Raw genomic sequence first — 127,585 nt, 5'->3', positions numbered from 1 at the left:
CTCCAACACTGTTCAATAGAACTTACTATGATGATGGAAATGTTCTCTACCTGTCCTGTCTAAACAGTAGCCACTAGCCACACGTGGCTATTGAGCACTTGAAATGGGGCTAGTGTGACTGAGGAATGGAATTTTAAATTCTGGTTAATTTAAATTTAAATAGCTGGATGAGGTGAGTGAGTCTTGTGTTAGCATAGCTCTAAACTCTGGGAGTTAGTACCCTGTCACATGGCTGTCTTTTGGCTGCTCCAGAAATCTTATGGTCACCTCAGACCTGGTAAAAACATATGTAACTGGGCTCTTGATCTGTCTGGAGGCCAGTCTTACATGTTGTCACGACTAGAAAAAAACACAACTCCAACCCCCAAAGCCCTGATGAGTAATGTCAGTTTTTGTTGGAAGTTTCTTAGAAGGGGTAGAAGATGAAGGTTATATCTCATCTCCCATATCTCAAAAGCAACACTTTAAAAAAATCCCTCATTTAATCTCTCTCCCTGAGAGTCCCTAAAGTCCCTCTCCCTTCTCTTCCCTTCCTTCTCAGAAACATCTTTCCCCCTCTTCCTTGAGCCTTCCTCCTCCACACTCTTTGAGCACACCTCTGCCCCCTTCCCCTTGGAGAAGGGTTCTTGGGTGTGCTCCTCTTCCTCTAGCTCCCCTTAGGGAGAGGTAATTCTTATGCCCTAGGCTTGACCTTCCTGTGGCATAACTGCTGCATTACCCGCATTTTTTCCCTGCAAGTCTTCCTGGTGCTTCAGCTTTGCTTCCGCTCTTGACCCCACGATGCCAACACAAATAGGGAGGCCTCAGGTTACTAGGACAACCAGGGCACAGGAAACCGTAAAGGCCCAGCACTCCCACAGGCATCACAGACTGGCTGTGCCAGCTCGCTTTCTCCTTAGGGACTCAGTCACACTTCCTAATCCCCACCCCCAAATTACCCAGACTGGAGGATACCCAGGCCTAAGTCACAGACCCCTGATTTTGTAGACCTGGTGGTGGAATATGGAATGGGTGGGATGAGGAATGGTGAATGAAGCTTTCTTACTAACACTGATATTCCAAGTCACCTTGGTGATAATTAACTTTTGTACCAGTGAGAATTACATTCCCCTGAGAGCTGATGAGAGTATAAGCTTTATTTATGTTATTTATACTTGCTACACTGGACCTTGAGTCTTGGATCTTTTTGGATCCCTGAGTAGATGTTTTCACAATTTGCTTTGGGTTAAAAGATATAGCAATCTACTTCTGATACACTGGCACCAGCTAATGTTTAGTAAGAAAATAATGGTTACCAGATAATGAATTTAGGTTCTATTTACACTTTATTTTAAAGCTAGTCATTTGTTTCAAGGAAGACCATCTGATTTGATTAAGTCTTTAAAACCGTGAATAAGTGCAGATCTACTTGTACTTAGATGCTCAGAGAATGTTGAACTGATCCAAAACTGGAGCAGGCCACTTCTGTGGAACATTCCTGGTAGGCTAGAGCAAGAGAGAATAAGGGGGGATAAGGTAGACTTGAGAGCTCTTCTCAGACAATTGCAGGACTGTCCTATGGAAGAGGGGTTAGATTTACTTGGTTTAGCTTCACAAGGTGGAATAAGGACCTTTATTTCAGATGGCAGTGATGGCGGACAAATTTTGACTTAATAAGGAAGAACAGTTGAATAGTTAGAGGACCTCAGATTGGAATGAGCTGAATTGTTAGGCAGTGAATTATTTGTGACTGTATTGTTTATATATAGATCAGATTACCATTTGCAGAAGCTTTGGATGAGATTTTGGACATTTAATTGGATTTGACCTATAAAGAGAAACAGGCAGATTTATCAGAAGTCAATTCACCCTTTCTAATATGATTATGTAGCAACTATTGTGGTCAGTACGATTTTCCTAGACACTTCTGCCAAGTTTACTCAAGTCATTGAATATTAGATTTGGTAGTAGAGTGTTTAGAGACTTCTCTAATGCTGTGTACTAGTCCTCTGTTGATTCCTCAGGAATGCCTCAGAGGTGCCTGAGAGGTGTAATGAAGGAGAGCTGGGGCTCTGAGCCCTTTACCTATGCGGGGAGCGGGGGTTCTGCTGGCAAAAACCCCAAAACTTAAAGGCCCTGATATTCCAGTTTCTTCATCTTACTGACAGGGAAAAAGATATGGAGCAGGGACGTGTCTTACCAAATGTCACACAGCTAATAAATTTCAGAGCTGGAATTCAAATCTAATTCTTCTAATTCCAATCATTTGTTTCTTCCACTCTACTAGTCTACCTTATTATAATTCAGGAAATTTTCTCTCCATTTTTCTGACCACCGCAGTAATCCAGAATTTTACTTCTTCAGATCTACTCTTCTCTATTAGCCACTGAACTAGTCTCCCTGCTGTCCAATCTCTCCTTCTTCTTGTCTATATTATCTTCACTGTTGCCAAGTTACTCTTCATGAAACATTGTCTTCATCATGAGATTTCCCTGCTCAAGAACCTTTATGTCGCCTGTGAGAACTTTACAGCCTGGCACATAGTTAGCATTCCTTAGGATCCTTGTTGTTCAGCCAGCTGAACTTGAGCCCATTCTCTTATGGGCTGTGTAATAGTGAGATTAACTAAGTCCCACCCTATCCCTAGACTCCAACTTTGGTAGGATTTTTATGTACATTTTTAATCAGGGATGATGATAAGATACAAAAGAAATAGAAGATCACAGCTAATAAAAAGCAAGTTGTGTAACAATACGTATAATATAATCCAATTTATATGACACATGCATTTTTTAAAAACAAAAATGAGATACATAGAAACTGGAAAAAAACACACCAAACTGGTGACAGACATTAACTCTGATGAGGGGGATTAAGAAAAGTTGGGGAGTAGGGGAGGAAGGTGAGAACTTAAAATATGTATTTCTCCACTGAGGAAAGCCTCACAGGGTGGAAGGGAAACCTAAGGAACCAGGCTTGGAACCGACAAGAGAAAGAACTGCTCAGTTGTCTTGCCTGGCTCCACTGCAAGCCATTTCTTTGCCTCTTGCATCACTCTTTGAAAGAAATAAAGTCGCATGAGATTATTTGATTGGTCAAGCTTAAGTCAAGGGCCATCTATGGCCCTATCAGGATATAGAGAGAAAGGATCTGGGGGAAGGACCCCCTAGGGAAGCTCCTTGGTTTCTGTCGAGGGAGGGCAAACATTGGATTTTACTCTCCCAACAAGGCTGTACACAGAGCTGGAGAGTCAATTGCCTGAAAGGACATCAGAGTAGTCTTAGGATGCTGGGGGCTAGAAATGACAAATGTCCATTGACTTCATCACCCCTCCCCCACCTATCTGCATCTGGATCCTAGGCCTGCCTTTTCTTTTGGCTCAGCCAAGACCTCTGGTGTGGTTTGTTTTTTTGTTTTTTGTTTTTTTAAGATGGAAGCGTTTACCTCTCAATTATGTATTGAAGATTTTTTGGCCACACCGCACAGCATGTGGGATCTTAGTTCCCCGACCAGTGATCGAACCCATGCCCTCCGCTGTGGAAGTCTTAACCACTGGACCGCTAGGGAAGTCCCTCTGGTGTGGTTTTAACCTTTGCTAGAGAATGAGGGGCAGCGAGTTAAGGGGATGGGGCAGAGGAGAAGGGTAAGGTAGGGCAGGTAGAGAGGGCAGTTAGCAGGTTTTACTTTGCTTTCTCCCCTTCCTGTGCTTGCACAGAAAGCCTTTTCAGTGACTGACAGTTAAAAAAATGATCATAATAAACATTTGTGAGTCCAGTTACAAATAAAAACCTTATCCCTCTGGCTGTTCTAACAACCTGCTCCTCTGATGGAGGAGCCATTCTTCCCCTGTGTCATGTAGACTGTGGCCAGGGAGGCATTTCTGTCCCTCTCCCGTGTATGTGTCCCTGCCAGCACACACACTAGATGACTGTCTGCCGTATTTGGAAGGTCCAGACCCCAATCAGAGTATGTGCCAAAATCATTTTGTTTTCTCACAGTGGAAATTCTTCACTTTTGAAGCATTAACCTTCTGATAAAAAATACCTTTCTTCACCTCTTAACATAGCTTAGGCCTGACTTTTTGAAAATTAACTTGAGTTAATCACAAGAGGGTGTGCAAATTCACACTCTAACTTCTGTGAATTGGAAAGCAAATTCCCTGACCTACTCTATTTCTGCTGGTCAGAGAATCCATTCCTCTGGTATGTTTCAGAAGGCTGATGGATCAAGGATAATCTTATACCACAATGGACTGATTAACCTCTGTAATGACTTTTTGGCCAGCTACCATTGATAACAAGAAAAGACTTAAATAACTCCTTAACTGTTGCAGAATAATTATTTTTTCAACTTTATTGAAATGACAAGATGATGCACACATTTTATTTATTTTTAAAAAATTGTATTTTATTTTTGGCTGCGTTGGGTCTCCGTTGCTGCGCGCGGGCTTTCTCTAGTTGTGGTGAGCAGGGGCTACTCTTCGTTGTGGTGCGCGGGCTTCTCATTGCAGTGGCTTCTCTTGTTGCAGAGCACGGGCTCTAGGTGCACGGGCTTCAGTAGTTGTGGCACACGGGCTCAATAGTTGTGGCTCGCGGGCTCTAGAGCGCAGGCTCAGTAGTTGTGGCGCACGGGCTTAGTTGCTCCGCGGCATGTGGGATCTTCCTGGACCAGGGCTCGAACCTGTGTCTCCTGCATTGGCAGGCGGATTCTTAACCACTGCGCCACCAGGGAAGTCCAATGCACACATTTTAAATGTGTAATCACTGAGTTTTGACAGATGTTTACACCTGTGTAATCATGTCTGCAGTCAATATGTAGAACATTTCTCTCACCCTCCCCAAATTCTCCTGTTGCCCATTGCAGTCAGTCTCTCCCCACCCAACCCCAGACATCCACTGATCAGATTTCACCATAGATGTTTTGCCTACTGTAGAGCTTCGTATAAATGGAATCCTACGGTATGTATCCTGTGTATGGCTTCTTTAATTCAGCATTATGCTTTTGCTATCCATCCATGGTTTTGTGTATATCAGTAGTTCATCCCTTTATTCCTGAGTAGTACTTCATTGTTGGATATACCACAATTAGTTTATCCATTCACCTGGTGATGGACATTTATTTTCCACTTTGAGCTGTGAACATTCACATACAAGTCTTTGAAGATACGTACACATGTTTCTTGGATAAATACCTTGGAGTGAAATCTTAGGTCCTGTGGTAAGTGAATGTTTTTAACTTGATAAAGAAAAAACTGCCAAACTTTTCCAAAGTGGCTGTTCAATTTTACATTTACTAGCATTGTATGAAAATTCCAGTGTTCTGCATCTCCATCAGCACTTAGTATTGTCAGTTAAAAACAAAATCATTCTAGTAGGTGTGTAGTGATATCTCATTGTGGTTTTAGTTTGCATTTTCTCAACGATTAATGATACTGAACATCTTTTCATGTGCTTAGTTGCCACCTGTATCTTATATCTGGTGAAGTCTTTTTAAATCTTTTGCCCATTTAAAGAATTAGAATGTTTGGCTTCTTGTTATTTCATTGTAAGAGTTCTTTATATATTCTTGTTATTATAAAGGTTTTAATATATTCTGGATACAAGTCCTTTGTGAGTATATGAATTGAAAATATTTCCTCACATTCAGTGGCTTGCCTTTTTATTTTCTCTATAGTGTCTTTGGAAGAGCAGAAGTACTAAATTTTGGTGAAGTGTAATTTCTTACTTTTTGCTTGTCTAGTTAGTCCTTTTTGTGCCCTGCATAAGAAATCAAAGTCACAGAGATTTTCTCTTGTGTTTTCTTCTATATCCAGAAGTTTTATAGTTTTGACTTTCACATTTAGGTCTATTTATGTTCATGATCCATTTTGGTCACTTCCTTAACTTTGTCCTCACTGCACAACAGAGGCAGTAGGAAAGGGGGAATCTAAAATAAAGATGATAACCTCTCTCAAAAACAGATATATTGTAGAACAAAATATTAAACTTTTCTTCTGTGTATTGTTATCTTCATCTAATACTATGTATTAACTATTCATTAGTAAAATATGTATCATCAGCTACTGTGAGTCAGGCACTGAGATACCACAATGAACACACTAGACACTGTCCTTGCTCTGTGGAGTTTACATGTTAATGGGAGAGGTTGGGTTTTAGTGAGCATCCATTGTATGCATGGCAAAGTCAAGAAGATGTTACTGCCTCTATCTGTGATTCCTCAGTTGAAGGAAGTATTTCAGATCCTCGGCAATCTGCTTAATCTTATTGTATGGTAGAGCAGGAACCTCTTTCCACGAAGGGTCACTAATCTGTAGAGAAAAGGGAATCTTGGGCTGCATACAGCCGGCTATAATGCAGTAGGGGAAGTGGTGTAGCAGTACAGGATGGAAAATGGTAGTAAATGGTCTCATGCTCCTGTTACTGCTGAGGTATAGTGACTGGACTTAATCTCTCTTCCTTGGTTTAAGCTAAGCATTTTGCTTTTGTCTCTAATCCTATTTTTAATGTCTTTTTGCCAAAAAGAGTTCACTGATTGTATCTTCGGAGAACTTCTCGATCTCTTTCCTGATAGCCAGAATGCCAGGTGTCTTCTATAAATAACCATTCGTATGTTCTTTAAAACCAGTCATAATTTGTGTTAATTATACCACCATTGTTCAAGCCACCTCAAGTAATCAGTAATAAGTGCTATTTACTATTAACATTTATAAACTAGTACTAACATTAGATAACCAGATAATAAGTGGTGTTAATTCAGAGTAGGATGAGATCACTGTGGCCTACATTGACCTCTAAAGAAGAAATAAAGCTTGAATTAGTCCTGAAAGATAAGTAGGATTTTGGTTGATAATAAAGAGGGTGGATTAAGTAAGGAGGGTGGATTAATTTGGATTAATGGATTTGAGGATGAAGAGATTAAGGACCAGCCCATACACCATTCATGGTATAACTCCCCTATCATCTAGCCATAGCAAATGTCATTAGTCCATCGTGGCACTCATTCTTACTGAGCCTGGACACAGCCCAGTAAGACTAGAACTAGATAATAGGAAAAAAAAATGTAGACATTAAATGGAGAGATATTTTGAAAGAGGTATCAGTGAAAATGTCTGACCCTGGAGGTTAAGATGTGGGGCATCTCCCATGTGCAACCGAGAAGTCCTTAGTACAGAGACTGTGAAGGGTTTCTGTTGCATCTGTGCTGAAAATACAAGCATCTGAAGGGTGTGATAGGCATCACAACCAGGCTCAGAAAGATAGTGCCAGGGGACTTCCCTGGTGGTCTGGTGGTTAAGAACCTGCCTTTCAATGCAGGGTACGTGGGTTCGATACCTGGTCGGGGAACTAAAATTCCCACATGCCGTGGGGCAACTAAGCCCGTGCGCCACAACTACTGAGCCTATGCGCTCTGGAGCTCGCGTGCCACAACTAGAGAGCTCACGCGCTGCAACTTCTAAGCCCACGCGCTCTGGAGCCTGAGCGCCACAAGTAGAGAGAAGCCCGCGCGCTGCAATGAAAGATCCCACGTGCGGAAACTAAGACCCGACAGCCAAAAAATAAATAAATAAAATAAATAATAATCATAAGAAGAAAGATGGTGCCGGGGAAGACAGTGCAGTTTAGTTTGCTGGAGGGGGCCATTCAGGATGTTTCTAGGCTGGGAGAGACCCTAGAGTTATACCAGCCAGCAGAATAAGCAGCAAACAGGGGCAAAGGAACATTGCTCTGGAGATCTAGGAAGCCAGAGGACCACCAGTTCAAGGAGTTCAACTTTCTCCTGCTGCTACAAAGTGCCCTTCCCCTCGTACATCCAGATCCAGCTAGAGAAGCAGGGGAGAGGTGGCTATGTGAGAGACTGAGCAATTTTTATTCAAGAGAGTCTAAGCAGTACCTTAAAGACTGTTTAAATGATCAGACCAGACTACATTAAACTGGTTCAGGGACTTCTGAAGGATGTGGTGTCAGCAACTGTGAAGATGTACAAAACCTTTATGTGAGTAGAAGGTGTCAGTCAGCTCATCTACCACCTTTGACGAGGTAAGGCAGGACTGAATGAGGAATGATGCAGGCCTGTGTACGCGTTTCCAAGAGGGGCTAATTGGGCCCATCTGAGGCAGGTTAGGATGGATGCTTAGTGCACTCAGATTCAGGGGGACTGCTTACCCATGTGTACCGACCGGCCTTAGCACCACCAGTGTCCCAACACTGGCTGGACCCATGGCCAAGGAAGAACCATGTGACTGGAACACATCCACTACACCTGGCCTGATCAAACCTGTGAGGACAGATTCCTGTGATCTGCTATTTCCATTGGCATCTACCTTTTATCTGACCTCACTCATCCTGAGGAGACCATTTTTTGGGGAGTCATCCAAATTTCTTGGATTTTGTCATTTACTCATTTTCTCATTTACTGTAATATTAGTTGAGTCTGTTATGCCATACACTGTGCTAGGCACTGAGGATACAGTATTTTGTAGCGATAAGGAAATAAACACAAATAACTATAATGAAGTTTGAACAATATTAAGTTTGAAAAATATTACTAAGAAAGTACAGAACATTATTGGAATACACATTTTGGGGAGACCTCGTCTACAAAGGAAGTAGTGATGTTTACGCTGTGACCTTTAGAACGATTTTGAGGTGATCAGGTGAAAGGTGGGAAGAATGTTTCAGGCAGAGGGAACAGTATGTGCAAAGGTGACAGATATGAAAGGAATGAAAGAAGTTCAGTGTATCTGGAGCCTAGAGGGGGAGGGGAGGGACGTGACGTGAGATGAGGCTGAAGAGATAGGCAGGGACCAAATCTTGGAGCACCGTGAAATCCATAATAAGGTGTTCATAGTTCATCCTACTATGGAGGCCATTCAAGTGTTTTTATGCAGAGGAATGACGTTGCCAGCACTGCATTATGGCTGTTCTATAGACAGAAGACTGGAGAGGATCAACACTAGATGCTGGGAGACCAGTTAAGGGGCTGTTACATTGGTCCAGGTGAAAGACGATGGTGGTTTGGACTCCATAGGGTAGAGGCAATGGAGAAGTGGATGGCCTTGAGGGCATATTTTGGAGGTATATACAGCAAGACATGGATGTGGAGAGTAAGGGAGATGGAGAATTCAAGGATGACTCAGGTTTTGGCTTGAGCATGTGGGTGGATGGTGGGTCATTTACTGAGTAAGAGAACAGTGGGGTGGGAAGATATTTGCGGGGAAAATCACGTGTCAGGTTTTGGATACAGGAGTTCGAAGTGCTTGCAAGGCCATCAAGTGAAGAGATCCAGTAGGCAATTGGATACATTAGTTTAGAGCTGACAGAAATGGACTGGTGATTCATTCTTGGCCTATAGAAATGGTCATTGGAGTTATGGGTATAGATATAATTGTAGACAAGAGAGTTGGGTGGAGAAAATCTAGAGCCTCAAGGAACACCAGTCAACCCAAGGGACAGGTAGAGAAGGAAGAGTCGGTCAGAGACTGAGAGAGAACTGCCAGGTGGTTGGAAGGAACCAGCAGTGTGGTGTCACAGAAGGTGTGCCACTACAGTTTGCTCTAGAGATGTGTCAGAGCATTTGGGTGGACTCCTGATGGTGCTGAAGTTACCTGTAATGTTTGCTGGGGTGGGTGGGCTACAGAGGACCAGAGGAGCACACCTGGAGCTCCCCACCTTAATAACCTTAATAACCCGGCAGCCTTCTGCCTGTCGAATCTGAAGAAACCTGGACTCCAGGAGGTAGCAGGGGCTCAGAGGAAGGAAATGGTTCTCACACAGATGTATTACCATCAAGCCTCTGCCTTTAACCTGGTGAGGTTCGGAAGGATCAGAGTGAATCCCAGTCTATGGACCTGAGCCCTCCCACAGATTTTGTTGCATTCTTATCACTTCTTAGAAGTGTATCCTCATCTTTTTTTTTTTTTTTTTTCTGTCCTTGCCACTCTGATTCTGATGCCCAGTAGGTTCCCCTTGGCTCTTGATCTTTGATTTAGTTTGGCTTGCTCTCCCTTTCTGAGGAGTAGCTTTCATACATACATACTTCTTTTTTTTTTAATTTTAATTTTATATTGGAGTATAGTTGATTAACAATGTGTTAGTTTCAGGTGTACAGCAAAGTGATTCAGTTATACATACACATGTATCTATTCTTTTTTTTAAAGTATTTTAAAAAAATTTTTTTAAATTTATTTATTTTATTTTTGGCTGCACTGGGTCTTCGTTGCTGCGCACAGGCTTTCTCTAGTTGCGGGGTGAGCGGGGGCTACTCTTCGTTGTGGTGCGCAGGCTTCTCATTGCAGTAGCTTCTCTTGTTGCAGAGCACGGGCTCTAGGTGCACGGGCTTCAGTAGTTGTGGCACACGGGCTCAGTAGTTGTGGCTTGCAGGCTGTAGAGCGCAGGCTTAGTAGCTGTGGCACATGGGCTTAGTTGCTCCACGGCATGTGGGATCTTCCCCAGACCAGGGCTCGAACCCGTGTCCCCTGCACTGGCAGGCGGACTCTTAACCACTGCGCCACCGGGGGCAGGGGAGCCCCCCATGTATCTATTCTTTTTCAAGTTCTTTTCCCATTTAGGTTATTAAAGAATATTGAGCAGAGTTCCCTGGCTATACAGTATTGGTTATCTATTTTAAATGTAGCAGTGTGTACATATATACATACTTCTAATAACCCCTCTGCTTGACTGGCAAGCCCTGGAAGCTGCCTCCTTGTGCTTATCATAAGCAGTCACCACCGAGCACAGCCCAGTTTTATAGGCCTAAATAAGTGTAGATGCTTCCTTTACCCCCTCTAGAGGTGTCAGTTGCTCTGAGCCTTGGAAGTTCAGTTCTCAGTCATCTCCTTCTCTTCTGTTTTGCTTGGCTGAAGCATATTTATTAGCTAGATTTTAAGGTGGTTCTACCTTTCAGTGAAACTTGGCTTTTATCTCTATTATTCTGGGCTAGTATCTGGGCCCAGTCTTGTTCATGGCCTTAAGGCTTTTGATGGCTTTTCCTGTGGAGTAATATTCTGTGGAGCTTTCTACCATGGGCTTTCTTTCCTGCCAAGATTAGTAAAAAATTAGCCCCAAATTGCTACCCTCCTATTCCAAAAGTCTGTAACCTTTATGTTCCATGTATTGGGTCTGAGGGATGACTGTAGCCCTTAGCTTATTTCAGGACCCGTGATTAACATACCCTGGGTCTAAGTAATGAATTTGTAAGCCCAGTGGTGGCTTGTAATTTCTATGTAGAAGCTTAAGGGCAGAAATCTGATTGAAAGAGGAGGGAGGCGGTTAGAAGATTCATCTTGAAGCTGAGTCCATAAGAGTAATGTGATCAGCTGACTAGGACTGACCACCAGAAAAATAAAAAACAAAGATATGATTAATAAAAATATGTACTTTGTTCAATAAGTGAGTTTTATAAATATAAAATCTAGGGCCTTTAAAAAATATTTTGTAGGCCAATTATTTCATTTACTTAGTTTCTTCCTTCCCCAAACAAAGTATGATACCATTAACCTGAGAATTTTAAACACATGCCTTGCTGACTTTTTCTGTTTGTATTTTTAAAAAATATTTATTTATTTATTTATTTAGGCTGCACCAGGTCTTAGTTGCAGCATGCGGGCTTATAGTTGTGGCATGCATGAGGGATCTAGTTCCCCAACCAGGGCTTGAACCCGGGCTCCCTGCATTGGGAACGTGGAGTCTTACCCACTGAACCACCAGGGAAGTCCTTATTTGTGTATTTTTATTTGGTTTACTTTATGGGACGGGGGAAGGAGCTTACTGCCATTGATGCCAACAACTCTTCCTCAGTTCCTCCAAGCAGTCTTTTCCTTGGTAAGTTATACTGTAAAATTCTAATCATTACTGTTGTGCAATATCAAAATGCCTTATATATGTAGCAATGACAGCACACATGCCCACACCCAGGGAAACAAGGTCATGTTCCACCTGAAATTATCTCCATTGAGGTGATAGATCATGCCATGATCGTGGATGAACCCTCCGAGGAAATGACTATGGGAAGAAGAATGCCAAAAGCGGAGGACCAGAGTGTTGGTGGGGGATGGGGGTGGGGGTGGATGGACACAGTTCAGAGGAGGAAGAGGATCTGCACCACAGTGAGCGATCAGTGGACACTGAGATGGAAGGATGACTAGGAGGATGAGCTGTGGTGGAAGCCATGGTAAGAGATTTAAGAGGAAGGTGCTGGCCGACAGTGTCAAATGTGTTCGAAGTACAGTGGAGGAACTTACTGTCCCCTGTAAAGTAGGAACTTCACTGGATTCTTCCTCATCTCGATTATTTTATTGATTGATTGATCGATTGATTGATTGATTGATTGGCTGTGTTGGGTCTTCGCCTCCGTGCGAGGGCCCTCTCCAGTTGCGGCAAGCGGGGGCCGCTCTTCCTCGCGGTGCGCGGGCCTCTCTTGTTGCGGAGCACAGGCTCCAGACGCGCAGGCTCAGTAATTGTGGCTCACGGGCCCAGTCGCTCCGCGGCATGTGGGATCTTCCCAGACCAGGGCTCGAACCCGTGTCCCCTGCACTGGCAGGCAGATTCTCAACCACTGTGCCACCAGGGAAGCCCCTCATCTCGATTATTTATAAAAATTTTACACTAGACTATTCAATTCTATTCAAGTATTTACTGAGCTGCATACTAACTGTGGTGGGGTTGTATAAAAGAGGTAGAAAGTGTTTTAAAGTAATATGTCTTTATAAATAAATATACTGATTAATTGTACATAAAAGCTCCATCAGTTTGGAATGGTATATTTGTTAAATGGAAACTACAGACCTATTTCAGTGACATTTGAAAAAACATCTTTCGGTACCCTTTCATCCCTGTGATACCTTTTTTTTTTTTTAATCCTCATCTAATTTTTTCTTATTATAAAAGTGATACATAATCATTGAAAATACAGTTATATATAAAATTCTGACTCATCCCCAAAAGATAGTGATTCTTAACATTTTGATTTATATCATCCCAGGTGTCTACTATGTATTTATATGTGTGTGTGTGTGTGTGTGTGTTTAATGAAACTGGGCTCATTCCATACATTTTTCAACTTTCTGTTTTCACTTAATGATATATCGTGAACAATCTTTGATATCACACATCTCTGAAACAATGTTTAGTGGGCTGCTTGGGTTTTAATGTATGAGTGTAACATAATTTAATTATACAATGTCCTATTATTAGAAACTTAAGATCTTTCCTAATTTTTCATTATTACAAACAGTGCTGTATTGAGTATCTTTGAAGCTAAATCTATGATTGTTTTCTTTAGCTAAAATTCTTGAAGTGGAATTGATGGGTTAATGGTAAAAATATTTTAAAGGCTTTTGATGGAAATCACCAAGTTGCTCTCTAAAGTTGATTGTACTCCCACTAGTAGTATGTGAGAGTACCATTTTCCTACACACTTGCTAGCGTCAGGTATTATTATTTCAAAAAACCTTCTTTATAGGTGAAAAAATAGTCCTTCATTGTTATTTCAGTTTTATAGCCATTTTATGTGTGTGTGTGTGTGTGTGTATGCACATATATATTTATTGGTGGCAAATACTTATTCTTCGAAGATAAATTTTATTAAAACAGAAGTGTTTTAACAAGGTGAATGATCCATCTTGGTAGTACAGTTTTTGACTGAATGTAGATGTGACCCTGAAGTGGCCATATCCCAGTTCTGTCACTTACTAACTGGATAGTCTTGGGCAATTGGTTAACGCCTCAGAGTCTTTACCAAATGAGCACCATAATAGTACCTGTCTTAGGGCTTCCCTGGTGGCGCAGTGGTTGAGAATCTGCCTGCCAATGCAGGGGACACGGGTTCGAGCCCTGGTCTGGGAAGATCCCACATGCCGCGGAGCGACTGGGCCCGTGAGCCACAATTACTGAGCCTGCGCGTCTGGAGCCTGTGCTCCGCAACAAGAGAGGCCGCGATAATGAGAGGCCCGCGCACCGCGATGAAGAGCGGCCCCCGCTTGCCGAAACTAGAGAAAGCCCTCGCACAGAAACGAAGACCCAACACAGCCAAAAATAAATAAATAAATAAACTCCAATCTCTAAAAAAAAAAAAAAAAAAAAATAGTACCTGTCTTAGAGAGTTGTTAGGCAGATTAAATGAGACAACTAGATGCAAAACGCATGGCCCGGTAGTTGGCATACGGCACAGAATAAATATTAGCAGTAGTCATTGATGAGCCTGATTTTCTCGTGTGGTCTCAAACTGGCTGAAGGCAGCATCAAAAGTGAAGTTTCAGAAACAGTTTTTTAAAGGCATCATCTTGGGAGTGATCATCTAGACTCCGAAGGATACTGTTCTTTCCATCAACAAATACTGTAGGTGCTGAGAGGATCCAAAAACGAATAAAACATGTCTTCTGTTTTCAAGTAGCTTACTGCCTCACAGGAGGGATGAGATGTACCCTCATTACTCTAATATGAGGCAGAGAGCGAAAGCCTCGCAGAAGAGATCAGATAGAGCACCATGAGGGTTCGGGTGAGAGACAGTTCTCTAAGAGATGGCAGCAATATTTGAACCAGACCTTGAAGAAGGGTTAGGATTTGAATTTGTGAAATATGGGATGGGAGTGGGGAGGGTTTTCTTGGCAGAAGGAATCACCTGAGCATGAAGGCAAGTAAAGCTGGACATAGAAATCTAGGTGTTATCAACCTCTGGCACTAGCTAAAATCGTGGAAGTGGATAAATGTGTAATTGGTATAACTTGCACAAGTCACAGACTTGGAGGTGTAGGGATTTTAACTTTTGTTTTTAGAACTGGTATACCCCCTCTCCACTGAGAGAGGAAAGCTTACTCTTGTACATTTCAGGTATATGTCTCTGGGCATTCTACCAGTTTAGTTCTATCCTTCAGAATTTGAATTCAAGGATGCAAGCCAGGCACTTGTAGGGAGGCTTGTATCCTTGTTATGGGTCTCATCTTCGTCATTTCCTCCCTCTGCAACAGCTTGTCATGTTCTCCTCTCCCCATAGCTGGTCCTTTTTTTAATTTTTATTGGAGTCTAGTTGATTTACAATGTTGTATTAGTTTCAGGTGTACAGCAAAGTGGATCAGTTATACATATACATATATCCACTCTTTTTTAGATTCTTTTCCCATACAGGTCATTACAGAGTATTGAGAAGAGTTCCCTGTGCTATACAGTAGGTCCTTATTAGTTATCTATTTTGTATACAGTAGTGTGTGCATATGTCAATCCCAGTCTCCCAATTTATCCCCCTTCCCTTTTTCCCCCCGGTGACCATAAGTTTGTTTTCTACATCTGTGACTCTACTTCTGTTTTGTAAATAAGTTCATTTGTACCACTTTTTTAGATTCCACATATAAGCGGTATCATATGGTATTTGTCTTGCTCTGTATGACTTCATTCACTCAGTATGAAAATCTCTAGGTCCATCCATGTTGCTGCAAAGGGCATTATTTCATTCTTTTTTATGGCTGAGTGCCCATAGCTGGTTCTAAGAAGATGATGGCCAGTGGTGGTTTTGATGGATGGTGCATAGATAACTCCTTGGAGACACATCCACTGTCTACCTCACCACCAGCAGGTGAACCCTGCACATCCTCTTGCTCTTTCAGAGACTCTTAGGGTTGGCACTCCAGCTCACTTTCCCTTCTAAAGCCTACAGTTCCCTCTGGGCCCATATGAATTTAAGAATCCTTTCTCTCCACTCCCGGGTCCTTAGGAGACTCAGCCTCCAGCATCCCGCACCCCCCCTAATAGTACATGCACCATCCCTGAGAGGCTGGCCACTGGAGCTCTGGACAAGGCAGGCTGCCCAGGTCCATCACTGGATGATCCAATGGGTAGACTAGATGTGTGCTTAGGGCACCAGCAAAGCAGGGCCACAAAATAGATTTGGAGGAAAAGATTTTGATATATTTTTTTAAATGTGAAAGTAGTTACTGTGGGAAAAAAATCAAATTTATTGTACTTCTTTATACTTACATTGTATTATATTGTAAGTGTAAAGGACTCATTTTATTTTTATTAATTTTTTTGGCAGGTGGAATACCGTAATCTTTCAGTGTTTTGGGTTTCTAAAGACCCTAATTTGGCCCTGTGCAGGTCTAGTCTCCTCTTTGACTCATCTGAATTTTAAGGGGGGGATTATCCTTGCCCTTGTCAGCGGCCCCTTCCCCAAATTATACTGAGGACAGAGAAGTAGGAAGTCCATAATGCTCCTTTCTCTCTCTTTTCCCCAACTCTTTTTCTCTCCTGATTTCCTGTGTTCTTTTGGAAGAAGAGGAAAATCAATTCTTTCTCTTCATTCCTCTGTGTAACTCAGTCTGAACTCACACCAGTAGCAGTGAGCTTTGAGTTTAGCAATGTTGGAATCGGGGTCTTTGCTCTCAATAGCAGTCAGTTCATTTTTGGCTTAGCTGCCACATTTCAAGTCCAGCCAGGAAAACAGAAATCACTCTAAGTATTTAAATCAGGGGGAATTTCATCCAGAAAATTAGCTATAAAAGTGAAGAAAGAGCTGGGAAGTCATTCAAGGGAAGGCGAGGCAACCCAGAGATTAGCAACAGCAGGAATCGTCTATCATCCCTGGGCTGAAGGAACAAGGATGAGTTAGAAGCTGGAACTTGGGAGTGCCTGCCTGAGGGCGGCTGCAGCCACAGGGGACACACAGCTTCTTCAGGAGATGCTGGCCAAGGCAGAGGGAGAAGGGGAGGAAACACTGGCTCCGGCTTCCTTGTGACATTCTTCTGTCCGTGCCCCTCACTGACGGCATTCAGCAGGGATCCGGGAGCCAAGGGCTCAGTCTGTGAATGTCAGCCTCGCTGGAGAGGGAGTGGCGTCGATCTGATAAGAAACAGGCCAAGGACTGAATGGGTGGGTAGGGCCAGTGGGCGCAGGAAGGAGCACGTCACCACTTTGCCACATAAAATGGCTTTTGTCCCTTCCTAGTTAGTACACGTCTTCAGGGTGGGTGAGGCAGGGAACTATATTCTGACTTATTTTTGTGTCCTCTGAAGTCCTCTCAATAAATATTTGTTATATTGAACCGAATTTAACCGAATTTCTAAACTCTCTTTTGGTCATGTATCACTGACTGGCTCCTCTTCTTAGACTTTTCAGTGAGGAGATGAAAATTTTGAAGATCTTTGCACAGTTGCTGTGAAAACAAGCAGACTCATTTTCTTCAAACATTTCACCTTTCCAGACTGTGACCTCAAACTGCTGATGGTGGGGTCTAGTTCCTTTTTGGGTAGGAAATATCCGTAATAATTACCATAATAATTAACATTTATATAATGCCTTACAACTTACAAAGTACTTTTACATTTATTTTCATCATAAGTAGGTTTTAATCTGGGGATCCTGGAATCCGTTTATCTGTCCTCTGTCAGACTAGCATAAAGCTTAGATTTGAGAGAAGAACATCAGGGTTCTTTTCTTGTTCTTTTCTGAATCGCAGATAGTGGGCAACCTTCTTGGCCCTTTTTGTTAGACAGTTTAGTTACTTTCAGTAGCTGATGGACATGTTCTCAGCTGCCGTTTGTTGGGAGAGACTGGCATCACATTACTGCTCCGTTTTTCTCCCTCAGGGACCTAGCAGGTGTTTGAAGACAGTGACCATCTCATCTGCTCACACGGGGTCTTTGTAGTCATCTGTAGCACACCTGTTGTTTTTAGAGCCCTATTCTCATCCAAATATCTATATATGTACAGTTGACCCTTGAGTAATGTGGGGTTTAGGGGCACCAACCCTCCAGGCAGTCTAAACTTCATGTATAATTGTAGAGGTGGCCCTCCATACATGGTTCCTCATCTGCGGATTCAACCAACCATATAGTACTGTAGTACCTATTTAATTGAAAAAAAAAATCTGTGTATAAGTGGGTATCATGGCATGATATGGAAAAATAAGTTGAACAGTGTTAACCAATCAGAATAGTTTGGACTAAACATGTCATTTAGAAAACTGGCATCTGGTGTGGATTGCTTCTGGGTGTATGCACGTCCCTAAATGTCTGACCGTTCAGGATTTGCCTTATCCTCATAAATACCACTCCTTCCTCCTACATAGAGAACACTGGACTCTCACCTCCTGCTTGCTTTCTCTTAGCCTAAGAATTGTTAATCTGGGGTCCTTTGGCCTTCAAGGGTCTCAGAAGATCCTGGGTTCACGTGTCCCCAAAATGATACGCAAACTTTTGTGTGTAATATATATATGTGCCTTTTGGGGGTGGGGGGTAGGGAAAGAACGTGTCCATGGCTTTCATTCAATGTTCTACCCCCAGCCTGTCTCTGTCTTCTTTCTTTATTCTGCCTGAACCTTCAACTCCTAGTTCTTTCCCTCACTCAGAAGATGCTTTTGCATCTTCATTTAGGCATGCAGTGGAGCCCCTTATTTCATAGAATTTTTCCTTCACTTCAGCATATTGTAGAAGATATTGAGTCGAATTTTTCCTGTTGCCCTGGAATTGGTGACTAGGATCTAAAAATGGGGACAAAGAAACACTAAGCACCACACATTCTGGAGAGAGCTGCTAATGGCTGGGGTCAGTCACCCTCTCGAGGGCTTACAAAGAGATAGCAGAACTGGCCCTGGTACCTCTAACCACTAACCCTACCCATCCCTCATCACCTCACCTTGTTCCCAGTCTGTGTGAGATGTAAGAGGACTCAAGGGAGGGAGTCATGAGCCTACCAGGGAGTACCTCCCCCTCCTTTTGCCCCCCAAACCAAGCAGGAGGGTATCAAAGAGAGTCTACATGAAAGAGAGACTGATTTCTCATTCCCTGGCTAGACTCTGTGTTTGGACAGTGGACTTGTTTAGCTCTGCATTTATCTGAGAAGAAGAAAGGCAATTAGGTGTGAAAGACAGGGGCTTAGCGGTAGAATAGCCTGTATTCCTTCTGTTTGGCTTAGCAAGGACATGTGAGTTTCTCGTGGTTCCGGGGATACTGAGGAAGATAGCTGGGCTTGAGCCATCTTGTTGGTAGTCCATGCAAGAGGCTGCCTGCTGGACAGAAGCTAGGAGGGTTAAAGGAGGTGACCTGGAGTGGGATTGTTTCCATTAGGGCACAGCTCAGTGGAGAGGCCTCACAGTGCCCTATAAGAGAGCTGGCATTTTGACATCTGTCAAACAACAGGCTCGGGTGGCCTGTCATCCACAGCCACCAGTGGTTTGTGATGACAGCTACCTTGTTAAGTGAGGAGACAGTTATCTCTTCCCTCTCTGCTCTCCTCCTGGTTCCCAACCCCTGTAGAGCTAGACCCCTTGTAGAGAACCTTCTAGAGAAGTAGAAGAGGAGGAGAAGCCACAGGAGGGAGCATGCTCTCCTCCCCACTTCAGGTTCCTTCAGCCATGGCTCAGGCTTGGGCTGGAAGACGGGAGCAGATGAGTTCTGTGTTGGACCTGAGATTGGAGTTTAAATCAATTGGATTGGACTGAATTGTCACATTACTAAAAAGGAGCGGAGAGCTGTGGAATCTGTCTGTGCTATTGTGAGGAGTGGGAAGGAGACATGTCAAGGCACAGATGAAGACTGTGATGGGGTGGGTGGCAATGTTTATATCAAGCTGAGTTCAATGCTCAACCAATAGTTACATTTATCTATCACTAAATCCATCCCTGAATTCATTGTTCCATCTTCCCCTGCAGTCTAAGAGGATATATTTCTTTTTCTGTAAAGTGAATCCCTTCATCTGTACTCTTGTTTATTCATTGAGAAAACATTTATTTGACATCTTAAATGTATTGCCCCTGTTGAGGTACAAAGATTAAACATGAAAGAATTTTTTCCCTTGTAGAATACACAAACTAGCCGGGTAGGGTAGAAAGTAACTACCTGCCTTAAAAACAACATCTTAAGGGTTATAAAAAGTGGCCTGGAGGGCTTCAAAGAAGAGTAGTAGTTGGAAGGCAAAAGAAGAGAAGACATTTCAGGTTGATGGAAAAGCAGTGGGCATGGACTAATGTGGCCCACTTAGGGTACTACAGATAGTTCTGTATGTTCGGAAGGCAGATGTGGCAGCAGAGGAAGCTGGAGAGAAAGGTAGGAGCCAGATCCTGATGGGCTAATGTGCTTGTTCTCTATTCTGTAGGCGAGTGGTTCTTCACAGCAGTGGTACTGCCCCTGGAGGGGCATTTTGGACATTTGTGGGGCATTTTTCATTGTGATAGTGATTGAAGGTGGGTGCTACTGGCATTTTAGTAGTTAGGGGCCACAGGTGCTAGACTCTGCAATGTGAGAACAGTTCCACATAATTAAGAATATATTGTTTTAGGGCTTCCCTGGTGGCACAGTAGTTAAGAATCCGCCTGCCGGGCTTCCCTGGTGGCTCAGCGGTTGAGAATCTGCCTGCCAATGCAGGGGACACGGGTTCGAGCCCTGGTCTGGGAAGATCCCACGTGCCGTGGAGCAACTGGGCCCGTGAGCCACGATTACTGAGCCTGCGCGGCTGGAGCCTGTTCTCCGCAACAAGAGAGGCCACGATAGCGAGAGGCTCGCGCACCGCGATGAAGAGTGACCCCCACTTGCCGTAACTGGAGAAAGCCCTCGCACAGAAACGAAGACCCAACACAGCCAAAAATAAATAAATAAAATTTAGCTTAAACTTATTAAAAAAAAAAAAAGAATCCACCTGCCAATGCAGGGGACACAGGTTCGAGCCCTGGTCTGGGAAGATCCCACATGCCGCGGAGCAACTAAGCTCTAGAGCCCGCGAGCCACAACTACTGAGCCCATGCACCACAACTACTGAAGCCCGCGCGCCTAGAGCCCTGCTCTGCAACAAGAGAAGCCACCGCAATGAGACGCCCATGCACCGCAATGAAGAGTAGTCCCCGCTCGCTGCAACTAGAGAAAGCCCGTGCAGAAACGAAGACCCAACACAGCCAAAGATAAATAAGTAAAATAAATTAAAAAAAAAAAAAGAATGTATTGTCTTTAAGTAGATACCTGCCTACCCCACTAGGTCATGTATTTTATGAGAGAAGGACCTTTTTTTTTTTTTTTTTGGCTGCACTGCACAGCACGTGGGATCTTAGTTCCCTGACCAGAGATTGAACCCGTGCCCCTGCAGTGGAAGTGCAGAGTCTTAACCCCTGGACCACCAAAGGAAGTCTGAGAAGGACTTTTTATCTTGTTAATCTTTGTACTTCAACACTGGCAATACATTTTGGATGTCAAATGACTTGAGTTCTGCATGAGTTTTGAATGTTCCACCAAACATTTGTGTAGGGTGTCATATATAAATAAATCTGGTCTGTTGTTACGTATCCTAACACTGGTGTTTAATCTGGTTGTTTTTTTTTTTTAATGGAACGGCTTCTGATCTTACTTCTCTTAAATCCTAACTTACTCATTCCTTACAATTAGGTGCAAGAATCTGAGTGCTTCAGTAAGTCTTCTATGATGGTCATGTCCAATCATTTATGTATTGAAATACCTATTATTTTATTATAAGTTATTGTTTTTTATTTCTCTTTTAGATTTAGGACATTTTATTGGTGTTTTGAAATTATGTGTATAGATAGCTTGTATTATCTATGAATTTCGTTTTAGGTTAGTAAAGGTGCTCTTATTTAAAATATTTATTAGAAGAAGGGAGACTTAGGCCTGATAGGATCGAGAGCCACCATGTAGCCATTGGTTTCCAAAGTGTTGTTTGGAGCCACAGAGCTCAGATGTTTTGCTCATGAGCTCCCTAAAATAACAATAACCCCCTCACACAGTTTTAAGTTGAAACCTAACATTTATTATCCAAGTTTACATTTATATATTGTTAACAGGAGATAGAAAATATTAATCATTTTATAAGTTGAAATGAGCTGAGGATTGACTGTAATCATAAAAAATATTTCATGATGATTTGACAAATTAGACTTTGAACTATCTTACTGAATAGAGCACGCCAAATACAAAATAAGTTACTGAATTTTTTATCCATGGGTTTTTTCAGTGTATCTGAATTTTTTCGTGGCCTGTAAGACTTTCCAATTACATTTTTTTTAAGTCAGGTTATTGAGGTATAATTTATATATGGTAAAACTCAAATGTGTACCCCAGTTACTTTTAAAAGAAAGTATGTCACTAATGTATTTTCCTTTGGCTGTGCCAGTTGTAGAGAATCCCAGCATGGGCTAAACACCCCATTTCCAATGCCAAGTTTTACCCTTAACAGAAGTATGTATATGGTAAGGAAGGCAGGAAGCCCCATTAGTTTAAGGCCCCTTGATTAATCTTTAAACATTTCCCTAGACCAATATCTTCATTTATATATCCCTTTGTTGGGTGCCCCAGTATTTACACTCTAGAACAATTCATCATAGTAAGGTTTGGCGGCAAGGGACACACTTTTCTTTTGTAAAGTGGGGGAAGGACTGTGTGAGCCCAAGTCCATTCTCCAGAAGATGAATTTTAGGAAAGAGTACACGTGGAAGACTAGGGTCCGGAAATGGATTCCTTTGAAATGATCTGTATATACATAGCCCTTGGAAAATCTTTCTCTCCTCCCCTTGCTTGAAGGCTACCGCCCAGAAGTTCAGGGCTCAGAAGCTCTCTCTGAGAGGGCACGAAGGGCAGGGGATGTGGATTTCTGGGCTCACTTCTACTACTTCTCCTGGAGCACCTGGGCTTCTTTTCTGTTTCACATTTAAACTTTTGTTTGAAGGAAGGGTTTTGCTGCTAAAAATATCACTTTGAAAAGCACAGCTTCCATGGGGAACCATTGAAGAAGTTCAAGCAGAGAAGTGACATAATTAGGTTTTTGTTTCAAAAGGGTCATTCTGGCATCTGAACATGTCATCGCAGAGGATGAATTGGAGAGAGGTGAGACTGGAGGTCCAGAGACCTGTCACAGAGGCATTGAAACAGTGCAAAGGAAAAACTGTAAGAACTGGCGACTCTGGGCTCCATCCTAGAGTGGCAGCATCCACTTTAGAAGGAGCAGGGCCTTCATGGTTTGTAAATCCCCATCCAGCTGCCTCCCACATTTACACTTCCTGCGTGGCCCTGGAGGGCCTGTGCCTTTGTGACCCCAGCCTTAGAGGAATCTTTGACTCTTTCCTCTTCACCTGTGCATCCAGTCTGCCACCAAGTCCTGTTGTTTTTTCCTTCAAATCATCTTGTATTTGTTTCTCTCTCTCCATTACTATTCCATCATCTTAGACCAGGTGCTTAGCATTTCATGCTTAGATTTCTCCAGGAGCCTCTTAACTTACCTTCTTGCTTTCAGTCTGTCTGCCAACCAATCCTACATTGCCACTGTAGCTACTCTTTTTGTTTTCTATGACATAATTCAGCCACGTAAAAAGAGTATAGTTTTGTCAAATCTTGCTTCAGGTTTCTCCTCCTGTCCCAGTCTTTGGCTTCTCTAGAAAATTCTAAGCAGAGCAGAAGATTAAAATAGGGATTAATACATTTCCATTCTCTAGAAGCTGTTGTTTAGATCTAGAAGATTATGTTTCCTTTGCTTCTTTTTATGTGAGATATTTGTAAATTGAGCAGGACTTAAAAGGTGAGGGAACACATGCCACTTTTTCTCAGTGAAAGATTTTGCAAAGAAAGTATAATTTTAAGTAGAGTAGAGAAGGAAATATAACCGAGAATATTATATTTAAGACTTTATGGCATCAGATGGTCCCAAGGGGTGGTAAGTCATTACTGGGTATGTTAACAATGGTGAAGGGTGGGAACAGGAACATAGGGAAGCAGTATATAAACCTGGGAGAACACGCCAAGTGTGGAAGAGCAATGGGAACCACTGGGACCTTCTTGGACACTCACAGAGGTGCTAGTCCAGGCTTGGAGGGAGCAGATGGGTGAAAAAATGGGTTCACCTGGAGCTTGAATCATCATGGAGATAAATGTATATGGTGGCTTCTCTTGACAATTCTTAAATTGCTTCTTAGGAATCGTTGGCTCTCCATGAAGCATTTTCCATGGAAAAAACTGCTCTTCTGGACCTTCTTTTCACAAAACTGATATTTGTGGCCCTCACAGTATGTATCATTTCAACTTTTAGAATACATATCCAGACAGGTAAGTTAGAAGCTGGGATTTGATTTGAAAATATTTTAAATTTTAAAACTTTTTTAACTTATACAAGAAAACTGTGTGTGAATTCAAAGTAAAAACCCTTGACCCTGTAAACAATAATAGCAGCTCTTTGGGGATATTGAATATGTTGAGAAGGTGAACCCAAGGTCTAGAACCATGCTGTGTGCTGCTGTGTGGAAGGTGAGGGGAGTCGGGAGGGGGAGGGGAGGGGGCCACATGAGCAATAATGGGGGTTTGACCTGTTTTCAGGAGTCTCTCTTTCCCTCACTAGGGCTAAAAGAAATCATGCAGAATTTTAGTAAGGTCTTTTTTTTTTTTTGGCTGCAGCCGTGTGGCTTGTGGCATCTTGTGGGATCTTAGTTTCCTCACCAGGGATTGAACCTGCGCCCTCTGCGGTGAAAGTGAGGAGTCCTAACCACTGGACTGCCAAGGAATTCCCACTGTGTTTCTTTTTTTATACTGCCTCCCTCTCTCCCTTACTGAAATGCTGCATTTGAAAATGTATCTTTTCTGCCTTATTTTATCTTCCTTTCCGCGGCTGCTCTCTGCCCTCTGTTGGCAAGTTCTCTTGGACCTGTCTTGTGTGCAGGAGACAATCACATATAAGTCAAAGCCTTTTTCTGCAAGTCAGGTTGGTTAAGCAGAGAGAAGACTGGAAGGTGTTTTGTTTCTCTGGAATCCTATAGGCTTGGAGGCACAGTCTTGGTGTAGAGCAAACCAGAGGGTCCAGAGTTAGCTGTGAAATCAGGGAGGTTACAAGTTCAGTACTGAACTGGGAGTTTGTTTGGGGCATCAAGGCTTGACATGGAGATTGGCATGAGCCTGAATCCCATGTCAATCTCAGAACTCAGCAAGGGTCTTGAGGCTCCTTTGGCCTGAGTGTGACAGGCCTCAGGACTTCTTTGCACTAAGGAAGAGGGCAACTTGGAAACTACCATAGCTTCTAGCAGCTAGCTAATTCATGCTCCACAGTTTAGTTCTGGATCAGATATGAGGTGTTTGGGCTGGCCCTGTCCCAGAAGAAATTATAGATGGTGTCTGCGAAGTAGTGGGAGGCATTACCAACTCTACAGAGATAAAGTTGGCTCCTAGCTGGGTGCTGCTCAGGCCAGCAGGACCTTTAGGTTTCCCAGGCTTTGTATGGGTAGCAGTAGGGCCACCAAATACAGACAAAATCTTATTGTCCATATCAGTGAGGACATAATTAGATAGTTGGAATATATAGACAATCAATCTCATTTATCTAATATTTTCAGCCTCTCCCTACAAATAAAACAACAAAACAAAAAACTTTCATTGGATGTTAGTAAGAAACAGCATTGATTCACTTTTATTTCCCTGGCCTTTCCCCCTTTCTAGTCAGTGGCCAGCTGGAATATTTTCAGCCTCTCCCTACAAATAAAACAAAAAACCAAAAACTTTCATTGGATGTTAATAAGAAACAGTATTAAGTGATTAATTTTATTTCCCTGACCTTTCCCACTTTCTAGTCTTAGTGGCCAGTTGGAAGGAAGAGGGAAGGGGCAAGATGCTTGAAATGACATGTCATGCATTTAAACTTGTCTGGGGAGTCTGGGCAACAGTGGTGTCTGGTCCTCACTTGGGTCTGCAGGTGTTCCAGAGAGACTCTTCTGGGTCTTTAGTGGCCATTACCCTCTAAGCACAGCCTCACATGGTAAATTCCTTGAGTCAGAAGAATATCTGTACAGAGCCCCACCTTAGAGACCAGGAAACCTGGATTCTAGTCTCTCCTCTCCTATTAAAAAGCCATGTAGGGCCCATCAACAGACGAATGGATAAAGAAGTTGTGGTACATATATACAATGCAATATTACTCAGCCATAAAAAGGAACGAAATTGAGTCATTTGTTGAGAAGTGGATGGATCTAGAGACTGTCATACAGAGTGAAGTAAGTCAGAAAGAGAAAAACAAATATCGTATATTAATGCATGTATGTGGAACCTAGAAAAATGGTACAGATGAGCCAGTTTGCAGGGCAGAAGTTGAGACACAGATGTAGGGAATGGACATATGGACACCAAGGGGGGAAAACTGCGGTGGGGTGGGGATGGTGGTGTGCTGAATTGGGCAATTGGGATTGACATGTATACACTGATGTGTATAAAATTGATGCCTAATAAGAACCTGCAGTATAAAACAACAAACAAAACAACTAATACTAAACTTTCACTGGGTTATTTGTATGGAAATATGTTAATATAAATGTTTCAGACATTACATGAAATTTCTAAAAATCTTATATTTGTATTTGTATGGAAATATGTATGGAAATATGTTAATATAAAGGTTTCAGACATTATATGAAATTTCTAAAAATCTTATATTTGTATTTGTATGGAAATATGTATGGAAATATGTTAATATAAATGTTTCAGACATTACATGAAATTTCTAAAAATCTTATATGTTCTGGTATAATGTTATAAGTAATAATCCTAGTTATTACTTTAAAATGTATATCTCAGAAATAACTAATTTTCTTGTCAACTGCATTATTATGAACTTTCATCAAATCTTTAACAGTGGTCATTTTTAAGTCTTTTGTCATTTACAGACAGTTCTGGGTGTACTCTGATGCTTTTGCAAATATGTTCCTATAAAAGGCTTTCATCTTCAAGAAATTCATGGAAAAGACTCTGACAAGTACAGGTTTCTGGTAACTGACTGTACTGCTGAACTGAATGAATAAGCATTTTCAGAACTCTAATGAAAAACTGATGAACTCATAAAAGTGCTAACAAAAGATCAAGATGAAAAAAAAAATTAATTACATGGGACTGAGTGAACTGATGAGGATGAGTATAATTTTTGTGACTTTCTGTCTGAATTAAAAAAAAAAATCCCACAAGGACTCAGAGGCAAAGAATATACAAATCAATTTTCACTGCAAAGTAAAGGAGCTGTTACAGTGGAGGATTACTGGACTGAATGTCAATATTATGACATAGTATGAGTGTGTTTCATGTTTGGTAATTGCAATCATTGTTGCTTTTGTTGTGGTCATCCATGTACAATGCTTGGTGTCAGTCTACTTATCTCTTGTAAAAATAAAATACAGTGTGTGTGTGTGAAAAAAAAAAAAAAAGCCATGTAGGATTGGGGGAGAGGGGCGGGGCAGGGAGCTATGGGACTTCCCTCTCTGGGACTCAGTTTTCAATTATCTTTAAATGAGGGGAGTGAACACTATTATTTATAAGATTCCTCCTAGCCCTGAAATTCTGTGATTCTGGCAGAGACTGTGTCGTTTGGATTTGCTTCTCTCTTTAAACTGTGTGTAGTTGCTTGAAAAGTATTATTTGGTGGATTGGGTCTGAAGTTAGAGCCATGTCTTTTTCAGGTTGTCCCATCACCCTTTTGACTGGTCTATATCCTTCTTTTCCTTGCTCAGATAGGACGAAATTTCTTTACACTAACAGTGTCAGGAGCTGGAACTGGAGTTAATCCATCTGTGTTAAAGAAAGAGCTGCCCTAAGATTTCCATTTCTACCAGGCTGAGGGCAAGAGACGTTGTTGGGGGGTTTGCCTTTGGCCTCTGTGCCCCAGGGATTCCAATTGTATGCTCCTCAAAGGTAAGTCTGTATCATTCAGCTTTTTGTATTCATCCCCATAGCTTGTGCAAGGCAGCCAGTGTTCAATAAAGAAATACCGTACGTAAGAATAAAATGGCATTGTCCTTAATTTCCCCCCAAACCACTAGGTGTCGCCTTCATCTCAGAGAAACTACGCCCCTCCACTCCCTCCCCGCCCACCCTCCTCCCTCTACTCCAGCTTTCTCAGCTTCTTGGCACTGATTTCTGGAGAAGTGGCTTGAAGCAGGAGACAAACTGTGGCTCTTGGCAGGGGGAGGAGAATGGGTTTATGTGCATCTCCTTTATGACAATTTGAGGAAAACTCCCTAAGGTCCCATTGCAGCCCCTCCCAGCAACCATGATATCATCCCTCACAAGCTGTTCCTCGGGATCAGATCAGCACTCCAAATATGGGGTGTCTGGGGTGAGCCTTCTAGGATGGAAGCTTGGGAGTGGGGTGGAACCCAAGGGGGGCACAATGGGCTTCCACTGCTGGGGAAGCGTTTTGCTTAGTCAGTCTCTGAGCCTTTATCAGGTGCAAGCCCAGGCTGCGCAGGAAGACAAAAGAGAGAAGAGGCTGCTCTGGGCTCCCACCCTGGAGCAGATGGTGTGGTGGGAGCCCAGTGGGCTATGGTGGCCTCTGAGGACACGGGAGGGCACAGAGGGGGCGTGGGGACACAAAGAGGGAGATTGGAGGGTTGAGTCCTAAGGAAGAAGGAGACTCATGGACTTCGTAAGGACTCAGGAAAAATCAGTCACCGGAGCGCCTTGGTCCCGGAGGGGCTTATCTTCCAGGGAGCAGGCATGTCTTACTGGTGAAGGAGGGAGAGGTTCCCGTCAATGAGAGGGGTGCTATCGTTTACTAGGTGGAGGACAAGTGAGGATACCAAATTTGTGGGGATCCCTGACTGTTTCCTGGAGGCTGGAGTGTTTGAGGGACTCAGGGGAGTTAAGAAAGGAGACCCTTAGAAGAGCGGGATACGCGAGGGGTGGGTAGGGAGGCCCTGGGCTCGTGGGAGTGTGTGAGATGGAGAGCGCGCGGCGGGGTGGCCCAGGGGCCTGGGGGAGACGGGGTAGGCCTTAAAGTGAGGGGACGCCCGGAACCTCGCCGGCCTGAGAGGCCCTTGCGCGGAGCCCCCGGGCTGTCGCCGGGTGGGTTGGAGACCTGGGAGGTCCCCGGGCGCCCGGGTGGGAGTGGGGAGTCGGGGGCGGGGGAGACAGCAGGCGCCGGAGGGTGGGGCCGGGGGGGGGAGGAGGAGGGGCCGCGGGGAGGGGGCGGGGAAGGCGCGGGGGCGGGGGCGGGGGCGGGCGGCCTGCCCAGGGAGTCACACTCTGCAGCCGCCGGCGCAGCGAGCGGAGGCGGCCGGGCCGCGGCAACCTGACCTGGACGAGCGGCGCGCCCGGGGGCCCAGGCGGGGGGCGGGAGGAAGCGCAGGGCAGCGCCGGCCGCCCGGGCCCAGGAGAAGCGGAGCAGAGAGGAGCGGGGACACGGGCGGGGCCGCCGCAGCTCCGGATGGGACCAGCGCCCTGGGCCCGTTAGTCCAAGCAGGAGCTTCGGGAGAAGCCTTCACAGGGAGATTTACCCCTGCCTTTCCTCCGGCCCAGGCCTCGCTTCGCTGCCCGCCTGCCCATGGTCCCAGTCCTTCCGCCGCGCCGGCCCCCTCCCACCTTATCCCCTTGGTCCTTCTTTTCGCAGCTCTCTGCCCTCCTAGCCCTTTCAGCGGTGAGGTCCCCCCAGGCCTTCTCTTTGTACCAGCCTCCCCCCCCCGCTCCACCCCATCCCAGTCTCGGATCCCCTTTTCCTTCTCAGCTTTAGATTCATCAGACGGCTTCACCTCTCACTCTCCCCATCCCAGTCACAGGCCCCCTTGGTCCCTCCCTCCTCCTGCCACCCTACTCTTAGCCCTCCTCCGTCCCTGCCCTAGGCTGGTGGACCCACTCCTTACCCACTCCCTGGGGCTTCCTCCCACCTCCTCCTCCCCGATTCCTGCCACTTTCTGTATCCCAGCCTACCTAGCTTATCCTCACTTCTCTCCCTGGCGGCCTTCCCCAGGTTCCACGCTGGGCGGTGCTTGTGGCTCCCCCGTAGGCCAGAGTGGCCCCAGGTTCTGGGGGAGGTGGGGCCGCTGCTATCTCCCCATGGCACTGCCATCACTCCTGCTGTTGGTGGCGGCCCTGGCAGGTGGGGTGCGTCCTCCAGGGGCGCGGAACCTGACGCTGGCGGTGGTGCTGCCAGAACGCAACCTGAGCTATGCCTGGGCCTGGCCACGGGTGGGTCCCGCTGTGGCACTCGCTGTGGAGGCGCTGGGCCGGGCGCTGCCCGTGGACCTACGGTTCGTCAGCTCTGAACTAGATGGTGCCTGCTCTGAGTACCTGGCCCCGCTGCGCGCTGTGGACCTCAAGCTGTACCACGATCCCGACCTTCTGTTGGGCCCCGGTTGCGTGTACCCCGCTGCCTCTGTGGCCCGCTTTGCCTCACATTGGCGCCTTCCCCTGCTGACTGCGGGTGCTGTGGCCTCTGGTTTTGCGGCTAAGAATGAGCATTATCGTACCCTGGTGCGCACTGGTCCCTCTGCTCCCAAGCTGGGTGAGTTTGTAGTGACGCTACATGGGCACTTCAATTGGACTGCCCGTGCTGCCTTGCTGTATCTGGATGCTCGCACAGATGACCGGCCTCACTACTTCACCATCGAGGGCGTCTTTGAGGCCCTGCAGGGCAGCAACCTCAGTGTGCAGCACCAGGTGTATGCCCGTGAGCCGGGGGGCCCTGAGCAGGCCACCCACTTCATCCGGGCCAACGGGCGCAGTGAGTGTGGCCCGGGCTACTTAGGGTCAGGGGAGGAGGGTCACTCTGTCCCTGGAGCTGAGCACTGGGAAGCTGTAGATGGAGATAGCCGTGGAGGAGCCGAATGTGGTGGTTGGGATCAAGAAACACGTGTGGATGGAGCCCCTGGGAGGGGCTAAGGCATTATATTGGGGGGCTTGTGGATGTCACAGACAGATGTGAACAAGGAGTAAGATGGCCTGAGGGGAGAAGCTTGTGTCGGGGAGAGTGTGGGATTGGGGGAAGTTGAATTTGGGGGGCAGTGTGAGTTCCCTGGAGTAGTGAATGTGGTTGATGGTCACTCCAAAATGTGTGCCTGTCTGTGAGCAGAGACTTCTCAGACTGGGCCGCCAATACCCCTTGGTGGCATAAAAAGCGTGAAGACTCCATAAATGGGCTTTGGGGTGCAGCTGATTAGGTTGGGAAAGACAGGTAAAGCTCACACTGAGAGAAATTCTGAGCAGTCAGTGCCTTTGAGCCTAGGGAAAGACAGGGCAGAGTGGGGGAGTGAGGAGGGCTGGGGGGGGAGCAGCAGGCAGGGCTCTGGGAAGAGGGGGGGCTTGAAGGATAGCTCCCTTCCTCTGGGGCCTGGAGTCAGGCTCTGACTTCTGCCAGATGGTCCATACGGTCCCAGGGTACTTATGACATAGACTCCAAGGGGGGAGGGATGGGGAACATCTGCTGGGTGGTTGATAGATTAGGGCCTCTCTTCCTCGCTAAAGATGGAAATGCAGATGGTCAGAGAGGGGGCTGTTTAGGGTCCTGGATGCTTTCTCAGAGTGCCCCTCTGTCATGTACCTGCTCCCAGTTGTGTATATCTGCGGCCCTCTGGAGATGCTGCATGAAATCCTGCTTCAGGCCCAGAGGGAGAACCTGACCAACGGAGATTATGTCTTCTTTTACCTGGATGTCTTTGGGGAGAGTCTCCGTGCAGGCCCCACGCGCTCCACAGGCCGGCCCTGGCAGGACAATCGCACCTGGGAACAGGCCCAGGCCCTCAGAGAAGCTTTTCAGGTATCATCTGAGCCAAACTTGAAGGGAGTGGGGAGAGGAGCTTTTTTGGGGATTCTCTGTCTCTCACAAGACCCCACAGAAACCCCAGCAAGAGGGCGAGAATTGTGAACCACAGGGGTGAAATGGACGGAGGCTTTCCAAGTCTAGTCTCACCTTTGTGGCTCTTTCTCAGTGTGTCTTCCAAGGCTACCTCCCAAGATCCTGGAACACTGACTTTCCTAAGTACCAATGGTGGATATACCGTGGGTTTGGGGGGAAGTTCAGGGAAAGATCTAGGTCCCGCCCCTGGGAGGGCTTCCACCGTTTCTGGAGAGGCGAGGCATGATTGTGGTGCAGTTAGATGCAAGTACAAGAAAGGATGTGATGATGTGTCCTGGAACAGACACTAAGAACTTGAGTGGTTCAGAGGAGAGAGTCACTGTGGGCTGGGTTTAGGGAAGGCTTTTATAAAGGAAGCAAGACTCTATGGTGACTTTAAATATAGATGTCATATTCCTAGTCAGAGTGGGAGAGAGGATGCAGGCAGCCGGAGCAAAGAAAAAGAGATGGGAATGGACATGTTTGGGGATCCAAGAAGATGCTGACCTGACAAGAAAGAACGGTTCACTTGGAGCAGATTATAGGAAATAATGCTGCAGAGGTAGATTCAGATTAAGGAGAGCTCTGAACCTAAGACTGAGGCGCTTGGACTTGAATGGTGGGGTCTTTGAGGTTTTTTTGTGATGAGAAATATACTGACAGAATTCAGGTTGGATTAGAAGAGGAGGAGACAGTGAGGCCACCTGCAGTAGGTTGGAATGCAGTATGGAGGTGTGGGCTTGAACTATGGTGATGATAGCAGGAATGAAAAGAGATGGGTATGAGAAACAGTTTGTAGGGAAAATTGACATGACTATCTTCACTTCACTTCTCTGCTCAAAACTTTCAATGACTTATTTCCTACAGAATAAAGTCCTGACTCCTTATCATGAAATTTAAGATTTTCTACAGTCCTCAACCCACTTTTAAAATCTCACCTCCCAGTACTGCTGAGTACTCCAGCCGGCTAGACCTCACTCAGACCTGCTACCTCGGGCCTCCCTGACCCCCTGCCTTTGGGCTCTTTGCTGCTTTTGTCCACAGTGGTCTTCCTCCCCTTACCCCAAATCTCTCCCTCTCAAAATCATACCCATGAATTGCTCCCCAATTCTCCCACCAATTTTACACTTACTTATGTACATAAGTACTTTTTAAAACTTATTTATGCATACCCCCTTCTTAACCCAAAAAGGATTTGAGGTGGCGTATAGGATAACCTTAAGGTCCTTTCAACCCTGAGATTCTTTGACTCTAAGTAGGTGTGTATAAGGGCTGGACTTGGGTGGCCACCTTCTCCAATGAGTAAGGTTTTATGTGGCTGTGATTATATATTTGGTAGTGTCTGACTGTGAATGACATATCTGTTTGCATGCCTGAGTATGAGTCTGTGACCGTCACACTTGAACACGGGCAGTGGCAGGACAGGTTTTGTTGCTGCTGAACTTTTGCCTAAAATGACCTTCTCACCTTTGTGTGTCTGGATAATGCTTGTGTATTCTCTAATACTCAGATCAGTTATTTTCCCTTCTAGGAAACAATCCCTGAATCCTCAGGTTGGACTGAATTTCCCACTCTTGTGCCTAACTCTATCTCCTCTAGAACTTAAAACATTATTCAGTCAATGTTTGATTCATCTGAAGACTGACTCATTCTGTTAGTGTTTACTGAGCACCTGTTATGTCCTAGTCACTGTGCGAGGTGCTAGTATACAGCAGAGAACGTAACAGATGTTCCTGCCTTTTGGAGCCTACATTCAGTAGAACAGACAGACATAAACAAGCAATAGATACAAACATAGAACAAACTGTGATGTGTTACTTAAAAAAAAAAAAAAGCGTAGCGTAGTATGAGAAGAGAGTATCAGGGGTATTGTGCTTTAGCTAGTGTGGTCAAGGAAGGTCTCTCTAACCCTCCCAGGTGGGAAGACTCCACAGCCTTCTGGGCCATATTCTCTTTGTGGAGGGAACACCTCTCTTCTTGTGGGAGAATTCCTACCAGCCAAGGGGCCCCAGCACTTAGGGTAGTAGGAGGAGGAGGGATCTAGTCTGCTAACAGTTAGCTACATACAGTTGACTCTTGAACATTGTGAGGGTTAGGGACATCCACCCTCTGTGCAATCGAAAATCTGAGTATAACTTTATGGTCAGGCTTCCCTCTTGGAGGTTCCATCTACATCTGTGGATTCAACCAACCGTAGATCATGTAGGACCGTGGTCTGCATTTATTGAAAAAAATCTGCATATCAGTGGACCCGTGCAGTTCAAACCCAGGTTTTTCAAGGGCGAACTGTAAATTAATTCTCAGCTCTCCCACTCACTGTAGGCGTTATTCAGACAGAAAAACAAAGAGGGAGATTTTGCTACAATACAAGAGAAGGGGCAGTCAAGAATATGCTGAGGGGAAAATCAAAGTGGTGGGGTGGGGTGAGTGGTGATGAGGTATCCTCTGACAAAGCTACTCTTATCCTTTTCCAATCAGGGAAGGATAAGAGTAGCTTATCCTTACCCCGGGCAGGGGGTGAGGGAAGTTGTGTGGTCAGCTCCAGACAAGGATAAAAGAGCAGAGAGCCCACACCCCAGAGATACCTGGCCCACTGGGGTCCCAGACCAGGCCAGCCTGGAAAAGGTGGCAGCAGAGGTGAGGAGTCCCTGATATAGATGCCCACAGCCTTTCCAGGAGGGTGTCATGCCCAAGGAAGGGGTCCCAGCTCATGCTGGATACTAGCTATTGGGGGAGAGGACTCTAAAATTAAGTATGTTGCTATGCTTTTTCTCCCTCATTAAACCATAGCCGCTTGAGGGCAGGGATCATGCTTGTCTTTGTATTCTGTGTGCCTAGCACGTTTGCTGAATTGAATCAAGGTGTGTTTTGGGAAGAGGGGGGACGGGGTTAGGAATTCATTTAGACAGGAGTAGAGCTGGCAGGTACTGTAAACCAAGATGATCAACAGGAAACGGAAGAATAAGTAGATACGGTGGAACTAACCAAATGAGTAGGCTCTAAGGATCCAGAGGCTCTGTCTGGACATTTGTGGACCTTCTACAGGGTCAGAAACCCAGGCAGAAGCCACAACCTAGGTGACCAGCATGAGACTGGGTTACAGATGGGGGACACCAGCGGCTAGAATGGAAGGAAGCAGTAAACCAAGGGCCGTGTAAGGCAGCATCTCTTGTGGAGACCATTCTGTTAATTTAAGCCACTGTTGACAGCGCCTCCTGCGGCAGCCAGAGTGGGTCTGGGTATGGGTGGGCCCACAGGCGGAGCCAGGCATCTGCTGCCCTTGCACATTTCCCAGGTGCCCTCCTGGCTTCCACCCACCGCTGTACCCATTTTGGCAGCCTTTGCTTTTTTTTTTTTTTTTTTTTTTCCGCCTGGGGTCCCCTGTGGAATGGGACACAGTTACCTACCTTTACCTTCTCTCTAGCCCCTGAGCAAGAACAGAAATTCCTTGGAAGTTCTTCTGCTTCTCTCTCTTTTTTTTAGTAGCTAGTAACCACAGCAAAACAGAGTCGAGCATAGCGGTTCTCAAAGTGTGGTCTTGGGATCCTGGGGGCCCCTGGAATCCTTGTAGGGGGACCATGAGGGCAAAACTATTTTAAAAATAATACTAAGGTGTTATTTGCCTCTGTCACTCTTCATTCTTCCATGATTGTACAGTGGAGTTTTCCAGAGGTTATGTGACGTGTGATGATGTCATCATTCTGGCAGCTATAGGAGGTGTGCTTGTGTATTCTTGTGTTTTAAAACTTTGTCAGTTTTAATTTCTAATATGGTAAATATTGATAGATGTAATCCAAACAAACAAAAGCTCCTTGGGGTCCTCAATAATTTCTAGTAGCGTAAAGGGGTCATGAGACCAAAAAGATTGAGAATTGCTAGTCTAGCAAAGAAACAAACCTAGGGAATTACTTTTTAAAAAGCATTGAAAACCTATTATCAACCTTTATAATGAAATAGAAATTGTGTGAAGCCTGATCTTTTCAAGTTTTTTAACTAACTTTTTACATTTTTTGTCAACCATATCCTACCCTTCTATTTTTCTTTTATTCTTTGAATAGGTGTTACTGAACGAACCCTTCCAGCCCCACCCTCAGTCTCCCTCTCCTTTTTAATTCTGCCTGACAGTGGGAGAGTATTAGCAGTGTGTGATCAAGCGTCCAAATGCTCCAGTAAGAATAATTACATCATGAAGTAGACTCCAGTCTAATATAATCAATGTGTATTAGAAACTGACTTCATTATTTCCTACCTGGAATAAATTGATCTATAATAGATCGTAAGTGATATATCTAGTATCTCTATGGTACTTTCTATGACAGGAATTAACACAACTGGTAGAAATGGCTAGTTTTATTTTTTTTAATTTTTAAAATTTTTAATTTTTTTAAAGAATCAATTTTATTTATTATATTTATTTTTTGGCTGCGTTGGGTCTTCGTTGCTGCGCGTGGGCTTTCTGTAGTTGTGGCGAGCGGGGGCTACTCTTCGTTGTGGTGCGCGGGCTTCTCATTGTGGTGGCTTCTCTTGTTGCAGAGCACGGGCTCTAGGCGCGCGGGCTTCAGTAGTTGTGGCACGTGGGCTCAGTAGTTGTGGCCCACGGGATCTAGAGCACAGGCTCAGTAGTTGTGGCGCACGGGCTTAGTTGCTCCACGGCATGTGGGATCTTCCCCGACCAGGGATCGAACCTGTGTCCCCTGCATTGGCAGGCGGATTCCTAACCACTGCGCCACCAGGGAAGTCCCAAAACGACTAGTTTTAATCTCTCATTTCACAAAGTCACGTTTCACAAAATATATTGATCTGAAGTCTTTCCCCAAAGTTGCAGTGCCAGTTTCCTGACGAAGGCAGAGGCTTGGTCTCAGTGATTGTGGAGGCCTGAGGTGGAGGCAGAGGCCAAGAAGCAGGAAGTGTGTGAGGCCAGTGGGAGCCAGGCAGGCATCCCAGTGAAAGACAGAGGCATGCTGACTGTGGCCAGTGAGAAGTGTGCATGACTGAGACCATGTGTGCCCCTGGCTTATCTATGAGATGTGTGTGGGCATGTGACTGTGTGTTTGCCTTGTGACTCATGATGTGTGGGACTATGCCAGTATGCAGGACAGTGCTGCATATGGTGGGTGTTCCATGCACATTAAAGGAGCCGGCTCATGGCTTTTTACAGATGGAATCACTCTCTCAAAGTATTTCCCCCAGTTGTCATAGAACCTGAAATCTCTAATTCACTGGGTGGAGGCACTGTGCTCAAGTGGCCCAAATGAAAATGTAAACATTTTACTGATGACATGAGCAGTAATTAACACCAGGGAGAGGAGCTGTAGCTCAGTGTTGTCCTTGCCAGTAAACAGGCACCCAGAAAGGGTGGGACAGAGGAGCTGTGTTACGGCAGCCCTGCTGGGAGGCCTGGGTGGTAGTAGGGGCTTCAGGACGATGAGGAGCCCGGTTTGGGGGATGGAGTTGACTTCATCTATTTCCCAGTCTCCACCTTCCCAGAACCATCCTATCTGTCTTGCATGGAGGAGTGCCACCTGCTCTCCCCAGAGTATTAAACACACACACACACAGAGTTTAGTATCCTCTCGGCCTTCAGAGTCACCCATGTACATTTTATATCATGTATATTTCACCAAGTTTCCCTGTCCTGCTTCCTCTCTTCCCCTAATGCCCATCTTGAATCATTTCCACTCTCCCATGTGCTGTTGGTACAGATGGTATTGGTCATCACATACCGAGAACCCCCGAATCCTGAGTATCAGGAATTCCAGAATCGTCTTCTGATAAGAGCTCGGGAAGATTTTGGTGTGGAGCTGGCCCCTTCCCTCGTAAGTAGATCTCTCTTTCCCCGAGAATCAGGCCAGGCTTTGAGGAAAGCCTCTTCTCCCTAACTCAGAATCAAGCCTTGGCCATGGAGCCAGCCCTACTTCGGGGGCTGTCCACTTCCATTCAGGATTTTCTCTTCTGCCTTAGTGTTCAGTGAGGTAGGGATGGCACCTTAGGAATGAGAGGAGGGAAGAAAGCAAACCAGAAAGAGGAGAGGTAGAAGGAGACCCCAGAGATGGAAAAGGGGGCTGGGGAAGGGGCTTAGCAGGACCTTTGGAGAGCACTGCTGAAGTTACCACCCCCAGATGAACCTCATTGCTGGCTGCTTCTACGATGGGATCCTGCTATATGCTGAAGTCCTGAATGAGACAATACAGGAAGGAGGCACCCGGGAAGATGGACTTCGAATTGTCGAGAAGATGCAAGGAAGAAGATACCATGGTAATGGAGAGGGTCAGATGGAGGCCAGAGTGCTGCTGTCAGGCTCAGGAGTGGAGTGGGCAGAAGAAAACACAGACACCAGGGGCAGGAGGGAGAGTTAGTAGGGGTCAGAGAACATGGCAGAGGTGGACACATATTAAGAAAGGGGGCAGGGACAGACTGTGAGGTGATTGGAGGGATTGGGAGGATAGGAGAGGGGCCTAGGGTAGATCTCAAAGTGAGGGGTACTCCTTTCTGTCTTAGGTGTGACTGGACTGGTCGTTATGGACAAGAACAATGACCGGGAGACTGATTTTGTCCTGTGGGCCATGGGGGACCTGGATTCTGGGGACTTTCAGGTGATGGGGGACGAGGCAGGGAGGAGAGTGGGGGGCCTGCCAACCCAGCTTTCAGGGGGTCCACGGGGGCAGAGTCACAGGTTCTAGAGGCAGGGACTTATTTCCTCTGCTGGAGCTGCATGGTGGGTGGGCGGTAGGATGGGGAGAAAAGCAGCCAAATAGCTGGGTTTGGGGGGAGGAGGCTGGTGGGAGCAGGCCTGTGGGCCCTGTTTTCTCCTTCCTCACAGCCTGCAGCCCACTACTCGGGAGCCGAAAAGCAGATTTGGTGGACAGGACGGCCCATCCCCTGGGTGAAGGGGGCCCCCCCCTTGGACAATCCCCCCTGTGCCTTTGACTTGGACGACCCATCCTGTGATAAAAGTGGGTGTGTGCAGGGACTGGGAGCAATCCTTCCTCCCTTGACTTTCCGTTCTTTTACCTCCTCCTCGCAGGCTCCCCCACGCTTAGCTCTATCTCACCTCTTCTCCTATGCCCCCTGCCTGCTTCTTTACCTCTAGAGATCTGTCTGCTCCCTGCACCTAAGAGCATCCCCCCTCCCCGTTCACAGCACCACACACAGTCTTTCTCAGGGCCCCCTCTCCCTTCAGCCCCACTTTCCACTCTGGCAATTGTGGCGCTGGGCACAGGAATCACCTTCATCATGTTTGGCGTTTCCAGCTTCCTCATTTTCCGGTGAGTTCTGGGCTTTCCGCTGACCTACTCCCTCCCTCCCATTTCCACACAGCCTTCTGGCTGAGGCCAGGAGGTCCCTAGAACACGGGGGAGGGAATGCATCCCTCTCTCTCAGTCCTGTGTCTGGGGTGTGACAACTGCAGCTTCAGGAGCTGCCGGGAAGTCCCTGCAACCCCGCTGTTGGCTTCTGGGGTGGTAGGATTGGGCTTGCCAGTCAACTGAGGTGTGCAGTCCTTACAGAAAACTGATGCTGGAGAAAGAGCTGGCTAGCATGTTGTGGCGCATTCGCTGGGAGGAGCTGCAATTTGGCAATTCAGAGCGATACCATAAAGGTGCAGGCAGTCGCCTCACACTGTCGCTGGTGAGCCCTCATCTCAGCTGTCCCTCTGCTTCCCTCTGAGTGCCTGTCCTTTCGTACCCTGGACCTTTCCCAGCACATCAGCCTGTAATGATAGCACCTGCACTACCACCACCATCTAATGTTCCTTTCATCCTTCCGCCTCCATGTTGCCCTTGGCCCCAGCGGGGATCCAGTTACGGCTCGCTCATGACAGCCCATGGGAAATACCAGATCTTTGCCAACACCGGTCACTTCAAGGTGAACAGTCGTCCACTTGTTCTGGTCCCCACCATTTCATCCTGTCTCATCTGCATCTGTCACCTCTTCCCGTGACCCGCTGCTCCTCATAACCCTCCTCTCTCTGTCCAGCTGAACTCCTGGATGCTCCCACAGTTCTCCAGTCTTTCCCAGCACCCAGAGACCCTTTCTGATATTAATTTTCCTCTTCCCCTTTCACTCCCACCATCAGGGAAATGTTGTTGCCATCAAACACGTGAATAAGAAGCGCATTGAGCTGACCCGGCAGGTTCTGTTTGAACTCAAACATGTAAGTCATGGTGTATGGGTTGAGGGCCAGGGGTAAATAAGAATGGGGAAGGGGAAGGGGAAGGGGAGGACTAGGGAATGGTAAAATTGGCTAGGAGGGCAATGGGTTTATTTATAAATGATTTCAAGTTGTAAGTATAATTAAGAGAAAGGTCCTCTCATGTAGTGGTAGATTTCTGTATCTAATTTTTAGCTCTTTCAAGTCTCTTTTTTCTTCCTTTTTTTTTTTCTAGATGAGAGATGTTCAGTTCAACCATCTCACTCGCTTCATTGGCGCCTGCATAGACCCTCCCAACATTTGCATCGTCACCGAGTATTGTCCTCGTGGGAGTTTACAGGTGAGGGATATAGGTGGGGATTATAGGGGCAGGGGAGATAGGCCCAAAGTTACACTGACTGTGCAGGTAATAGTGGGGCTAGGATAGTCACATAATCTATTCCATGTCACTTACCAGGATATTCTGGAAAATGATAGCATCAACTTGGATTGGATGTTTCGTTATTCACTCATTAATGACCTTGTTAAGGTGAGTCTTCCCCACTCCTCCTTGAGTTCATCCACTTTAAAATGCCTCCCTCTTTCTATCTTTGCTTATGATTTCTCTTCCTAGTCTAAAAATTCCATCTCTTCATTTCCCCTTATTCTTAAGGTTGGGTAATAATGGGTAAACAATGGATTTGGGGCTTTTAATTGGGGGGAATGAGTTTTATCTGCCACAAAGAGTCCTGTACTTGTAGAGAATTTTTGTCTTCCTGCCCTATCTCAAATCTCAGGTCTCAAATACCTCAAATCTCTCTCCATCATCTTTTCTTTTTCCTCCAAGAGTTTATATTAAAATCTCTTAGCAGGGAAAAATTAATGGGGTCTCCAAACATATTTATCTTTTGTTTTTTTTCCTCATCATTTACTCTCTACCCAATATTTGGCATATCTGCTCTTTTGTTCAGAAAAACTGAAATTTGAAATGAACATTTATTAGTAAAACTAAGAGAAGGCAAGGAAAATTATACTAAATGTTTGGTATCTTCTAATATACTAGGTTTCAGCTATTTTCAAGTGACCCAGAGGTCCGTGGATTTGTGGAGGCATAAATTTGAATCCTGCACAGGTGGGACAGGTGTTTAGAAGCAAGTCCCCCAGCCAGTGAGCTAGCCTAGTGGACCACCTGTACCACACCTGGAGCTGGCTTTGGTTTTTCTGCACAGTTTTCAAGAGGTTATTTAAAAAATTTTGTGTGTGTGTGTGAAAGTTTGCCATCAAATGAGAGATAAAATATTAGGTAAAGTTGATGTGGTGCTCAGCTGGAGGTGTGATGATAAATATAAGAAAAACATGACTCTTGAGAGAACAGTGATTTGATGGAAAGGTGATTTAGAACAAAGCCAGAAGCCTAATATCTGTATTCACGAGTTTGGAGATTCCCAAAGGTTTGTTGATATCAAGATGAAACGAATAAAAAGGAAGAGTTCACAAAGACTAGGGTTTTGAGTTGTTTAAGCCCAGAGCTAAACATTTAAAGGAGGTTAGCATACAGGACACTGTATCCTTTTTCTGTTCCACCTGAAGTGACTTCCCAGGGGAAGCATTACTCTGCCCTCTTAGGACCTGCCTTAGAGTCCCTCACAGGCAAACTTTCTCTCCTCTCTGGCCCCAGGGGGGCCAGAAGTTTCAGGCTTCTGCATTGGCTTGGTAGCTACCTCCTACCTCTGTCCATTTCCCAGGTTTTTCTAATTTACTATTTTCTCCACTTTCTCTCTGGCCCGACATCCCCTGTAGTAGATCGCTCTCCTCCTCCATCTCGACTTGCCTGCCTATACACGGTTGTATGTTAAAGTTTACAACTGGCTAGTCTTCCTTGGTGCATCCAGATACTGTTGATACCTGGACCTCAAGCCATGTCTTCCTGAGTAGTGGCCAAGCATTTGAGGCCACCATGGGTGTTGTATTCTTGGAGTTCACCCTCAGAGTTCCGATCCCTTCATTGCTCAGAAGACAGAGCGCCCTTTCCAGGGTAATAACTGATAGCTCCCCTTGTCCTTCCTCTTAAGCATGTCTCCTATCCCTGGTGCCTGGGTGCCGATATACTGCTTAAGTTACCAGGAAGAGACGACTCTCCTATTTTGCCTGCTTCCTGGGGTGGAAACTGTACAAAGGATGCATTCCAAAATTAGCTTATTGTTTTTATGGTCCCAAGATCTTTAGACAGCTAGCTAATGCCCATCTCACGGAGAGGGGATATCCCAAGCCAGATATGATCCAATCCCATGACTTGATCTGTATCCTGCAGGGCATGGCCTTTCTCCATAACAGCATTATTGCATCCCATGGGAGTCTCAAGTCCTCCAACTGTGTGGTGGATAGTCGTTTTGTGCTCAAAATCACAGACTATGGCCTGGCCAGCTTCCGATCAACTGCTGAACCTGATGACAACCACGCCCTCTATGCCAGTGAGGCCTTCCCCCACAACCTGCTTTTACATTGCCCCCCCGGCCCTGATCATTTCCACTTAGGGAGGGTGGGAGAGGGAGACGGAGTGACAGTAATACGGTGAGCATTATGGGAATGAGGCCAGGTGGGCTTGGGGATTCCCTTTTTGAGGACCTGGCCAGCCTGTTCCCTCTTTTCAGAGAAGCTGTGGACTGCCCCAGAACTGCTCAGTGGGAACCCCTTGCCAACCACAGGCATGCAGAAGGCCGATGTCTATAGCTTTGGGATCATCTTACAGGAGATAGCACTTCGCAGTGGTCCTTTCTACTTGGAGGGCCTGGACCTCAGCCCCAAAGGTGAGAGTCAATCTACTACCCAGAGCCTCCTCTACTTGGGGGACCTGTTCTTCATTCAAACCCTTTATCACCCTCAGAGATTGTCCAGAAGGTCCGAAATGGTCAGCGGCCTTATTTCCGGCCGAGCATTGACCGGACCCAACTGAACGAAGAGCTGGTTTTGCTGATGGAGCGGTGTTGGGCCCAGGACGCAGCTGAGCGACCAGACTTTGGACAGATCAAGGGCTTCATTCGCCGCTTTAACAAGTGAGAGGGCACCATGGTGCAGGGGCTCCCCAGGGCTAGAAGCCTCCTCAGTCTTCGTGGATGAGGTGGGGTTGGCGGGGCTGAGAGGGTGGGTTGGGTAGAAAGCCCTGGGAGTCTTGAGCATCTTGGAGCAGGTACCCTATCCTGGCCTCCTTCCAGGGAGGGTGGCACCAGCATACTGGACAACCTCCTATTGCGCATGGAGCAGTATGCCAACAACCTGGAGAAGCTGGTGGAGGACCGCACGCAGGCCTACCTGGAGGAGAAGCGCAAGGCTGAGGCTCTGCTCTACCAAATTCTACCCCAGTGAGACTTCTGTCCCCCTTCCTGAATTTTCCTTTGGTATTCTTCTGTTGGTTTCTGCCTAATCAAGCTCCTGAGAACTCACTTCCCAACCCTTAGAATGCTGCTTTGTTACATCTTGCTACCGTGAGCCCATTCTGGCTCTAGACCGTGTGTTTTCATTCTGTCTCCAAATGAGTGGTGCTGCCTTCTTCCTGGCTTCCCATCCCTTCTTCTTAGGACACTGCTCTACCAGACCTTTGCTCCAGCAAGCGTATGTAGAACAATCCCAACTTGAGACGTTTAGCCCGCATCCCCAGGGATCCCCTTCCAACCCCACACCACTTGTACACCTTACCTTGCCCTGGGCTGTAATGTCTTCCCAGCCACCTTCCTTTTCCTCCACCAGGCTCAGCTCTCATGTTCGAACTCATCTCTGCTCCAGCCATACATTCCTTTCCTCTCTCTCGCCCTCCCACCCTCTTTCTCTGAGTTTGGCTCAAACTGTACTTTTGCTTCCTAGTTCAGTGGCAGAGCAGTTAAAACGGGGAGAGACCGTACAGGCCGAGGCCTTTGACAGCGTTACCATCTACTTCAGTGACATCGTTGGCTTCACAGCTTTGTCAGCAGAGAGCACCCCCATGCAGGTGAGAGCCAGGTGAGGGGCAGAGGGTGGGGTAGAGACCTGCGGGAGCTTCACTGGGGCATAGAGATCCTTGATAATAGGGAAGATTAGCTTGGTCTGTAGTTTCCATATCTTGTTATGGCTTGTGTGTTTAAGAATTCTTAGAAAGTTAGACACAAGTCTTAAGGCCTCTACTTTCCCATCCCTGTTAGGTGGTGACACTTCTTAATGATCTGTATACCTGCTTTGATGCCATAATTGACAACTTTGACGTCTACAAGGTGAGAGCTGGGGCTGCCCTTACACTGACACTCTTTTAAAACCCAGTCTCCCCGAATCCCACATGCCATACCTGCTCCAGGGTCAGTTTTCCTGCCTGGGTCTCCAGCATCCTAGTGCTAGAGTACCCTTTGTAGACAAATGAGGCTCTGGCACTGTAATTGTACATTCCCGTCTAATTTCTTGTGAATCCTTAAGGCTTCCCTAATCGGAACCATCACAAGATCTAGCCCCTGTCTGCCACTTCTTGCCTGGGGGTATAGGCATAGCCTAGTCATCTTTTCTCTTCTCTTCATCCCCTCCAGACATGGAGGAATCATACAGGATGTGGGTATAGAATGATTTATTGGGGTGAGGGACAAGCTATGTAGTGAAAGCTTTTTGTTGAAGTCATTGAGTTGGCACAGGGTAGGCTTTATTGTGCTTAGGAGTAAAAATGATCGGGCTTTGTGACCAACCGTGTGGCCTTGGGCAAGTAACAGAAGCTCCCTGAGCCTCAGATGTTTTATCTATGTGATGGGAATAATAAATTTATTGTGGAAAATGCCTAATATTGTGCAGATAATAATATTTATTACCCACTCCTGTCCCTTCCCTTTGGACTTACTCTGCCATCTCTGTTATTACTGTAAGAACTCCCATAAACCCTTTACTTGCATTCACCAATTGTTCATATTTTCCCCCATTTGCTTTATTTTTAAAAAATCTATGTATCCATATATTATTTTCTGAACCTTTTGCAAGTAAGTTTCAGACACAGTGCCCCCTTTTTAAAAAAAATAAATTTATTTATTTTATTTTTAGCTGCGTTGGGTCTTTGTTGCACGTGGGCTTTCTCTAGTTGTGGTGAGCGGGGGCTGCTCTTTGTTGCGGTGCACAGGCTTCTCATTGTGCTGGCTTCTCTTGTTGCGGAGCACGGGCTCTAGGCGCGCGGGCTTCAGTAGTTGTGGCTCGCGGGCTCTAGAGCACAGGCTCAGTAGTTGTGGCGCACGGGCTTAGTTGCTTCCCGGCATGTGGGATCTTCCTGGATCAGGGCTCGAACCCATGTCCCCTGCATTGGCAGGCGGAGTCTTAACCACTAGGCCACCAGGGAAGCCCCACAGTGCCCCTTTATCCCTAAACAGGTCAGTGTGTAGTTCCTAAAAACAAGGACCTTCTCTTACACAGCTTCAGTACAATTAACGAAGCCAAGTGCCTGCTTTCTTACCTTTGACACTTCAGGCTGTCTGAGGCTCATTTCATTGGGCCTCGTTGACATCCCCACCAGCTTCTGTGCTCTTCAGGGCAGCCCTGTTGTCTTGCTTCCCATTTCCTGACAGCAGAGGCTATTTGACCGTGTCCTGTTGCAGACAGGGTGTCCATTCAGCAGACATTTGTAGAGTACTCACCAGGTGCTGGGGTGGGCAGGAGGATTTACAGATTCCCTTGACTTCCCCTTCTCCCAGATTCTCAGGACCATGGCACTTATTTTCTAGTCAATGTTCTGGCCTCCAGGCTGTCAGGATGACTCATAGTGGTACCCAGCTTGTCTCCTTCTGCTCTTCCCCATCCCCACTGATACAGATAGAGGTGACCTTTTCATCCCCCTCTCAATCAGGTAGAGACGATTGGAGATGCCTACATGGTGGTATCTGGTCTCCCAGGCAGAAACGGTCAGCGCCATGCCCCGGAAATTGCTCGTATGGCCCTGGCATTACTGGATGCAGTTTCTTCCTTCCGCATCCGCCACCGACCCCATGACCAGCTGAGGCTACGAATAGGGGTCCACACGGGTAAGGCTGACTCTCACTCCTGTCCTCATATCGACTTTTCCCAGGCTCTCCCAACCTATTTCTTCTCATAGGGCCCGTCTGTGCTGGGGTCGTTGGCCTGAAGATGCCCCGCTACTGTCTTTTTGGAGACACAGTGAACACTGCTTCCCGAATGGAGTCTAATGGTCAAGGTGAGACATTAGCCCTCAACCCCAGCTTCAGCCTCAACCTGTGTTGGCCTTTTCTTTTCAGAGTTCCTCCAAATCTCATTCTGAGAGACCACAGTTCCTGATTGCCCCATCCTTGGACATATTTTGGTTCTAGTGCACGTGCCCTGGGAATACTGAGACCCTCCTGAGGGATGGTGGTTGGGTAAAGCTCTCTCCGATACTGCCAGTTCTTCGGTTGCCTTTTCTGATTCTTCTTTCCATCATTTCCCCTATCCCACCCCAGCCCTTAAGATCCATGTCTCCTCTACCACCAAGGATGCCCTGGATGAGCTAGGATGCTTCCAGCTAGAGCTTCGAGGGGATGTGGAGATGAAGGTGATGGCAGGCCACGGGGAGGGAGTCATGGAAAGGGAGGATGAACACAATTACGGGGTTTGTGGGGGGAAGGGAGGGAGATATGAGGAATAACATAGAAGAATCTGAATTATCTCTACTTCTCCGCTTCCAGGGAAAAGGAAAGATGCGAACTTACTGGCTCCTAGGAGAGCAGAAAGGACCTGCTGGGCTCCTGTAAACCCCACTTCTTCCCAAGTCAGACAATCCCCTGCTGCTAGTACCCGGGTGGGCAGTGGCCATCATCTCTCCACATAGCAGAAGTGGACATTGTCACATGAGATGGGAACCAACATGCACAAAACCCCCACCTTATATGGAAGTTGCTGCCCTTTGCAGCCCAGCCTTGTACATATACCTGTCCCTCTCTGGCCTGGTTCCCTTCCTCCCTACCTTCTGTAAATATCTGTATCTAAACCAGAATATTTTGGCCAAATATAAAACAAACAAAAACAGTCATGGTGACATAGTCTGTGTTAGGGGCAACTCCAAGGAAAGGTTATGGGGTATGGACACGGTAACTCACAGAATCACTGAATGAGCAGTCTCAGGATGAGAGAGAACCCTTTTTATGTAAAGAGCCGCTTCACCAAGTACAGACCAAATTCACTTCCTCCCCATCTCTCCAGTACAGATGAAAGGAGATTCCATATTCCACATCTCCTTCCCTCCTTGACCCTTAGACAGGAGTAGTTCTACCCCTCCCTCCACCACCCTGCCCTCCTCCCTGACGGCCAAGGGAAGATATTTTTCCCAATTGGTGGGAATAATTCTCGGGTTCATAGGGCAAGGGCTGCCCTAGAGACAAAGGCACTGGTGTTGAGAAGCTGCAGTTCTTCCGGAATGGCGTGTCCAGAGTCCTGATGTTACTGACACCCTGGAGGAGTGCCGGAATGAGGACAGAGCCCGCTCTCCACCAAGCCGGGGCAGAACAGCCTCTTCCCATCCCTTTCCCCCACTCCCAACAGCTGGTCACCCTCACACACCTGTAGCTGTGGTGCCCTCTGTAGCCAGAAGGTTTCAGGCTGTTCCTTATGGTTGTCGTGAGGCTGTGAGGGAGATACACCGAATAACTCTTGGCCTGAAGCTCCCTCTCTCAACCTCTGGGCCTGCTGCTTTCCCACAGCCTGTCAGGGCCCAGCTGTACAAGTGGGGTGGGATGGGTTCTTACCTTTGTTGGGGCAGGAGGCCCTGATTGCACCAGCTCCTTTCCGTAGTCGTGGTGTGTCACAGACTCGACCTCAGAGTCCTTCCTTGTGGGTTCCTGCTCTGCCTGCACCTCTTTACTACATTGGCCTGGGGGGGCATCAAGGCCATTCTCCCCTGATTTTTGTCCTCCCCCTCCCCTTTCCCCTTCACCCAGCCTCTCACCAGATCTGGTGGTGCAAGAGCATCTCCAGCATGGCTTCACGCTTCCCTGTGGGAGGTCAGGGAATGGACAGAGTGGGGGGAGTCTGGTTAAGGAACAGGCCCAGAAGAAAAAAAATTGGGGAAAAGGAAGAACTGAGCTTTGCCCTTACACCCATCAGACATTCCTCTCTTTTTTTCTCTGCTAGACTCACTCTGGCCCATTCTCTCATGTTTCATACCTCGAATTGGCTGAGAGTGGTTTCCTGGGGGCTGGTATGAGTCTTTCTGGGTGGTGCTGGAGCACATGGGTGACTGTGGCTCCAGGGTCAGCAGTCCCCGGTGTCCGTGTCGGAAAAAGAAACTCTCAGAGCCATCCTGCATGCTTGGGACTTGATCCAGGTGGTTGGTGGCTCTCTGTGGGCCCCAAGTTGAGTGACCATGATATCCTTTCCGGTACCCACCCTCATCAACTGGGGGCAGCCTTCAAGAAAAGGGAGCAGGTTAAACCCTTAATACCTCCTCCTCCCAGTTGTAGAGAAGGCACTGGCCCCGTGGCAGTGTTTCACTGAGAACCTTACTTGTCCCTTCAACCTCAGGGGGCTTCCACAGCCCTCGGGCACCAGGTTCTGAGACTTGCAAAAATTTCCAGGGTTGTTTCTGAGGCTCCCAGTGGCTGTGGTGACTCCAGGAGGCATAATTAGGGAGCAGATCTGCCCTGGGTTTTCTGAAGCCTGAAGGATCAGAGGAGCTGAAACCAGGGCCCTGGCCAGAGCCTGGCCTATGCCTAGAATCAGCGGCAGGAGCAGGACCAGTGCCTCGACCAGAGCCGTCGCCAGGACCTTGACCAGAGCCACTGCCAGGACCAGAACTGGAGCCAGGACCAGGGTCAGAGCTGAAGCCAAGACCAGGGCTAGAGCTGGAGCCAGGAACAGGGCCAGAGCTGGAGCCAGGAACAGGGCCAGAGCTGGAGCCAGGAACAGGACCACGGCTAGAGCTAAGGTCATTTGCAGTATAGGGATTCCAAGCAATATGGGAAACAGAGACAGGCTCAAAGCCAAGTCTCCCGTGGCCTATCTTGTGGGTAAATCTGGGTCCAGTGTAGCGCTCCCCAAGAAGACTTTCAGAGGAGGGCTCCATGAGAAGGCTCCGTTCAGAGTAGGGCGCTGGGGTCTTTGTAGATAATGCAGCTGCTTTGGTAGTGGAGGCGGCTGCAGTGGCTGCAGCAGCTGCTGAAGTTTCTGCGGTTGCAGCTTCCAGGGCTGACCTATGACGGCCATCCCAAGAAGGAAAGGGATCCGAAATGGACCCTAGTCCTTCGGAGCTGGGCTGTACGTCTAAAGATCTGAAAAAAAGTGAAAGCGGCAAAGTTGTCAGAAGCGCAGCAAAGCGAGTCTATTAACCTTCCTTGTCCCCTTAAGCCTGCAGCCAGAGCTGTGCCTCTCACCGCGACTGTGATCCCTCGGTAGACTCAGTGGTCTCCATCTTCAGAAGCCAGCTACCGGGTTGCCATAGAGACGGCAAATCATTCCAGGAGACTGCGCGGAGCCAGAGCTGGGCTGACGGGGAGGGTGGGGGTGGAGGCAAGGTCTCTGCGGGGCGGAAGTCTTGCACCTGGCGTAGTTTGGGAAGTCTGCCTTCCGTCCGGCCTCCCTTCCGCCTCAGCCCGGCTTTTAAGGTTCCGCTGGCCTAAGGCCTCGACCTCCATACCTAAGCAGGGCTTACTGAGGTTTTCTAAGGTGGTTCTTTGTGTTGAACAGGCACAGAGCTGTTATATCAGATGAAAGTCTACTTGGTATGTTTATGTTGGGGCAACAGTAGTTCATTCTTAAAGGTGGGGGCATCTTTTCAAAAATTTTAAGGATGAAAAGACATCAGACACAGCTTAAAAGCAAAACGGTGAGACATGGGAAATAGTCAAAGGGTAGCGACTTTTTTGGTGTGATTACTTCTCTTTCAATAAAAGGCCTTCACATTGACAATCCTCCTTCCAGACCCCCTTAGAAAATGGTTTGGCATCTGAATTAAGCAAGTCCTGGGACTCAGTCTCTTCCTACTCATTCAGGCTTATTCCTACTGCTACTTTTCTAGAGGCCTGACCCAGGTAGACCATGAGTCCTAAGCTCTCAGATATATAGGCAAATGCTCCTTTAACTACAGGATGGGCCTCCTTAGTGTCTCAGACCATAGTCAAGGGGGATCATAGTCTTGAATCAGTTTTCTTTCCTATTTGTGGTATAAATCCTTATATATTTAAGACAGGGATCCAGAATTGAGGGAGAGCAAGTTTATTAGCATTACAGGGTGCCGTTTTCCCCCACCCCCATCCAATCATCCAAGTCTGAGATCCTTGGTCATTTGGTAGGATCAACCTGGAGGCCACCGGAGCTGTCGGCCCCCAAGTACGTGAATGTGCAGGTGATACACAGATTGTGCACCCAGCTTCCCATCGTTGATCACTGAAATGGAGCTTGGGTTAGGGGGTCAGGATCATGGGAAAGGTCAAAGAATGAAGATCATACTGAGGGGTAGGTATGAGAATTCATAGGTGAGGGGCTCAAGGGCCAAACGTCACTCACCAAGTCGGTATCCATCTCCCAGCCCCTCAGCCTTTGCTGTCTTCTTGGCCACAAGGAGAAGGTGTCCTAGAAGCTACAGGGAAAGGGGAAGGAGACATGTGGCTTCATTTACAGGGAGCAAAATTTCTAGCTGAGTACAGGGCTCCCCCAGCCAACCCTGGCCCTTTTCTTCCCACCTGCTGGTCTTCTTCTTCAGCCTGGCTAATGCGAGGAATGGGCTTCTTAGGAATGACCAGAAAGTGCACAGGAGCCTGAGGGGCCACATCACGGAATACGAGACACTGGGAGCAGTGACAGGACACAGGCCACCATGTTATTTCAACAGGCTGGATGGTATTTATGAAATTCCTAAGGGGATGGGTCCTAAGGGCGCCCCACCTGCTGGTCCTCATACAGAATGTCAGCTGGGAGGCTTCGATCCAGGATCCGGGAGAAGATGGTTGGGGCTGCCCCACCAGGAGCTGCCTGCTGGGCCTTGGCCACTTCATTCCCATCAGTCACAGCTGCAGCTCCTCGGACCTGAAGGTGGGTCAGACACACCCAAGGGAGGAAGCTGACAATACCTGTCTCATGTACTTAGTTGGGGCTGGCAGAGGCTGGCCATTAACTTCACCCTTCTAAGAACCTGTTAGTGGTTCCCACTCAAAGGGAAAGTTCCTCACTTTCAAAGCATCAGCAGCAGAGAGTAGGGCCAGATCGTGCTGGGCCTGGTTAGGTAACAGGCAGATTTCACTGCAGGATTCAGCAGTGCAATTGATTCCTGCTCCTAAAGGGTTGAGGAAATCTAGCAGTGTTCAGGGGAAAGGATCCAGAATGAGAACCTGGAGGCTTAGGTCCAAGTTCCTATTTCACTATTGAATTACCTTAGATAAATCCCTTCTCTCGGCTTCAAATATAAAGGGGGTGGTTTGCATCATCTCTTAAGACTACTTGGAGCTCTTTCCATTTACTCTCACCTTGTTAATAAGTTTCCATTTACTTTCATTACTTGTTTTCTGATCTTTAAGCCGTGTTAACTATCTTATCCAGCTTTTAATACAATTGCCCTGTTTGACACAAAGGTGTCTGGGTATCACATCTGACCTCTTAACTGAATTTTCACTCCAGTCCCCTGAATCGGTGGAGGGAGGAGTTCATTTGAGTGAACACAACCCCAGCCCCTGGGGACTGAGAGTAGGGAAGTCCCAGTTTCCCAGGGACTGAGAGAAGGCTGAAGTCAGAGATGTCACATTGTGGGGAAAAGGGACAGGATGAATCTGACCCCTTGAGTCGCTGTGGCAAAGAGGAAGAAGAAGGGGAGTTAGCATTAGTGCTCAGTAGAAAGCCAGGAGTCTGACGGGGCAGAAGACTGGCTCCCAGGAGAAAAAGCTCACGTCCCGCAGGGGGCACTGAGGAGCTGCCCAGAGTAGGCGTTCGGTCGGCTGGGAGATGGCAGCAGACGCTGCACTGACCCTGTGTCCACCTCGGTGCCCGGGCCTGTGCAGGGCGTCGTTCATCGCCGGTTCGTTTCTCTCGCGGCGAGGCTTTAAGAGAGGCTGCCGTGACCTCACCGCACAGCCCTGGAGCCTGCACCTCGGGAGGGGCAAGGTTCCCGGCCGGGCGCTCGGGCTCCGGCCCCGCGAGGCCGCAGGGCTGCGCAGGCCGGGGGGAGCCGGGGAGGAACGCGCCCCCCGGCCCTGGAGAGCGTCAGAGCCCGCGGGACCCCTTCCTCGCCCCACGGCCACCTCTCACCTGCGCCCCCCGCGGCCCCGCTACCGCCACCGCCCGGCGCGCCGCGCACAGCCCGACTGCCAGCACCACGGCTGCCGCCATCTTCCCCTCTGCCGCGGAAACCTCCCACCCCGGCCAGCGCTCGGGCTCTGTGGCCAGCCGAGGTGGGGAGGCGGGGAACCGGCGAGCGGCGGCCATTGGCTCCGCCCGCGGCCGGGAGCGAACCCCATCATCCTATTGGGTCACGCTCCTGGGCCCGGCACGCCACTGGCTCCGCCGCCACGGTAGAGGCGGGATCTTTTCATCCCATTGGCTTCTTGTGCCAACTCGAGGGCGAATTTTCTACTCCTTTGGCTTCGTCCTCTAGTCAGAGTGAAAGTTCCTTTACGATTGGATCCCCTTGCTAGTTGCGCTGTGAGATAGTTTCTCACTCCATTGGAAGGATTGAGAGACCTGGAGGTGGGATTTTCTTCCAATTGGCTCACAACACAAGGCCGGCCCAGCTTAGGTTGCGGCTTGGGGGGGGCGGGGGTGTAGTGGGGCTTTTATCGTATTGGCTTCTCCTATTCGGGTCGGGCCCCTACTGGTGGGCTGGGAGGAAGGGGGCGGTGCTCCGTCACCTGCCGCGCAGAGGCTCAGAGGTTGTGGACCCTTTCATTGCCTTGGCCAGGAGGAGGGCGGGGTTCGGAGAGGGGCCGCTCCGCGCTTATTGGCCCCAGGAACCACCACTACCCCCTGGAATTCCAGGCGGTAGGAGTCCCGGAAGAAAGAGGAGGGTGGAGGTCGCCGGGCGGGTTGGCCTGAAGGTGAATGGGGCCGGTTTTTTTTTTTTTTTTAACTGGTGGGATAGATACCCAGCATTATTCCCTACAAGGACAGTATCAGCCCCTTGACCATTTCAAAGATGTTAACTTACTCATCTGAGGGCAGTTCCTCCTTAGTTTATGTGCTTGTTAAAATATTCCAAGACTAAAGATTCTGCAGTTTGTTTTCCGGGCGGTTTTTGCATTTTTCTTTTCCTTTTTTTTTTTTAACGGGCGGGGACAGGAGTGTCCTGTCTTTGCTGCACGACTAATAAGCAAAGGAATATGTATCCAATGTTCTTTCCTAATCAGAAAAAGTATGGGATACGGTTAGCTCCGTGTCTGGCATTTTCAGTGAGCCGGGCGAGTTTGAAGGACAAGGGAAATGTATTACGGCTAGGTTAGAAGTATATTTCGTTCTGCTGGAATATATATTTTTTGACATCAGAAACATGGGGTCACAAAATGCTAATGTACTCACACCGGGAAAGTTTTAGTCTGAGGTTTAACACAGGAGAAAAGTCACCACCGTATCGTTAGTTTTTTTAGCACATGGCCTGACATATATAGGTGCTCAATAATTATTTGTGGAATGAATAACATTTGGTGTTTTCTTTCACTTCCTTTTCCGTAATATATAATACATATGTATTACATATTATATTCTTATTCTTCCATTTACAGTTAATTTCCCATATTATTACATAGTCTATGTGAATATACTTTGTAATGGCTGCATAATACTTTCTTGAATGAGTTTATCACAGTAACCATTCCTTTATTGTTGACTATTAGCTGAGTTGGTTTTACTGAGAGGTCACCATGGTGCTGATTGCATAATAACCAGTAATGGGAAATTCTACTTCTGGAGATAGTAATTATTTCTTTTGAATAGCCATATTATTGTTAGAGAGTCCTTTCTCCTCCAAAGGACAGACATTTGACCCTGTGATTTCCCCCAGGGGTTCTAGCAGTCAAATTTGCATACCTTTCCTTGGAATAATAGAGGGCCTCCCTAAACTTGAGGGTATGTACACTGGCCTTTTCTGTGCCCTGGAGGCTGCCGTTGTCGTGTGCCTCTGGGACAGCAGCAGCCCCTAGAGCTGCTCTGGAGAAGGGCAAGAGATAAAAGGTGCTGGGAAGAGGAAACCAGCCAGGAGCGGTAGGTGAGTACAGAACACTTTGAAACTGGTTATTTCTTTGGATTCTCATAGAGGCAGGTAGCACAGAGGTTATCCTTTTTTATAGATCCAGAAACAGAGGCCCCGAGAGGGAAAGTGACTTGTCTAAGATCACAGAGCTCATTAGTGTCAGAAACCCCTATTCCCCATAAGAATCACCAATGGGTTCCTAGTCAATCCCCAACACTCACTGATTCTGGCCCCTAGCCCACAGTCTTCTCCACTCCAGGCTCTTGTGATCACTTGCAACTGCTCTCATCTGAAAGCTGCAGCGCTCTGCGGGTTCTGGCCACTGTCTCCTGTACTTTGATCCCTACCACTACATCTGCTACTGGACCTCATGAGACTTCTGTTCCTTTGACTGTTCCCTTTTTTAATCTGTCAATTGCTTCCTGGCTTCACTTTCCTTTCCTATTTGTATGGTCAGCTCCCTCCACATCCTCAAGCCTTCTTTTGCATTATTTTCCTGATCATCCTCCCTGATACCCTTCCCATCACCACCCATTAATCTAAATATTTTGCTTCTCTGCTTCTCTAACTAGGTTTCTGCTTCCAACTATACCTAAATCCCTAATTGCCCACCGATTAGGTTTTTCTCCAGTTTCCCTCATTAGCCTTCCCAAACCTTCACCTCTCTTCCTGTCTCCTACCCCCCACTCTTATCCCTCTCCTCCCCCACCAGCAACTGACCTTGTCTCCTACTTCACAGGGGAACTTCCACCAGATCCTACTCCCTGCAGCTCAGTGAAGGCCCCATCTTTTCTTCCATCCTTTCTTCCATCCTCCTTCCTCCTCCTGGTCTCAAGAAGTGGTGTTTCTCCTGTCCAGAGTGAATCCCTTCACTTTCGCCTTGACCCCATCCTCTCCTTCCATCTTTGGGCTCTGGCTTCACGAGGCATCTTTCTCTTCTGTACCCTTCAAGGTCTTTTTCTCTACTGGCCCCTCCCCTTTTCCTAAATAAAAAATGCTTCCTTGACCCCACATCCCCCTGTAGATATTGTCTGACTTCTTCCCTGCTCCTTTCGTCTAAGTTTCTTAAAGAAATTCCTTCACGCTCACTGCTGTTTGGTCCACTGTACCACTGAAGCTGCACCCTCTGAAGTCACCAAAGACCTTCTGATTGCAAAATCTGATGGACACTCTTCAGACTTTGTCTTACTGGAGCCCCTATCTGTGTCTAACATCACTGCTCCTTCTTGAAATCCCCTCCCTCCTTGGCTTCCTTGAAGCCACTCTCTCCTCCTGATGCCAGAGCTAGCAGTTTGAACGTGGGTGCAGTGGAGGCAGATGGCTGGATCCGGCCTCTCTCCTGCCTGGTGCTCTCTCTCACCCCCTGTAGGTGCCAACTCCAAGGTCCTAGGGTGTCTACCCCGGGCTGGGCTCTATCTGCCTCATACAGAGCCAGTCAGATTCCAGTGGCTTTCCCTTTATTGCTGATCTGGGCCAGGCTCACAGAGGCCTGTGCCAGGTGTCTGTCCCTGGAGGAGGGAAGAGCAGAGGTGAAAGGGTCAGGTACAGGGGTCAGATATGGGGCCAGGCTGGACACTGCATGGGCTAGGGAGCCCAGGGGGACTAGGGTGGGAGCTGGGACGGCCAGAGGGCCCCTTCTGCTGGAGGGCCTCGAAGTCAGAGTTGTTGATGATGGCTTCTCGGAGGGTAGGCATCTCCGCGAAAGGCACATAATCTGCTCCTGGGGGTGGAAACCAGTGCGGGTATGGGATGCAGGGGGGAGGGGTGAAGTAGTCCTGGATGGGGTGGTTGAGGGCAGGAGTGCCTTCCTGCCTGGCCTTCTGATTACAGACCCTGGAGTGGGCCCCTACCCCAGGTTGCCCCCTCACCGTGAGGCCTCCCTCCTCGCTGCCGGGTCTCCTCAGTCTCAAAGAAAGTCTCATGTTCTTCCCAGCGCCAGTCACAGGCCGCACAGAGGAAATTAGACTCAAAGCAGTTGCACCAACAGCCTAGGGCAAGGGGGCAGCCAAGAAAAGTACAGGGTATTGGGGCTTCCCCAGGGGCTGACTACATTCTCATCTCTTCCTCACCAACCGCAAGCCCAGGTCTCTCCTCCCAGCTCCCCATCTGCATCCCCAAACAATTTGCAACCTATCCCGACCCATGCCCACCCCTGCACTCCCCTTGCTCTGGAAGGTACCTTTGACCTTGCAGGAATGGGACCTGGTAGCTGCGTGGTCTTCGTGGCTGTGTTTGCAGCGACATTGGGCTCTCCAAGCCCTGGGGTCAAAGGTGGCCCGTCTCTTGAGCCAGAACTCACCCACCTCCTCTGGGCGTGATAGGATAAAGCAGAACATGAGGCAGCGGCACTGGCCCACATTGCAGGGCACGGATATGTCTGTGAGGAGGGGGATGGATGGTAGGGTTAGACCAGCACCTGACAGGGTGTGGCTTTCCCATGTGAAACCCCTCCCGCAAACCAACACACACACAAACACACACACACACACACACACACACTTTGCTCTCATACATCCCAACACATGACAGAGGACAGTTATCACTCCACACCTGAGATGATCTGGTGCTCTCTCAACAAGTGTCCACAAAAGCACTTGGACTCATCCCCAATCCGGAAACAGTCCCATAGATAATGGGGGCAGCGCCAGCCAATATAGAGACCTGGGTGTGGAGGGATTGAGTAATAAGGAAAAGTAAGAAGAAAAAATAGCCTAAGCTCCCCCCAAGGTGTTCTCATCTCTCCCCCCATGTGTATCTATCTCTACCCACGAGTCCTCATCCCTACCCCTTTAGACTTTACTCTTCAAGGTTTTCTCATCGCCCCACAAGTGTCTTCAGATCCCTCCCCACCCTAGGATCCATTCCATCTGTGTCAGCCTGTCAGAGGGAACTGAAGACGGTCTTCAATGCCGAGCAGGAAGATTATATGTGAAATTTTGTTTGACGATGAACATGTATCTCGCTGAGTTCTCTGAGACTGTGGGATTCTCATCTCCTCCCCTCCCAACATTAGAGTCCACCTTTGCTCTGTTTCCTTGAAGTGTCTAAGGTGAGGGAAAGGGAAGATGATGGGCCAGGTGCAGAGTAGATGATGGGGACTGGCTCCTAAGGAGCGTAGTATTGAAGGGACCTGAAGAGGAGGAGGAAGTGGGGCAGCCCTGGTGCCAGGAGGTAGGAGGAGGGCTTCTCTCACTTCTCCAGGTTGACACCTTCGTACTTCCCTTCTGCGTTCCTGGTGTTACTGAACTAATACCCTCTATGAACTTGAGAAGGGCTGCCTGTGGCTCTCCAAGGGTCAGGAGAAAGGGGGAGGCCAGAAGTCATGAGTGGTGAAAAGCAAAAATATAAGCTTGTGAGGCTAAGAAAGGAGGCATGGAGAGGAAGGTGAGGCTAAGACGTATCCCTGAGAGCAGGCACCAGCAAGAGGCCACCACGCTTGAGATCTGAAGCTGTCTGGCTTCACGGTCGGTCTCACCACAAGGCAAGGGTGGAGCTGAGTAAATGTGGGAGGAGAACCAGAGCATTTCCCACTCACAGTTTCTCATCCTCTGTGAGAGCTGAGAGTACCCCAACTTTGAGCCAAGAATCCTGAGTCCCCAAGGAGTGGGGCCTTTAGCTCTAGGACTCTTATTCCCATTTAAAGTTTCCAGTGAACTGTCACCTCCACCAGAAAGTTGTCCCTGACTTCTCCTGTCTGTCTAGGGGCCCTTCCTCTTGCCTTCTGTGGCTCTCATGCTACTCCTGTCACAATACAATGCATTATAATGGACTGTTCACTTGTATTCTCGTTAGACCGTGAGTTCCTCCAAGGAAGGGTCAGTGTTTTCATCGATGTCCTAACACAGGACCTGGCACAAAATAGGTGCTCAGAGAATATAGATGCTTGACTGAATAAGTGAGTGAGCGAATTCCTTTAGGAGGGAAGAGAGACTCCATATTCCAGGCAAAGCCCTGAAATTCCATAAGGAGAATGAGAAAGAGTTAGTGTCCTCTGGTCTTTGACTCTGGCCAGGACCACAATCCACAATTCTGTGCCTGTCAGACTAGATTTTCTTGTCTTTCCCATGGTCTCTTAGATCTTAAGCCTGTCCAGATGTGGCTTTTGGCTCTGATGCTTCTGACTTGATACTGCCAGCCTGTGGTATTAGTGCCCCATTGCAACAGGGAAGCTTGGTTGAAAGGGCAGATTTTAGGCCGAGTCACAATGCAGGTGGGCAGGGGCCAGGATTCCACTAGAGGAATTCTGAACTCTGTTCAGAGTAGCAGGATACAGTGCAGGAACAGGTGAGGTGCAGAGGTGAACAAGTGTTAGTGCCCATAGATCAAGGCCTAGCCTGAGGGCCTGGGAGAGTCAAATTCAAGCACTGATGTGGGAGTCACTGCCCACCTTTCAGATGAAGAAGACTGGAGTTTGAAGCAGGGGAATGGCAGTTATACCTCAGACTCTACTTGAGGGGCTGCAGCGATGACAGCCTTTTTTTTTTTTTAAACTTTTGGCCACACCATGCAGCATGCGGGATCTTAGTTCCCTGACCAGGAATTGAACCCATGCCCCCTGCAGTGGAAGCGCGGAGTCTTAACCACTGGACCACCAGGGAATTCCCCATGACAGCCTTTTAATGGCGTTCCACCAAGGGGACTAAGGCCTTTTGCCATATCAGAGCAACAAGTCACCTGGAAACTGTCCAGGGTCCTGGGCCATCTCTGCCTTAGGATCTGTTTGGTGCAGGCTATCTGAGCCTTCGTTCAGCCACCTGTTCCTGCCTGTCTTTATATGAATATCCCCACTTTTTGTCTGCATCCACCCTCATCTACCTTGGCCTACCTGCCTGCTCCCCTCCCAGATTCCAGGCAGGTGGCATTGCCATTTCCACCAGGGCTGTCCATTGAGCGGGCAGTTCCTAGATCCTGTTGGATGGGAGGATGGCCACGGGCCTGTCACCAGCCCCTGAAAGGCTGCCTGGGCTCACCTGTTTGGATGGCATTCAGGGCTGCCTCCTTCTCCCACTGGAAAAGATAATTCACCTGAGCATCAAACTTCCCTTTGTGCATTGCCTTAGTCACTTCCACCAGGTCTGCCTGCTCAGCAGGGACCACTGGGTGGATGGTGTAACCTGGGGAGGAAGGGGCTGAGTAATTAAGGGGAAGTGAGGAGGCCCTAAAACTAAGAGAAGGGGCCTGGTCAGAGAGTAACTCAATCTCCTCCTCCTGGGGCAGGTCGAAGACAGTGATGAGAAAGGGGGAAAGGGCAGGAGCAATTACGGCTGACTCCTTTCTTCCCCTTCTTCTTGTCCAGCTGGTGTTCAGGCTGAGCTGCGTGAGCGGTGCTGTCAGTGGCAGCCACCCCTTTCTCTCCCTCTTCTTCCTCTTCCCCATCTTTTGCAGATGTGTCCAGGTGGACCTGGGCTGGAAGGCCTGAAAGGGAGTGCTTTGGAACGCTCTCAGATTCAGAGGTCTGGATAGACCTCCTTGTCCATGAGCCCTCACTGGAGGAAGACTCAGAGAAGGCTTCCTTCAGATAATCAGAGGAAGACACAGAGACACAGCTTAGTGATGAGGTCTGAAAAGTAAGGTGTTTCTCTGGGTCCTTGGAGATGTGAGTCTCCAACTGGGTCTCAGGGGTAAGGGTCTCCAAAGGGACCTCAGAGGCAGAGTGTTCTAAAGGAATCTCAGAGATGGAAGGCTCCAAAGGGGTTTCAGAGGTGTGGGTCTCTAAAGGGATCTGGGAAATGGATGGCACCATATGAAATTCAGAGGCAAGGGGCTCTAAAGGGGTTTCAGAGAGGGCAGGCTCTAAGGGGATTTCAGGGATAGGGGGCTCCTGTGAGTCCTCAGCAGAGGGGTCCTTTGAAGAAAGGCTCTCTTCTGCATCCATGGTGGTATGAGGCTCTTCTGTGACCTTGTCTGCTTCCATCTAGTGGTAGAATAGGGTACACGTTTCATTAGGTTGGGATTGGAGGGTCTGCAAGTCAGGATTCACAGGGGGCTATGGAATTAGGATAAAGTTTTCAGTGTACCTGAGATATAAGGGGGAAGCCAGATGAGCTCTGGGCCAGGGTATGGTGCTGGGAGCTTCACCCATGTGCCTAGACCCCATATCGCATACTGAAAGGCTGAAGCAGTCAGAATCCCTTCAGTAGATGGTAGCAGAGGAGGGGTCCTAACATAGCATCTAGGCTGGTCCAAGAGCAGGGTTCTGGGCATAACTCAGGACCATGGAGGTCAGGCTGTGGAGTTCTAGAGACTGGGAAGACCAAGCCAAAGTGGGGGTTTGCTCCCAAGAGTGCAGGAGGATGCCATGACCACAGTCTAGTTTTGTCTAGGGACCCCTCCCCCACCCCTTGGTGATGTCATTCATGTTCAAGGCTTCAGCTACTTCCAGCTGTATGCTGATAACACCTGATGACTCCTAAATCCATATTTCCAGCTCAGACCTCTTTAAACCCCTGTACTTCAGTCATACCCAACTGTCTGCTGGACATTGCTAAATGGATGTCCTACAGGGCATCAAAACTGAACTCTGAGAATTATCCTAGAATTCTCCTTTCCCCTCAGCCTACATCTTAAAATGGGCACCAAGGACTATATTTCCTATCTTCTAAATATCCCCCAAATCCATTCTCTCCTCTCCTTTCTCTCCAATTTTGTTCAAGTTCTCATCATTTTCTACCTGGATTATGTAATAACTTTGCCCCTCTGCTGCCTTCCCCAGCATATTAATCCACTTTCCCATTCTTTCATTGATTTAGGTAACTTTTACAAAGAGCCTAATCTTAACACTTTTACTCAGGTACTGGACTCAGTTGAAAGAATCTGGGAAGAAGACAGGTTAGCCAAAATGACAATACCAACGAGTTGGTGGTGTGCTGGGGTAAGCCCAGGATGCTGTGGGGAGTGGGGTGTGCCTAATTTATCTTGGAAGGATGTCCAAAAGGGGTCAGTCCACCTTAATGACCCAGGCGAGACCTTTCTAAAATGCAACCCAACAACGGCGTTCCCTTGCTTAAAAATTAACACTCAGTGACTCAGCCTAAGTATTAGGTCCAAATTTCTTGGCCCTGACATTCAAGGCCTGTCATCATTTGCAACACTGCATAAGGATTCCAGCCTTACCTTCCCCCAGTCTCTACCTTTGTCCATGCTCCAGAAATACTATATTTATCATTTCTTAAACTCATCAGGGCCTTTCCAAAGGGGAAGTTTGTGTCAGAAAGCAGGGGGAGAGTAGGATGATGGGGAGGAAGATGGCCAGACATTCAGCAAGAGGATAAAGGGACCTGAGGGTGAAGAACCAGAGGATGGGAGGAGAGGAAAGGGAAAAGGGGAGGAGGGAACTGAGTGGAGGAACGGGGGAGGGAGAGGATAAGGATGAAAAGTAGAGAATGGGAGGGGGTTGGACTGAGGTGGGAAGGGACAGGAAGGTATTAGGAGGGAATGGAACGAGGATTTGGAAGAGGGGCCTTTTGAGAGACTACATACCTCTGGGCTTTGTCTCGGCTGTTACAAGTCCTTAGGTCAGGATCTTGTCTGAAGCCGGGAACGGGAAGTACTGGCCCCGAGGGAGAGAAGGCGCTTGTGGTTGTGGACGAGCCCTGGCTGTAGGCGCTGTGTGCTGAGAGGACTTGCCTGCAAGTCACAACTTAAGGAGGGGACTTGGACACCTGCAGAAAATCGCAAAGGAGCTCTGGCCAGTTCTGAAGAAGGGTGGGAGGGGGAGGGACGAGAGGATCCAGGGCCGATGAGGAAGGGGCTTGACTGAAGCCTCTGGAACCCTGGCCGGGAGTGGAGGATCCGTCACCAGGGCAACCGGAACGCCAAGTAGTCTCCATGGCAACAGCAGTCTGGTCACCTCCTCGGTGAGTGAGGTCTCCTGAGGGGTATGCATTTGACCCGGAGGGGACAAACGTAGAGGGTCACTTCTTTTAATGGGGTTTTGCCGGATCTCTGTGAGTGGTTTTGCGGGATCTTTGTAAGACTCTGTGAGGGTCTCTGGGTAGGGTCTGCAGATATCTGTGGGGACGTCCGTGAGTGTCTGGGTTTATGAAGGTCTCTGTAGGGTTCCTATGAGATGTCTGTGGGGTGGTCAGTGGGGGCTGTGAGAATCTTGATGGGGGCATCTGGGCTCCGCGGTTGGGGAGAGAAAGGCGGGGACTCTGGTAGCTGGAGCTGGGGCGGGGTCTGTCGTCGAGCCCAGCAGGGCCAAGTTAGAGACCAATAGAATAGGGCCGGGGGCGGGCTTTAGTGAGAAGGACCAATCGAACTAATAGGGGGGCGGAGCGTCATACGACGTCAGGCGGAGGCCGCCGCCGCGGGGCCTGGTTATCGCCCGTCCAGCGCAGCTCGGAGTCGCCCAGACCTGATCTCCTACCCAGGTCCCCGGCCTGGCCCCAGCAGGCTCGACCCCGGCCCCGGGCCCGCGAGGACACCGGAGGTCACCCCCCGGGGGTGGGAGCGGAGCCGCGGGTCAGCTCTGCGAGCGCCCGCGCTGGCCTGTCCGGCCCCGCCCCTGCCCCGGGCCATGGCCCAGCCCTTGTCCCGGCCCCTTTTCCTATCCCGATTCGGGCCTTGGCCCCCGATCCCGCCCTCGCTCCGCTTCCCACATCGGTTCCAGCTCCGGCCTGGGTCCCAGCGAATGCCCAGATCCGGGTCCCAGCTCAGGCCCCCACTCCAGTCCCTGGCCTGGCCCCCATCCCAGCGCCTGCCCCTGTTTCACCTCCTTTCCCAAATCCCAGCCCAGCCCTTGTCCCAGACCCATTCTCAAAATTTGCTTAAGGCCGGGGCCCAACCCCTGCCCTTCCTCCAGTCCCCAGCACAGCCCCTCCTTCCATCACATCCCCTACCCTTGCATAAGTCCCAATGCCCAGCCCAGCCCAACTCTTTATCCCAGTCTTTGCCCTCATCTCTGTGTTTACCCAGGTCTCTCCCACTACCCAGCCCTCTCTTTCATACCCTGCCCCTCTCCCAGCCTCGACTCAGGTCTGGGCTCCAGCTGCCGTCAGCCTTACTGCTGCTGTTGCTGTTGTCTGTCCTTGGCCCAGGGGCTGGTGAGTGCAGAAGCAGGAAAGACCGAGGCAGGGATGGGGTTCTGGCAGGGAGGGGTGGACTGGAGGGATTCAGGAGAGGTGGGACCTGGGCAGCTAGATCACTGGGGAAGAAGTGGAGAGAAACAAGAAGTCTTACATAATTGAGAGGAATTGGCAGGGTCAGAAGAGTGGTAGCTGTGGGCTTGAGGCTCAGCAGGTGGCTGACAGAGACTGCAAGGTTTTCTTTCTTGGGGTCCATCCGGACTCCACTCTGACTCTTGCTTTTCCAAGAAAGTCCTGAGTGCTTTGCACCTGCTCATGAAGTTTGGTGGGGGAGACATAGTGCCCCAGCAGAGAGCCTCTAGTCCAGTGTGGGAAGATCTGGCCTAAACCTTTGAGGAACTGGGCATGCCTTAAAACAGGGTTAAGAAAGCAGTTTTGAAAATAACGTGTAGCAAATAACAAAATAACATGGACATGGGTTAGTTGCCATAAAAATGAATTTTCTTCTTGTAACGAGTTTCATTCCAAATAAGCTTGATTTGCTTAGGAATAATTCCTGACACTTTTAAAGCAGGGTTGAAACTCGGAGACTGTTTTACAGATGGGGAAACTGAGGCTCAGCAAGAGATCAATTTGCCCAAGATCATACAGCTTGTCAGTGGCAGTGTGGGGCTAGAAAAAAATTTCCTAATTCCTACCCTATACTGGTGTTTTTTGTTTTTGTTTTGTTTTTTTTTTTTCATTGCAATATATGCCCAATAGGAAAACAGATCCAAGTGCAGAAAGGCTCAAAGCACAACCTGTCCTCTCCCCTGTCTTCCCACAAGGGGGCTTCATCCACAAACTATCCTCATTTGTCAGTTGTCAGCCCAGGGCCACCATCCAGTGAGGAAGTGACTCGGACAGGAGAGGGAGATACCCAACTTCCTAATGGGTGGAATGTGGGAGGATGAGGGGGTCCTGGCCATAGGGTATGTGCTGTAAAGATGGCCCCATAATAAAGAGTCATCATGGCCCCAACCCCCAGCCACCTCTGGCGGGTGGCACTCTAGAGCTGATGGGGATGTGCCTGAGGAAGTCTTTGGCAATAACAAATAGCAGAGCAGCTGAGGGTGGAGGGGCTGCGTTTCAGTGAGCTCTGGGGCCCCGGTTCAGTGTACACGCTTGAGGAGATCAATGCACGCCAAAGGTCACTGCCCCTGCGGAGATGTGCAAGCTCTATGTGGATGCTCACTGGTATCTGGGCACTTCTGTGTCTGTGTGTGTACCTGAGGGATCTGTGGGAATGCTGGGCATGTGCAGTGTGTGTATATGCTTGTGTGTTGCTAAGTAGGCGCATGTCTGTTGTGTGCATGTGAGCCTGTGTGTCCTTAGTGCCTTATGTTACTGTGTGAGGGGGAGGTACATGTTGTGGCCCATGCATGTTCCTCTTTAGCTCTTCTTGCCCCTCCTGCAGACAGATCACTGAAGCGTCACCTCCAAGTGGATAGTTCCCAGTTGGAGGCAGTGTTGGGTGCCTCCCACAACATACATGAGTAATCCCTCTGCCCCCAGCCAGATTCCTTGAGGGGCTCAGTGTTGGTTACTGCTCAGTGTTGATTACTGCTGCTGGCAGATCGGGCACTCAACAGAGGCAGAAGGCAGGTCAGTTTTTCAGTTTGGGTGAGGGGGAGTCCATTCTGTCAAGCCCAATTCATAGCTTCTATCCCTGCCACCCCAGCTTCTTTGTTCATGAGCCCATTGGGCAGACACTGGGCTGACTAGGAGAGGAGGGTGATTGACAGCCACAGAGCTGTAGAAAGTTGAAAGATGTGGATTAAAACATGATTGCCCAGAAGCAGTTTCAAGTGCTTTGGGAGGATTGATTATAATGAGGTTGGAAATGAGCCCTGACTAGGTCCCACAGCAGGCAGGGCTGCCCTGAGTGCTGGTACTAGTCACTGGCCTGCAGGGGTGCTCTGTGACCTGGTGATGAGAGGTTTCACCTGAGGAGAGACTAGCAGTGTCACAGGACCATGATGGCACAGTCGGTCTCAATAAATCCTTGGGTCTTTTCCTTGGGCTTGTCTGACTGCAGTTGCATAACCCAGGCACGCCTTGCCATTCCAGGAAGTGACCTTTTGTTCTACTGAGTGCTGTCACTAGAAGGGCCAGCCTCAGCCCGTGTGTGTGCGTGCATGCGTACGTGTGTGTGTGTGTGTTTCAGGTGGTGATGGAGAATCACTCTAGCCTCATCTGGAAGCACTGGCGCATCCAAGACAGGTTCGTCTGAGCTTGGTTAGGGCCTTACTTGTGCTTCCTCTGGGACACAGCTCTGTAGGTCCTGGTGAAACCCAAAACCAAAGCTTGGAGTGAATGGGGCTGTGGACACTTTCTCAAACATCTGCCCTCTAGGTTCCTCCCAGCATCCCCAGCTTCTTTTTACTCCCTTTTCCCACCAGGCTATTCTGTGACCTCTGTAGCCCCTAGCCACTTCAGGGTGGCTTAACTAGTCCCCCAGTTCTCCAGGCCATGCCATGTTCCTTTAATCACAGGGCTCTTTGTGCATGTCTGTCTATTGTTTCCTAAAGGTCATTAGCTGCTTTCATCACCAGCTCTCTGAGAATCTGCACTGGGGGCCTGGCCAGCATTTCTTCTAACAGTAGCAATGACCCATCTGATGACCCATACCTGGTACCAGCTTTGAGGAGGAGGAGGAGCCCTGCCCTAATTCCAGCAGGGAGTGCTCCAGTGCTCTGCTTTCCTGTAACAATAGTATCCAGGCTATTCAGCTCTTAGCTTTCTGCCTCCTAGTTGTCACAGCCAGGGCTCCTAGGAAACCTTTCTTCCCCATCCATTGGTTCATTTCCCTTCATCCCTCTCTGATACATCACCACTGCCCTGTGAGTGCTGCTCTGTGAGCCTCTCTGGTTCCTGAGCAGTGCTCATCTTGCAAGGTGGCAGGTCTTCCTTGTTGACAGTTGAGAGTGACCATGTGGCCTGAACTGCACAGACTAGTCCTTGGGTGTAACCTTGGCTTTTGAAGAGCACAGGCTAGTCTAGGGCTAGTGACCTCCACCTATATAGGACGGCTCTCTGCAGGGTGACTCAAGGTTGCTGAAGTTCAGTAGGGCCAACCTTGATCCATGTTCCCTCCTTCAGCAGCCTCCCTTTCCAGATGCTTCTTTCTCTGTTATTTCAAATGCCTCATTTTTGGAGTTACATCTCCCATCTCCAGAGGGGGAAACTGTCAGAATAGGCAGAGCCTGTGGGGATTTCCTACTGGGCTGAAAACTCTACTTCAAGGTCTCCCCTACCCACTGCCCCTACTCTTGTTCTGAAGCTGCTTGAGTTCCCAACCTTCTCATCTGTCCTGGGGGCATCCTTCTGGGCTTCGCTGGGGCTGGTCTTATGTCTCCAGAACAGTCAGATTCCCCAGAGCTTTGCCTGTCATTTGGGGCCCTCTTCTATCCAGCTGAGCCGCTGGGTTCTTTTCATTGTTACAGCAGTCCTGGTCCCTATGTGTTTGCCTGGTAGCTGCTTACTCCAGGCTTTCCTGCTCACTGGGCTCTGCTCCTGACAGCCATGATCAGGTATCTTGGCATTTCGGCTACAGAGGGCCACTTTCTCCCCACCTCCCACCCCAGCCTCGTCTGGATATGAATATTCCCAAGTGGTTTGAGATTCCACTGGCTTACCAGTTGACTGCCTCACTGGGCCTCCCTCCAGGAAGCGCCCCCAGCCCCTCCTTCTGAATCCCAGAGGCCCTGCTGGCTCTCCTTTCCTCCTCTCCCTGGGGCTCTTGTGGTGGCCTGCCAGCTCCTATCCTTGCCTCTGCCACCCAAGCAGGCCCCTTGCAGCCTCACCACATTTTCCCCTCCCCTCTGCCGCCCTGAGCCAGTATACAGACAGCTCTTGTGAAGCTTCTGAGAGTTTTTATTGCTTCTGACCACAGGGGAACAGAAAGGGGAAGAAAATAAACAAGGCAGTTTCACAGTTGCATGCTGACTCCCAAGCCCACAGGTGGAGTTCCAGGCTGCTCAGTAGCCTAAGAGTCCATGCCAGCACACACACACACACACACACACACACACACACGCACACAAACACGCGCGTACACGCACGCACGCGTGTGCACTATCCACAGCTGTTTTGTTAGGCTTGGTAAGAGGAGAACAATGGCTCCTAAGTGAGGGGCAGCTGTGGGGTCCTCAAAAGGGTCCTGGTTTTGCATTTAGACAAATCAAGGTTTGGATCCTCAGTTTGGTCTAGCGTTAAGCCTCAGTTTCCTTATCCGTAAAGAGAGGTCATTTTTCCCAAGGTCACTGTAAGGTTTAAGGCAAATGATGGCTAGGGCAGCGTGAGACCCAGTTCCCGGCCAGAGGAGAGCCTTTGTTGAGTCGGTGCTGTGGGTGAGGCAGCTTGGTGTGCCTGGGGCTTGCTGGAAATGGCCTGTCCTACTTTGCTCCTTTCTCTTCCGCCTGCTCCCCAGGAGGCCTCTTCCTGACTGACTACTCCACCTGCTCACCCCGCAAGCTGAGTCCCTTCCGCTCCTTTGCCAGCACTGAGCTCTTCCACTTCCATGTTCCCGAAGACACATTCCTGGCCGTGTGGAACCTCATCATCTTCAAAGAGCAGGGGGGAACATTTGGGGACCACTGCCCAGACCAGAGTGTGACTGTGTGAGTGTCTGAGTTAACCTCCTGACCCCCGCGTCCAACCCCAGGCCACTTTCCAAACGAAAATGCGAGTTTATGAGTATCTAAGCTGACCTCCTGACCCTGACCCCTGACCCTTGTCCGGATTGAAGTGTGACTGGCTGAGGGCCAAGACCTCTGTCTCCTGACCATTCCTGGCTACTGTGTGACTGTGTGAGCGCCCGAGCTGATCTTTTGCCCCTTATGTTCTGACCCCTGACCTGGAACCACTTTGTTGTGTGGGTCAGTATAGCGAATCCACTTGTTTTACTGACGATAAATGACAGTTCTCCTTTCTTTCCCCCATTTTCCATGTCCCACCCCATTGCCTGCTTTCCTCTTCTCTTCATTCTGGTCCCCCAGGTATTTCCGTTCCGGGGCACCCCCTGTCATCAATCCCCTGCACACACACTTCCCAGGGGACACGGCTGTGCCTGGGGTTTTCTCACTGACTCTCAGCTGGACACTGCCCAACCGCACCTCTGGCATCTTTAACGTCAGCAGCCCCTTACCTGGGGACTGGTTCTTGGCTGCCCACCTGCCCCGGGCCCACGGCCACATCTCTGTCAAGGTGGGTTGATACTGTCCAGGGCAGGAGGGGCCAGAGCTGCTTCTCCATCTCTGGGCTACCTGGCACACCAGCCTTGTGCCAGGGTGGGCAACAGCATAAGGGTGGCTGGTGTGGGGCATAGCTAGAGGTCAGCAGGTCACCTGGTGGGTCAAGACTAGTCTTGTTCTGCGTCTTGGTTGGTGATAGCCCCGCAGACTCTTGTAGGCTTTAGCCCAGTCGTTAGTCCATTTGGGAGTATACGTTCCTCTTCTATCGGAATTTTAGCTCCTGACACCTTATGGAAGATGGTAAGAGAATACTCTGGGGCAGGGAAGCCCTTTCCTGTTAAGAGAAGGCTTTGGGCAACTGGCGTCCAACCTGATTGTTGACGCTCTTTCCCTCAAACATCGGCAGTGATTTCATAGAGCAGAGTTTGTTAAAGTCTCCAGTGTTGTAGGGTTGAGGTCAGGCTGCTTCTCCATTCTGGTTTGCAGGGGAAGGAAATGCTGCAGAGTTTTCCTGCCACTCCCAGGTACTGGGCAGGCTAGACCTCTTCATTACTGTGAGAGGACCTGAAGGTTTCTTGCTCCTGTCCATTGGTGGGAAGGGGGGTGGGATGAGGTGGCCATGTCAGAGTGGGATGGCCACGGGTTTGGGGTCAGTGGTCACGGCAAAGGGCCAAGCGTGAGCTGAGCAGGATTCAAAGAACAAGACATGAAGAACAAGAAAGCGAGTAGGGTTTGGCCACTGAGAATTGGGAGGGGCAGAAATTCCCAGTCAGGTGAGGATTTGACCTGGCCATCTCTCTCCAGGGTGAGTTCCTTGAGGGCAGGGGCCCTGGACTGTGTCAGACTCCCCTCTCCTCCTCCTGCTGAGGCCCAGCGTTCAGAGGTGTTATAATGCTTTTGAATGAGCTGAGAATTACACAGGGACAAGTGTATGGGCACTGCTGTTGTCGGAGATGGGAACTCAGGCTGAGGGAGCGTCTCGAGGCCTCAGTGATAGGCCAGTTTTTCCTGAGAGTGATGTACAGGAGAACCTCCTCTGCAGGCCTGGGAACCCTCTGGGTGAGAGCATGTTGCGAACTTGCCCGGAAGTGGCTCTGGGTTCTAGGTTCTTGACTCCCATCAGAACCAAGGGTTCTTCTATCAGGAGGAATGTCTTCTTAGGTCTTTGGCCAAATCCCAAAGAGCCTGTTCCTGGTCCCAGCTCCGATTCTTGACTCTCTTTGTGAGAAGAGAAAATCTTTCTGAAGCCCTGCTGTAGTTATCCAACAACCTTTCTGATTGAGCAGGAGGAATCTGGTGCCTAGGCCTGGGCTGGGATTATGGGAGCTGAAGCCTGGTTAGGAGAGGTCAGAACCAGGCTTGCGGTGCCCATTTGCATCTAGATATAGCGAGTGGGGCCTGGGGAACTTGGTACTGCAAGCTAGAGTCCTACCCCGTAGAGATCCCTGGGGTGTGGTGAGATTAGAGAGAAGAGGGCGCAGTTACCCTTTGCCTGTGACTGGCAGCCGTGTGTGGACCCCATGAGAGACGGAGCTCTCCAGTCAGGCCTGTTCTAGTGGTTGGGGGGCAAGATCTTCTTTGTGTTTCCTCTAAGAATTTAATTATCTTCTGGAATCTTATATGGGCCTGTAAGGATTCTTAAGTTCTCTGGTTAATTCCCTAGAATCAAGCCTATGGGTGGGTTGTCCAGAGCATTCCTCCAGGGCTCCGTCTTCTCTGCTTGCCTCCTCCTTGTCCCATTGTCCTGACTTCCCATAAGGCTTGGCCAACACAGGAAGTTATTGTGGGTTCAGGGATATCCTTGGGTGGGGACTGAACGGTCCCATTAGTAAGAAGGCAGCACTGTTCCTCAGCTTTGGGGATGAGTTCAGGCCTCCCTTTAGACCTTAGTCTTTGAGCACCTGCTTTGTCTCAGGCCTTGGGTTGGGTGCTAGGGACACAGATAGGTAAGATGTATACTAGTGAGATACAGGAGGTATTTTAAGAGGACAAAGGAGAGGTGGATAACTCAGCTTGGTAGTGTGGTGGAGAGTTGGTTTTAGGAAACTGTTAGGAAGTGAGACCTGATGTTGAGAAAGCAGGGAAGGGCATTCCAGGTGGTGGGAGTAGCATGGGCTAAAGCTTAGAAGGGAGAACTGAAGTGGTTCAGTGTGGGGCGGTCGTTGGGGTGAGTGAGGGAGCTGGAGGGGTGAACAGAGGCCAGATCGGGAAGGGCCTAGAAGTTCGAACTTTATCCCGAGAGTGATAGGGAGCCTTAAGAGGTTGTAAGAGGGAAGTGACTTATCTGGTCCAGGCCACTCTCCTGGGCTGTGGTCCCACACTTCTGCTGGCCTCTGTGTGTGTTATTCACTACTGTATTCCTAGTGCCCAGCACAGAGCCTGGCGCATAATGGGGGCCTGGCAAATTTTTGTTGCCCTTCTGCCATCTTCTCAAACTCATGTTTCCCAAACTGATCTCATTTCTCCTCCTTTCCTTTTCTCCTTCTTTCTGTCAGCCTCTTCTGTCTTGACCTGTGCCCTCTATCTCCTCGCCTTTCCTATGTGGCGCATGTGTTCCTCCTGTGGTGTCCAGCTGCCAGTCTGCCCTGAAGGGCTGCCCTTTGGCTTGTGGGTAACATCTGGCACCCAAATGGCTTATTAGGGGAAGTTCTCCAAATGTCTGGGGCACAGTTCTCCTCAAATGCTTCCTCTTCCCAGCTCCAAGATTTGAAAGTAAGTGAAAGCAGATAAAAGAATGAAAACAACAATAAGGAAAGAAAAGGAGCAGATTGTACAGAAGAAAGGATTCAGTTGAATCCACCCACTAGGACCAAGTGTGGCTCAGTATCTCAACTGAAGTGGTTCAAATCTGCTAACAGTCTTCCTTCTGTTCTTCTTCCTCCTTCTAAATTATTTTATTTGTATTTCAAATAGGTAATATATGCACCTGGTACAACATTTGAAAGGTACAAAAGGCATACAGTGAAAAGTAAGTCTTCCTCTTCCCTTTGTCCCCTTTCAGTCCCCATGTTTCCTCTCCAGAGTTAACTAGTAACTAGCTGTTACCTAGTTCCTTATATTACTCTTTCCTTCTTGAAACATTTTCTCCTCTTGTCCTTTGTGACTTTACAGGACTGTCCGGTTTTCCTCCTGCCCACCGCCCACTCCTCTGTCTCCTTTCCTGGCTTCTCCTCTGCTTGATCTCTTCACGTGTGGTACCCCAAAGCTTGGTCCTGGGACAACTCCTTTTTATTTCTTCATTCTCTTGCTAGGTGTCTCCAGCACAACAGTTTTAAATACCACCTATAAGTTCATGTCTTCCAGGTGTATTAAGTGAGTCCTAATTTCTTTGAATCTCAGACTTTATATCCAGTGGCTTACTTGACGTCTCTGATTGGATGTCTAAGACCAGTCTCAAACTTAGCAAGTACATATCCAAACAAAGCCTCAAGTCAAAATCTCTTTAATTCCTATTTCACTTCTCCCAGTCTAAGCCTCTTTGTTCTCTAATCTTCTCAGTAAATGGCACTGCCATTCACCAGTTGCTCAAGCCCCAAATTTAGGTGTCATACTTGATTCTTCTTTTTCCCTTATTTCCCCACAACTAATCCATAAAGAAAAAGTATTGTTGACTCTACTTCTAAAGGATGCCCTGGATGCATCTACTTCTGTTTCCACTCTTAGCACACCTTCCCTTAGCCGCCTCCTGGGCCACCACAGTAACCTGCTAAGTGGTCTCCCTGCTTCCACTCTTGCCCCCTGCCGTCTCTCCAGTGCTCATCTACTTCCATGTTGATTGGTGCTAGCTAACTGTGGGCCGGGGCTGTGCCGAGTGCTGGAGTATTCCCACGGAGAAGGCCAAGATCTTTGGGCATCTTCAGTCTGCAGGCCTCACCCAGAGGCTCAGGCCTTACTAAAGAAACTCAGCCCACCTATGCTAGGACAGTCTAGGAGTCAATCTAAGGCCTTCCACTCCAGCTTCTTTCAGATTGCTTCTCACTCCACTTCTCACTTTTGGCCCTCCTGGTCCCTCAAACTGCCTTGCTTTGGCTCTGTTCCTTCCAAGACCGCTGATGTTGACTGAGTTTGGATTTTCTCACTTAGCTTCTGCCTTGGCAGCTCTTGAGGACCTGACTTCTGGTGCCCTTTCTGTGGTTCCATTACAGGATGAAGGTCCCTGCTGCACCTTCCCTGGTCTCCACTGACTGAATGCTCCCGTCCACAATAAAGGAGGTGTTAGACATGCACATTATACAGTTTAAGGAAGGAGCACATCTTAACTAGAGAAGTCATGTCCACTGATCTTTTAGTTAGGGCAACAGCAAGCAAAACGTGGAAGAAAGTGTTTCTTCCCTCTGGACTGTGTAGTAAGGACAGGGGCCATCTCCCGAGTGTGAGTCCCCACCCTTAGGGCTCATTCACCACAAGATTATTGTGGTGGTGATTCCTACGTTAGGAAGTGGGGTCAATGAAATAACTCGTGAGAGTATTTCTGGTCCTTAGGGCTTGACACAAAAGATGAGGGACATCTGCTTTGGATATCAGAGATGGAGGTCTCTGAGCAACGAGGTGGGTTCAGGAGCTCTCTGAAGGGACCTCTTTTTGACACCTGTTCTTTAACTCAACAGATATTTTCTAGCACCTAGTATGTGCCAGGTGGTGTGCTAGGTATTGAGGGTGCAGTGATGCAAAAGGTACAGGAAAATTCCAGGCAGAGGGTAAGGAGATATTCCGGCCTGGCATCCACCAAGGCCCCCTTCCAACCTTGTGGAGCTTTGCTAGAAGTCAGCAAACAAACAAACAGACAAAACAAAACAAAAAAAAGTCAGCAAACAAGCCTTGGCTGGCTTTTTCCATGGCATGGAACTCAGTGGGATGTCAAAGCCTGGAATTCTTGTCCCAGGTCAAGGCTAATGGTATGTCTTGGTCAGAATAACCACATAAGTGAACAGTGGCCTCTAGTTTATTGGGCCAGCATAAGACCATTTGTCCAGAAGATGAGAGAAGCCTAATCAGGAGCCCCCCTCCCCTGAACTGCTAGGATCGAGGTCCCAGAGAGCTGCAAATGCCACAGAAGAGGAGCCAGAATTAATGGGCCCATCCTCACTGGAGATGCTGCAGGGCCAGAGTGGTGTCCCCCCGAGTAGAGAAGTGTTAGGGATTTTATCCAGAAGAGTAGCTCGGGGAGATGTGGCGGTTCTCCTCCAGTGGCAGAGGAAAGCCAGACTGAGGCAGAAGGAGCAGATGCATCTGTGGGCCCCTGAGGCAGAGCGGTGGTCGGGGGACAGAAGATAGGCTTTGGCTTCATACAGGTCAGAGCTACCCCCAGCTGGGTTGATTCGCTTATTCATTCATTTATTCAGCAAACATTCATCTGTGAGGGGTGGTGCACTTTACTTTAGGCTCTGTGTCTGGGGGAACAAAATAAGACCAGGTTCCTGTTCTCAAGTTACCTGTAGTCTGGAGGTCCCTTGGGAGGCAGAGTGGCTCTTCCCTGGGGGTATTAAAGCAGAGGCTGGACAAGCACTTGGGAGGGGCAGGTGGAGAATAAAGGAAATTAAAGATTCAGATGGGGGAAGTGGGGAGGTTTGGACTGGGAGCCTTTAAGGGGCTTTCTAGTGCCCTTGGAGTGCTAGTGTTCTAAGTTCCTGAGGGCTTGGTGGGGGAATGAGGTGGTTTGAAATTACCTTGAGGGGCTGTCCAGGAATGCTCAGGAGGAGGGGTTATTGGAGGAGGGGCAGGCAAGGCCTGACTGTCAGGAGGGGCCCAGTTTTGAGTCCCTAAACCTCAGCCAATGCTGAGGATCCCAGCAGATCCTGCAGACCTAGGAGGGACCCAGAGCTTAGAGGACCACGGTCACAGCCCCAGAAGCAGGAGGGCCAGAGGAGGTTTGTCCTCCGCCTCAGCAGGCTGTTCGCCTTCCTTTAGTAGCACCTCGCTGTCTCCCCTCCTGCCACCCCTGCTTGTGTCTCAGGGTCTCCAGGATGAGTGTCAGTACCTCCTTCAGCCGCAGCTGATTGTCCGGCGTTTGTTGGACGTGGCTGTGCTGGTGCCTGGGCGACCCTCCGAGCAGACCCTCTCCCTCCACAATCGCTCAGCCCTGTACAAGTAAGTCAAATACTGCCCCACACCGGGCCCTTCCCATGTTCCTTCCCCGGCCTCAGCCTACCTGCTGATCCTGCTCTCCCTCTGGCCAGGCTGGACTGCTGAGCCACCCAGAGCCCCAGAGCGGCTCCCACCCCTGCCTCCCCTCTCCCAGCACAGAGGGGAAGACCCGAAAAGGCCTCCGGTTCTTCTGTCCCCTACCCCTCCCTTCTTCCCAGTGTCTCCCTCATCCTGTGTCCCTCTCACCTCTCTGTACCCTGTCTTTTCTCACCTCCAACCTCCCCTCTGCCCAGGGTCTTTGTGCCCAGCTTCACTTACAGGGTTTCAGCGCAGCTGGTGTGCGTGGGGGGCCGCGGGGCATCTGCCTGCCCCCTGACGCTGCGCCTACGCCCCAAGGCCCCACCCCTGCACAACTCAAGCTCTGTGGCCTGTGGAGGTGCCTCGGTATGCCAGCTGGAGCTGGCACTGCCCCCATGGGGGCACTGGGTCTACGTGCGTGTGGAGACACCATCCCGGGGCCCTGGCAGGACCGTCTGCTTCCAGCTGTGCGTGCGGTTGCAAGGTCAGAAGCCCCACACCTGCACCAGCCACCCAGCTTGTGCCGACTTCTGTGGCTGGGAGGAGGCAGGCACAGTGGCTGTGTTCACTGGTCCTCGGCCACGTCCGTACGACCTCCCCGGCCCAGCCCAGGCTCCTTTACTTGCCAAAGCCCTCCCACTTGGAGTTTCAAGTCATTGGAAGACCTTCAGATCTTTTCTTGGTACCTGACTTGGGGCTCACTAAGGGACCTCATTACTCTCCTTGATTTAATCTCTTGGTGTCCTGGAGTAGGCAGGGGACAGCTAGGACTTCTGGGACATGGTCCTTGCCAAAGCCCTTGCAAGTCAGTGAGAGGGTCCATCACCTGTTTCAGCAGTGTCCTCACTGCCCTTGGGGCGGGAGAGATGACCTTGAGTCCCTCCAACATGACATTCCATTAGCTGTGACCACTAGGAAGCCCCTGGACCCTGTCCTGTGACCTTAGATGCCAGACGCCAAAGGGACGTTGGATTCCAGTTCTTAGCCTCCCCACCCTTTGTTATACCCTGTGGGGCTTAGATCCGGTGTGTGGTGGGGCTGCAGGGCTGTGAGGGTGGCAGGCCTCAGCTCTGATTTCCTCTGCCCCGCAGAGTGCCCACAGCCCAGCCTGTCCCGTGCCCTGGTCCCCGGAGCTGCCATGAACATGCCCCAGTCACTGGGCAACCAGCCACTGCCCCTAGAGCCGTCATCCCTCGGGGCCCCTGCCGAGGGGCCCGGGGCCACATCCCCACCAGAGCACTGCTGGCCAGTGCGCCCGACGCTGCGCAATGAGCTGGACACCTTCTCCGTCCACTTCTACGTCTTCTTTGGCCCCAGCGTGGCCCTCCCTCCTGAACGCCCAGCCGTGTTTGCCCTGAGGCTTCTGCCAGTGCTGGACAGCGGAGGTGTCCTCAGCCTGGAGCTCCAGCTCAACGTGGTACTACTTGTGGAGAGTGGGGAGGTCGCCCTTTGGGGGAACCTGAAGGGGAAGGTGTCGGGGTGAAGGGGCCCTCACCTCCTCCAGGAAGCCTGTCTAGGTTGCTTTCACCTTTCATGGTTAGAGACCATGCCTCAGCCCAATTCTGGTCAACAAACATGCCCTGAGTATTTACTACACATGGGCTGGGTCAGCCAGGGCAGCTGAGCGGTCTGGATTTTCCCAGTTTTATAGGCTTACCTGCCACTCACTAAGGGCCTCTCTCTATGGCAGGTGTTTACTTTTTCTCGCATATCTCCTGTGATGGGGAGCTCACCACCTATTGAGGCCACTCTGATTGCTAGAGGCATTCTTTTTTTTTCCAAAGTTTTTTTTTTTTTTAAACTTTGGGTTTATTTATTTATTTATTTTATTTTTGGCTGTGTTGGGTCTTCGTTTCTGTGCGAGGGCTTTCTCTAGTTGTGGCAAGCGGGGGCCACTCTTCATCGTGGTGCGCGGGCCTCTCACTATCGCGGCCTCTCTTGTTGCAGAGCACAGGCTCCAGACGCGCAGGCTCAGTAATTGTGGCTCACGGGCCTAGTTGCTCCGCGGCATGTGGGATCTTCCCAGATCAGGGCTCGAACCCGTGTCCCCTGCATTGGCAGGCAGATTCTCAACCACTGCGCCACCAGGGAAGCCCTGTTTTTTTTTAATAGACCTTTTTCAGAGCAGTTTTAGGCTTACAGAAAACTGAGGGAAGTACAGAGAGTTCCCCTCTTTCCCCACACAGTGTCCCCTATTACTCACGTCTTGCATTAGTGTGGTACATTTGTTGCATCCCTATCCAATTTTAACAGCCCTTCGGATGCCTCTCAGCCTCGCCAAAGCTGAACAGCCTCAGCATCTTGGACTTCTCATCCTCTGCTGTCTCCTCTGGTCATACTTCTGGTCATCATGCCTCTGAAATAAGTGATCTAAGGTGGTCTGACCTGGGTGGCAGGCAGCATTTGTGCAACCTGAGATCAAGTTACCTCTTTCAGCTGCTGCCTCACACTGTGGGATCACCTGAGGCTTGTGGTGGACTAAGACCTCTGGATCTTTTTCCTTTTCTTCCTTTTTTTTGCTTCAAAACAATTGTATACATTTTTATTATAAAAATAATAGGATCACATATAAAGGCTTTGGAAAATAGAGGAAGACACCTCCATAACACAACTGCTTAGCTTTTTGGTATATGTCCTCCTAGTCCTTATCCAAATTAACTGATGTGTTTATCTAGTTGTAACCAAGGACCATGCACATTTTCATGCCCTGAGCTTGGTTCATGTGAACCGCTGCCAATTCCTATCTCATATTTTTGCAGCACACTTTTTAACCTGAGTGGAAGAATTTATGTCCATCTTTGAGGCATTGCCTAACACTGGTTTGGACCTTGCATCTTCACTGCTTTGTGTAATTCACACACTTGAAAAGCTGGCCTTCTAAACCTCTTAGTCATTATTTTCAGCACTGAACAAGACTGGGCTGAGGGCAGAGCCCTGTGTCAGGCCATTGGCAACTGTCTTGGATTGGCGTTGATCTAATTATTTATCTACTGTTCCCTCAGCCAAAAATCCTTTTAACTTTACTATCCCTCAGCTCTGGGGCAGGGATCATTTTCCTATCACCCACCTGAGACCTGGTCTGTGTCTTGAGGTGGTGTTTTATGGGACATGGCTCAGAACTTTCTAGCGATCCTGCTGGTCAGGACAGAGCTGACTCTTCAACCCCAAGATGTTCCTTATTTTCATACTCAAATTCTCTGTGTTCTGGCTAAGACTGTATATGTTCTGTGTTTGCTTATTGCCATGCCTTTGGGCAATGACAGTGAAGTCTTGATTTGACCTTGAAACTATAGGGCCTATGTCAGAGACCAGCCCCACCCATACTGACTCTTCCTCAGTATCCTGAGAGGAGAGGCCCGCTTCCCCTGCTGCTTTGCCCTGTCTCTCTCTACATTCTTGTCTATTTTCTCTAAAAGGCATCTGCTTACATCAGCCATCTGCATGCTATGACACTGCTGCACACCTCAGACAGCCTGTTCTATTTATTCTGAAAGGTATATTGGCACACCTACTCTGATCTTTTCCTCAAGTATTTTGATGTTTTCCCTTGGATCAAAAACTGGACATTTGGCTCAGAGAACTGCATACCTAGAGGACATTTTTTCTTTGGCTCCCACCAGAATGGGTTTTGCTGAAAAATACTTTGGCATATAGCCCTGGGCTTGCATTGAGGGAAGTTATGAACAAGTTGTATGAACTTCACTCTCGCAGCTAAGGATAGGAGGCGGGGCAGCACACAGTGCTTCTCTGATGTGAATTTAACTGAGAACCACCCCTTTGGGTGCAGTGCTTCTCCTGAGACTCTAACTTTTATCTTGTGGACTCACAAATGTGGTAACTCACGTTTTCTTCTTTGCTTTGGTTGCTTGGAAGTTAGCAAATATATGGCCCACATCTAGGGACAGATTTGTAAATTTCCCTCATGTATTTATTTTATCCTGTTATATGTATTTAATAAGCTGCCTCAAATCCTTCTTGAATGAGGTGAGCTTATGGCATCCCGTTACCTTTATTCTTGTAGACAACCCTTTCCATTTACTCCTGTGGATATCCAGTTTCTTTTAATCCCAGCCAGTTTGCTACATTTAATCCCGTAGGCGTCCTGTTACCACTGCTCAGTACCTAGAATCATTTCACCTGAGGAAGAGTGCATTTCTTTACATGCCTCCCGCCTTCAAGGCCCAGGTGAAGATGTGAAGATGACTGACGAACCTTACAATCACCTTTGTTTACAACTAGTGTCTACATCCAGCAACAGTGCTCTTTCCCTTCCCCCCATCAAGCTAGATAGGACTGAAAAAGTGGGTGTTGTCTCTTGCCTGGACAGAATTTAAACAATTCTCCCCAAAGAAAGGATTCAGAAGTGGCCTTGCCTTCTCATCAGTCTTTGAAAGATCTCTGCTGTGGAAGATCTGGTGTTTCCCAGTTTTTCTGTTGTAAGAACGAGGAGGTGAGGGGTGGGGAGGGTGCTTCTGTGTGGAGAGCACCTGCAGGAACGGGGTGTCCAGTGAGGGCCTGGAGGGGTTTCTGGGGAGGGGTTAAGAGGTGGAGGAGTCTGGCGGGGGGGCTGGTGGGAGGATCTGGATGGTGTGGCCGCCTCATCTTTATACCCGCCCTGCCCAGAGCTCCCTGCGCCAGGAAAATGTGACAGTGTTCGGATGCCTGACTCACGAGGTGCCCTTGAGCCTGGGGGATGCAGCAATGACTTGTTCCAAAGGTGGAGTGAGGAACCGGGGAAGGAGGGGGGGCTGGAAGTCGGAGGTACGGGGGTGGGTATGGAGGAAGGATGGGCTAGGGCGTCTGGGAACTGGGGGCAGGCGGGTGAGGGTTCTTTAGGTCCTGACCCCACACTGACTCCTCCCTTCTCCCCTCAGAGTCCCTGGCTGGCTTCCTCCTCACGGTCAGTGCCACCTCCCGACTGGCCAGGCTGCGAATCCCATTCCCACAGACGGGGACCTGGTTCCTGACCCTGCGCTCCGTGTGCGGGGTGGGGCCTCGGTGAGCGCGGCGGGGCGCGGCGGGGCGGGGCGGGGCGCGGCGCGGCGGGGCGGGGCGCGGCTGCGCCTGGGCCCGGTTGATTGGCAGTTTGTGCGCAGGTTCGTGCGGTGCCGGAACGCGACGGCCGAGGTGCGGCTGCGCACTTTCCTGTCCCCGTGCGTGGACGACTGCGGGCCCTATGGCCAGTGCAAGCTGCTGCGCACGCACAACTACCTGTACGCGGCCTGCGAGTGCAAGGCCGGTGAGCCGGCTGGGCTGGCGAGGGAGCCCACCCGGGGCGGTCGGGAGGGAGGTGGCAGCCTGAGTAGCCGGGTTTGAGGCGGGGCGGAGTCAGGGTGGGACCACCCTCCTCTGGCAGTGGCGTCGGGCTTGAGCAGAGGCCGCCCACGGAAGTGTCCGCTGAAGCCTGGGCTGCCTTCTCACCTCTTCCACCCTGTGCCTCTCTCATCCGCAGGATGGCGGGGCTGGGGCTGCACCGACAGTGCGGATGCGCTCACCTACGGATTCCAGCTTCTGTCCACACTACTGCTCTGCCTGAGCAACCTCATGTTTTTGCCCCCTGTGGTCCTGGCCATTCGGAGTCGATATGTGCTGGAAGCGGCTGTCTACACCTTCACCATGTTCTTCTCCACGGTATGCGGTGGCATCTGTGTCTTCACCGAGTCCTTACCCATGGTGGGGGGTGAGAGTCTACATTTCCACCACGGGGTTTGGGGATGTCTACACCTTCATGGTATGAGAATGTCTCCTCTTCACTGTACAGCAGTGCTTCCTGACCGCTTCGTATCATGGCATGCGAACATGATAACTTTTATAAGGCACATTGGGATATATGAACAATGTTCTTTGCGATTTAAGATAACAAATAGTCACTGGAGACAGTGTGGGGTCTCCAGCGACCCGCACCCTGCCTGTCCACTCTAAGGGCTGAGGGGACCTTTACCTCAACACACTGGCTGAGAAACTCTGACCTACAGTTTGGAATTGTGTCCACACAATTCCCCTGAGTTGCTACATCTAGGAATCTTTTCATCTCATCCCTGGGCTCTTGGTATCTTGTGATGTACAGTGCTTGCCTATGAGCACTGCAAACATCTTAGATGGATTCAGACTTTTCCACATGTCTTAGCAACAAGGATATCACAAAAACCAATACATGCTTCCCTGTTGTCCAGTATTAATAGATCAGACATATCCAAATTACAAAAATCCTACTTGTCATCTAGGAGAAAGTGGGGGGCAAATGTCCTGAAACTGAGTCATGTTCTAGGGTCCCGGTTGTTTCTCCACAGGTGAGGAACAGTGGGCTGTAACCGAGCCATGTAGCAAGACCTTGGCCACTTAAGCTGCATGAGAACAGCACACCCCAGTTTTGTTTGACTGGTTCCCTTTTTAGGCCTGCTCTGACAATGCCCCACTCTGTTTTTATATTCAACATTGTTTCTCTCTCTCTCTCTTTTTTTTAGTTTCCGGATCCTTTTTATATTGTTGCTCACTAAATCCTCTAGCAACAGCTCTTTCACCAGCGCACTCTTGGTTATGTGCAGATCTAATGTGGTTCGCAATTAGTAAGAACACCTAAGTGTGTCAGGAGCCTGGAGCGTGTGAGGAGAGCGTATCCATTCTCCTGCACTTCACAAAGCATCCTGGGCATTGGCTCCAGGGTATTCAGTATCAGATGACTTCTTATCTTCTGGATTTGATGGCATATCATCCTGAAAAGAAAAGACCTTCCCCTAGTAGGAACGCTGGGGGAGTCGAAAGTGCCTGGCATCACATACAGTGCTTCCACTTTCTTAAATAAGGCAGTAAGCAAATGATCAAGGAGAAAGTACTGGCTCTGAGGTGTTGCGTAAAGTCCTGCTCTGACTCCTGTTCTTTTTCCACACGTGCCAAAGTGTAGAGCTACTTGTGATTCATTTTTCCCAGGCAGATTTCCTCTTGTCCCTCTTTCCTGTTCTTTATTTAGTTTAGACTTATTTCATTCCTCAGCAGTCTCCATTTAAGGACCCATCGGTCATATTGCAGGTATCAGCACCAGCATAGTAGGCGACAGTCTTCTTCCTTGTCTTCAAATCCAGGACAGTCTACACCTGGAAGTAGTGTGTCACTTCCTACCCAGGGCCTGGGAGCAGACAGTAGCTTTGTTCTTCAGGAGTTTAAAATTCAAAATGTAAATAAGTAAAAAAAGCAAAACAAAGCAAGCCACAAACCCAGCACTTGATTTTGTATATAGCCGACAGTTCAGATAACTATAACAGAAAAACAACATCTACTGAATACATGCTGTGTGTGAGACACTGCTCGTGGAATCCTCCCCATAGCACTGTAATAATAGAGAGGTATTGCTATTATTATTATCCCTTTTTTGCAGATGAGGAAAGTTTAAATACTTTGCCTAAGGCCTGAGGTGAGTGGTAGAACCAAACTTCTCACTCAGCCTGCCTCCTGATCCCTCTCATGTAATCATTGAGATGTAGTGTTCCCCTTGCATAGGGCAGTGAGCGTGCATTGATACATTTCTAACCTGACTTCAGTTTCTCAGAAGTCCTGGAGTATGTAGAAATACTAACGACCTCACTTTAGTAGTTCTCAAATTCTTAAAAGATAAAAAGAGCCAATCAAAAGGTCAGGAAATATAACCAAACCAAATACAAGAAATCACAGGGAAAATATATCAGACATTGCGGTTGTACACCTCTAACTCATACAGTTAAAGCCACATGTCCTTCACAGTGCTAGAGGAGTCTTCATAATTGGATCCCAAAAGACCCAGACAGAGCTGACATCCTGGGGCCCCTGCAGCCTTCCTGGCTGATTGCTGAGACCCTGGCTGCAAGCCCACCTCCTCATTACCTCTTCTGTTCCTCACACCAGCACAAGTAATTCTCAGTGGCCCTTGGCAAAATCCCATGACTGTTTCCAAGAGGAAACGGAAGCAGAAAATAAGAGAACAGCAGGAAGTTTCATTCTATCCCGAGTACAAATATTCTAATCTTTGTATGGATTGAATATATTTGCGTCTCCAATTTTAAATTCTGTGGTGCCAGGATACTCTGTTTTGGAGCGTTAGACAAACTGTATAGTTATGTTATAAAAGTATAAAATTCCACAGAAAAAAACAATTTAGGATAATTTTCCAAAATTATCTTGTAAGTAAAGAAATGTTCAAAGTTGAGGAAGGTGTCAAATTAGATTATACTAATAGAAGCCAGTTAGTAGTCTGAATTTCTTTTCTTAAATCCCCCAATCTTTCTGTGTTATTTCTACCACTTCTTTTTATTGCTGATGATAAAAGGAATACTAATCTAAAAATTAGTCCACAATTTTCAGTGAGACAACAATAGTGCAATATATATATATATGTAATATATATAATTTTTTTTGCATAAGGGAAAGTTTATTAGTGTGGGGATATTCTCCCATGAACATACATGGCATAAAGTATAAGATGACTCTAAGGTGACTGAAATTTACTGGGCACATACTGTGTGCCAAACATACAGGAGAGTATTCCAGACGTTCAAGGTAGAGTTTCCCAGGTGGCGCTATAACTCAGCCTTCAGTAGCCCACTCCAACTTTCGGTTGAGCCAGTTGCTTCTAGGTGATGGGTAAATGGTTACACCAGTGAAATCTATGGTGGTGAGCCATTTGCTTTACCTCATTTGCTATAAATTGTGCCTCCTGGTTAGAGATGGTGCTGAATGGGTGCCATGGCAATCGATAATGGATCCTGCACCATGAATAGTAAAGCAGGCTGAAGCACTGCAGGCAGAAGAGACAAACATATGCCTAGAATATATGATAACAAGATGCTGTCTCCTCTGGGTTGAGGAGTTTCAGTGAAGCAAGCTGCCACAGGTTGTTGGCGGGCTTCCCTAGCAAAGTGTGCCCCGGGAGGGAGTCAGTGATGGACTTTACTGATGGCATTTTTGGACATTCAGCAGTGACAGTAGCCAGATCAGGATTGGTGAAATGTAGATCATGTTGTTCACCTCACACTGCAGTTTTATTTATTTTTATTTTTTTAATATTTATTTACTTATTTTGGCTGCACCGGGCCTTGGTTGCGGCACGCGGGATCTTCGTCGCGGCATGTGGACTTCTTAGTTGCGGCATGTGTGTGGGATCTAGTTTCCTGACCAGGGGTCGAACCCAGGCCCCCTGCACTGGGAGCACGGAGTCTTACCCACTGGACCACCAGGAAAGTCCCCACACTGCAGTTTTAATTTAACTCTACCCCTAAGGGTTTTCTACAACCTTAAACAATCTCTTTGACTTTCTAGTATACTTGTAGAATAATCAGTCATAGAAGATTAGAGAGGTGATATCCCCCAAAACCTCTCCACTCCGGAGATGATCTCTCCATTATTCCCCACTCTTTTTTTCAATGTAGAAATTCCTAGGAGGAAATCAGCCTTCAATTAATTATTTTCGTAGATGTGTCTTCAATGTTACGTGACTCAGCTTTGCTTTTTTTCTGCTGATATATATATATTTTTTAATCTTTTTAAAATTTATTTATTTATTTATTTTTATTTTTGGCTGTGTTGGGTCTTCGTTTCTGTGCGAGGGCTTTCTCTAGTTGCGGCAAGCGGGGGCCACTCTTCATCACGGTGCACGGGCCTCTCACTATCGTGGCCTCTCTTGTTGCAGAGCACAGGCTCCAGACGCGCAGGCTCAGTAGTTGTGTCTCACGGGCCTAGTTGCTCCGCGGCATGTGAGATCTTCCCAGACCAGGGCTCGAACCCGTGTCCCCTGCATTGGCAGGCAGACTCTCCAACCACCGCGCCACCAGGGAAGCCCTCTGCTGATATTTATCCTCTCTTATCTGAGATTGAAAGATTTATTACAAGTCCCTCTCCCAGAAGTGTTTGGGCATTTCCTTCTGTATACCTGAAAGTCAGGCATATGAAACAAGTGCTTGGTGAAGTGTGAAAGGTGAAATTAATGCTTTAAAATAAAATCCAAATCATAAAACAGTATTGGGTAATTTAGTGAGCAGTAGTATGTATATCCGGTCTTGGAGGTAGAGAAATAGAAAAAGGCCAAAATATTGATTTGTTTAGGAACCAAATTAGTTCCCAATTAATCACATATAAGAGAAAGAATTAAAAAATAAACCTTTGAGGCATATTCAAACATTAATTCTAATACTGATATGGGCCCACATGAAAGTCTCTCCAGGTTTCCCAGTAAGAACTCATTTTCTCTATTTAATAATATAAAAGAGGGATTTATGTCCCCAAACTTATAAACCCTTTGAAAAGCCTGGGATACTCACTTAAAACATGATAATTCCAGAGCAGTCTCTTCCTGAAGGGACGACATTCTTTACCTCCAAAGTGAAGGGAAAGAAAGAGGATAGGTACACAAGTTTAAGACTTGCAGTTTAAAATGCGAAGGAATCGAACCCAAGGTTTCTCAATGTCAATTAATATCCCTGAGTTTTCTTTTTCATTTATTTTTCTTTTTCTAAACTCCTAGCTTCTCCCTGCCCTTATGTTATTCACCCTTTCCCCTCTGTTGGTTGAAGTTACACATTTTGCAATTTGAATGACTGGATGAAATCTTCAACAGGTTCAAAAGAAACATTAGCAGTTTCTTTCGCATCCTTTGTCTCTCAAGACTAAACTTTTGAGTCTGTTTTCCCATCCTGTTGGTGGCAACTCTGCATCTGGGCTGGCTTCTGTCAGCTTTCACAACAGACCTGCTTCAGTTTCCCACCTGCTTTCCCTAAGGTCGCTGCTGTTTCAGTGAGGTTGCGGTGTCATGGTTTGTGCTATGAGTTCGGGATATGATGCTCCTTTTCCCTGAACTCTTCTTCCTGACCTCGCCTCCACCTTCTCGTTCTCAGCTCTGACTCATTCAAACAGGAGACTAGGTTCTCCCATTTTCATTTTCCCCAGGAGTTACTGAGACCCCACTGCTGCCAGTGAGTGAAATTGTGATATTGCTCTGCTATCTCTCTCCTCAGCTGTGGGCTGGATATCCCTGCCCCCTCCCTACCCACACCCAGAGCCATGCCTCTGGAGGCCTGGATACCTGTCTCACTGAGGTCTGTAAGGCTGTCTCTCTTTTGGGCTCAGAGCCCTTGTGACTTAGGGTTGCCTTTTGATAGAATGATGAAGAAACTGATGTGGGCTGAAAGTAGTGCCTAAAGGGTCCATCCAGTCAGTGATCAAGCCACTTCAAAGGCTGCCTTTTGATGGTACAACACAGCCTTCCTGCCCCAGCTTCGGTTCAGCCTGATGCATTTCAGCCCAATCCTGGCAACTACACTGAGTTGTTTCTCCTATCAAGAGGTGCTCTCAGTAGCCATGGCTCCCTGAGGACCTGGGGTAAAGTGCAGGGGACAGAGGTCAAACAGATTGATTCGCAGAATCTTAAGAGACTTGTTTGATCCCCTAAAATCTGCTGGCGTGTCGCAAACTCAGCTCCAATGAGTAGATTTTGGTCAGGTTTACATAGGTCAAAACCTTTTTCTTTCCCATTATAGCTTCGTAATTTTTCTTAACCCTGCTTCCATTACCATAATAACCCAATCTTCCTGACACGGAGCAGGGGCGATGTTGGGAGATGGGAGAAGTGAGCATGCCACTGTGATGGTTGTTCTCGGTCAGAGCTGTTTGTCTTCAGAGACCTTGCCCAGTCTCTTTTCTTTGGGTGGGCTCGTAAGGCACATGATATAGAAGGACGCGTGTTCCTGCATCTCTGCACCAGATATTCTTGAAACCATCCATGGCCTTAGTGTTTAGCATCAATAAGTACTCAGATTACCTAGATTCTACACAGAAGTTCAAAGAAAGGTGACAGCAAATGTTCCAAGACAAAATAAACTTGAACTCAGGTTATCCCTGGGTCACTGTTTTCGCAATAAGGGAATGCAGGCTGCCGGAGGTCCTGATAGCATTATCCAGCGGGGCATAGGGGTTGCGACCACAGACCCAAGGGCTGATGGCAGAGCTTGGTTCCTTAATTGGGGTGCCCAGTATAGCTTGTTCCAGTTCCACTTGTGTCCCCTGCACCCCACCTTTAAGCTCCTCAATACCCTATTCTTTACTGTGTTCCCCACCGTGTAGGGTAGGTGAGCACTGTCCCTTCCCTGTGTTCTTCCCGTGGTGTAAAGTGCCATGCTCTTTTCCATGGCTTTAGGGACTGCCTTTTTTCTTACTGTCCCCCCACCTCTTCCCCCATGGCATTGGGCGGGAGAGGATGCAGAGGACCAATTAGTGCAAGGTCTGAAGGTGAAGCATAACTCAGAGTCTGAGCTAACAGACAGGGCTTGGGGTTTGGATTGGCCAAGAGGCCAGATTCCAGCCTCAGAGCTTGGGCCAGGATTACAGGTGGGACCCACGCGAGCACAAGGGGATACAGGCAAGGATTGGCCTCAGCTTGAGAGACCTGGATCCCCTGGCTTGGTGCTCTCACAGCACATTCCAGAAGCAGGAAGATTAGGAAGGTGAGGACGAGGCTTAGGGCTGCCAGATACGTACAGCCTAAGACACAGACCGGGCCTCCCTACCACATTCTTCTCAGGGGTGGGGAGTTGGGAATTTCCCAGTTCTGCTCAGTCTGTGCCCTCTGACCTCCGCTTTTCTGACAGCAGCACGCCACCCCATGGCCTCTTTCTCCGGTTTTGTAGACCTGGACCTTTGCCGCAAGTTCTCTCAATGCCTGTCCTCTCTTCCTCCAGTTCTACCATGCCTGTGACCAGCCAGGCATTGTGGTTTTCTGCATCATGGACTACGACGTGCTGCAGTTCTGTGACTTCCTGGGCTCTTTAATGTCCGTGTGGGTCACTGTCATTGCCATGGCTCGCTTACAGCCTGTGGTCAAGCAGGTCAGTCCAGAGTGGGCCCTGGGGGACAACCATAGCCAAAGTCTACTTGAAATCCACTTCCCCATCTCTCCTGGGGGCATTGCCGAGTGCCTCTCGCCATCCCGGCCCAGCCCCTGGAGACCTCTTTCTCTAGGTGCTGTACTTGCTGGGGGCTATGCTGCTGTCCATGGCTCTGCAGCTTGACCGGCATGGACTCTGGAACCTGCTTGGACCCAGTCTCTTTGCCCTGGGGATCTTGGCCACAGCCTGGGTAAGGTTGGGAGGGCTGGGGGCGGGGAGGTCCCAGCAGGACTTGGGTGCAGGGACTTGGGTATCTGGTTCCCAGTTTAAGGTGGGCTTGGACCCTGTCGTCATCACTGTGCTGCTCACAGCGCTGCACTCCAGTCTTGGCAGATGCCTTCAGGTCACCACCAGGGCTCAGGGGAAGCCTGAGAGTGACCAGCAGTGGCTTGGGTTCCAAGGCCTCGCGTTCCTGAGCCCCACTTCTCTGCCTCCCCCAGACAGTACGCAGCGTCCGCCGCCGGCACTGCTACCCGCCCACGTGGCGCCGCTGGCTTTTCTACCTGTGCCCAGGCAGCCTTATCGCGGGCAGTGCCATCCTGCTCTATGCTTTTGTGGAGACCCGAGACAACTACTTCTACATTCACAGCATTTGGCATATGCTCATCGCTGGCAGTGTGGGCTTCTTGCTGCCCCCTCGTGCCAAGACTGACCGCCAGGTCCCGTCTGGAGCCCGGGCCCGGGGCTGCGGTTACCAGCTGTGCATCAATGAGCAGGAGGAGCTGGGCCTTGTGGGCCCGGGAGGGGCCACTGTCAGCAGCATCTGCGCCAGCTGAGAGGGGCTTTGGGCTGCCCTTGGGGAACGTGAACTCTTCCTCGGGGCAGAGAGCCCTTCCTTGGGTTCTTCCTGGGAGCATGGAGTCCTCCCAGGGATAAGAGACAAGTTGTATTTCTTGAGGACATGGAGTCTTTCTTAAGGACATGGAACTCTTTCAGGGACCTGGCACACTTCCCGAGGGCCTGGAGTCCTCCTGCATCTTAAGGACTGGAGCCCGTGCAGGGCCACAGAGCCCCCTCAGGACCAAGGAGTCCCTCCCAGGGGTGTGGAGCCCTTCCCAGGGTATGGAACCCTCCCGAGGATATGGATTCCTTCCCCGGGAGACCAAGCCCTCTCAGGGACATGGCATCGTTCCTAAGGAAACGGAGTCCATCCTGGGGAAGCTGAGTCTCCTGATCTTCCCAGCAGCTCAGCAACTATGGGCTCAGGCTTCCTTCCCAGAGGCAGCATCTGGGCTGTGCTGCGCTGGGAGGGGGATGCAGGACAGATGGGGCTGGGACTGGGGCTGGGGTGGCTGGTATCCTGAGTTGATGCAGGTGGAGTCTGGTGTGTCTCCAATGAAGTATTTGCTGGTTCTGTGCTGCTTTTTTTTTCCCGGGGGAAAGGGTGTGGGGAGGGGAGGGAAAGAGGGACCCTGAGACAATCAACAGGGGTGACGGAGCCCAGCTGGCATGAGCTGCTGGAGCTATTGTCTGAGACTTTTGCCCCATTGTGTCAGGCTGCAGCGGCCAGGAGTAGGGAGTTGTGTGAGTCTGTGTGTGTGTACTTGCTGAGATGATTTCAATCAGTGAGACAGACCTCCCTTGTGGTGCCCGCACCCAATAGGGAAGGAGGCTAAGGGCTCAGGAAATTGGACTAGCGGGTACAAATCTCAGATGTGCAAGAAATACCACAAGAATGTAACTTCTGTTTTGAGTCTCCATTTTGCCCGAGTGCCGGAGACATAATCTTTTGTCATTTGGGGATTTCTTCTGTTTCCACAAAGGTCACAGCTGAGTCCCAAGGGTCTTACATAATGCCGAGATATTGCAAGGGTGTTCTCCCTGGTCACCAGGGTCCATGTGGCGCCCCTGAGATTTCCGTCATCCCACCTGGTCCCCAGTCAGTGGTACAAGCAGGCCATCCTGGAGTGGTTTCTTGTCCCCATCTGTGTAACCCTTTCAGTCCTGAGGCTCTCCACCACTTCTGTGCCACATGCAAAGACTTGTGAGACCTTGGTTACCCAGAAACACCTTGAAGCCATTTCTACCCTGGGTTCCTGCTCTGCATTTTACTTGACCAACAATGCATGCGTTGCTCCAGCTTTCACACCCTGCAAACCTGTCCAGGGGCTTGGTCTGGGGAGTGGGGCTCAGGGCCCCTCCCTTTTGGGGCCCTCCTATGCCAGTACTCTCACTACCTCCCCATCTCCTTGCTTTTTCCTCTCCCTAGCTTAGAGAATCTTTTTTTAATCTGGAGATGGGGACACCTACTTTTTCTTACATTTTTCTCCCAAATCTTTTGTTTATGCCTTAAGTCTTTTATGTTCCCTTTAGAGCCTAAGCTTTTGAAACTCAGATGCCAGGAAAACATCTCTTTGTTCTCTGCTTTCTGCAATCACATCTCTTCCTTGGGGCACTGAGCAGAGTGTGATGTAAGAAGGTCACATCTCACATCACATTCACCAATTGAATGGTAAGAAGGAAGGAGAGGTGTGGGCTAGGTGTCTGTTCCTGTATCAGAAATATTATTCCACACAGATCACTAGGACACGTGAGCCCAAATAGCTGGGATTCAGGACACAGTCAGCAGAGTACAGAAGGCACTGAAGAGGGAGACACAGCTGAGACAGACCCCACCCAGCTAGGAGGGATCAGAAGGGGTTTTCTGGAAGCCGGATGGGGTGGAGGGCATTGAGTGAGGATTGAATGAGTTTCCATAATGCCAAGATGTTGGAAGAGTTTTCTCTCTGGTCACCAGTGTCCATATCACATTCCTCCCCTGAGATTTCCATCATCCCATCTGGTCCCCAAGCAGGAAAGCACTTAGAACACTTAGTATAGTGCCTAGCCTGGTATGTGGTTAAGTCTCCAATGTATGTTAGCTAAAGGTCAGGTGTTTGGACATGGGAGTCAACGGCAAGGGGGAGACACAGGGGCAGGAAAGACTGATCTTTACTGGGGAACTGGGACTAGTTCAGGGCATCTGGACCTGCAGGGTGTGTGTGTGTGTGGAGTTAGGGTGGAGGCAAGCAGCCGGTGATGAGGCTGGGCAGGTACATGGGGTCTGGCTTTTATCCTAGGGAAATGAGCAATGGCCTCATTGGAGGGATTTAAGCAGGAGAGTAGCAGATCAGATTGGTTTGCTTTTTTTGCGTTATTTTGTCTTTTCAGATAGGTGTTTTGACGGCTGGTGCAGAGGATTTTGGAGAGGATTTGGAGGCTGAAAGTGCAGCAACACAGCTGTTGCACTATTTGAGAGAGAGATGGTGAAGGCAGTGTCAATGGAAAGGAGGGGACTGATCCGAGAGCTGTTATGAGGTGGATTTTCTAGGACATGGTGACTGATTGGATGTGTGGGGTGGTGAGGGATGAAAGAAAGCCGATGGTGACTGCCATGTTTCTGGCTTGGTGACTTGGTGGGGTGTTGGTGCCATTCCCTGAGATGGTGACACACCTTTGTGGGGCAGAATGATGAGTTCAGTTGTGGATAGTTTGAGTTTGAGGTGCCTGTGGGATTCCTGGAGGGAGAGGGCCAGCAAGAAGACCGTGCCAGGCAGAGCAGCTGAACCAGGTCTGGAACCCTGGCCTCCTGGGTCCCAAAGCAGGGGTCCTTTGTTGTCTCCTGACTTGTTCAAGTGACTTCCTGGAATACAGGGCTGTGGCCACCAGATACTGCTGCTCCCTGCTCATGTCTGTCCACACGTTTGGACTAAGACCCCGGACTGCCCACAACTGCCTGGAGCACGCCCAGCAGCACAGGATCCAATCCCCGGATGTGACATTGTGAGGGCTTCTGAGGGACAGTTCAGTTCAGTAACACTCTATCGGGAAAGCTCTGTGGGAGCTGCAGAGACAAGCCAGACCTGGTTGAATCCCGCCACCAAGGAGCCCACATTGTGGTGAAATAGCATGGATGCAAAGCAGAATGGGATAGGTACCGAGTGAAAGATACCAACAAAGTGCTGTGGGACGTAAAGGAAAGAGAGACTATTCAAAGTGCACCAGGAAAGGCTGTGTGAGAGAGCTGGTGTCTAAGGTGGCTTGGAAAAATAGTCCCAGGTCTCACCAGAGATCAGCATGAGCAAGACACCAAGGTGTAGGCAGTACAGACACTGTAGCGAGGGGGTCACCGTGTGAAGGGGGTTAGTGGAACATCAGGCTGGAGGAGTGGGGGGCTGGGTTCTGGAGGGCTTGAACTCAGCTGAAGAATTAGGGCTTCATTCTGTGGTTAAGGGGAGCCATCGTAGGTTCTTGAGTAAGGCATCAGCCAGGGTCTGGCCAAAGTAGCAGGACAAGCGTGAGTGATATAAGGGGTCTGTTGTAGAGAACAGAGCTGTCGATTGTGGGAGCAGTTGGAGAAGCCTGTGCGAAGCTGGGCCTCTGCACCTGGTGTCGGGCCTGAAGCTGCTCTCGGCGGGCATGAAGGGGGAGGTGAGGACAGACCAGCACCCAGGAGGACAAACTGGAGCCCGTGTCTGGGCCTCACTGCCTTCAGGCTCAGTGACACTGGTGACCTGCAGGAGGAGCTGGCACTCTCTGGCGCGGCGCTGCACTTGGCACGGGCCTCCGAGCAGCTGCAGGCGGCGTGGCAGGGGCTGGAGGAGCTGCGCTGACAGCAAGGTGAGCCCCAGGCCGGTGACAGCAAGCGAGGTCTCCCACCACGACGGTGCTGCTTCGCCTTCGCCTCCCGTCTCATGCGGATTTCTCTCGTGGTCCACCCGATCCCAGGACCTTACAGGGAAGGAAACTCTGGGAGGCCCGGTTCCACCCTAGTTAGCTCGACCCAGTCCAAAGCCACCACAACAGAGCTAACCAGCACTCTCCTGGGATGATTAACCTGGCAGCAGCCGGTGAAGGACAGTTGGTCCGAGAAAGAGAAGCTCTAGAAATCTGCAGTAGCCCCTGGGTTGACTGTAGGGTGGGTGGTTGTCACTAGGCTCTTCACGAATTCTTCAGTCCTTCCCCTCCTTCCAGATGTGTGGTAGGTGGGTGTCCCCTCCCCCTCGGTGTCAGCCCTGGTGTGTGCCTTGCCTTGGCCAGTGAGGTGGAAGTGGAAGTAACAGGTCACTTCTGAGCGGAAGCTTTAAGAATCAGTGCAGGCTTTGTCATTTTCTCTTTGCCTTTTGCCACTTGGACCAGCAGTGTGCCAGATGGTAGCTGCTTTATCATCCTGAGTCCCACAGGGATGAAGGCGATGGTGCAGAGCAGATCCCCCAGCCAACCTCTGATGGACCTGCAGCGTGAGTGAGAAAAAGAACCTTTGTGGTTTTAAGCCACTGAAATTTTGAAGTCATGACCACAGTGTACCCTAGCCTGTCCTGCCTGATAGAGTTAGAGAGCAACAAGAAAAACAGGACATTTCCCTGGAGAGCAGGTCTCCCCTCAGCAGAGCTATGACGGCAGCTTTCACCTCTGTGTTCCTCAGGCTGTAGATGATGGGGTTCAGCGAGGGTGTCACAACCCCATAGAACAATGCGATAATCTTAGCCAAGTTGGGGTCCTTGGCCTTGGGCTTGAGGTACTTGAAGGAGATGGTCCCATAGAAAACCACCACCACTGTGAGGTGGGCAGAGCAGGTGGAGAAGCCTTTGGGCCAGCCGGCAGCAGAGGGCACCCTCAGGATGGCAGCAAGGATGAAAACGTAGGACAGGCAGATGAGCAGCAGCGGGGCCAGCGTCACGACAGTAGTGGCCACCATTGTTAGCAGCGCGTTTAGAGAGATGTCCCCACAGGCTAGTTTCAGCACTGCCAAGATCTCACAGAAGAAGTGGTTGATGACATTGTGGCCACAGAAGGGGAGGCTCCAGGTGAGAGTGGATTGCAGCGGGGAGTTGGCAAAGCCTGTCCCCCAGCTCAGCGCCGCCATCCACACGCATGTCTGCCTGCTCATGAGCTCTGAGTACCGAAGCGGCTGGCAGATGGCCACGTGACGGTCACACGCCATCACGGCCAGGATCGGGCACTCCGTGGAGCCCAGCGCCAGGGTCAGGAACATCTGCAGGGCGCAATCAGGGAAGGAGATGGTGCTTTGGGTTTCCAGGAAATTGACCAGCATGAGAGGCGCAAAGGAGGATGTGCCACAGATATCCATGAGGGAGAGGTTGCTGAGGAAGAAGTACACGGGGCTGTGCAGGCGGGGTCCAGCATGTTCAGCCTGATGAGGAGGGCGTTCCCCAGCACTATCATGGAGGAGATGCCCAGGCAGAGTACAAACAGCACCATCTCTAGGTTGTGGTGCTCGTGTAGCCCCAGCAGGACCTACTCTGTCACAGCTGTCTGGTTGGCCCCATCCATCTCATTCTCCCTCCTTTCCCGTCTGGACCACACGGGTGTTGGAAAAAGCACCAGCTGGCCTGGGAGCCAAGCAACGTGGATGTGTGACCTGGGGCGGGTCAGCCCTGCCTCTGGAATTTAGTCTCACCATCTGTATAATAAGAGAGTGGACTTCAGGTCTGCAAGCCGGCCCTCTCAGCTCTGCAGTTCTGGTGTAACTTAGGGGAGGCAGGGCCCATTCTCATCCCCTAGGCTCTCCTCTCTTCTCCCCTGGGTGGACTCAGGGAAGACAATAGAGTAGGGTTCGTGTTTCAGGTGCTCCTTTGGAATCTAAAGCGTTCTTGCCTGTGAAGAGGAAGCATCTTTTCTGGGTTATGACTTCATACGGCTGAATTATGCCCATAGTATTTCGGATTCATTCACTCACTGAATATTTGTTGAATCCTACTCTATGCTAGGTACTGTTTAGGTGTTGGGGCTATAGTTGTACGAAAAATGAGTGGATAAAAAGATGCCACACCTGTCACAAGTGCTGCCCCTGTTTCTTAAGTGAGATGAGCTCGGGAAGGGAGGTGGGTGATGAGTGATGCTCGCTTAGCGTTCCTTTGGGCATAAAGGTTGAACATTTCCACTCCATAGGATGTGTAAGCCTTATTCTGGCCATTCCTCCTTAAGGAATCACAGACCATCCATTGATTTTTAAAAGAACATACAAGAACATACATATCCCAATAGAGCCGCTGGTCACAGCATTTAACCCTGGTCATGAAAGCCAAGTGACTCTCTTCTTGGCCTCCATATTACTTTTTAGGATAAATAATATCAGCAGTAATCTCACACAAAGAGGGAAACCAGGTCTCACGTGGTAGAGGCGTCGTCAGTCATTGACTAGCTTTATACAGGGAGGGTGGGAAAGGTTGCGGTCTTCGCCCAGGTAGCTTCGGTTGCTCTTCTGAGCTTGTCTCAGCCTCTTTGGGAAACGCCAGTGTCACGAGGGAGCGAAGTGTCAAGTGTTAGATGGGAAAGCTGTCTTGTAGCCCCAGTGATCCCTGGTGTAAGGGAGAAATAGGAGCTGAGGGGGGAACTTTAACCTTTCAGAAGATATATACCTACCCCTCCCTCACTCCTTTCGCACCTAGCTTTACTGTGAGGCCTCTGTCCTGTGACAGCATTGGAACCCTGTCCGTCCTCCAGGGCTGGATCTGCCCCCTCATTCCTCCTGCCTAATTGCACCTATCATTTGTAGGGGCCGATGGGCTCACCCTCTCCCAAATAAACCATGTCTTTTCCCAGCACTACATCTTTGCCCAAGAAGTTCCCTTTTGTAGGCAGTCCTCCCTCTCTTCCCCAGTGGGGGCGTTCCTGCTCCTTCTTCAGAGTCCAGCTCATCTCTCCTCCTCTCCCTCCTGCACCCTGCAGAGTCACCTGCCCCCTTCTTGTGCTCCCACAGCCCCTGGCCATCCTCTGTGCTCTTGTGTTGCGCACCTGTCTCCTCTACCACCCTTGAGAGCGGGACTGTCTCCTTCCTCTCGGCACCTCGTACAGCAAGTGCTGCCAAGGGCAGTCACTCAACAGATATTCAGCGCAGGATTCTGAAAACCCAGCGTTGCATCCCAGCTCCAGCTCTAACTAGCTGTGTGATGTTGACCAAGTCACTTGGCCTTTGAGACTCAGTTGCCTTCTGAAAAATGGGGATTCTGTGTAGCCGGATGAGACACACACAGAAAAGTGCTGGTGAGCCGCCCAGCAGCGAGGCTCCAGATCAAAGACTGCGTCTTCAGCCACAGGCACCTGCTGGATCTGTGCTCGCCACCTCCCCGCACAAGAGCTCCAGCATCTGTCATGACCCCCTCTCTCCCCAAAGCCTGTGTCGGTTTTCCCTCTTCCAGCCTAAATCAAGGTGATTGTTAGGGGCGTTTCTGGAACATACAGGTGTAGTTGATAAATCTGGGTCAGCCAAGGACCGTAAATCTTATCCACGTAAACATTTAAAAGTAGTGATTCTCTTGCTGAAGTTTGACAGAAAGTTAAAGAATTGCCTGAGTGTGATGGTTCGTTCGTTCCCTCATTCATCAAATTGTTATTGAGTACCTACTATGTGCTGGGTGCTGGGAATACAGCAGAGGCAGATGCGGCTTCTGGCCTAATAGAGTTTACACTCATTTCGTTGCTCTCTGGTGACCTTGGTCACATCCCTTCCTCTCTCAGCTTTAGAAGCCTCTGAGATTCTCTTTGAGTCTGGGATGTAAAGTAAAACCTGAGGTCTGGAAAGAAGAAGTTAAAAGGAAGCATCTTTCCTGGGTTGTGACTTCATGTGGCTGGATTAAGCCCAAAGCTTAATTTCAGATTCAATTATAAGGCCTCGGTCTTTGTTGGGTGTGTTGCCCAAAAAAGACCTTTTAACCTCAAATTTTGACACTGGACGTAGGTGTGGAGGGTGTTTTCAGGCAGGTAAAAGGTGGGAAATAGCCTGACTCTGCATTTCTCTTCCCCACCCTTGTCGCCAACAAAAAAACCAAGTGGGAATGGCACGGGCATTTGAGGGCTTTTGTCATCAGGCTCTGGTCTGCCCTCCTGCCTCACCTCCTGTACCTTCATGCACCCCTGCTCAGCCTCAGACCACTCCCCATTGATGGACAAATCCCGCACGCTCCTGTCTCGTCCCTTCTCATCCTTTCCTCAGCTGGAGTGGCCTTTCTCTTCCACTCATCCTCCAAGGCTCAGCTCACACACACCTTCTCTGTGGGGCCTGCCTTCCCAGTCCACAGAACTGACCATCCCGAAAACATGACGCTCACACAGCCGCTAGCACAGTTAGTGTGTTGTGTGTGTCGTTCTCTCTCACACAACAGACTGTGAGCTGTGGAAATCAAAGGGCTGTGTCCAGTTCATCCCTAATACCCTGCAGTGCCTGCACACAGGAGGTGCCATTTGAGATCCAGTGCTTTTCTTCTGCCAAAATCCTGATCCCAGATTTCTTACCTTGAGATCACCCTCTCTCGCCTTCCCCCAGAGCACACACCAGCAGAACAACGATGCAGCCGTGTGATTGCTGGGAGGAGAACTTTAGTGGGGCCGGTCTCCTCCCTGCAGGGATAGCTGCTCTCTCTGGAGAGCTAAATCAGGAGAGTGATAGGTTTCCTGACAATTTAAGAGTCTGATCATAACACATTCATGGAAATTAGGAACAGCCCACTAGGCCATAGGCTTATGACCCCAAAGAAATAAGGCTGTGTCTAGAAAATACCATGCTGCCAGGTTACCGACAGCTTTGACTGCAACGTGGGCCCAGGCTGGGACATCAGGGAGCAGCTGTGGTTCCCTTGGTCCATCAGTTAAGATCAGCTGGGTTTGCTGCAATAACATACAACCTCATAATTTTAGTGGCTTACCACGACAGAGGTTTAGTTCTCATGCTGCATGTCCATTGCAGGTTTTCAGGGGGCTCTGTTCCAGGTCATCATCCTCAGAGACCCTGGCTCCACCACCTGGGACATCACCAGTTGTTACAGCTGGGGAAGAACACACCAGAGCCTCTCACACCAGAAGTTAAGTGCTCCGACCCAGAAGTGACTTGTATTGCAAATGCCCACAACGCACTGGCCTGTGTAGTCCTACGACATGCTCAGGAGGAAGAGGACCAGAAACATTGCAGAGCACTTGGGTACGATGGCGTTTCGCAATACACTCAGGAAATCACTCTAGCATCTGTCTGCCAGGCCTCTCACCCTGTCATGTCCTGGAAAGTCAGGTATCCAGAGTGATAGGAAATTGAGTGTCTCTGAGAATCATTGCCTAATCCACTCCCCAGTTTTACCCCTCCTGAGAGGCAGGGAGATGCCATGGAAGGAGCCCTGGACTGGGAGTGAGGGGCCCAGATTGGATTCTTGCCTTTGTTCCGATTTCTCCTTGTGTGAAATGGAGCCATTCAGTTAGCTTGTCCCTGGTACTCTGTGCAACCTTCAAAACATTCCCTCCTCACATCTTTCTAGCAACCTCCAACCCTGAGGTCTGACAGACCGAGGGTCACTTTGCATGGTAAATATCATGTCAATTTCATTGGCTGGTAAATCTAGTTTGAACCATTTAATACTTATTTTAGGCTTTACATATTATTTTAAAAGGAAGGTGAGGGGCATAACAAGAAGAAGCTCCTGCTACAATTTCCCGGAAATGCCTGGATCTGGGATTCCCGCTTCACGTTCCTCGCTGTGTTAGCAAAGCAGGTGAGTGTGGGCTTTGAGGTGAGTCAGAGCAACCAGGGCCCATGTCCCAGACCTGCCACTTGCTAAGTGTTTTCTCAGCCTCAGCTTCCTTACCTGTGGAGATAAGAATAGTATTTCCTCATGGGGTGATTTTGAGGATCCAGTGAAAGCTCTTAGCACAGAGCTTGGCACATGGTAAGTATTCAGTCAGTGGTAGCTGATATTATTACTATCATTATGTTCCCTTCCCCAAGCAGATATTCTGGTTCTTTGCATGTTTAAAAAAAAGTTCATGAGAAGAGTCAACATGCTAGATGGATTCTCCTTACCTCCTACCTATTGGCCCAGTGGCATTAGTGCAGGCAGGTGGCTGAAGCAGCTGCCCCATGAGGTGACCTGAGGCTTGGGAGAGCAGAGCAAGGGAATACTGAGTTCATTACCAGCAGACACACTGTGCTGGGATGGGCCGGTGAGAGGCCCTGAGGCCCAGCCTCCTGGTCCCTTGCCATGTAGACAGGTCACGTGCTCCTTGCCTTTGGGGACCTCTCAGTCCCTGCCCAATTTAAAGTTCAAACTCTGCAACTACACAAGTTTGCACATTTGGCAGCTGTGGGGCTTCAGAGACCTCAGATTCCCTGTGCTTCTCCAGGAGGGCCTGGCTGGGTGAGGAGGGCACAGGAGAGACACTGGACAGAGAATCTGAAGACCAGGTCTCATTGCAGCCCTGCCCCTTGGACCTGAGGCTCGGGCGCTGTGACCCCAGCCCTTGGCCTGGGCGTCCTGGGCTGGGAAATGGGGTGTCTCCTTCCAGGAGTGCTGTGGGGACCTGCACTCATGAAAGGTTAAGGAAAGTGAATTGCTGTGCAGGATGAGACCCCGAGCCCTTGTGAAGGACCATGAAGTCAGGGGTTGAGCCAGGTGCATGAGTTTCTGCAGGTTCCCCTTTCCATTTCCCTTCCCATGTCCTTCTCTTTCCTTCACAATAAAGAATGACAACTTGACACAGTTTAGGGACTAAAAAACAGCCTTAAATAACGCAGCAGCAGTTGCAGATTTTCCCATTATACTATGATTTGTCTCTTGGAATTTTCTTTTTTGTCAAGGACACAGGTCAAAATATATATTGGAAGATTGTCCCCACTTATTTTCCAGCTGCTTGGGAACGGGGCTGTCTTGCCACCCGTGGTTGCCCGCAAATGCGTCCTAACAAGCTCATCGCCGCCCTCCCACCCCTCCAGCCTGATTCTTTCACCTTCCCCGTAACTCAGGGTTTCTTTCAGGGTGGAGCGCGATCCACCCAAATAAGCCAGAAGCCCGGGCACCAACCCACAGTCCCCCCTCCCTCAGCCGCCTCTGCAATCAGCTGAATGTCCCCAAGGTTTCTCAGCTCCGCCCTCTCTGCCTGACTGCCCACCTGGGTCAGGCCCCAGGCACCCATGGGTGCCTGGGTTATGGCACCAGCTTCCACGCTTCCTGCCCTCAGCCCGGGGCCCTTCTCGTCTGTGCTCTACTCTGGAGCCACATGATCTTCCATTTCTCAAAAATAATATTATTTTTAAGTTCAAAGTGATGTTCATTTTAGAAGTATTGGACAATATTGGAAAGAATAATTAAGAAAACAATATTTATCTGTAACCCCATCAGCCAAAGGAAACGACTATTAGTTCACATTTTGTCTTAATTTTCCAGAATTTTCTACATACATACTTATTCATATATCCATAAGAAAAATACTTTTAAAGAATTAGGATTATACTGAGTACAAAGTTATATGTTCTGCCTTTTTCTGTTAATTACAGTGTGAGAATTTCCCATCATCAAATACCCTTCAAAAAATAGGATTTCTAATGGCTGTGTCACAGTCTGTCATTGGGCTCCACCAGGATTTATTTAAACATTCTGCTATGCTTGGACATTAAGATACTTACAATTTTTTTGTTACCATAAATAACTCTGTGATTAATATCCATATATATATATATATATATATATATACTTATACATAAATCTTTGCACCTCTAATAATTTTCTCAGACTAATTCCTAGAAGTAGAGGTGTTGTGTCAGAAGGTCTGACGTTTTTAAGTCTCTTGATTCATACCCACAGCTTACTTGGCAGGAAGGTCATATTAATTTCTTCCCGCCCCCACCAGCAGTGTATGACATTACCTACTTCATTGCACCGTAGTTAACAATAGGCGTTAAAAACAATTCTTCGACAATTTCATGGGTGAAGAAAGGTATCTAATCAGTGACCTTTCTAAAAGTATCGATAAGTATGATTTTAAACCCAAATGCCCACAGGATAAAGTCTTAACCCCTGTCATGGCATCGAAGGCCTAGCAGAAGGTCTTAGTGGCAGCGGTCACTCTGGCTTGGCCAGGCTGTGAGCTGCGGGGCTGTGCTTCCCTCCTCTGTGCCTCTGTTCTGACCAACCAAGGAAACAGGAAGAGGGACTGGAGGGGAACTGAGGGCTCAAGCAAGGAATGTGCTTACCTGCAGCCAGGGGGCAGGAGAGCTGGCCTGCTGCTTGAGACCAAGCTCAGCTCTCCCATCACATGGACGGTGACACTGAGGCCAGAGGGGGCAGGGAATGGAGATGCTCTCTGAATGTGAGTCCATTTCCTCTGTGTGTTCACTGAGCTCTCAGAGAGGAAAGCTGGGAAAAGGCTGAGCACCAGGAAGAGGTAGCTATGGCAGGGTCTTAGTGGGTGGGCTGAAGACAGTTAGAACAGAGTCTCCCCAAGGCCAGGTGAGGCCTGGATGCCGGGCAGGGAGGCCCCGGAAGCTACTGCTGCTAAAAGAGAGACAGGGGACTCCAGGCCCTAAGCTGCTTGGAGTGATTGGTATCCCGGTGGCTGGGCAGGTCTGGAAACCTTGGATGCTGGGACTCATCACTGCCTCTACTGTCACTTCCCAAGGCACTAGCTCATGCCTGTCATCTGTGAGCTCCATCTCAGCTCTGCTCAGATTTGGGAAGGACCCCAGGCTCTGCCATTGTCACCCCTACATCGATGTGTTTTCTATTTATCTAAGAGGTCTATTTATTTATTTAAGGGCCTGGGGTTGGGCCGGGCTGGACCTTGGGACAGAGTGGAGTCCGATACTACCTGCTCTTACAGTAACACTGAAAATAAAGCAGGAGGAGCACAGTGAGAGGTGCAGAGTGGGGAGGCTTCCTGGCGGAGGTGGCATTCAAGATGGGCCTTGAGATGGGGGCAGGGATAAGTTAGGAGTGTGGAATTAACAGATACACATTACTATTATATATAAAGCAGAAAAACAAGAACCTCCTGTATATCACATGCGACTATATTTAAAAAATAAAAAGATGGGCCTTGAGGGTCAGGCAGTCCTTTTACGCGTGGAGCTGCGTGCTGGATGGAGGCTGCCTTGTGGAAAGCACCAGCAAGGGCACAGAGCTGGGCAGTGCTGGGCAACACTGAGGCTCACGCCCGGCTGGTGTGTGCGGCTGACAGGAGGAGGCTGTGGGGCACAGGACGGGGAGGGGGTTTAGTCAGGGCCAGCTTGTGGGGTCCTCGAATGCCCCACTGAAGACCTCACAGTTCATCCTGAGAGCTCTGGGGAGCCATCCAGGGGTTTCAGTCAGGAGAGTGACAGGATCACATGTACTTTTCAAAAAGATCCCTCTGGATGCCCCTTGGAGGAGAGATTGGGAGGAACAAGACTGAAATCCTAAGGCCAGACAGGAGGCTGGTGTAAAGATGCAGGCAGTGATGCTGAGAGCGCCCCATGGCTCTGCCGGGGGGAGGAGCTGAGGGGTGACTGTGAGCTCCTCTGTGGCAGGATCAGTGGGACTTGGTGCTGCGTTTCTGGGCTGGAGATTCCAGACCCGCAGCCCTCACTGTAGGCTAATGAAGCCCTGGCCTGCTAGCCTGCAGAGCCCCGGCCTCCCTCACCTGGAGGTCCATCTCCTGCCCCACACCTTCCTGGCGGCCTCCTTCACTTCCTTGTTCCTCAGGCTGTAGATGACGGGGTTCAGCATGGGCGTGACCACAGCATAGAGGACCGTGGAGACCTCATCAGAGATGCAGGCCTCCTTGCTCCTGGGTTTCATGTACATGAAGATGACGGTGCCATAGAAAAGCAGCACCACAGCCAGGTGCGCCGAGCAGGTGGAGAAGGCTTTGTGGCGTCCAGCGGTTGAGGGCACCCTCAGGATGGTGGCCAGGATAAGCATGTAGGACAGGCAGATGAATGCCAGGGGCACGGGCAGCAGCAGGATGGCACCCACCCACAGGAAGACCTCGTTGACTGACGCATCACCGCACGCCAGCTTCAGGACTGCCAGGATTTCGCAGATGAAGTGATTGACCACACGGTGGCCACAGAAGGGCAGCCTCATGGCGATGACTGTCTCAGTCACTGACTTGAAGAAACAGAGTACCCAGGCCGCTCCCGCCAGCAGCAAGCAGAGCCGGTGGGTCATCAGCACAGGGTACCTGAGTGGCCGGCAGATGGCCAGGTAGCGATCATAGGCCATGATGGCGAGCAGCAGACACTCTGTGGAGCCCGTGGACAGGCTCAGACACATCTGCATTGCGCAGCCAAGAAAGGAGATGGTCTTCTGGGCCGACAGGAGGTGGACCAGCATCAGGGGCACAAAGGTGGACGTGTAGCAGATATCCAGGATGGAGAGGTTGCCCAGGAAGAAGTACATGGGCGTGTGCAGGTGGACGTCCAGCACGCCCACTGCCACGATGGCTGTATTCCCCAGCAGGGTCACCAGGTACATGGCTGAGCACAGAGGGAAGAGCAGGTGCTCCAAGGCTGGGTAGCCCGAAAATCCTTTCAGAAAGAACTCAGAGACCTCTGTCCTGTTGACCAGCTCCATACTGCAGGGCCCTGGGGGGCACAGCTGGGAGGCAGGGAAAGAGGGTGCAGGGTGGCGGGGAGCCCACAGAGTCTCTTTAGGGATGAGGTGTATTGCTAGGGTCTTTTCCAGCTCTGACACACTCTCTCTCTGCGACTTTGGGCAGTCCCCATTCTTCTAGGCTGCGATTTATCCATGTGAAAAATGAGGATTGATGTGGATCAGAATTTCCCTAAGAGTCTTAATGGAAATGTTAGTAGGCAATCTGAAAAATCAATTTGAAACAACATTGGGTGAATCAAAAGTAAATAATATACTGCAGGACTTCTCAGAGCCTTTAATGCCCCACTGTGATTTGTGACTTTCTGAAAGCAGTGTAGAGTATGTAATTCCCAAACTTATTTGACCATAGATCCTCCTTTTGCAGAACACCCATTAACCTCCTGCAAATAAGTATTCCACCAACATAGTCTGGGAAGCAATGCGCTGGATCAAAGGTCCTCAGATCTTAGAATCACTTGGAAAGTTTGTTAAAACACAGATTTCTGGGCTCTATCCCCAGAGTTTCTAACTCATTAGGTCTGAGTGATGCTGCTGCTGTTGGCCAGGGGACCACACTTTGAGAATCACTGGGCTAGGTGGTCTCTGAGGGTCCTCCTGGCTTTCAGGAAGCCTCTGAGCTACTTTACACTGTTCCCACTGTTGGGGATGCCCTTCTTTCTCCCTCAGCCTGCAGAAATCTGACTTGTCTCTGCAGGTCAGCTCTGGTCTCCATGCATGAAGCACACCTTGTGCCTCGCACTGGAGGGGCTCCTGGGCCCTGAGCCTACCAGAGCGCTTGTCCACCTGTCCCACCATAGGGCCTGCTTCATCAGCTACTGTGTGTGGACTGACCTTCAGAATCTGCCTCCATCGTGTTTTTGAGCGAAAATTTGATAGATCTTTTGGCCCTGCCCCAAACCTCCTATTTTCTCTGAACCTGAGCCAGGGCTGCTGTGACTTCATGAACTCCTAGGCATCAGCGTGGAATATTCCCTGAGAGGTCAACTTGTTGGAGCTCCCATTGTGCAGGTAGGGAAACTGAGGCCACACAGCAGATCCCTGGCAAGGCGAGTCTAGAATCCAATCCTCCCAACAGCATGACAGCTGCACCATGCTCAGAGCAGATATTTGCCTCTGTTAAACCCCAAATCTTGGTTGGTCTTTTACCACACTGGATGGACGTCTTTCTCCCAAGTCCCCACCCTGCCCCTAATCTTCTCACCAGCTAAGGAGCATGACTTAACCTTTCCTTGGTGTTTCGGGCACTTGGCACTATGTCACTAAACCCTGGGATGCACCGCCCAAGCTTGGGTCTGGGTTAAGCTTCAATTCCTGTCAACGCCTCCCTTGTAGCAGACGATTTCCTTCTCTTAGTCCTCCCATTTTTCAGAATCAAGAAGTGATTGAGTTCCTACCATATGCCAGGCATTGTGCTAGGCATTAGGGGAACGAATGAGAACACGTATGCCCCCAGGCCACTGGATCCCAAACATTCCCAGGCAGAACTCCTCTCCAGTTCCCACCCGAGCCTCATCCTGCTTCTGTTTGCGCGCCTCCAGTGACAGGAAGCGCATTACTCCCTTAGACATAACTTCTCTTCTTCTTTTTTTTTTTTTTAAAACATCTTTATTGAAGTATAATCGCCTTACAATGGTGTGTTAGCTTCTGCTTTATAACAAAGTGAATCAGTTATACTTATACAATATGTTCCCATATCTCTTCCCTCTTGCATCTCCCTCCCTCCCACCCTCCCCATCCCACCCCTCTAGGTGGTCACAAAGCACCGAGCTGATCTCCCTGTGCTATGCGGCTGCTTCCCACTAGCTATCTATTTTACATTTGGTAGTGTATATATGTCCATGACACTCTCTTATCCTGTCACATCTCACCCCACCCCCTCCCCATATCCTCAAGTCCATTCTCTAGTAGGTCTGTGTCTTTATTCCCATCTTGCCACTAGGTTCTTCATGGCCTTTTTTTCCCCTTAGATTCCGTATATATGTGTTAGCATACTGTATTTGTTTTGCTCTTTCTGACTTACTTCACTCTGTATGACAGAGTCTAACTCCATCCACCTCATTACAAATACCTCCATTTCATTTCTTTTTATGGCTGAGTAATATTCCATTGTATATATGTGCCACATCTTCTTTATCCATTCATCTGTCGATGGACATTTAGGTTGCTTCCATGTCCTGGCTATTGTAAATAGAGCTGCAATGAACATTTTGGTACATGACTCTTTTTGAACTATGGTTTTCTCAGGGTATATGCCCAGTAGTGGGATTGCTGGGTCGTATGGTAGTTCTATTTGTATAACTTCTCTTCTTTTCTTTGTGCCTTCAGGCCACCTGAAGGGTCACAAAATCCTTCCTGATATGGAATCTCTCCGGGTATCCCTGGGCCTCCACCACCCCGCGAGGCCCAGGCTGGGGGGCCCCTGTGGACGCTCCTCTCACACATACGCATGCAGGGTCCCGAACTTTGGGCCCTACCTCAGGGGCTGAGGGGCCTTTTCTGCAGCAAGGAGAGCTCCGACCTTGCCCCAGGTCCACAGATAGGAGGTCTTGCCTCACTTTGACTGTGTCTAGAGACGTCGTGGGTTCGGGGAGTGTGAGCTGTGAGCTCCCTTCAAGTTTTGGCCAGGAAACTCTGAGGCTGGCTTCCTGGAGAGGCACCCTCCCTGGACAGAGTATCAGTAGCAGCAGGCGCTGTGCCAGGGCTGGGGCAGGCCAGAGCCGCCTCTTTGCACGGTTCCACGTACCACATAATTTGTCCCCTACAGTCACTGGCAAACATCTGCAGTGATCGTCTCCCTGTCCGAGTATATATACACCCACGCAGGTCCCCACAAACGCACCCACCTGTCTGTGTGTACACACGCCTGCCTGGCAGCCAGGCACACACATTCTCCTGTGAGTATATACGCCACACCAGGCTCGTGCGTGTATGTGTACGGTCATTGGCTTGAGCGTATGTACCTGTGCAGCAGGCACTCACTCTTGCTCTCTTTCTCACACACACGCACACACATGCACACACACACACCGTTAGTGCAGACCCTCGGACCTGTGGCCAGGGCTTCAGAGGACCAGGCAGGACAACTTCCCCCGGGAGGAGGTGTGTGGAGACCAGGCAGGGGCCGTGGAGGTATCACTAGAGAAGCAGCAGCCCGGAGGGTGGGAGCAAACTCTGCCCGGGGATGAAACAGGAGGACAAAGAAAGCTCAGAGCAGGGACATGGTCACCAGACCTGCTCAGTGCCTTGTCTGCCTTCCGGCCTGAGTGCTGAAAATCTGAGAATCTGAGCCTCCTGCTGTGCCTTCTCTCCTCTGGCTGGGGCTTGCGGGGTTGGGGGGGTGGGGCAGTGGGGATGGGGGAGTGCGGGTGCGGGGGGTGGGGAGTTGCAGGAAGCGGGGAGGAGGAGGGATGTGGCTGCAGGCTGTGGGACAGACTCTGGTTCCCAAAGCAGGGCCAGGAAGCTTCGTCTGCAGAGCCCACGGTGTCCTTCCTGCCTTCAGATCTCTTCTGGCCAAATGCTATCTGAAAACCAGTTCAAATGCTACCTCTCCCGGGGAGCCTTCCTTTATCCTCTCCCAGGCCACCTGAGCCCTCTGTCCTTTGTGCATCAGGGCCCTGTGTTTGCACCTCCAGAATGGTGCTCACCTCTCTCACCCACTTCCTGCCTGTTGCCTACCCCAGCCAGCCCACAGGGATGCCACCCCTCTCCCCTCCTCACCCAGATTCTGAAGGCCAAGTTGAAGGCCCCAGCCTGGCCACAGACAACTTCTTCCTGACTTGCTGCCACTTCCTGGGGCTAAGACAACTTGGGAGTGAGCAAAACTGGCTGCCAGATACGAGCTGTTCCTAGCCTGGATGACACATGGCCGAGCTGGTAGGGGTCTTGCAGGTCAGGAAGGCCACTCCCTTGTTATATATGGGGGAAGTGAAGCTCAGAGAGGGAAAGAGGCTTGCCCAGCACTGCACAGTGAGTTAGAGGGGGAAGCCAAGGCTCCAGGAATTCCCCTGGGGCTCCTGACTCCCAGCCCCTTCCTCTGCCCCCATTTCCCCATTTTTTCACTTACCTTCAGGCTCTTCCAGATCCATGTCCCTTGTTCCCTGGAAAAAGTTGCAGAGACCAGGAACCTTCTCTGTCTGGAACTAGGAGAAAACAGGTCAAAGAAGCAGGTCTGAGCCTCCTCTATCCAGGGAACCCCGGTGGGCAGGACCCGGAGTTTCACACTGACTCAGCTTTCCAAACTAAGAAGACATGCCTAGGCTTTTGTAGAAGTCAGCGAAGTGTTTGCAACTTGATAGACTAACGTGGAGCTTTTAGAATTTGGTGGAAGTAGACAAAGTACTTAGAATTCAGCGGAGTTCTTTGAAATGTGTCAGGTTTGGTAGAATTAGGAAATTCTGGTGGGCTCAAGGCTGAACAGGGTGCCCGATAGTTTACTATGGGCAGCCAGGGACTGCCCCGCCTAGGCAGCTCCCAGCTCCATGCCAGCTGACAGCCTCCCAGGAAGCAGGCACCTTTCAAAGCTCCCTGCGCCAAGGGACTGCACCATCCCCAAGGCAATTTAGAGGGAGAAGAGGAAATGCGCCCAGCTTAGAAACTTTGGGGTGCTTCAGGGATGATGTCCCAAAGACCCAATTACACAGAGTCTACTTAGAAATCTTAATTGGTGTGGAAAAGTTGGAGAAGGTGGCTCAGGGCCAGGGATCCACCCTCACAGGTCAGTCCCCAGCCAGTGCGGGCCGAGAATGTTTACAGGATCAATACATGAATGAATGGATGGATGCACAATTAAATCAATGCATAAGCAATTCTCGGTGAATACATTTAAAGAGAAAGGAATGAGTGAGTGAACAAATGATAGGCAGGGTTGCTTTCCAGGAGGGTTAGAGGTTTTGGTTCAACTCTCATAGGGATCTTAAGAAAATGCAAAATCTGGAAAGAGTGTAACAGGGGAGGGAACTGGAGGGAGAGACAAAGAGAATTACAGAAGAGCAGATCAGGGGTGTCCTCACAGGCCATCCTGACCAACCCTCACTGTATGGACAGGAAAACTGCCCTAGAGAGTGAAGCAGCTGGCTCAGGTCACCTAATGAGGCAGAGGCATGGCCCTGGATTTGTCTGCACTTGAATCGTTTGTCCCTCAGTCAATGCAAAGCAGGTCACCCCAGGTCAGTTAGTGATTGGGTGCCTCTCACCTCCACCCACCCCTCTTCCCAGCCCTCAAAACAGTCATCGTGGTGGTTTCTCCTTGAGGTTCCTTCTAGTTTTCTGACTCCATGCCTCTGAGGGCTTAAGGACATCTTTATCAAATAGGATAATTTTTATTTTGAAACTGGGTATTGTCATTGCTGTTGGATTTTTAACTATTTTAAAATTAAAAGTAATTTTATTAGCTTTTTATTTATTTGTGCAAATTGTACATATAGAACATTCTCATAAAAAATAGAATGCAGAAGTATATAGTGTTAAAGTGACACTCCACTTTCATGTCCCCTCCTCCCCACTCCCCAAAGGTGACCAGTGTTATTAGTTTTATGTATGTCTATCAGGTACTTTTCTGGTCTTTTATATCTGTATATCTACACATAGAAATAGATTTTGTGATCATGTGTAAGTTTGGCTTTTTAGCAGGCTCTTTTGTTGCAGTCTTACTGAAGATAAGTGATATACAACTGCACACATTTAAATCATATAATTTGATAAGTTTTAACATATGTATACAGTCATGAAACCATCACCACAATCAAGATTGTGAGTTTATCTGTCATCCCCAAAGTTTCCTCACGCCCCTTGGTAATCCATTCCTCCCTCCCCCAAGCAGGCCATCACTGACCTGCTTTCTGTAAATATAGATCACTTGCATTTTCTAGCATTTTACATACATGGGACTATACAGAATGTACTCTCTTAAAATATGGCTTCCTTTAAAAAAAAAATGGCTTCCTTTACTCAGTGTAATTATTTTGAGGGTCATTCATGTTGTGTGTATCAATAGCTCTTTTCCAAAATAACATCTTTATTGAGCTATAATTCAAATGTCATACCGTTTCCCCATTTAAAGTGTACAATTCAATAGTTTTTATTATGTTTACAGAGTTGTGCAACCATCATCACAATCAGTTTTAGCACATTTTTATCACTTCCAAGAGAAACTCTGTACCCGTTAACAGTGACTCTCCGTTTCCCCTCAAGCTTCCTCTGGCCCTAGGCAACCACTAATCTACTTTCTCTCTCTATAATTCTATTCTGGTCATTTTATATAAATGGAATCATATGATATGTGTCCCTTCGTGACTGGTTTCTTTCACATAGCATAATGTTTTTAAGGTTGACCTATATTGTAGCATGTATCAGTACTGAATTTCTCTTAATTGCTAGATAAAATTCCACGTTATGTATGTCTTTTTCCATTTGGGCTGCTGTAACAGAATACCATAGACTGGGAAGCTTAATAAAGAACAGAAATTAATTTTTCATAGTTTTAGAGGCTGGGAAGTTTAAAATCAAGGCTCAGGTAGATTTGGTGTCTGGTGAGAGCCCACTTCCTGGTTCTTGGACTACCGTGTTCTAGCTGTGTCCTCACATGGCAGAAGGGGTGAGGGAGCTCTCTGGGGTCTATTTAATTTAATTTAATTTAAATTAAATTAAATTTTATTTTTTGGCATTCTCTTATTTTCTTGGCATTCTTTTTTTAAAAATTTATTTGATTGAAGTATAGTTGATTTACAATGTTGTGTTAATTTCTACTGTATAGCAAAGTTGTGTTAGTGTCTGGTGTACAGCAAAGTGATTCAGTTATACATATATATAATAGTTTGTATCTGCTAATCCCAAGCTCCCACTCCATCCCTACCGCTCCCTCTCTTTGCAACCACAAGTCTGTTCTCTATGTCTGTGAGTCTGTTTCTGTTTTGAAGATAAGTTCATTTGTGTCATATTTTAGATTCCACGTGTAAGTGATATTATATGGTGTTTGTCTTTCTGGCTTACTTCTCTTAGTATGATAATCTCTAGGTCCATCCATGTTGCTGCAAATGGCATTATTTCATTCTTTTTTATGGCTGAGTAGTATTCCATTACATATATGTACCATATCTTCTTTATCCAATCATCTGTCAGTGGACATTTGGGTTATTTCCATATCTTGGCTATTGTAAATTGTGCTACAATGAACATTGGAATCTTTTTGAATTATAGTTTTTTCCAGATACATGCCCAGGAGTGGGATTGCAGGATCATATGGCAGCTCTGTTTTCAGTTTTTTTAGGAACCTCCATATTGTTTTCCATAGTGGCTGCACCAGTTTACATTTCTGGGGTCTATTTTATAAGGGCACTAATCCCATTCATGAGGGCTCAACCCTTATGACTTAATCATCTCCCAAATGCCCCACCTCCTAATATCACATTAGGGGTTAGGATTTCAACATATGAATATTTGGGGGACACAAACATTGTCTATGGCAATGGATATTTTAATTTATGCATTCAACATTTGATGGACATTTGAGTTTCCACTTTTTGACTGTTATGGATAATACTGCTATGAACGTTCATGTACAAGTTTTTGTGTGGACATATGTTTTCATTTCCCTTGGGTACATACCTAAGAGTGGAATTGCTGGGTCATATGATAACTCTATGCTTAACCTTTTGAGGAATTACCAGACTGTTTTCCAAAATGGCTGCACCATTTCACATTCCATCAGCAATGTATGAGGGTTCCAATTTCTCCGAAACCTCACCAACACTTGTTATTATCTGCCTTTTTGGTTATAGCCATCCTAGTGGATGTGATCTCATGGTGGTTTGCATTTTCTTGATGACAAGTGATGCTGAGCATTTTTCGTGAGCTTATTGGCCATTTATATATCTTTTTTGGAGAAATGGTTATTCAGATCCTTTGCTCATTTTAAAATTGGGTTATTTGTCTTTGCATTATTGTCCACTGTTTTCAAGAGCACGTTTAGGATTAACTTCTCCTCACTGTTTCAAATAGCGTCAGTTCCTTTGAGGGAGAGCTTTGGAATATTCTCTTCTTATAGACTGCCTCTTACCCTGAACTAAGTCTCTGAGCCACTGCTGGGTGAGAGGTAGTAGCCTCTGGTCTTCTCAACTTGTCTCTCCCAGTGCCCTGAAAGCTGGGGTGGGTGAGATAGGAACAAGTATTCTCTGGATGCTGCATCTGGGGTAGAGCCTCCACCCTATGAGTGGAGACTCAGGGGAGGAAGGGAGCCCCCAATTTCTCAGCTGCACTAACCATAAATTTAGCCTCTGTGACTCAGAGTTGGAGGGGATGAGACCTACTGGTGGCCTGCCTGCCCCATGATAAATGTTTTCTATGCATTTTGAAAAAATGTGTATCCTGCTGTTATCGGGTAAAGTGTTCTATAAATATCAGTTATGTCAATTTGGTTGAGAGTGTTGTTCAAATCTTCTGTATTTTTACTCATTTTCTCTCTACTTGTTTTTTCAATTATTGACGGAGAGGTGATGAAATCTATGGCTGCAGTTAGAGATTTGTCTATTTCTTCTTCTCTTTGTCAGTTTTTGCTTCATGTAGTTTGAAGCTCTGTCATTAGATATGAACTTTTACTATTGTTACATCTTCTTGATGAATTGACCCCTTTGTCATTTTCAAATGATCCTCTTTATCACTGTTAATATTCTTTAAAATCTACTTCATATGCTATTACTATAGATTTGGGTCTTTAAAAATTTAATCTGACAACCTCTGCCTTTTAATTGGGTTGTTTACACCATTTACATTTAAAATGACTATGGAAGATGCAGAGAACAAACGCATGGATACCAAGGGGGAAAAGAGGGGTTGGGATGAATTGGGAGATTGGGACTGACGTACATACACTAATATGTATAAAATAGATAACTAATGAGACCTGCTGTATAGCACAGGGAACTCCACTGTACAGTAGAAACTAACACAACATTGCAAAACAACTATACTCCAGTTAAAAAAAAATAAAATGACTATGAATATGGTTGGGTTTAAATCTTCCATCTTGCTGTTTATTTTCTATTGCCCCACCTGTTATTTTTTTCCATTTTTAATTTTGTTCTGTATTCTTTTGGATTAATTGAGTATTCGTTATGATTTCATTTTATCACCTGTATTGGTATACTAGTTATTTATTTTTAGTGGTTGCTTTAAGTATAACCTATCAGTTTACCTTTAATTAATATTGTACCTCTTCACCAACAGAGTGTAAACCTTTTAACAGTACACTTTTATTTCCCCCCTCTTGGGCTTTGAGCTATTGTTGTCCTATATTTTCATTCCACTTATGTTATATATCCTGTAATACCTTATTGCTTTTGCTTCAAATAGTCAACTATTTTTAAAAGAAGTTTAAAATTTAGAGAAGAAAGTCTTTTATATTTATTCACATATTTTACACTTCCAGGACTCTTAATTGCTTTGTGTAGATCTAGACTTCTTTCTGGTATCACTTTTCTTTTACCTGAAGGAATTCTTTTAACATTCTTGTAGATATGGTCTACTGGTGATAAAGTCTCTCAGCTTTTGTATGTCTGAAAACATTTTTATTTTGCCTTCATTTTTGAGAGGTAGTCTCGCTTAGTATATGATCTGACAGTATTCCCCCCACCCTCCTCCATATTTTAAAGATGTTGCACTACTGTCCAGCTTGCATTATTTCTAACAAGAAATCTACCTCCATTCTTATGTTTGTTCCTCTGCATAATGTGTCTTTTTCTTTGGCTGCTTTTAATATTTTTCTTTATCGTTTGTTTTAAGCAATTTGATTATGATATGCCTTGGTGTAGTTGTTTTCATGTTTCTTCTGCTTGAAGCTTGTTGAGATTTTTGGATCTGTGGATTTGTAGTTTTCATCATATTTGAAAATTTTTCAACCATTGTTTTCTCATGTTATTTTTTCTGTCCACCGTTCCTTTTCTTGGGATTCCAATTGTACTTATATTAGGGCACTTGAAGTTTTCCCAAAGCCCACTGATGCTCTGCTCTTTCTTTTCTTTTTCTTTTTCTTTTTTTTCGGTTGCACCACACAGCTTGTAGGATCTTAGTTCCCCAACCAGGGATTGAACCCTGGCCTTCGGCAGTGAGATCATGGAGTCCTAACCACTGGACCGCCAGGGAATTCCCAGTTCTTTCTTTTCTTTTTCAGTTTTTTCCCCTCTATGTTTCATTCTAGATAGTTTCTATTGCTATGTCATCAAGTTTACCAATATTTTCTTCTGTAAGCTCTGGTCTGCCATTAATCCCATCCAATGTATTTTTGTTTTAGAAAAAAACCTTTAAAATGTTTTAGGTTGGCAGGAGAATTCCAAGATAGTACATAGATTTCCTGTATACCCTTCACCAAGCTTTCTCTAATGTAAACACCTTATATAAATGTAGTGCATCTACGAAAACTAAGAAATTAGTATTTTTACAACACTATTAATTAAACTAAGGCTTTATTCAAATTTCACCAATTTTTCCACTAATGTCATTTTTCTCTTTCTGGGGCCAATCAAAGGTCCCTGTTGCACTTAGTCATCCAATGTATTTTTTAATCTCAGAAATTGTATTTTTCATCTTTAAAAGTTCTATTTGGGTCTTTTTAAAAAAATTCTGTCTTTCCTTAATGTGTGAAGCTTGCTTTTAAATAAATTACAATATAGACATTTACAGTGTAGACATTTCAATATACTTATTTGTTTCTTTTAAGATGGTACTTAATAGTCTACTGTATAAAATATACTAAAGCTTATTTGACCATTTCCTGTTTTAAACATTTAGGTTATATCCCGTGTTTTTCTTTTGCCATGCAAACAATCTGCAAAGAATATGATTTTATGCAGCTCTTTGACACACATACAGATATTTCTCTAGGATAGCTGTCTTGATAGGGAATTATTGGCTCAAAAGTGTAATTACTTAAATTTTTGAAAGATGCAACCAAATTGCCCTCAGAAATGCTGTCTTTTTTTTTTTTTAACATCTTTATTGGAGTATAATTGCTTTACAATGGTGTGTTAGTTTCTGCTTTATAACAAAGTGAATCAGTTATACATATCCATATGTTCCCATATCTCTTCCCTCTTGCATCTCCCTCCCTCTCACCCTCCCCATTCCACCCCTCCAGGTGGTCACAAAGCACCGAGCTGATCTCCCTGTGCTATGCGGTTGCTTCCCACTAGCTATCTATTTTACGTTTGGTAGTGTATATATGTCCATGCCACTCTCTCACTTTGTCCCAGCTTACCCTTCCCCCTCCCTGTATCCTCAAGTCCATTCTCTAGTAGGTCTGCGTCTTTATTCCTGTCTTGCCCCTAGGTGCTTCATGACCATTTTTTTTTTTTTTTTAGATTCCATATGTATGTGTTTGTTAGCATACAGTATTTCTTTTTCTCTTTCTGACTTACTTCACCCTGTATGACAGACTCTAGGTCCATCCACCTCACTACAAATAACTCGATTTCGTTTCTTTTTATGGCTGACTAATATTCCATTGTATATACGTATCACATCTTGTTTATCCATTCATCTGTTGATGGACACTTAGGTTGCTTCCATGTCCTGGCTATTGTAAATAGAGCTGCAATGAACATTGTGGTACATGTCTCTTTTTGAAATATGGTTTTCTCAGGGTATATGCCCAGTAGAGGGATTGCTGGGTCATATGGTAGTTCTTTTTTTTTTTTTTTATATTAACTAATTTATTTGTTTTTATTTTTGGCTGCATTGGGTCTTCGTTGCTGCACACGGGCTTTCTCTAGTTGCGGCGAGCGGGGGCTACTCTTCATTGCGGTGTGCGGGCTTCTCATTGTTGTGCCTTCTCTTGTTGTGGAGCACGGGCTCTAGGGGCGCAGGCTTCAGTAGTGGTAGCACTCGGGCTCAGTACTTGTGGCTCGTGGGCTCTAGAGCGCAGGCTCAGTAGTTGTGGCGCACAGGCTTAGTTGCTCTGCGACATGTGGGATCTTCCCGGGCCAGGGATCGAACCTGTGTCCCCTTCATTGGCAGGTGGATTCTTAACCACTGTGCCACCAGGGAAGCCCCATATGGTAGTTCTAATTTTAGTTTTTTAAGGAACCTCCATACTGTTCTCCATAGTGGCTGTATCAATTTACATTCCCACCAGCAGTGCAAGAGGGTTTCCTTTTCTCCGCACCCTCTCCAGCATTTATTGTTTGTAGATTTTTTGATGATGGCCATTCTGACTGGTGTGAGATGATATCTCATTGTAGTTTTGATTTGCATTTCTCTAATGATTAATGATGTTGAGCATTCTTCCATGTGTTTGTTGGCAATCTGTATATCTTCTTTGGAGAAATGTCTGTTTAGGTCTTCTGCCCATTTTTGGAAGAAATACTGTCTTAATTTAAATCTCCAAGTGTGCAACAGTACTAATTTCTCAATACCCTGACAGATGCTATGTGTTGTCAGCCTTTTATATTTTCTGTTATGATGGATGAAAACGGATACCATATTGTTTTATTTTGCATTTATCTGATTACTAATAAGGTTAGGTATTATTTCATGCTTCAATTTTTGCTGTTAAATTTTTTCCTTTTGTTAATTGTCTTGATATTTTATGCCCATTCTTCTAATTTTGAAGAATACTGATTTTCTAAGAGTCCCTTATGTATTCTCTATGATATTCCTTTGTCTATTATATGTGTGGCAAATATTTCCTGTCATTTGGCCTTTTACAAAAAGGTGCCTTTTTGTTACATAGAAGTTTGTTTATAGTGCCTTTTGTTACATAGAAATTTAATGATTTTGAGTAATTAAATTTCTCTCTCCTTCATTTCTCCAAGGTTTTAAATATATTTTCTTTTCTGTACTTTATTCTAGTACTTTTTAAAAGTTTTGTTTTTTAATTTCACTCTTATTTTATCTGGATTTATTTATCTATTTATTTATTAGCAAGATAGGGTAAGTTTATTTACTTGCCTCAACAGAATTTATTGTAAAGGTAATCCTTTTCTCAGTATTCAAAAATGCCATCTTTATCAATACTAATTTCTCATATATTTATGAGTCTCTTTCTAGACTCACTGTTATGTTCTAAAGAAATTTTTATTGTCTTTTACTGTCCTCATACACACTATTTTATTTAGTTACTGTAGATTTGTAGAGTATATTGATATCCACTAGGGCAAATTCCCTCTTACTAGCCTTTTCAATAATATCTTGGCTATTCTTTTTATTTATTTATTTATTTATTTTTGGCTGCGTTGGGTCTTCATTGCTGTGCCTGCACAGGCTTTCTCTAGTTGCAGTGAGTGGGGGCTACTCTTCGTTGCGGTGCGCGGGCTTCCCATTGTGGTGGCTTCTCTTGTTGCGGAGCACGGGCTCTAGGCATGCAGGCTTCAGTAGTTGTGGCACACAGGCTTAGTTGCTCCGCAGCATGTGGGATCTTCCCGGACCAGGGCTTGAACCTGTGTCCCCTGCATTGGCAGGCAGATTCTTAACCACCACGCCACCAGGGAAGCCCATCTTGGCTATTGCAAATTTTCTTTTCCAGAAAAATTTTGCAATCAGCTTGTCAAATTTCATAAAAATTCTTCTGAGGTTTTGCCTTTAATTTATTGACTAATTTGGGGGCAGAATTGACATTTTCGTAAAATCAAGATTTCCCATTCAGGAGCATTGTCTTTCCATTAATCCAGGTCTTTTACTATGTCCTGATCACATAGCTCTCTCCTAACATGGTAATGAAGTGCTTTTCATCGATATATTTACCATGTTGAACTCTCTTTGTATTTCTGGGATAAACCCTTCTTCCTCATGGTGTTTCATTCTTGTCGGTGCAGGATTGATTTGGGGTGAGCTGAAGGGCTCCAGCTCCTGGGCTCCACCTGGTGGGCACTAGGCCATTCTTCAGGACTTTTGGGGATGGGTGTTGGAATAGCCGTGAGGCCCTGTATTCCAGGGCTCAGGCCTAGGCAGATCCCTATGGCAGCAGGATGATAGATCTAGGAATCTGGTAGACATAAAATCTGTGTGCCCCAGCTATGTGGCTCTCTATCCTGCCACCTTGGGCTCTACTAGTTTCTTACTGCTCAGAGACCCTGAGAGAAGAGACCAAATGTGTATTAAAACAGTCTATATTCTCTCAGAATCCAGCCGTCTGTTCACTGACATGTCCTTTCTCTAAGCTTTATATTTATCTTTATGCCATTTTCGATGAGGGTAAACCCTCAAATATAATTTCATTTTTATGAATCTGGATGGCTTTTCATATCAACAGACTTACAAATCAGAAAACTATGTCCCAACTTTGGTCCAGAAAGTAAGCTCTTGAGTCTTTGGCACCAGCCTAGTTTGGAGCACAGAAGTTGTTTAGAGATCTCACTGAGAGTTGTCTAAAATAGAACTTGTGTATGTTTAAATGAAAATAAATTCTTAACAGCAGTGAAAAATCAGTGAGAGTGAAACCACACTCCCTCTTGGGTGGGACTCGAAGCCAGCCAAAACTCAGACTGGGACTCAAACCCATGGGCTTGGACTTGAAACCACCCGCACCTCAGATTGGGGCTTGAACCCACAATCCCTGATTTAGGAGGGGACTCAAACCCACTGTCTTTTAATTGAAACCTCTCACCTGATGTCAGGACTTACTGAAGCTCAGGTCTTTTTATCTCAGTGGAGAAAGAATTCAGCCAGAGGCAAAGTGGCAGGCAAAGAGTGAGTTTATTAGCATAGGATGCTTTTGAGAAATGCATGTGGGTGGGCGAGAAGGCTCTGCCCTGAGGACTGAGAGGGCTTTATTTTTATAAACAAAGGAAAAGCGGGAAGGGGGAGAAGACCACCTTCTTTCCTATTTTTGGGCAAATATCAAGGCTTACATCGCTAGTTCCTCCTTTGTCCTATATGGTTAAACCAAGACTGTTAGGGCACTATTTAAATCATATGTGTATTAGTAAAAGGGTGGTAACATATACTAAAATATGATAATTCATCTCAGGTTTCAGTATAATGTCCCCTTTCACCTATATTTCTGTCTTGACTACATGTAGAAATGCTACTCTTCAAGGACTATTAACTCCCTGACTTCATGTAACAAGATTCAGACCGCATATCTACGGTCTTGTGGTCCCCCCAGTCATTTCCCACCCCCCACCCCCCACCCCAGTGGCATGCGGGATCTTAGTTCCCTGACCAGGTATTGAACCTGTGCCCCCTGCAGTGGAAGCGTGGAGCCCTAACCACTGGACTGCCAGGGAATTCCCTATTGTCTTGTGTTTTAACTATCAGGGTTTGTGGCTTGAGTGTGTCTGGCGCTTGTAGGCACCTGGTCTTCCTTCAAGGTAGTGTAGATTGTTGCTAGGTTACTGGATGTTTTTTCTTGAGTGGTCATTAGCTTACAACAGTCTCCCAAACTCCCTACAATTCTCTTACTGTCTTTAATTAGTGGGATTTCTTTTCTTTTCTTTTCTTTTTTAATTTATTTTTTGGCTGCGTTGTGTCTTCATTGCTGTGCGCAGGCTTTCTCTAGTTGTGGTGAGCGGGGGCTACTCTTCGTTGCGGTGCGCGGGCTTCTCATTGCAGTGGCTTCTCTTGTTGTAGAGCATGGGCTCTAGGCGCACGGGCTTCAGTAGTTGTGGCATGCAGGCTCAGTAGTTGTGGCGCATGGGCTTAGATCTTCCCGGACCAGGGATCGAACCCGTGTCCCCTGAATTGGCAGGCGGATTCTTAACCACTGAGCCATCAGGGAAGTCCCCTAGTGGGATTTCTAAACTGACTAATTATCCTACTCTATCCCTATCAAGAGTGCCACCAGCAGACCAGAAATGTGGAGGAATTTCTGAAAAATGGTAAGCAAATGAGGTTAGATTGCTAGAGGAAATCACAGCTAAACAAAGTAAGGAAGGGATTACTGCAATAAAGGGAGTGGTCTGGGGGGCAAGCTCAGCTCAGAGGCAACAGTTACAAGGAGTAGGAGGAAGGGCCTGAGACCACCATCCAGATGACTGGTAGGGACTCTAATTAGCAGCAAGTGGGCAGGTCCAGGTAGTGGGCATCAGAGATAGTTGCCCTCAGACTGAGTCAGTAATTGTTAATTCTTGGACGGGAGACTAAGAGGAGTTCATGGAGGAATGGGGGAGCCACCAAGCCCAGATGATATCCTCTCAGTAACACCTCCAGCCCCTACATCATGATTCCTGGAGATGGTAAATGGAAACTGAATCCACAGACAGGCCAATAAGGAATCTTAAATAAGAAGATGAACCTACCATGTGGAATTATATGGTATTTGTCTTTTTGTGACTGGCTTATTTCACTTAGCATAATGCCCTCATGGTTCATCCATGCTGTAACATAATGTAGAATTTCCTTATTAAGGCTGAATAATATTCCATTGTATGTATGTACCACATTTTATGTATCCATTCTTTGCTTAATGGACTCTTCGGTTGTTTCCACATTTTAGCTGTTGTGAATACTGCTGCTATGAACATGGTGTACAGATATCTCTTCGAGAGCTTGCTTTCATTTTGGGGGGTTATACCCTAGAAATGGAATGCTAGATTGTATGGTAATTCTTTTAAAATTTTTTTAAAAATTACGCTATTTTCCACAGTGGCTGTACCTTTTTATATACCCACCAATAGTGCACAAAGGTTCTAATTTTCTACATCCTCACCAGCACTTCTTTTTTTTTTTGATAGTAGCCATCCTAATGTGTGCGAGGTGGTATCTCATTGTAGTTTGGATTTGCATTTCCCTAATGATTAGCAATATTGAGCATCTTTTTATGTGCTTACTGGCCATTTGTGTATCTTCTTTGGAGAAATGTCTATTCAAGTACTTTGTCCCTTTTTGGATCAGATTGTGGGTTTGTTGTTGAGTTTTAGAAGTTCTCTATATATTCTGGATATTAATCCCTTATCATATATATAATTTGCAAATATTTTATCACATTCTGTGGGTTGCCTTTTTACATGAATAGTGTCTTTTGATGCACAAAAGTTAAAACTTTTTACAAAGTCTAATTTGTCTATTTTTCTTTTGTTACCTGTGCCCTTGGGGTCATATCTAAGAAATCATTGCCAAATTCAATGTCCTGAAGATTTTGTCCTATGTTTTCTCCTAAAATTTTTATTGTTTTAGGTCTTACATTTAGGTCCTTGATCCATTTTCAGTTAATTGTTATATATGGTGTTAAGTAAGGGTCCAACTTCATTCTTTTGCATGTGGATATCCAGTTTTCCCAGAACCATTTGTTGAAAAGGCCATCCTTTCCCCATTGAACGGTCTTGGCACTCTTGTCAAAAATCATTTGACCATATATGTGAGGGTTTATTTCGGGGCTCTCTATTCTATTCCATTGGTTCACATATCTGTCTTAATGCCAATACCACACTGTTTTGATCACTGTAACTTTGTAGTAAGTTTTGAAATCAGGAAGTGTGAGTCCCCCAGTTTTGTTCTTTTTCAAGATTGTTTTGGCTATTCAGGGTTCCTTGAGATTCCATATGAATTTTAAGATGAGTTTTTCTATTTCTGCAAAAAAAGTCATTGGGATTTTGGTACGAATTGCATTGAATCTGTAGATTGCTTTGGGTAGTACCGACATTTATACTCTATTAAGTCTTCCAATCCATGAACATGGGAAGTGTTTCCATTTATTTATGTCTTCTTTAGTTTCTGTCAGCAGTGTTTTTTAGTTTTTATTGTACAAGTCTTTCACCTCCTTGGTTAATTCCTAAGTATTTTATTTTAGTTTTTGATGCTATTGTAAATGGAATTGCTTTTGTAATTTCCTTTCAGATTGTTCACTGTTCATGTATAGAAATGCAACAGATTTTTGTGTGTTGACTTTGTATCCTGGTACTTTCCTGAGTTCATTTATTAATTCAAACAGCTTTTTTTGTGTGTGGAGTCTTTAGGGTTTTCTACATATAAGATCATGTCATCTGCAAGCAGAGATAATTTTACTTCTTCCTTTTCAGTTTGGATGCCTTTTATTTATTTTTCTTATTTATTTTTCTTATTTTCTTATTTCTTTATTTCTATTTCTTACTTCTAATCGCTCTGGCTAGAACTTTCAGTACCATGTTAAATAAATGTGGTTAAAGCAAGCATCCTTGCCTTGTTACCAATCTTAGAGGAAAAGCTTTCAGTCTTTCACCATTGAGTATGATGTTTACTGTGGGTTTTTCACATGTGATAATTATATTGAAGTAGTTTCCTTCTGTTCCTATTTTGTTGAGTGTTTTTATCATGAAAAGGCATTGAATTTTGTCAAATGCTTTTTCTGCATCAATTGAGATGATCCTGTAGTTTTGACCTTTATTTTGTTGACATGGTGTATTATGCTGATTCATTTTCATATATTGAACAATCCTTGCGTTCTAGGAATAAATCTGACTTGGTCATGGTGTATAATTCTTTTAATGTGCTGTTGAATTCAGTTTGCTAGTACTTTTATTGAGGATTTTTGCTTCTATGTTCATCAGAGATATTGGCCTGTAGTTTTCTTTTCTTGTGGTGACTTTGTCTGGCTTTGGTATCAGGGTGATGCTAGTCTCATAAAATGAGTCTCTAAGTGTTCCCTCTTCTTCTATTTTTTTTTTGGAAGAGATTAAGAAGGATTTGTTTTAATTCTTCTTTGAGTGTTTGGTAGAATTCACTTGTGAAGCCAACTGGACCTGGGCTTTCTTTGTTGGGAGGTTTTTGGTTACTGATTCAATCTCCTTATTTGTTATTGGTCTGTTCAGGCTTTTTAATTTCTTCTCAATTCAGTTTTGGTAGGTTGTGTGTTTCTAGGAATATATCCATTTCTTCTAGGTTATTCAATTTGTTGTGTATAATCGTTCATAATAACCCCTTATACTCCTTTTTATGTCTGTGTCATCTCTTGTAATGTCTCCTCTTTCATTTCTTTTTTTTTTTTTTTTTTAATTAATTTATTTATTTATGGCTGTGTTGGGTCTTCGTTTCTGTGCGAGGGCTTTCTCTAGTTGTGGCAAGTGGGGGCCACTCTTCATCGCGGTGCACGGGCCTCTCACTATCGCGGCCTCTCGTTGCGGAGCACAGGCTCCAGACGCGCAGGCTCAGTAGTTGTGGCTCACGGGCCTAGTTGCTCCGCGGCATGTGGGATCTTCCCGGACCAGGGCTCGAACCCATGTCCCCTGCATTGGCAGGCAGATTCTCAACCACTGCGCCACCCGGGAAGCCCTCTCCTCTTTCATTTCTGATTTTATTTATTTGAGTCTTTTCTTAGTTTTGCTAAGGGTTTGTCAATTTTGCTTATTTTTTTAAACTAACTCTTGGTTTTGTCGATTTTTTTGTATTGTTTTTCTATTCTCTACTTGATTTATTTCTGCCTAATCTTAATTATTTTCTTTTTTTGCTAACTTTGGTCTTCCTTTTTCTCATTTTTTAAGTTCATTAAATTTCAGATTTTCTTTTTTTTCTAATATAAATGCTCTTTTCATTTCACTCCACAAGTTTTAATATATACTATTTTTGTTTTTGTCTGGTTCTAAATAATTTCTAATTTTCACTATTATTATTTCTAGTTATTATAGAAGGATATTTCTTAATTTCCAAGCAAATGGAAATTTTTTGGTAAATCTTCTAATTTTTAAAATTGATCTCAGCTTGATTCTAATTTAATTTCATTATAGTCAGCAAATGTGGTGTATACGATATATGTTATTTAAAATTTGTTGAGATTTGCTTTATGACCTATTCTCCGGACATTTTTTATAAATATTATCTGTGTGCTTGAAAATAACGTGTCTTCTCTGTTGAGGGCAGTGTTTCTATATATGTCCATTTTATCAAGGTTTATAATTACTTTGTTCAAATCTAAATCCTTATGGATTGTTTTGTCTGCTTCAGTTCTCACTTACTTAAAGATATGTGCTAGAATCTTTCTCTTTATTATGAATTTATCAAATTCTGCTTACAGTTCTATAAATTTTTGCTTTATATATTTTGAGACTATGTTGTTAGGTACATATAAGACTAGAATTGGTATATCCATCTGATGAAAATAATCTTTTATGTGTATATAGAGATCTTCTTTATCTCTAGTAATCCTTTTTGCTTTAAAATTTTACTTTTCTATTATTTATTTATTTATTTAAAAAATAAATTTATTTATATTTATTTATTTATTTTTGGCCTTGTTGGGTCTTCGTTGCTGTGCATGGGCTTTCTCTAGTTGTGGCAAGTGGGGGCTACTCTTCATTGCGGTGTGCAGGCTTCTTATTGTGGTGGCTTCTCTTGTTTCAGAGCATGGGCTCTAGGCGCATGGGCTTCAGTAGTTGTGGCATGAGGGCTCAGTAGTTGTGGCACGAGGGCTCAGTAGTTGTGCCTAACAGACTCTAGAGAGCAGGTTCAGTAGTTGTGGCACACGGGCTTAGTTGCTCCGCGGCATGTGGGATCTCCTGGACCAGGGCTTGAACCCATGTCCCCTGCATTGGCAGGCAGATTCTTAACCACTGTGCCACCAGGGAAGTCCTACTTTTCTATTATTAATATTATTATACCATCTTTCTTTTGCTTAGCATTTTTAAAAAAATTTTATTTATTTATTATTTTTGGCTGTGTTGGGTCTTTGTTGCTGTGTGTGGGCGTTCTGTAGCTGCGGCGAGTGGGGGCTACTCTTTGTTGTGGTGCGCAGGCTTCTCATTGCGGTGGCTTCTCTTGTTATGGAGCACGGGCTCTAGGCACGTGGGCTTCAGTAGTTGTGTCATGTGGGCTCAGTAGTTGTGGCTCACAGGCTTAGTTGCTCCTCGGCATGTGGGATCTTCCCTGACCAGGGCTCGAACTCCTGTCCCCTGCATTGGCAGGCGGATTCTTAACCACTGCACCACCAGGGAAGCCCTTGCTTAGCATTTGATTGACATATCTTTTTATATCCTTTGCTTTCAACTTTTCTATAGCCTTTTTTTAGACTTTTATAGTAAATAGTATTACTATACATAGCTTTAAAATTAAAAAAACAAAACAAAACATGGGCAGAAAGGAAGAGGAATGAAGCCCAAGGGGGATCACTTCAAGTATCTAGTTGCCAGGGGCTCATGACATCAGGCATTGAGACAGGGAATCAATCTCAAAACATCCCGCTCCACCCTATCCCTGACCCTAATCCTTCTCTCTTTCTCAGGAACCTCATTTCTTGAGTCAGTCCTCTCCTCTTGTGACTCCCCTGAGAACATAAGGCTTAGTCTTGTATCTTTAAAATAAAACCTTCTTTGACATAATTTCCTCCTCCAGCTGCAGCCTTATCTCTCTCCTCCCTTCACTGACAAGTTTCTCAAAAAGTTATTCCTGCCCATTCTACCACTCAGTGGCTCATTCCAGAAACCTGGGAGTTATACTTGGCTCCTCCTTCTCCTTAATTCTCCTCATCAAAGAGTTAGAATGTCCTCTTAATTCCATCTCAAAAATATACTTTAAATCTGTTCCACCTGTTCCTCTCCCTGATACTGCCTTGATGCAGGCACCCATCATCTCTTGCCTGGGCTTTTGCACCTTCTTCTAAGAAGGGATTTCTGAACCCCTCATAAGGTGGCTGTGATTCCCCCTCTCCCTCTGAGTCCTTACACCTTTACCTATTCCTCAACTAAGGGCTTCTGAGGTCTGTGGAATGTTGACACTCCATGTCCTTCAACTTGAGGTATGTGGGATGCCCATCCACACTCCCCATCTCCCATAGCTCCAGCCCTTAAGATCGGACCAAAGGGATGACTAATTTTCACTGGGCACCATTCCCAGAAATGCTCTGTTCCTGTGGCATTTAGGGCCTGATGCTGGAGGGTGGTGCCCTGAGCTCTGGAGACAGGCTCTCAGAAGGCTAATTAGGCTAGGCTAATTGAACACTGCCGTTGGCAGTCTTTATAGCCAGACAGGTTTCCTGCTGGGAGCCAAGCCCTTGGGTGTCCCTGACTGTCCCAGCTGTTTTTCTACCCTTAAGGAGATATGAACTGGATTATGTGATTCAGTACCCCAAGAAGTTCCTTGTTCTTGCCTCCATAGAAATAATGGTGCTGCCTTCTCTGGGTTGCAGAACAGGCCTCAAAGTCCTCATCCAGAGGACAGAAACAGGTGTGTCATTCTTTCTCTACTTTTGGGTTTCTCAACAGGTACCCTACGGGTGTTTTGGACAGGAAAATTCTTCCTGGACTAGCCCTGTCATTGTGGGATGTTTACCATCCCTGGCTCCTGCGTGTGAAGTGCTGATCACCCTCCCCAGTCAACCTGACAAACTCAAACACCCCCACATATTTCCAAATGTTCTCCAGGAAGATTCTGTCCCCAGGTCTAATCCAAAAGGCACCAAGTGGGTACCTACAAACAAGGAAGTCACTGAGATTCCTAAGATGCTGAAATCCTCTGATGTTTTCAGGTCTGTCTTGGCTTGTCCCAGGACCTAGACCTTCAGCTCTCTGAGGCTGAATCACAGCTCTCTGAGGCTGTGATTCAGCGCAGGGCTTGGTCCAGAGCAGGTGTGAGTGAACAAAGGACCAGGAATGGTGGTGACTGGATGCTCTAGAGGGCTCTGTCCAGTAGAAACATAACGCAAGCTGCGTATGTAATTTAAATGTGTAGCAGGATTAAAAATGTAAAAGAAACAGGTGAAATTAATTTCAAGAATGTATTTTATTTAACCCAATATATCAAAATGATCGTTTCGACATGTAAAAAAGATAAAAATGAATAATGAGATATTTTCCATTCTTTTGTGTACTGAGTTTTTGACATCTAAATTACACATATAGAACCTCTCAACTCAGACTAGCCACATTTTATGTGCTCAATAGCCATGTGGCTAAGTAGCTACCATATGGGACAGCACTAGAAAACTCTATTCTCCTATTGCCCCCCAACTATTGCTTAATTTCCCCTGCTTCCAACATTTTTGTGTGTGTGTGAAAATTTTCAAACACGTAGAAAGGCTGAAAAAATTATAGAGTAAATAGCCATGTACTTAAAATCTAGTGTCCACAGTTGTTAACCATTCCCTGCATTTGCTTTATCACATATCAATCTATCCAACCATCTTATTTTTTTGATTATTGCCTACTTTTTTCCCCTTGGCTACACCTCGTGGGATCGAACCCGTGCCCCCTGCAGTGGAAGCGTGGAGTCTTAACAACTGTACTACCAGGGAAGTCCCGATTATTGCCTGCTTTTAAGAAGACCTTTTGATTGACTGATTGATTGGTGCAGGATAGGTTGGAAAGCCACTCAGGAACCTATTATGTCTTTGAACATTTCACTACAAAAGCCTAACTAGGAGCTTTTCAAATTTTTAGGGCGAAGGTCCTTGAAAGACTCTTCGTTTTTTCTCTCCATCATCCTCTCATGTCCTCCTTTTCCTTTCCTGTGGATTCTCAGAGGTACGATTTCTGTTTCCGAGGGAGACATCATGCCTTCATGGGTTCCATCTCTCAGTCCAGCACAGTGTCGCCAGGGGTTAGAGGTGGGCTTTGGGGTCAGACAGGCCTGGGCTTGATTCTGGCTCCGCCACTTCCTAGCTATGTGACCCAGAGCAAGTGTGTTAACTCTGTAAGCCTCGTATATAATGTGGGGGTAATGGAGTTTTTGTGAGGTTTAGGTGAGGTAAATTTGTAAAGTGTAATTATTGTAGCAGTTATTAAAATAGTAGGTTGGGGAGGAAAGGGAAAGGAGTTTATTGCTTATGAATGACCCTCTCCTTTGCACTTTCCTGGGGCCTTGAGAACACTTAGGTTCCAGCATTTACCAGGTACATTGTAATCGCTTATATTTCTGTCTCCCATCCAAGGTAACAAGCTCCTAGAGGACAAGGACTGTGTCTTTCTTCTCCCTAGCCTCAGCACCAAACACAGGGCCTGGTTAAATAGATGTTAGTTAGGGACTTCCCTGGTGGTCCAGTGGTTAAGAATCCATCTTGCAATGCAGGGGACGCTGGTTTGATCCCTGGTTGGAGAACTAAGATCCACATCCACGGCGCAACTAAGGCCCTGCGCCGCAACTAGAGAGAAGCCTACATGCCGCAACGAAAGATCCCTCTTGCCGCAACTAAGACCCGTCGCAGCCAATAACTAAATATTTTTGAAAAAAGATGTTAGTTAAATAGATGAATATAATTCTACGTGTCACAATTACAGTAGTTCCCCCCTGCCCCAACCTGTGGTGTTGCTTTCTGCAGTTTCAGTTACCTGTGGTCAACCGAGGTCCAAAAATATTAAATGGCGAGTTCCAGAAATAAACAATTCATGTTTTAAATTGCATGCTGTTCTGAGTAAGATGATGAAATCTTGTGCTATCCAGCTCCGTCCTGCCCAGGACCATTAGACACTTAGTGGCTGTCTAGGCTATCAGATTGAATGTTAGGGGACGGCAGTGCTTGTGATTAAGTAACCCTTATTTTACTTAATAATGGCCCCAAAGTGCAAGAGTAGTGATGCTGGCAATTCAGATGTACCAAAGAGAAGCCATAAAGTGCTTCCTTTAAGTGAAAAGGTGAAAGTTCTTCTTAGTAAAGAAAGAAAAAAATCGTATGCTGAGGTTGCTGAGATCTATGACATGGATGAATTTTCTATCTGTGAAATTGCGAAGAAAGAGAAAGAAATCACCTGGAGCAGATGATCCTCCCTCTGACGTATTGTCAGGTCAGTGGTAGCCTTACGCTACATCACGATACCTGCGTCATTCATCTCACTTCATCTCATCATGTAGGCATTGTGTCATCTCCCATCATCACAAGAAGATGGGTGAGTACAGAACAATAAGACATTTTGAGAGAGAGAGAGGGAGAGAAAGGGAGCACATTCACATAACTTTTATTACAGTATATCGTTATAGTTGTTCTATTTTATTATTAGCTATTGTTAATCCCTTACTGTGCCTAATTTATGAATTAAACTTTATCATAGGTATAAATGTATAGGAGAAAACATAGTCTATATAGGGTTCAGTACTATCCATGGATTCAGGCATCTGCTGGGGGTCTTAGAACATATCCTCCTTGTGGATGGTCGGGGAGGGACTACTGAAAGCATGGATACTTATCAGTCAAATCCATTTCACCTGCCTTCACTAAGCAAGGTCATTTAAAGACTTGCACGTCCTCCAGGCAGCAAATTGCCTAAACAAGATGTTTGCCCGAGTTGTTTTCCAG

General features: G+C 47.5%; 5 protein-coding genes and 1 pseudogene across 17 annotated transcripts; 2 read left to right on the top strand and 4 right to left on the bottom strand.

The window, feature by feature from the left end:
* The first annotated feature begins 28,008 nt into the window (after positions 1 to 28,008).
* Positions 28,009 to 46,659, top strand: NPR2 (natriuretic peptide receptor 2). 5 transcript variants are annotated; one of them, XM_068553675.1, is made up of 22 exons: positions 28,009 to 28,031; positions 31,240 to 31,445; positions 37,226 to 37,339; positions 37,643 to 37,778; positions 38,022 to 38,116; positions 38,344 to 38,476; positions 38,704 to 38,788; positions 39,020 to 39,149; positions 39,312 to 39,386; positions 39,598 to 39,675; positions 39,908 to 40,012; positions 40,130 to 40,201; positions 41,963 to 42,122; positions 42,303 to 42,458; positions 42,536 to 42,704; positions 42,864 to 43,010; positions 43,510 to 43,633; positions 43,824 to 43,892; positions 45,488 to 45,662; positions 45,734 to 45,832; positions 46,095 to 46,186; positions 46,320 to 46,659. In XM_068553675.1, exons 2-22 carry the CDS (start codon positions 31,266 to 31,268, stop codon positions 46,383 to 46,385), a joined length of 2,460 nt encoding a protein of 819 aa, XP_068409776.1. In that variant the 5' UTR covers positions 28,009 to 28,031; positions 31,240 to 31,265; the 3' UTR covers positions 46,386 to 46,659. The 5 variants fall into 5 exon arrangements, with proteins under 5 accessions (XP_068409776.1, XP_068409774.1, XP_068409773.1 ...); XM_068553673.1 differs by lacking the exon at positions 28,009 to 28,031 and adding an exon at positions 28,942 to 30,413 and having other exon boundaries at positions 39,029 to 39,149; XM_068553672.1 differs by lacking the exon at positions 28,009 to 28,031 and adding an exon at positions 28,942 to 30,413.
* Positions 45,089 to 52,011, bottom strand: LOC137770789 (adenosine 5'-monophosphoramidase HINT2). Of its 5 annotated transcripts, none has more exons than XM_068553678.1 (12): positions 51,862 to 52,011; positions 51,582 to 51,653; positions 50,509 to 50,649; positions 50,307 to 50,411; positions 50,131 to 50,203; positions 48,999 to 49,110; positions 48,071 to 48,896; positions 47,794 to 47,968; positions 47,576 to 47,621; positions 47,376 to 47,490; positions 47,191 to 47,253; positions 45,089 to 45,230 (listed from the first exon to the last, which is right to left on the bottom strand). In XM_068553678.1, exons 1-12 carry the CDS (start codon positions 51,940 to 51,942, stop codon positions 45,216 to 45,218), a joined length of 1,824 nt encoding a protein of 607 aa, XP_068409779.1. In that variant the 5' UTR covers positions 51,943 to 52,011; the 3' UTR covers positions 45,089 to 45,215. The 5 variants fall into 5 exon arrangements, with proteins under 5 accessions (XP_068409779.1, XP_068409777.1, XP_068409778.1 ...); XM_068553676.1 differs by lacking the exon at positions 45,089 to 45,230 and adding an exon at positions 46,752 to 47,081; XM_068553677.1 differs by lacking the exons at positions 45,089 to 45,230; positions 51,582 to 51,653 and adding an exon at positions 46,752 to 47,081 and having other exon boundaries at positions 51,862 to 52,009.
* A 624-nt stretch (positions 52,012 to 52,635) lies between these two features.
* On the top strand, positions 52,636 to 101,908 carry TMEM8B (transmembrane protein 8B). 5 transcript variants are annotated; one of them, XR_011075119.1, is made up of 13 exons: positions 62,100 to 62,838; positions 67,292 to 67,481; positions 67,860 to 68,067; positions 74,008 to 74,141; positions 74,432 to 74,700; positions 75,308 to 75,633; positions 78,840 to 78,933; positions 79,091 to 79,214; positions 79,313 to 79,455; positions 79,669 to 79,847; positions 96,804 to 97,034; positions 97,495 to 97,596; positions 101,557 to 101,908. XR_011075119.1 is itself a non-coding variant. In XM_068552405.1 (13 exons), exons 1-13 carry the CDS (start codon positions 62,313 to 62,315, stop codon positions 87,992 to 87,994), a joined length of 2,886 nt encoding a protein of 961 aa, XP_068408506.1. In that variant the 5' UTR covers positions 62,100 to 62,312; the 3' UTR covers positions 87,995 to 88,472. The 5 variants fall into 5 exon arrangements, 4 of the variants coding, with proteins under 4 accessions (XP_068408509.1, XP_068408506.1, XP_068408505.1 ...); XM_068552405.1 differs by lacking the exons at positions 96,804 to 97,034; positions 97,495 to 97,596; positions 101,557 to 101,908 and adding exons at positions 86,912 to 87,058; positions 87,192 to 87,308; positions 87,563 to 88,472 and having other exon boundaries at positions 67,295 to 67,481; XM_068552404.1 differs by lacking the exons at positions 96,804 to 97,034; positions 97,495 to 97,596; positions 101,557 to 101,908 and adding exons at positions 86,912 to 87,058; positions 87,192 to 87,308; positions 87,563 to 88,472.
* FAM221B (family with sequence similarity 221 member B) lies at positions 55,250 to 61,903 on the bottom strand. Its single transcript, XM_068553200.1, has 7 exons — positions 61,274 to 61,903; positions 59,084 to 59,708; positions 58,765 to 58,905; positions 56,345 to 56,455; positions 55,974 to 56,171; positions 55,663 to 55,782; positions 55,250 to 55,514 (listed from the first exon to the last, which is right to left on the bottom strand). Exons 2-7 carry the CDS (start codon positions 59,706 to 59,708, stop codon positions 55,333 to 55,335), a joined length of 1,377 nt encoding a protein of 458 aa, XP_068409301.1. The 5' UTR covers positions 61,274 to 61,903; the 3' UTR covers positions 55,250 to 55,332.
* LOC137770664 (olfactory receptor 13C7-like) lies at positions 92,406 to 93,394 on the bottom strand (annotated as a pseudogene).
* Positions 101,491 to 102,429, bottom strand: OR13J1 (olfactory receptor family 13 subfamily J member 1). Its single transcript, XM_068552409.1, has one exon. It carries the CDS (start codon positions 102,427 to 102,429, stop codon positions 101,491 to 101,493), a length of 939 nt encoding a protein of 312 aa, XP_068408510.1.
* Between the last annotated feature and the right edge of the window lie 25,156 nt (positions 102,430 to 127,585).

The sequence above is a fragment of the Eschrichtius robustus genome, chromosome 10, assembly GCF_028021215.1.
Source record: "Eschrichtius robustus isolate mEscRob2 chromosome 10, mEscRob2.pri, whole genome shotgun sequence".
NCBI lineage: Eukaryota > Metazoa > Chordata > Mammalia > Artiodactyla > Eschrichtiidae > Eschrichtius > Eschrichtius robustus.
The sequence above is the reverse complement of the archived record's forward strand: the minus strand, read 5'-3'. Positions and strand labels throughout refer to the sequence as shown.

What these genes read in the sequence shown, in the direction of transcription:
- NPR2 (XM_068553671.1), top strand. Translation starts at nt 29,747, where the DNA reads ATGGCACTGCCATCACTCCTGCTGTTGGTGGCGGCCCTGGCAGGTGGG. An exon ending in TTCTGTTTGAACTCAAACAT is followed by an intron (nt 39,676 to 39,907) that starts GTAAGTCATGGT and finishes TTTTTTTTCTAG; the next exon opens with ATGAGAGATGTTCAGTTCAA. An exon ending in AATGGAGTCTAATGGTCAAG is followed by an intron (nt 45,833 to 46,094) that starts GTGAGACATTAG and finishes ATCCCACCCCAG; the next exon opens with CCCTTAAGATCCATGTCTCC.
- LOC137770789 (XM_068553676.1), bottom strand. Translation starts at nt 51,942, where the DNA reads ATGGCGGCAGCCGTGGTGCTGGCAGTCGGGCTGTGCGCGGCGCGCCGG. An exon ending in CTCTTGCACCACCAGATCTG is followed by an intron (nt 47,491 to 47,575) that starts GTGAGAGGCTGG and finishes AGGCCAATGTAG; the next exon opens with TAAAGAGGTGCAGGCAGAGC. An exon ending in GGCCTCCTGCCCCAACAAAG is followed by an intron (nt 47,254 to 47,375) that starts GTAAGAACCCAT and finishes TCTCCCTCACAG; the next exon opens with CCTCACGACAACCATAAGGA.
- FAM221B (XM_068553200.1), bottom strand. Translation starts at nt 59,708, where the DNA reads ATGGAAGCAGACAAGGTCACAGAAGAGCCTCATACCACCATGGATGCA. An exon ending in CCTGAATGCCATCCAAACAG is followed by an intron (nt 56,456 to 58,764) that starts GTGAGCCCAGGC and finishes CTCCACACCCAG; the next exon opens with GTCTCTATATTGGCTGGCGC. An exon ending in AGAGCACCAGATCATCTCAG is followed by an intron (nt 56,172 to 56,344) that starts GTGTGGAGTGAT and finishes CCCTCCTCACAG; the next exon opens with ACATATCCGTGCCCTGCAAT.
- TMEM8B (XM_068552404.1), top strand. Translation starts at nt 62,313, where the DNA reads ATGGCCCAGCCCTTGTCCCGGCCCCTTTTCCTATCCCGATTCGGGCCT. An exon ending in TGTCCTTGGCCCAGGGGCTG is followed by an intron (nt 62,839 to 67,291) that starts GTGAGTGCAGAA and finishes CCTGCTCCCCAG; the next exon opens with GAGGCCTCTTCCTGACTGAC. An exon ending in TCACCATGTTCTTCTCCACG is followed by an intron (nt 79,848 to 86,911) that starts GTATGCGGTGGC and finishes CTCTTCCTCCAG; the next exon opens with TTCTACCATGCCTGTGACCA.
- OR13J1 (XM_068552409.1), bottom strand. Translation starts at nt 102,429, where the DNA reads ATGGAGCTGGTCAACAGGACAGAGGTCTCTGAGTTCTTTCTGAAAGGA.